The sequence below is a fragment of the Sciurus carolinensis genome, chromosome 15, assembly GCF_902686445.1.
Source record: "Sciurus carolinensis chromosome 15, mSciCar1.2, whole genome shotgun sequence".
Classification (NCBI taxonomy): domain Eukaryota; kingdom Metazoa; phylum Chordata; class Mammalia; order Rodentia; family Sciuridae; genus Sciurus; species Sciurus carolinensis.
In genome coordinates this window covers 38,763,552-38,907,730 of record NC_062227.1, presented here as the reverse complement: position 1 = coordinate 38,907,730, position 144,179 = coordinate 38,763,552, and positions in this window count along the sequence as shown.

Here is a 144,179-nt window from a genome sequence, read left to right as displayed (position 1 = left end):
ACTGTCTAGCAACTCCTCAAATATAAAGATTAGACATTGATCAACACAGAGACTTAATAATTTTTCAGTGCCAATGAGAATAGAATAGATGGCATGGTCAACATTTGTATTAAGGAAACTCTTATACCACATTCGTGACATGTCTTCTAAAAGTGAATATTTAAGACTTCTGCAAAAGTAAGATAATAGGTAGGAAAACCATGGTTACCATCTCCCAGCAAAACACCTGGTTTTGCAAAATCCCACCATTTTCTAGTTAAGTAACATAAGATATCAACATGATGATAGGGAAACAGGGAGGAGAAACAGAGAGGGGAAAAAACAACAAAACAAAACAAAAAACTGAAGATTCCTGTTAAAGGAAGCCCAAATCTAATAAGTCCTAGCCAGGGGTAATGAGAAGGATATGACTCAGAACCCTAAGGTCTCCAGTTTTGTAAACCAAGTGGTCAAGAGAAAGAAAGGTTAAATTATACTGTGAAAGTCAATTAATCCATCCAGAGTCATATACATTCACTGTTGCATGAATAAATACCCACTCTTACACCGGAGAGCACGCTGCATGCGCGCGCAGGCGCACACACACACACACACACACACACACACACACACACACAAACTTCTACAAGTTTATTCCCCACTAAAAAAGAAATATAATAAACTCTATTTCTCCTCTTTGGAAAATAAAAAGTATACTTATTCTTCCCAAGTGAAATGCCCAAGTACTCAACAGCAAAGTCTACTTGTTCACAAGTCCCACCGTGGAAGCAGAATTACCAAGTTATTATTAACCATTTATCTTAAATGTGACTTACTAAGATGAGACTTGTGAGATATTTATGGAATTCCTCCAAGTAAAACATAAGAAGACAAATGGATAAAATTACTCCCGAAGAAAGAGATGTGGGGGAAAAAATGTATCCTTATAACAAGATCCAGTGTAATGGAAACAATAAAGGTCAACTTTTTACTTTTTAAACTTAAGTTGCAATAGCTATAAAATTTAAAACCAATGAATAGAATCTAGGTGATGAGAACATGTGTTTTTGTATAGATTTCTTTCTTTAGTATCGATTTCTTTGCTATAGGTTAGAATTTTTTATAATGAAATGTTAGGAAATTTCATTAGGAATATCACAGATATTTGATATCTCTCCTAAGTAGTTGAACATAAAAAGAAGTTAGACACCAGGCATGGTAATGCACACCCATAATCTCAGGGACTCGGGAGGCTGAGGTAGGAGGATCACAAATTCATGGCCAGCCTCATCAATTTAGCAAAGTCCTCAGCAGTTTAGTTTGAGATCCTGTCTCTAAATAAGATAATAAAAACATCTGGGAATGTGTGTGACTCACTGGTAAGGTGATTCTGGGTTCAATCTCTAGTACTAAAAGAAAGCAGAGAAAAAAGAAATTAGAAAGATGTGAGAAAACTAAAGGTCATAAAATAATCAATTCAGAAGCCATAGTAGTAACTAACAGATGTTTCAGAAAGTCAAGAACAACCAGACTAGAGACAGAAATCAAATAAATATGTAAGACATATTCTCCCCCAAAGCCTTTACGTCAAAAGATACCATCAAGTACAACAAAAGGAGTAAATATGCACTTAATTACAACATCACTGAGTTTTAGAATTGGTGCAAAGTGATTATGTACATTGGAAAAAGAAGGTGAGAAAATGCAGACACAGAAAAAGACCAGAACATTACTCTTAACAGTGATGCTGAATTCCAGAAGACAAGAGAGAAATTTCCTTCTGTCTTTCAAGAAAAATTAGTTTTACCTTAGAATTCTGTTCACAGTCAAATGATCAATCATGCATGAAGACAGATTTCAGCTGCTTTCAAACATGTAGGATCCCAAAAACAAACAAACAAATAAAAGAACACCCCAAGAAACCCTTTAGAGAGTTACTTGAAAATGCAGATCTTTAGCTCTGGCAAATACATTAACTAAGGACAAGGTTCTAGGAAAAAAAAAAAAAAAAGGTTGAATATAGAAGAACATTAAATGGAATCGATCCCCTAGACACCTGCAGTTCAGAAGGGCCCCATAAGTCAATCTTTGGAAATTTTGAGAATATATGAAAACATGAGAGTGAACTAAGGTGAAAATAGTATTAGAAAATGTTTGGACTGGTGAAGTACAGAAATTTCAAGATCAATGTAACAATGTTGATGATTCTTTCTGCAGTGAACATGTGATATATAATTCAAAGAGTATAAATATCATTTATGTTAAAATTACTTATTTAGAAACTACAAATATAGAAACAAGAACAGGAATACAGTGAAAGGAAAAGGGGAAAAGTACAGATGCCTTCATTTTTCAAAGTGAGGGTAAAAAATATTTTTGACAAAACATTAAAATTAGAGTAACCAAGACAGTAAATAAAATATGATGGTATGACTATTCTGATAGGTTTGATGCATGACATGTAGGACAGTTCAACTGGAAGTCAGGAAAATAATATTTTAGTTAAGTGAGTTCTGATCTGAGGATTCTGTATTTGTGGATTCAATCAAATATATTCTAATCAAAATATTTTTAAAAGTTTTATAAAAAAGATTGATCATCTCTGGATTTTGGTATGGGCTAGAATTCTAGAACCAATCTTGCCCCTAAAGATGACTACATACTGTCCCATGTAACATTTGAGACATCTTTTTAAAAATAGCTTATTGGTGCATTATAATTATAAAGACATATTTTGAAGGCAGTATTTTTTGTTAATAGAAAATCCCAACTGAATTGGGTATCATATGTGATTGTTTTGTTGGATGGAAGGGTAAAGTGAAAATTAGTGTAAATTAGCTAAATCCTTAACTTTTAAAATAGAAATATATCATACGTAAAGTAAATAAATTAAAAATTGTGTGGAAACATGTTACTTGATATTGAGATAGCAGAAGTAAAAAAGTAAAAAGCTGCACATTCTGCCTCTGGAGATAACATTAGACATGTAGAATTCAGCTTGGTTCTGTTGGCTTAGCGTATGCCTCTGTTAGCTTAATAATACAGAAAACCATTAAGAGTTAAGCAATTAGGTCATATTTTACAGAATATATTAATTAAGCAAAAAACACAGTGATGAACAGGGAAGACTCTTGATAGTAAAATTGTGGGCAATTATAGATTGAAAATGAGGGTAGTTAGAACTAAGGATCCCAAAATTAGAAAAATGCTATTCCAGAATTTTCTAGCAGGGACAAGAAAACCACAGAGCATAGAATTAAAGCAACAAGGCAGATGCCAAATTCAAATCAGCATAGATTTTGGACCAAAAATAAAACTTTCCTTTAGAAATACCTGGCAACTTTTCTTTCTGTGCATAATGAGGATAATACATGGGTCCTTGTGTGTAATTATAATTAAATGAATTGTTCATCATTAGTATATACTTTTCATCATGTTTTGTGGATTCATTCAGCCTCCCTATAATCTTTCTCTCTACATAGTCTTGGATGGATATTCTCTTGGGCATTTTTCAAACAAATCCCTGACCTGAGGAAGTTGGCATCTTGTTGTGTAGGATGCATAAACCATGTACTAATTTAGAGATTGTCTGTATCAGAATTACATTTGAGCTATTCATAGAAGGAAGATGTTAGGAAAGTTCTTCTTGCTGACTTTATTAATATCTCAATGAAAAGAACATTATCAGTAGTTTGGAGTCTGCTATGTGCAATCCAAAACTTAGGAGTTCAGGAAAAATGTTGAAAAATTATTGGAGAATCTACCTAAGGTTTAGAAATAGTTGAATTAAGTTACAAAATACAAGCAGAGCCATATTCCAACCAACACAGATACTAAATTTCCAACTCTCTCTTGGGCATGCCTTCATTCCTGTCATTGATGTGGTGCACATAAAAACATCCCTTTCTGTAAAATCAGGTCAGGACTTACTGCTTGGAAGACCTTATGGGTTAGAGAGCACCAGAGAAAATGCCAATTGTAATGATGACTAAAACTAAGGAAAGTTTTTAGGAAAGACAAATAATATATATACTATCATTTATGTTTTCTTCTAATTCATAAATTGACTTATTACTGATAGGTTTCTAATATATAATTCATGTGATATGTCTAGATGTTCAGAATTTAAAAGTGACAGTATTAAGATCTTGTTCTACAAGAATCAAATCAATCTATTATGCCTGCAAAGTGGATGATAGACTATGCCATAAGATTATGGTATTTCTGCACAATATTACTGAAGAGCAAATAAGAAATTGTAAGAAGAGTCAGAAGAAGAAAAATATACCTCATGTATTTTTTAATTATTCAAGATAAATAAGTTCTACTATGTTAAAATACAGAGGAAGTCTTCTCTTAGCATATTTTGTCTAAAGACACATTTAGAAAATAGCTGCAATTTTACTTTCTTACTAAAAGAAAAGAAAATTATGTAAGTACTGAATCAGACAAGAAATTTGAAGGAAAGGGCAGCTGTACAATCACTTAGGAATAAGTATGACAATTCAGAAAAATAAAATTAAGCACAGACATTCTATATGACCTAGTGATCACACTCATAGGTATTTATCTAAGAGAAATGAAAACATTTTTCACACCAAGACTTGTGCAGCAATAGCTTTACTCATAATGGACAAAAATAGGAAACAATTCAACTTTCTTTCAGGGGATAAATGCATGTACTATGGTACATCCACACAATAGAATGTTAGCAACAAGAAGAAAAAGAACTATCAATTCACCCAATACACACATGAATGAATTTCAAAACCATTACACCAAGGGAAAGAATCTAGTTTCAAAACATTAAATAATACTTGATTACATTGATTCTGGAAAAGGAAAAAATATCAGAGAAGAGAACAAAAATCAATGATTACAAGGATGGAAAAGGGTTTCAATATGAAGGAACAAACAAGAAATTCTTTGGGATAATGGAAAGCATACTGTATTCTCTCAGTGTTAATGTTCCAAGAATGTATTCATATAAAAGAACTCATAGAAATGAATATTAAAAAGCAAATTTTACTGTGTTTAAATTTAAAAATAGCATACAATAGTATATTTTATCAAGGTGAAATAAAGAGGGGGATAGGACACAGTTTTCGTAGATACAAGGAAAGGAAGACCAAAATAGCAATACCAAGCAAAATTATGTTTGGAGAAATGTTCCACAGATGAAAATACAAATGATCCTACCTACAGATAAATATGAGGCTAAAACAGTACTGATATACATGTATACATGAAATATTCTGCTAATTTTATGTATTACTCCACTCGAAAAATCCGAAGAACCAACAGAGAGAATCAGAAGTAAACATTGCTCTCACAGTTTTGCACTCTAAGGGAGGTATTCAAAAAGTTGTTTTCTAAACTATCACTAAAGTTCTAAAAGCATGCAGTTACCCACACACAACAGAGAGGTACCCCTATGTAGCTGGAAGGATCATTAAGGATACCATACTTCAGAACTTAACGGCTAGCTATTCAGAAGGGAAGACAGTGTATGAATGACAGGTTGCTCTTTATAAACCTGTAGGAAAAGGCTAGGGAGGATGTAGGACAAATGGAAACCAAGATATTCAATAATACATGTGATAATTTAGAGAACAATTTATGTCCTTGGCACCTAGTAAAAGAATTCTCTTTAACAGTAGTGACTTTGTTTTTTGAAAACGATACCTCAGAATATTAAATGCACGAGCTTGGGGTTAGAGGGCCCCATTTTCCTAAGGAAAAGGGAAGAGAAATTTAATATTTCAAAAGGGAAAATACGAGATGAAGGTAGAAGATAGGAGTGTGATTAAACAGTTAGTAGGGAGATCGGCTTGCCAAGAGGGCATGATTGCTTGAATCTGTGTTCTGAAGGGAACTTTGAAAAAGAAAAAGTGTGTGTGTGTGTGTGTGTGTGTGTGTGTGTGTGTGTGTGTGTGTGTTAAAGGAGGTATCACATTTTGGGGAATATGTATCCACTAAATTCTAGAATATGTGGAAAACTAAAAGACACAAAAGAGCTATTCAGTACACCAGTTGGCACAAGCTTAAATCTGAGCTGGTCCATGAAGACTGGAGTACAGCTGATGTTTGAGTTACCTAAATATTTGAATGGTTTCCACTAAACTCTGAAAAAAAAAAAAAAACAATAAATAAATGACTGCTACAACAGTTCTGTAAATTACTTTCTGCAGCTGTCCTGATGGATTGCACCAGATGAAATATATAACCTCTATCTTTTGGAGCAATGTGAGTGTGGAGGAACTTTTCCAGGAAAAATTTCCCATGGAAAAGTCTCCTGCACTATTCAGAAATTCCTCTCTTTGGGGATATTTTTTATTTTCACCACCAAACTCCTCTAATTGCAGTCTGGGAGGTAAAAAGGATTTTGCAAGCTGACTTGCTCAGGGTATTAATCTATGTTTTGTCTTTGTACCCTGTTTGCCCTTTTTATATTATATTGCCCCACTAGACAATAAGAAGAAGCAAAATAATACAGCAGGCCTTTTATTACCAATTAAACTATGAGAAAATTGAGGGTCAAGTGTCAATGTGTTTAGGATCACATTACTTGTTATAAGCACAGGCACAAATTAAATTCAGAGTTTTTCCCTTTTCCTTATTTATTTTTTTCTCTGTTGTAGGTGTTTGTTTTGTTCTATTTACATCAGAATAACATTCAGTTATGGTCAAGCGTTTAGAAAACAAGTTTAAAGGAGAAATTCAACATTTTTGAAAGTCAAAAGAATAGGGAGAGGTATTAATAATAATTTCTGATGTGTGATTAGCAGTATGCCTTATTCAAATAGCTTGGATTGGAAATGAAAGAAACAGCACATGTAACATGTTAGGGGAAAAATAATTAATGAGATAATTATTACTTTAAAGTAAGGAAAAATACATGCTTGTATTTTACTTTAGCAAGCACATATGTATTTGTTTCTTCAATTTTAACAGTGGAGCGAGGAATCTGTTTTTGTATAGAAAGCTATTTAAATCAATATTGGAACAATTTTAAATTATTCTATGAATATTTCAAAGTTATTCATTTATCTTTTTTTCAAGAGAATTCCTTTCAGATTGTACCTGAATATATGCATTAAAATTTATAATTGTGTTATTACATGTGAAATGTCATTATTAAACTGTCGCAAAAGTCATATTTCAAATTGCTTTGTGCTACTCTATTGCCCCAGTTTTTCTTTGTTCTTTTTCTTGACTATTCTAGGAAAATATGAAGTATAACTTATTTGATTTAGGTTTGGAGACACTAATTTTTTTGTCTTCCTGGATGATAGTCTCTTAGATTTGTGCTTCTTTTGAGAACTCTCTGCCTCCCAGCTAGGTGGCTCTAAACCAGGGAGTCAAGTTCTTGCAGAGGCAATCATTGCAGAGATGTGGTACAGACTGATTTGTCAAGATTGACACTGATTTGTCATTTTTAAAAGAGAGAAAAGGAGAGAGAGAGAGAGAAAGATCTCAGTGGTGTGGGAATCTCTCATTGCAATACCTGGCTTCCTATTTGTTTCAGGCCAAAGCTGTGCTCCAGACATGAGTAAGCAGAAAAGAATCAAAGACACAGGAAAATACACACATTAGCTAGGGTTTGCAGGAAAAATGGGGAAGCAGAGAAAAATTGTACAATGTTAAAAACTCCCAAATTTGGGAGCATTTATTCTAAGTTTTTATTTATAAAATAGTATTATCACTTTAATTTACAGATCAACTTGAAGACTTTTTGCTACCTTTTCAATTTGAAATAATTTGAAACTTTAATAGAAGCTGAAATCTATTAAAGACATCTAATGTAACCTTCACGTAGCTTCCACTACATAGCTGGAGCACCAGTTATTACCATGAAGTCTTAGGGTGGTTTTCTAATTCTTTCATTCCTTTTAGATATATGAATTGGAAATTTCCCTAAGAGGGACCTGTCCCTTTTCTCTCTTAAGTGATCAGTTCTTTATTTGTATTATAATTGACGTAGGTATTTATTTTACTTTGTATATTTTCTTGAAAAAATATTAAGTACTTTGCTGGTTAAGTTACAAGAGACTTAGTCATTAGAAAAGCCTTTTGGACTTGACTGTGTCCCTTTCAACTTGCCCTAGATCTTTCAATTACATTCCCTGACTATCTTGGATATAAGGTCCCCTAGATAACTGTTGTGTTTTTCCTTCTCCAGTCCTGAAAATCATAAGTTCTCCAAGGGAGTTTAGTTCTTCCCATTAGAAAATGATTTTAGAAACCAAGATCTGGCCAATATTTCTGGGATGCAGCTTATACTTTCTCAATATACAGAACCAGAAAATATATCTGCACACTATCCCATGCACATGCACACTTACATTTATTTCTGTGTCTCTATGTATTATCTATCTATATGTATTTGCATTTTTAAAATGAGTTGAATCTCCAATGAATACCATGCGTTTCATTCTAATCTTCAAGATTTCTTTATCTGTACCTTCTTACCCTGATAATGAGAAACTTAGTTCTCAGTATCAACAATATACTTGTCTTCATAACAGATAAAGTAATGTCAGATTTGTTAAAATAATCTTACTAATTAGGGAGTACAATGTTTATGTGCTACAGTTCTTTTTGTTGTCATCTGTAAGGAAGCAGCCAAAATGCTATTCTCCAAAGTTGATTTTCACATATAAACCTAGTATCCTATGGCCTTATAGCCTATGACATTGCTTAACTCATTCATTCTTTGTTAGGCTTTTTTATACTTTGGTATTTTCCACACAGTCAATCATGTTGCATGCCGATAGAGATAGTTTTATTTATTTATTTAATTTATTTTTTACTTTCTGCTCTGTATGTGTTTATTTTTCCTTTTCTAAGTTCAGTAGTTAGCACTTCTAGTTAGAATGTTTAGGTAGAATGTTGAAGTGACTCATTATCACAGAATGTACTCAGGTAAAGCTTTACATAAAACAAAGCATACGGTACAGTAGAAGAAAGTACAGACAAGCACCAAGGGTTTGAGCGACATCAAGGAGCAGTTCCCCAGGGTCCTTTTAATTCACACAACATGCACTTTGTCTCCAGATTACACATCTAAAATTTGTGCAATGAATCCTGTACTCAGGAGAACTCATGGTGGAAGATCCCAGCAGGGTTTTTAATGGCCTACTGGTCATGTAACCAAGTCCTGCTGGCTAAAGGATTACACAAGTTAAAAGCCATGAACAAACACACTGGCACGGGTGTCTCCAGGGGCGTTTTGGACTTTAAACAGCACTTCATAGATCAGTAGGTAATTGGTTAGTGGGCCCATGAGCTTTATCTTACCTAAGAATCAAAGTCAGACACGCAGGCGTCCCCAGAGAACTGACTCAGTCCAGGAGTAAAAGTGATGCTTCCTCCCATCAGTATGTCTTACAGTGGACACTCAAAAATGTTGAATAGATGTTAAATTTTTCAACCATTTTCTACATCTCTCAGGATGGTCATTTATCTTCTTTTCTGAACTTTTCATATAAGTTATAGTAATTTACATTTTTAGAAGTTATTGATGCTGGAAATCAAATGCAGAACTTTGCTCATGCCAAATAAGGGATCCACCACTGATTATACTCCCAGTCCACATTTGTTGATTTTTGAACAATAAAACAGATTTGGATTCCTGGGATAAAGCCTACTTGTATGTGATGTATTGTCAGATATAATATATGAATGTTTCTTTGGTGATTTTATTATCTACATTCATGAGGGATATCAATCTGTACTTCCTTTTCATGTAACAAGTTCATCTAACTTTGGTATTGTGATAATTCCATCATGACTCAGTGATTTGAGAAGAAGGTTTTTCTACTAGAATTTCCCTTTTAAATGTACACTAAAATTCCCCAGAGAAACAATTTAGGAACTCCTTTTTGTTTTGTTTTGTTTTCGGAATTTGTTGTTACTGTGATTTCAACTTATTCAATAGATATAAAACCATTCAGATTATTTGTTTCTTGAGTTAGTTTTGGGTTTTATGTTTTGTTTTGCCTTTCAAAGATTTTGCCCTTCTCCTCTAAATATTGAATCTATGGGCATAGATTTGTTTGTAGTATACATTTATTATTTTTGTAGTGTCTGTATGGGCTTTAATGATACCTGTTGTTTTACTCATGTTATTGATAAATTATATATTCCCTCTTCTTTCTTAGTTTAGTGAGAGATTTATTAATTTCACTTATCAATTCAAAGAATCAGATTTTGGTTCTGTTCATAATCTATGCTGCTTTACTACTTTTTTTAAAAAAAATTACTCTTCTTTCTCCTTTTTTTCTTCTTTGGGTTTTTAAGTTTTAATTTAATTTATTTATTCATTCTGTTTTTTGTTCTTTTTTTCTATACTTTGCTAAAATAGAAACTTAGGTTACTAATTCTAGCCTTATTCTAATAAAACCATTAAAGGCTATTAATTTTACCATATGCCATTCATCATCTTCATCCCACTAGTTTAAGGTACTATTTAAAAAATATTTCAAACAATTAAGAATACATTTTAATTTCCTTTGAGAATATTTATTTTTCTCAACAGTTATTTATAAGTGAAATATTTAATTTCCAACTGAAGATTACATGCACATTTCTCTATTACTCATTTCTAGTTTAATGCCCTTATATTATATGAATATATTTGCATAATTTCTACATTTTAAATTTGTTAAATTTTGTTTTAAGATCTAGAATGTGTCTCCTTTGGTATATGTGTATTTGAAAAGTATGGCTCTTGCTGCATGGAGACTTTATTGTCAATTAGTTCAAAATGGTTGATAAAGTTTTTCAGGTCTCCTATGTCCTACTGCTTTTGTATCTCTGACAGAATCAATTACTAAGAGAGTAGTTTTTCCATCTCCAACAATAATTATGGATGTATCTCTTTCTTGTTTCTGTCTTATCAGTTTTTGCTTTATTTATTTTGAAGTTCTCTTGGTAAGTGCATGTACATTTATACTTGTTATAGCCTCTTAATTAACCTTTTCATCATTCAAATTTCCAGCTTAACCCTGTCATATTGTTCTGAAATCTAATTTATCTGATATTAATACAGCTCTTTTGAATAGTATATCTCTCTCTTTGAACTTTTTGAAACAAGTTTAGCAAGATATGACTGTCTTCCATATAATTCACTTATATAACATCTAGAGCCTAGTGGTTTCAGTATATCATGAAACTATGTGAATATTTAGAACACTCACTATAATCAATTTTATAATATTTTTGTTTTTCTTAAGAAAAAACCTATATAGATAAGCAATATCTCCCCATTCCTTTCCCCAGACCTCAACCCTAGGCAATTACTAATCTGTTTGATGGCTCTATGAACTTGCCAATTCTGAATATTTGAAATAAATAACATCATACATTATATGATCTTTGTGATTGGTTTCTTTAATTTAGTATAATATTTTCAAAGTTCATGTTATACTATGTATCAGTATTTTGTCTATCTTATTTTTGACTGAATAGAATTGCACTAGGTGGATAGATCCCATTTTATTTATTTATTTGAATAAGAATAGGACTATTTGCGATGTATCCATTTTCTGTCTACTATGAATAAAACTTTCATAAAAATTCATTCACATTTTCTTATATGGCTACATATTTTCATTTCTTACAGAAGGACCTTCATAAAGAGTTCCTGAAACCAGGCATGGTGGCACATGCCTGTAATCCCAGAGACTTGGCAGGCTGAGACAGAAGGATTGCAAGTTCAAAACCAGCCACAGCAACAGTGAGGCATTAAGCAACTCAGTGAGACCCTGTCTCTAAATAAAGTACAAAAAAGTACTGGGGATGTGACTCAGAGGTTGAGTGCCCCTGAGTTCAATCCCTGGTACACTCCCCACTCCCCAAAAAAAGACTCACTGAGTTATACACTAACATTATTTATAATATTGTGAGAAATTGCCAAACTGTTTTTCAAGACTTCTGTACCATTTTACAATCCCACAAACAGTGGATGGATTTCTGATTTGTTATATCCTCATCAACACTTGTTACTTACCTATTTTTTCTTATCTTGTTTTACCTGTCCTGGTGGGTGAAAGTGCTATTTCTTCTGTGTGTTTTACTTGTGTCTCCATAGGATTAGTAATGTTGGATATCTTTTTATAAGGTTATTGGCAATTTGTAAATATTGATCATTTGTCTAAATCTTCATTAGGAAAATGTCTATTGCAATCTTTTACTGTATTAAAACTTGTTCTTTTTTAGTATTTGAACTCTAAATATTCTTTATTGTTTGTTCTATTTAGTCATACATGACAATGAATGCATTTTGATTCATTGTACACAAATGGAGTACAACTTTTCATTTCTCTGGTTGTACACGATGTAGTCACACTATTTGTACAGGGTAATGATGTTTATCTCATTCAACCATCTTTCATTCCTCTAGCTCCCTCCCCTCCCCTCATTTCCCTCTACATAGTCCAATGTTCCTCCATTCTTCCCTTAACTCCCACTCCAATTATGTGTCAGGATCCACTTATCAGAAAAATAATTTGGTCTTTGTATTTTGGGATTGACTTTTTTAACTAAGCATGATATTCTCCAACTACATCCATTTACCTGCAATTATCATAATTTTATTCTTCTTTTTATATATATTCCACAGTTTCTTTATCTATTCATCTGTTGAAGAGCATCAAGTTTGGTTCCACAATCTAGCTATTGTGAACTGAGCTGCTATAAATATTGATGTGACTGTGTTACTGTAGTATGCTGAGTTTAAGGCCTTTGGGTATAAACCAAGGAGTGGGATAGCTAGGTCAAATGATGGGTCCATTCCAAGTTTTCTGAGGAATCTCCATACTGCTTTCCAGAGTGGGTGCACCAATTTGCAATCCCACCAGCAATGTATGAGTGTAATTTTTTTCCCCACATCCTTGCCAACACCTTTCGTTGCTTGTATTCGTGATAATAGGAATTCTAATCAGAGTGAGATGAAATCTTAGGGTGGTTTTGATTTGTATTTCTCTAATTACTAGAGATGTTGGCTACTTTTTCATGTATTTGTTGCTCACCTGTATATCTTCTTCTGTGAAGTGTCTGCTCAGTTCCTTAGCCAATTTATTGATTGGGTCATTTGTATTTTTGGTGTTTTTTGTGGACTCTAAATATTCTTGAAGTATTCCAGGCACAAGTCTCTCATCATATTTTCTGTATTGCAAATAGTCTCTCCATTCTTTGAGTTTTTTTTTTTTTTTTTTACTTTTATGGTTGTGTTTTATGCATCACAAAATTTTCATTTTGATGAAGTCCAATTCACTTGTATTTTTTTGGTTTTGTTATTTGTGCTTTTTGACATTTTACTCAATAAACTATTAACTAACCCAATATCATGAAAATCTCCTGTGTGTTTTTAGTTGTTATTTGTTGTTTTCTTGTTTTTAACTCTTGTATTTAGATCTATGGTCCATTTTAAGGCACTTTTTGGGTATGGCGTGAGGTAGGTATCCAATTTCATTCTTTAGCATATCTGGTTGAACTGACACCATTCATTGACACTATTTTTATATTGAACTGTCTTGAAATATGTATTGATATTCACACATATATGTTCCTTATATTAAAGTGAGTTTAATGATAGATTTGTATATTTTTCTAAGCAGTCTGAAATTTCTACATTTAAATTGGTACATTTAGTTGGTTCACATTAAATGTGATAGTTTGATATTGCAAAATCAAAATTTAACATTTTGTTAGCAGTTCTTTATTTCTTCTTTTATTACTCCTTACTATTCTTCCCTATTTTCTGTCTTTCCTTGGACCTATTAAGCATTTTTCCCTCTTACCTCCTCTATTCACTTCTCACATATCCTTTTTCAAATTTTATTGGTTGTCCTATGATTATAATACACATCTTTATTTACTATATCAATACTAGCTAATAAATGAGATACTTTATGCATTATATAAGAACTTTGAAAAATATATGCTTAATTCCTCTTTTTATCCCTTATACTAATATTGTCATAAAATATTATTTTTAATATGTAAAAAATGTAACATACTTTGTTATTATTTTTGTTTCATACACTCAGTTATCATTCAGAGAAATTAGAAATATGAAGACCAATGAAGTCTCTTTTTATTCTCATTTATTGTACTTTTCAGTGTATATCATTTCCTTGTGAATATTTAAATTCCAATACGGTGTAACATTCCTTTTGTGAAGAACTTTCTTTAAACATTTTGTAAAAGACATCTGCTGGTAGTGAGCTCCTCAAGTTTTTCTCTGCTAAGACTATTTCTACTTCACTTTTAAAGGAAATTTCACTGTTTGAAATTCTAGATTAACTTTTATAGTTATTATTATACAACACTACAATTTAAAGACATTTCTAAGTTTTCTATTGTAATTCTTATATTTATTTCTCTGTACGTTGTTTGGCTTTTTTTTTTTTTCTGGTTGTCCTCAAGATTCTCTCTGGTATTTTGCTTTTAGTTATTTCAGTTTAATATTTGTAGGTGTGATTTGTTTGATACTTGCTTTATTTGATGTTTTCTTGACTTCTTGCATGTACGGTTTGATAACTGTCATTTGATATAGAGAAATTTCGATGGGTGGGCCCAGTGGCACTTGCCTGTAATCTAAATTTCTTGGGAGCCTGAGGTAGGAGGATCAGAAGTTACAGACTAGCTCAGGCAACTTAATGACACCCTGTCTCAAAATAAAATGGGGATGTAGCTCACTAGTAGATAATGCTCCTGCATTCAATACACACTAGTGAAAAGATAGAAGAGAGAATAAGTAAGAGGAATATTTCTTCAAATATTTATTTTTTCCTCATTTCCCCCTTCCCCCTTCTCTCTCTCTTTCTTCTTAATAAACTGTCAGTTATGTGTATAAGAATTTTACTATCCTCTTTTACTTTTTACTTATTTATTTGTTTAGCTTTGTTCACTTTTATTATTCTTTGTGGCTTTTTAAAGTTAATATCTATTTCCAGTTTTCATTTTTGAATTCACTGGTTCTGTATTCAACTGTTGAATTTACTTATGAGCCTACTGAAGAAAGTTTTCATATTTTTATGGGTTTTTTAATTTGTATTTTAGTTTTTCTCATAGTTTCCTTGTCTATGCTGAATTTACCCAGCTATTATTCTGTGCTCTCATCCTTTTTTATCAGAGTACTTCACATATTAATCTTAGTTATCTTAAATGTCTTACTAAATACTTCCATCATCTATGTCATACCTGAGATCTGAGTCTAGTTTTGTTGGTTGCTTTATCTCTTAGCAGTGTTTTAGCACTTTATTTCCCTTAATTTTTATATGTCTAGCCATTTGGGGTTAAATGAAGGGCATCAAGGCAGAGGTAAATAGTTTTTGGTATTTTATTTGTTTTTGTTTTTAAAGGCTGCACATGTACATTTATTTGCATATTCTAGACCTTCAGTATGAGATTTTGAGCTATTGTAGATATGACAGCAATTTGAGGTTTGCTGTTTCTAAACTCAACCTCAGATTACTACTTTCTCAAATTACTTAAGTTCACCTTAGTTTTAAGGTGGGAGCAGATTTTCAAGAGAGTTCTTTTAACATTTGCTCCACCCTTAGCTTTCGGGAGTTTCTTTTCTACTATGGGATAGGGCTGCCCTGTCTTTATGCTCTGGAAACTCTTATGCAGTCTTCGCTGTTGCTGCTTTATGGTTGTCGGGTACAGGGGTAGAGTAGTGGAGACAGTTTCTGTTGTGTCTATTAAGACTATGAAGCCACCTGGTTGTCAGAAATCTTTTCAGTTCTGTTAATTATCCCCCAGCTCTGCTTCTGTTCTCATTACATATTTTCTCCCCACACAACACTCACTGAGTTATGTTCCTTTTTTTTTTTTTTTTTAATGTTACCTTCAACCAGCTACAATGGTTTTTCACAAATGCACTAAATGTAACAGTGTTTGATACCCTCTCTGTACCCTACATTAAACTATTTTACATGGGAAGAAAAAATGGGAAGGAGGTTTTGATGGAGTTTCATGCCCCTTCCATAGCTATAGCTTTGCCTCTTCCCAACGTCTGCTCAAAGGGGAAACTTTATCACTACTTTAGTCAATTGGGGTTCCTGAGGACAGAAAATGCAAAGGATACTAACTCTCTTTGTGGCATTCCAGGGCCCACATTCTTTCCCCCACCAACATTTGGCCTCCACCTATGTTAAATATTCTAGCTAACTTCTTGGTGGCGTCAAGCTGTATCTGCTTCAATTGTGGTATTTCATCTCTTCCTTTTGTCTCCTGTATTTTCTTAGATCTCAAGCTAGTTCACTGCACTGTGATCTTAGCTCTCTAATGGGGAAAAAAATCAACCATACACTTGCCTTTTGTCCAACTATTTTTTTATGTAAGTCATGCTATTTCTAGTTCTCTGTATCTCCAAAGAAAAACTAGAAGTGTACCTCAATCTTTGTTACATTTTTCAAGTTTGAACAATTTCCTAATGATTGGGAAATTCCAAATGACTTAATTAAATTAAGCAAAATCCAGTAATTTCTTCTTTTCCAGCTTTTCCTGTAAATCCCTTTCTTTCTCTCCCCAAAGTTGAAAGTACTTCTCTGTTTAGTTTTCACAGTCATCCTGGTATAATACTTTCATTCGTTGAATTCTCTTGAGCACTGGGCTCTAAAAGAATGGTGTAGAAATATTTAATTTAAAATCTTAAAAACTGTCTGTAGTGCTATTTAAAATGCAACATGCTTAGTTTTACCAACAGGAAATTTGTAGAATTTTGAATATCAAGGAAATCTGTATTTCTAATAAGCTTCTCTATTATGTGATACAGTGGTTCCTTGAGCATCCTCTAAGAAATTCTGTCATTAACCCATCTCAGTAGACCATTTACTTTTAATTTCTTCCATTAGCAGATTTCTTGGTCCAATATCTTTGTCATCAAAGTTTCTCCATCTTTAAAGGGTATTTTTTTCTACTCCAAACCATCTACTTAAAAGCAAAGGTAGGGCAGGCCCTAGAGCCCAACTAGTAGAGAGCCTGCCTCTCGTGCTGGAGGCCCGGGTTCGAGTCCCCAGCAGTGTGGGAATGTGGAAATAAAAGCAAAGGTGATGATCAAATATTTAATAAATGGTGAATCATCTATCCTAACCAATTAAAAGTGAGGCTGACCAGATATTATGGTGCACATGAGTAACCACAGAGACTCAGGAGGCTGGGGCAGGAGTATCACAAGTATGAAGTCATCCTCAGCCACTTAGCAAGGCCCTAAACAACTTATTGAAACCCTGACTCAAAACGAAAAATAAAAGAAAGGACTGGGGATGTGGCTCAGTGGTTAAGCATCCCTGGGTTTAATCCTCAGCAGTACCAATTAAAAAAAAAAAAAGGCTGCCCTGGTCAAAATATATGTTGGCGGTGAAGAATGGCATAGTCATGCCTGTGCCTAACATCTAACATCTGACTTTATGGAATCGACCTTTAATCATCCTGCTTCTGTAGTACAACTTCGTATATTTTTTAAAGCTTTATTTGGATATATCACATATCAAGCAATTTACCCATTTGAAGTATACCATTTTACAGAGTGTTTTGCTATCTTTTGTTTTACCAAATAATCAATGTTTTTAATCTTTACTAAAGTATAATTTCAATACTTTAAAATAGGGATTATCTTATGCTGCATTTGCAATCACAGAAGTAGTTTCCTCCACCTAATAGATACCCGGTAAACACAGCTTTATTAAGTCCTTGTCTAAATAATGTCTAAATAAATTATATTCCCAGTCTACTAGATTATAGTTATGTTCCAATAGCTGCAAAGTTCAGGAATCAGAATACATGGAAATAGAACAATAGCTTTTTTAAAAACTACCTTGATTGACACCTTTATTGATGTAATTCTATAAAGATTTGAATGAGTCTGGAAACAGGAATATTTCCACTCCAATAAAAAGCATACAATATGGAAAATAAAAACACGAAAATAAATGCAATGTACCTACATCTAGTACCTAATAAGCATATAAGTAAACTGCATTTCTCAACTGAGAATTCAACTGAGGAATATGTATGCTCCTCTATACAATGTTTAAAATATACAGACGGCTTTTAGACATTTTGATTTATCACAAAAATTCAAGGAATGTCAATATTATAACATAAACATTCTCAAAAATGCCATTTTGTTACAATGCTCACAAAACATTTAAAATTATATACTCCTCAATAAGCAGTACTGAGAATAAAGATGGTGTACTTTTCATTTTAACAAGTTATTTTCTTTTCTCAAACAATACTCTAGGTAATTTTAAGATTGCACAATTTGGTGTACATTATTTCTAAATTTAAAACATAGTCCTTAATCTCCACAACTGTGCTTACCGGTTCCTCTATTTCCACTGTCAAGTAGACTTTATTCCACTGGGATTGAAATCCTTTACTTGATCTGTGTTAAAGAACATTCATAAATCATCTAAAATCCAGCTGCCTGTATCTTCGCTCAGGCATGACAAAACTACTCCAGACATAGCTTATATTTTGGTCTCTACCAAGTTAAAAGGAAACAAGTGTAGCAAAAGCAAGTCAAAGACGTTTGTCTCCTGTGTCGCCAGGTCCACGGTCGTCTGGTGTTCCTTCTCTCAATATTTACTTCTCTCCATCGTTCAAGTCTTCAATTTTCTTCATCCTTTATCATATCGCCTTTGTAATACCTGGTAGGAATGGCACATGAGTTACTCAGGTTGTAGAGAAAATGAGTGTCAAATGGAGACCACTGTTTCCCTTTGGCTACACAGACATTACTGGATTCATACCTGGCCTGTACACCTTGAAGATGAATGAATGCTTTGATCCTTTCAGAGCCACGTACAGTAACAGCATAGGTATGTTCATCAGAGGAAAACTCGGGAGGATGAGCTTTGGAATTGTTGGGCTTTGGCTTTGGCTTACTGAAAACTGCTAAGGGATATGGAAAGAGCCCTGTGTCATTTTTTCATGGCCTTTTCAAGCTCTGAAGCATGTCATTTTGTAATTTAACAAATATTGTGTCAAGCACTGTGCTTTCATTAAGAATGCAGCAGTGATTATGATAGACAAGGTCTCTACTATCATTTGGTTTACAAGGATGTAAAGGAAATATATTTTATAACAGCAAATGATTATGCAAGATAATAAATGAATAGATCTCTTTGACTCAAGCATCATGAATCCTGGGAATGATAGAATATATATCTGGGAGCAGAATAAGGGAAATGATTTTGCTGGGTCTTATAAGTTAAGATTAGAAGTTTGGATTTTTATTATCCATGGTGGATGACAAGACTTTGAATGTTTTTAGTTAGCAAAACAGCACGATGTGCTTTACACTTAAAAATGTTCATCAGATTACTTTATGCAAAATATATTAGAGGCAGGAGAGTTGGAAACAGAAAATTGAATGGAAGATTATAACCAGTGAGAGATGATGGCATCCGCTAGAAAAATACAATAAAATAAAAGAGGAAATGGTGTTACACATATTCAAGGTCTGAAGTAAGATAGATCCGGTAGCTTTGGATTCCAACATATCTTGGCTTGAATCTTTCTCTAAAACCAGGTGTGGGACTTGGATCAACTTATTTAATTTTATAACCCTCCATTCAGGCAACTGCTTACTTCTGAGCAGCACAAACACATGGTCAATTGTAAGACCATGACAGATTATTTCTACTCCTGCATTTGTGGTTTTGTGATGTGATTTTTCAAGTTGTCCTGCTTGTTTATTTACCTTTTGGATCTGAGTTGACCATTTAACAATTATTTGGTCCTTAGAACATTATTAGTATTTTTATGCTTCTGAGACTTAAAAGTTATTTACAATGAAATATTCCAAAAGCATACTGAAATATTCCAAAAACTTTTGAAAACCTGCCACCGCCATCACAAGACAAAGCTGTGGTTGGCCTGCTGCTTGATGAGAGACATGTGACCTGGTTGCTTCTGTAATAACAGACTACTTCTAGAAGATCCCCAGCAGCAGAGCTTTGCAACTGACTGGCAGGTAAATATATTCACATGAATATGCTTAATTAAAGCCATCTTAAGTCAATTAGAAATGCTAACATACAGAGGCAAGAACTGAATAAATGGTTGTTTAAAGTCACTAAGTTAGGGTGGTTTGTTATAAAGGAATAGGCAACTGAGAGATAGAATCATTAAGAATTAGGTTAGGAGATTGTTCAACACTAATTAGAATTTGTGAATGGAAACATTGGAAGTGTAAAATTCTCCATGATGATTTAAAATATGTTAGAAGATGACAGTGAAAAATTATATTGATTGACAGTCAAGGGAAATAGCTCATCAGGATGGCAATACAGAGAGAGAACATTCCTTTTGAAGATCAGGAAGAAAGCTCTGTGTCATGCTAAGAATCTGGGAATATGTATTTTGGGGGACCTGCAGATTGATAAAGCTAGTATACACTCAGGTCAACTAAGGTTTCTAAAAACACAATTCCAATTTCTTCACACTTACGGAGTTTGAAATCTTACAGTACTGAGAAGTATAGAACACTGGAATGTCAACCTAAAAAACATAAAAAAAAATTGTATTCAATGTTACTGTTCAAATTTATATGAAAATATTTTAGATTTCAACTTTTTCTTCTCAAAGTTACATGACTCCTTTTTCCAACTGTGGAAGGAAAGATTGAGTTTTGGCATAAAATCATTTATGGATGCCTCCAGAGATCTACCTTTCATAAGTAAAACTCTGTTTCTAGAAAACAGAATCCAAATCCCCAAAGTATCTTTTGCATAAGAAATATTATATTAATTTTATATGCATGAAGAGATAATTCCTATATATTAGCATTATACACAAGAAACAGAAAGAACCTTGTCTTGGTTTTTCAATTCATATATTACCTATTGTTTTTGTTTGAGCACATCACCTACCTACTCTTCTTCTTTATTCCCATACCTATTTTATGAGAGTTCTGAGTTAGAGTCTCTAAAGTACTTTTATTTCAAATATTCTATGATTTATGACACAGGCTTTTATTTTCAATTTCATGTCATCCAATATATACTAACCATTTAATTTAACAATGCCACTCCTGCCACATGAGAATTTCTTGTTTGCTTATGTAATTATGTGCCCATAAGAAGATTAATTCATTAAGTCCACATCTCCTTTGTGGCTGTAAGGAGTGAATGGCCCACACATCAGTTTATCCCATCTATTCAATATAAGCTTCTGTCCAATCAATAGTATGTGGTCACCTGTCAGGAAAATGCAACCAAGACAGATCACCACAGATGCACCTTCAACCTTGATATTGATTTGCCATCTTCGATTTATAAAATATACCATGATTTCCAACTACTGTTATTCAGCTGTGTTTGATCACATCAGTATTTGAAGAGTTTCATTATTGATTTGTTTTAATGGCAATCTCACTAAGTACCCAATCTATTTTATGCTTTTAAAAAAAGCATATGAATAAATTTCTTGTATTTTTTTTAAATATTTTTATGATGGAACAAAAGACTATAAATATTTTTGAAATTTGATGCTCATGTTGCTTTGTAATATTGAAGAAGGTAAGAGTTAAATTACCCTGAGGGGAGAAGAATCATGGTATAATATCAAATAATTGAGGTGGGCTTATTATCACTAGAAGTGATAATAGATTAGCCATGCACAGAGGCAGAATAAAAGACCAACTGCTAGGTCTAAAAAGGAGGGTCCAAAAACACTAATAAAGATAAAAGTCACATTACAATTATAGTCCATATACTGGAATTCTCTTTATTAATGCAATCTTTTGTGTAAAGCATTTTTTCACAAAATAAAATCAAAATACATCTACCTAAACTATGAAATAATAAAGTATCATATGAAGTAATTTACTTCTATTCTTGTATATTGTTTTTAAATAAGAGTTCTTAGGTAACAAATCAGCCTTACTTTATGATTATCAAAATGTAACAAATTCTCAATTAATGGCAATGCGCAAGTATAGATTTCAGGAGTAGAACTTTGAACTGTCAAAATTGATCCTGTTACGAAGACAGAGCCCACCAAAGTTAATCAGAAGGGACAAAAAAGGACATTTCATACTGCTTAAGGGAATTCTACATCAACAAGAAATAACAATCATAAATATGTATGTCCCAAATAAGGGAGCATCTACATACACCCTACAAACCCTTCTCAACTTCAATAATCATATAGACTACAACACAATAATACTGGGAGACTTTGAGACACCTCTGTCACTACTGGATATATCTTCCAAACAAAAACTAAACAAAGGTACAATAGAACTAAATAATACAGTCAATAATTTAGACTTAACAGACATATACAGAATAGTTCATCCATCAATGACCAAATATGCTTTCTTCCCATCAGCACATGGATCCTTCTCTAAAATAGACCATATATTATTCCATAAAGCAACTCTTAGCAAATACAAAAAAAATAGAGAAAATTCCCTGCACCCTATCAGATCATAATGGAATGAAACTAGAAATCACCAGTAAAATAAAAAAATACAAGCTACACTAACAGAGATTAAATATCATGCTACTGAATGATGAATGGATAACAGAAGAAATCAGGGTCAAAATAAAAATAATACTTAGAGGTAATTCAGAATAGTGAAACAACATATCAAAATCTCTGGGACATCATAAGGGCCGTGCTAAGAGGAAAGTTCATTGCATTGACTTAATTCATTAAAAGAATAAAAAGTCAACAAACAAATGGCCTAACATTACATCTTAAAACCCTAGAAAAAGAAGAAAAAAATCAACACCAAAAACAGGAGAAAGGAAATAATTAAAATAAGAACCGAAATCAGTGAAATTGAAACAAAAGGAACAATTCAAAAAATTGACAAAACAAAAAGTCAGTTATTTGAAAAAATAAATAAAATTGATAAACTCCTAGCACACTAAAGAAGAGAAAAAGAGAGAAAACTCAAATTACTTAAATACATGATGAAAAATGAATATCATAACCAATAAAACTGAAATACAGAAGATAATTAGAAAGCATTTTGAAAATGTATGCTTCAATAAAATAGAAAAGGTTGAGGACATCAACAAATTTCTAGAGACATACCTTCTACACAAACTAAATCAGAAGGACATATATAATTTAAACCAATCAATTACAAGTAATGAAATAGAAGATGCCATTAAAAGCCATCCAAGAAAAGTCCAGGACGAGACAGATTTTCTACCAAGTTCTACAAGACCTTCTAAGAATAATTAGCACCAATACTTCTCAAAGTACTCCCTGAAATAGAAAAGGAGGGACCCCTTCCAAACTCATTCTATGAGACTAAAATCACCCTGATACCAAAACCAGAAAATGACACATCAAGGAAAGAAAACTTCAGACCAATATCCCCAATGAACATAGAAAAAAATCTCAATAAAATTCTTGCAAAAAGCATACAAAAACATATTTAAAAGATAGTGCACCACAAAAAAGTAGGGTTCATAGCAGGGATGCAAAGTTGATTCAACATACAGAAATCAATAAACAATTCATCACATCAACAGACTTAAAAACAAGAATCATATGATCATATCAATAAATGCAGAAAAATCATTTGACAAAATACAGCACCTCTTCATGTTCAAAACACTAGAAAAACTAGGGATACTAGGAAAATACCTCAACATCTTAAAAGGTATATATGGTAATCCCAAGGCCAGCATACTTCTAAATAGAGAAAAATTGAAAACATGCTTTCTGAAAACTGGGACAAGGATGCCCTCTTCCACTACTTCTATTCAACATCGTCCTTGAAACTCTAGCCAGAGCAAGTAGGCAGGAGAATGAAATTAAAGGGATACAAAGGGGAAAGGAAAAACTCATACTATCACTATTTGCTGATGACATGATTCTATATTTATAAGATCCAAAAAATTCCACCAGAAAATTTCTAGAATTAATGAATGAATTCAGCAAATTAACAGGTTATAAAATCAACACCCATAAATCAAACATGTTCCTATATATCAGTGATAAATCTACTGAAAGAGAAATTAGAAAATCTACACAATTTGCAGTAGCTGCAAAAAAAAAATGCTTGGGATTCAATTTAACAAACAAAGTAAAAGAATTCTACAATGAAAACTACAGAACACTAAAGAAAGAAATTGAAGAAACCTTAGAACATGGAAAGACTTCTCATGCTCCTGAATAGGCAGAATTAATATTGTCAAAATGGCCATGCTACCAAAAGTGTTACACAGGTTTAATGCAATTCCTATTAAAATTCCAATGATGCTCCTCATAGAAACAGAGAAAACAATCATGAAATTCATTTGGAAAAATAAGAGACCCAGAATAGCCAAAGCAATCCTTAGCAAGTAGAATGAAGCAGAAGGCATTCCAATACTAGACTAAACTATACTCCAAGCCATCATAACATAAATGGCATGGTATTGGCATAAAAAAATGTAGAACAATGGTACATAATAGAAGACATAGAGACAAACCTACATAAATACAATTATCTCATACTAGACAAAGGCACCAAACACATTCACTGGAGAAAAGATAGTCTATTCAACAAATGGTGATGGGAAAATTGGAAATCCACATGTAACAAAATGAAATTAAACCCCTATCTCTCACCATGCACAAAATTCAACTCAAAGTGAATCAAAGACTTAGGCACTAGAAGAAAAAGTAGGCCCAAATCTTGGCCACGTCAGTCTAGGATCTGACTTCCTTAACCAGACTCCTAAAATTTAGGAGGTAAAATCAAGAGATAATACATGAGGTGAATTCAAACTAAAAATCTTCTTCTCAGTAAAGGAAACAATCAATAACGTGAAGAGAGAGCCTACAGAATGCGAGAAAATCTTCACCACATGCACTTCAGAGCACTAATCTCCAGGATATATGAAGAACTCAAAAAACTTAACACCAAATAAACAAATAACCCAATCAATAAATGGGCGAAGGAACTGACTGTTCACAGAAGAAGAAATAAAATCTATCAACAAATATATGAAAAAAATGTTCAACATCTTTAGTAATTAGAGAAATGAAAATCCAAACTACTCTAAGATTTCTTCTCACCCCAGTAAGAATGGCAATTATGAAGAATACAAACAACAACAAATGTTCAAGAGAATGTGAGCAAAAAGGTAAACTCATACATTGCTGGAGGGAATGCACTATGGAGATTCCTCAGAAAACTTGGAATGAAACCACCATTTGATCAAGCTGTTCCATTGCTTGGTTTATACTCAACGGACTTAAAATCTGCATACTACAGTGATGCTGCCACATCAATGGTTATAGCTGCTCAACTCACACTAGCTAAACTATGGAATCAACCTAGGTGCCCTTTTTATCCATGAATGGATAAAAAAATATGTTATATATATATATACAATGGAATATTTCTCATTCTTAATAAAGAAAGAAATTATGGCATTTGACAATAAGTGAATGCTGCTGGAGAATATCATGCCAAGTGAAATTGGTCAATCCAGAAAATCAAAGGCTTAATGTACTCTCTGATATAGGGATGCTATTTCACAATAAGGGGGGCAAGCTAGGGAAGAATAAAGTTACTTTAGATTAGGTAGAGGGGAGTGAAGGAAGGGGAGGGGTATGGGGGTAAGAAGGGTAGTAGAATGAATCAGACATTATTACACTATGTACATGTACAACTATACCAATGGTGGGATTCTAACTCATGTAGAACCAGAAGAATGAGAAATTATATTCCATCTATATATAATGTATCAAAGTGCATTCTTATGTATAACTTATGTATAAAACTTATGTATAGAACAAGTTAAAAAAAAAATCCAGAGGCCAGAAATGGTGAGGTATGCCTGTAATTCCAGTTGCTCCAAAGGCTAAGGAAGTTACTAGAGTCTTCAGGCCTGTCTCAGCAATCTAGCTAGGCCCCAACTCGAAAATAAAATTTAAAACTGACTAGAGATTAAATCCATTGTAGAACAAACACCTACTATGTGTTCAATCCCCAGCACAAGGGAGACAAAAGCAAGAAACAAAACGCACGCACACGCGCGCTCACACAAACATGAACATAAAAGAAAAAACCAGAGTTAAAGTCTACAGAGCTAGTTGCTATAAAATATGTGTGGAGATGTCCTTCTTCCAGAAATAAGTCTATAGGTGAGGTGGCAATGCTCACTTTGGATTCTCCTGACGTTGCACCTGTAATTTCTATGTCTGGATCACACTCAGAATCTGACTCATACTCTGAGAGGTTGAACTGCAGAGGTAACTTACATTTTTTTTTTTTTTATTGTATACAAATGGGATACATGTTGTTTCTCTATTTGTACATAGAGTCAAGGCATACCATTTGTGTAATCATACGTTTACATAGGGCAATGATGTTTATTTTTTTTTCCTTCCCCCCCACCCCTCCAACCCCTCTTTTCCCTCTATAGTCCTTCTTTCCTTCATTCTTACCGCTCTCCTTATTCCTAACCCTAAACCTAACCTTAACCTAATGCTAACCCCTCCCACCCCCCATTATATGTCCTCATCCGCTTCTCAGCGAGATCATTCGTCCTTTAGTTTTTTGAGATTGGCTTATCTCACTTAGCATGATATTCTCCAATTTCATCCATTTGCCTACAAATGCCATAATTTTATCACTCTTCATTGTGGAGTAATATTCCATTGTATATATATGCCACAGTTTCTTTATCCATTCATCAACTGAAGGGCATCTAGGTTGGTTCCACAATCTGGCTATGGTGAATTGAGCAGCAATGAACATTGATGTGGGTGTATCTCTGTAGTATGCTGATTTTAAGTCCTTTGGGTATTGGCCAAGGAGTGGGATAGCTGGGTCAAATGGTGTTTCCATTCCAAGCTTTCTGAGGAATCTCCACACTGCTTTCCAGAGTGGCTGCACTAATTTGCAACCACACCAGCAATATATGAGTGTTCCTTTTTCACCACATCCTCGCCAACACCTATTGTTGTTTGTATTCTTGATAATCGCCATTCTAACTGGGGTGAGATGAAATCTTAGGGTAGTTTTGATTTGCATTTCCCTTATTACTAGGGATGTTGAACATTTTTTCATATATCTGGTGATTACTTGTACATCTTCTTCTGTGAAGTGTCTGTTCATTTCCTTAGCCCATTTGTTGATTGGATTATTTGTATTCTTTGTGTAGAGTTTTCTGAGTTCTTTATAGATTCTGGAAATTAGCGCTCTATCTGAGGTATGGTCGGCAAAGATATTCTCCCACTCTGTAGGCTCTCTCTTCATATTTCTGATAGTTTCCTTTGCTGAGAGAAAGCTTTCTGATTTGAATCTATCCCAGTTGTTGATTCTTGCTTTTATTTTTTGTGCTATGGGAGTCCTGTTAAGGAAGTCTGATCCTAAGCCAACAAGTTGAAGATTTGGACCTACTTTTTCTTCTATAAGATGCAGGGTCTCTGGTCTGATTCCGAGGTCCTTGATCCATTTTGAGTTGAGTTTTGTGTAGGGTGAGAGATAGGGGTTTAATTTCATTCTATTGCATATGGTTTTCCAGTTTTCCCAGCACCATTTGTTGAAGAGGCTATCTTTCTCCATTGCATATTTTTGGAACCTTTGTCTAGTATGAGAAACTTGTATTTATTCGGGTTTGTGTCCATGTCCTCTATTCTGTACCATTGTTCTACCTGTCTATTTTGGTACCAATACCATGCCGTTTTTGTTACTATTGCTTTGTAGTAGAGTTGAAGATCTGGTATTGCAATACCCCCTGCTTCGCTCTTGCTACTGAGGATTGCTTTAGCTATTCTAGGTTTTTTATTCTTCCAGATGAATTTCATAATTGCTTGCTCTATTTCTGCGAGGTACATCATTGGGATTTTAATTGGAATTGCATTGAATCTATATAGCACTTTAGGTAGTATAGCCATTTTGACGATATTAATTCTGCCTATCCAGGAACATGGGGGATCTTTCCATCTTCTAAGGTTTTCTTGAATTTCTTTCTTTAGTGTTCTGTAGTTCTCATTGTAGAGGTCTTTCACCTCTTTTGTGAGATTGATTCCCAAGTGTTTTATTTTTTTCGATGCTATTGTGAATGGGGTAGTTTTCCTAATTTCTCTTTCTGAAGATTCATCTCTTATGTATAAAAATGCATTGGATTTATGAGCATTGATCTTGTAACCTGCTACTTTACTAAATTCACTTATGAGTTCTAAAAGTTTTCTGGTGGAATTTCCAGGTTCCACTAAATATATAATCATGTCATCAGTGAACAGGGATAGTTTGAGTTCTTCTTTTCCTATTTGTATCCCTTTAATTTCTTTAGTTTGTCTGATTGCTCTGGCTAGAGTCTCAAGGATGATGTTGAATAGAAGTGGTGATAGAGGGCATCCCTGCCTTGTTCAGTTTTTAGGGGGAATGCTTTCAGTTTTCACCATTTAGAATGATATTAGCCATGGGCTTAGCGTAGATGGCCTTTATAATGTTAAGGAATGTTCCCACTACCCCAATTTTTTCTAGTGTTTTGAGCATGAAGGGATGCTGTATTTTATCGAATGCTTTTTCTGCATCTATTGAAATAATCATGTGATTCTTAACTTTAACTCTGTTGATATGGTGAATGACAATTATTGATTTCCGAATGTTGAACCAACCTTGCATCCTTGGGATAAAACCCACTTGATCGTGGTGAACTATCTTTTTAATATATATTTGTATGTGATTTGCTAAAATTTTGTTGAGAATTTTTGCGTTGATGTTGATTAAGGATATTGGTCTGAAATTTTCTTTCCTCGATGTGTCTCTGTCTGGTTTAGATATCAGGGTGATATTGGCTTCATAGAATGAGTTTGGGAGGGTTCCCTCCTCTTCTATTTCATGGAATAGTTTGAGGAGTATTGGAATGAGCTCTTCTTTAAAGGTTTTGTAGAACTCGGCTGAGAACCCATCTGGTCCTGGACTTTTCTTTGTTGGTAGGCTTTTGATGACTTCTTCTATTTCATTGCTTGAAATTGGTTTATTTAAGTTGTGTATGTCCTCCTCGTTCAGTTTAGGTAATTCATATGTCTCTAGAAATTTGTTGATGTCTTCGAGGTTTTCTGTTTTGTTGGAGTATAGATTTTCGAAATAGCTTCTAATTATGTTTTGTATTTCACTCGTGTCTGTTGTGATGTTTCCTTGTTCATTCCGAATTTTAGTAATTTGAGTTTTCTCCCTCTTTCTCTTTGTTAGTGTGGCTAAGGGTTTATCAATTTTATTTATTTTTTCAAAGAACCAACTATTTATTTTGTTAATTTTTCCGATTGTTTCTTTTGTTTCGATTTCGTTGATTTCGGCTCTGATTTTAACTATTTCCTGTCTTCTACTACTTTTGGTATTGGTCTGCTCTTCTTTTTCTAGCATTTTGAGCTGTAGTGTTAAGTTGTTTATTTGTTGATTTCTACTTCTTTTTTTGAATGTGCCCCATGAAATAAATCTTCCTCTAAGTACTGCTTTCATAGTGTCCCAGAGATTTTGATATGATGTGTCTTTGTTCTCGTTTACTTCTAAGAATTTTTTTATTTCCCTCCTGATGTCTTCTGTTATCCATTCATCATATAATAGTGTATTATTTAATCTCCAGGTATTGGAGAAGTTTCTGTTTTTTATTCTGTCATTTATTTCTAATTTCAATCCATTATGATCTGATAGAGTACAAGGTAGTATCTCTATCTTCTTGTATTTGCTAACAGTAGCTTTGTGGCATAAAATATGGTCTATTTTAGAGAAGGATCCGTGTGCTGCTGAGAAGAAAGTGTATTCATTCTTTGTTGGATGGTATATTCTATATATGTCTGTTAAGTCTAAATTGTTGATTGTTTTGTTGAGATTTATAGTTTCTTTATTCAATTTTTGTTTGGACGATCTATCCAGTAGTGAGAGAGGTGTGTTAAAATTGCCTAGTAGTATTGTGTTGTGGTCTATTTGATTTTTGGAATTAAGAAGGATTTGTTTGACGTACGTGGATGAGCCAATGTTCGGGGCATAGATATTTATGATTGTTATGTCTTGCTGATTTATGCTTCCCTTAAGCAGCATGTAATGTCCTTCTTTATCCCTTCTGACTAGTTTTGGTTTGAAGTCCACATTATCTGAGATGAGGATGGATACTCCAGCTTTTTTGCTGTGTCCGTGTGCATGGTATGTTTTTCCCCATCCTTTCACCTTTAGTCTATGGGTGTCTCTTTCTATGAGGTGAGTCTCTTGCAGGCAGCATATTGTTGGATTTTTCTTTTTAATCCAATCTGCCAGTCTGTGTCTTTTGATTGATGAATTCAGGCCATTAACATTCAGGGTTATTATTGTGATATGATTTGTATTCCCAGTCAATTGACTCATATTTGCTTTTGACATGATTTGGTTTCTCCTTTATTTGGCTATTCCTTTAGGCTAGCGCCTCCTGTTGCTGATTTGCATCGTTGTTTTTCATCTCTTCCTCATGGAATATTTTGCTGAGAATGTTCTGTAATGCTGGCTTTCTTTTTGTAAATTCCTTTAGCTTTTGTTTATCATGGAAGGATCTTATTTCATCGTCAAATTTGAAGGTAAGTTTTGCTGGGTATAAGATTCTTGGTTGGCATCCGTTTTCTTTCAGGGTTTGGTATATGTTGTTCCAGGCCCTTCTAGCTTTTAGGGTCTGGATTGAAAAATCTGCTGATATTCTTATTGGTTTCCCTCTGAATGTAATTTGATTCTTTTCTCTCGCGGCCTTTAAAATTCTGTCTTTATTTTGTATGTTAGGTATTTTCATAATAATGTGCCTTGGTGTGGGTCTGTTGTAATTTTGTATGTTTGGAGTTCTATAAGCCTCTTGTACTTGGTTTTCCATTTCTTTCTTCAGATTTGGGAAATTTTCTGATATTATTTCATTGAATAGATTGTTCATTCCTTTGGTTTGTTTCTCTAAGCCTTCCTCAATCCCAATAATTCTCAAATTTGGCCTTTTCATGATATACCATAATTCTTGTAGATTCTGTTCATGATTTCTTACCATCTTTTCTGTTTGGCCAACTTTGCTTTCAAGATTAAATAATTTGTCTTCAATGTCTGAGGTTCTGTCTTCCAGGTGTTCTATCCTATTGGTTATGCTTTCTATGGAGTTTTTAACTTGGTTTATTGTTTCCTTCATTTCAAGGATTTCAGTTTTTTTTTTTTTTTCAGTATCTCTAACTCTTTATTGAAATGATCTCTTGCTTCTCGTATTGGTCTTTTAACTGTTGATTGGTGCGATCATTTAATGCCTGCATTTGCTCTTTCATCTCTTCCTTCAATGCCTGCATTTGCTCTTTCATCTCCTCATTAGCTTCCCTGATCGTTTTAATTACGTACATTCTGAACTCCCTTTCTGACATTTCTTCTGCTGTGCTGTCATTGGGTTTTATTGATGTAGTATCTAGGTTTGTTTGGGACATTTTCTTCCCTTGTTTTCTCATATTGGTCAGCTGTCAGTGGGACCCTGAGATATTGCAGTTTTCCGCTATTGGCTTATAGTGTCCTGGTAGATTTCCAGTGTATCACCTCCCAGCCTTCAGTAGCCTGATGTCTTGGAGGAATCTGATAATGCAGTGCATCCGAAGAAAACTGCCCCTAGCCCCCTACTGGTTCCAAGGTTTGGAACTGGCTCTGTGCGGAAAGGCTCTCACTGTGGGCCTGCACCGTGCAGCTGGCCGTGTGGGAGGAGCCCACTGCCGGAATGTGGAAGACTACCTTGGGAAGACTCTAGCTGCCCTGCCTGGCTCCGATAAGCCACCTCTATTGGGCCTTCCACCCGGGCCGAGCTTTACCCAGTGGGCAGACTCACCTGTGGCTCTATTTCAGTCCGAGTCTCTCAATGCCTCCCCTTCTTAACTCTTGGGTTCTGGAACAACTGGGGGTGCAGTCACCCTGTAGGCCGCCATCTTGGATCGCCCCGTGAAGAGAGCCTGCGACCGGAGTGGGCAGAGCCGCCTGAAGAGGTCTCTGGCTGCCCTGCCCTGATCCCAGAGGCTGCTTGCAGATCGAAGCTCTCTGTTGGTTTGGGGGCTTTGGCTGGTTCTATGTAGAAAGACTCTCACAGGGCGGTCAGCTCCGAGAAGCTAGCCTTGAACGGCACCTCCCACCACAGGGGTCCAGGCTACTTGGGGAAGTCTTTGGCTGCCCTATTTGGTTCCTGAATCTGCTTGCGTGCCAGAGTACGCTGTACTGCGCTGGCTCCAGGACTTGGAGCTTGTTCTGGTCAGAAAGGCTCTCACTAGCGGGCCTGTCCGAGAACCTGGAGAAGCTGTCTGTGTGGGCGGGGCCCACCGCCGGAGTGCGCAGGACTGCCTGTGGAAGACTCTAGCTGCCCTGCCCGGCTCCGATAAGCCACCTCTATCTGGGCCTGCCACCCGGGCCGAGCTTTACCCAGTGGGCAGACTCACCCGTGGCTCTATTTCCAACTTACATGTTTTTGAGGAGTTCAGTAACCTGATGAGCCTTGGGAATGTCGTTGTGTGCAAATGGGGTTGAAATGGAACAAGGAAGACAGAAAAACAAAGAGAATTAAGATAATACAGGTACTTGACTTTGGGGAAATTAATTCAGTGGAGAATTTTTGTCTTGTCAAGTCCAAATTAAAGCAAAAACATAAAACAAAACATAAAAAATATAGGATTTTTAAAAATTAGTTAATAAAAATATAAAATTCTAAAAAGTCAAAGCAAAAGGGAAGTTTTATTGTTGTTGTTGTTGTTTTGTCAAATGCTTCTATTTGTACTGAAGTAAACATCCTATACTCACCATGCTTACTCAAACTGGTTTCTTGACACTTGGATGAAGAGTTTTCTCATTTAAATTCTGGACTCTTCCACTGTCTTAGCAGACATTTGATACTATTTGCAGTGATCAGAAAGGCGGGTTATGTGTTTGACTATGAAACATTGCATTAGACACTGTGTTGTTCCTACTTCCTTCTCCGAAATTCCCTGTCTTCTTCTATTATGCTCCAGATGCTCTCCAATTATATTTTCCATCTCATTTAGAAATTTGGAGGGTGTTTCCTACATTTTTTTACAGAACTATTAAAAAGTAATCAGCCTGAGAATATATGAGAAAAAGGAAGCTACAAAAAAAGACCTCACCCATAACCACTGCTCAGTTCCATTGACTTGTAAGTTATAACTTACATTTCCTGAGAGAATAGCCTAAATCTATCATGGCTTCCTTGTTTGTTTTCCAAATTTGTGTTTGAAAGGAAGCATTTCAGTTTGAAAATGGCCCAAGAAGCCCCCATCCTGATTCTGCAACATTGTCCATTGTTAAGGGAACTTTTACTACATGGTTTGCATTATGCTAAATGATAGGTAACTATTTATAGGCATGGCAACCCTAACTAGGAGGTACAATTGGAATAATTTGCCATGGATTTGTATTTAGAGTCTTAGTTTAAGACATGATTTGAAACTTCTCAATACTGTTGCCTGGGGCATGGGGGTAGTTTGCTCTGCTGTCACTCATTATGTCTACACATTTTCAAAGAAAGTGCTGTTAGTCTCACTATCAGCCATCTCAGGTTTGGAAGCTTTTAGAGGTTGAAGACATTAACTTAGCTCTCTCTTTCCATCACTTGCATGCGTAGTAGGCTATTCACGAATATTAGGTATTGCCATTAGATTTTTCTTCCCTATCATAATTCTAATTGCATCCAGCAGTGTTCAATTCAAATCAATTCAATTTAACAAACATATATTGACAACTTCTCATTTTGCTGGCATGAGACCAGGTATAACATGAGTTTTCTGCCCAAGGCAAATTCTAAAATATTTGCCCAAATTGAAAGTAAAACAGTAGCAGATGTCTTTGCTAGTGATCAGCAGGAACCAAACTGTAATTAGCACTAACAATGAGAGCAGCTCTGAGCCTCAAGAAACACTGCTCTCTCTGAGCTCAGTTTTCCAGTTCTGGAATTCTTTCACCTCACCACTTGTCCAGGCAAACATACTAAGTCAAAGCAATGACTAGAACTATAGCTTCAGGCCAGATACTGGGGAAAAGTCCTCATCACTCATGTGGACACCACTTATACAGTGACATCCACAGTGAGAGAATGCACTATTTTTACCAGGTTTTTCCATAAGCCATTTGTATATTCTTGGACAAGATTTACACATGCAAACAAGTATATTTTTAGTCACAAATAATGACTCTGCAAACTGGTCACTGATCATTCTGATGATGCTACCTTTTGAAGACTCTTCTGCAGTTACCTTCAGAAACAATTTATGAGCTACACAAAGTAAATTAAAGAGATACATCCTTTGTTATCAGATGTGTAAGAAAGAGTGTTTCTTTCCTTTACTATCACAGGTAATTTATTTTTCTTACTGAGTGTTCCATACTTGAAACTTGGAAATTATCCAACCATGTTCTCTGATAAAGAATATTTATTTGGCTATTAGAAAACAATAACAACAACAGAACAACTGTTCCCAAATGATGTAGATTTTTGACAGATGGGGTTTGAATGGAGTTTGTGCATGGACATCTATTTACCATTTGACCCTCGTAAATGTAGCTGGTGCCATTAAGAGAGACAGAAGTGCTCAGAATTTATTCAGACACTACACATCTGAGAAAACCAATGATAGAATTAAGAGGAAAAAGGTTAGAAAATGAAAATTTAATAGTTTAGCACACGTTAGGAAACAGAAAGCCATAAACTGATGATTCTGGGAATCAACATGATGAGATTTACTAAATCTGTGACTGAGACTGGACTAGGATTAGAAGGAGGAAATAAAAAAAAATTCTCAGAACTCAAGGAAAGATGAATCTGTGTGGCAGCAGATTAAGCATAGGTCAATATGAGGCCGGTCCGCACAAAATGTGAAAGTGGTCAGAAAGGTACAGATGAAAGTCAGGTCAAAGTGAGCCGAGCGCTCTTTGCAATGCAGACTAAGGAGTCATCCCAGAGTGGAAGTGAGGAATTTGTGAAGACACTCATTGATGACACCTGAGCAAATACTGGCCTCTCCCGTGTTTGTAGCCAGTGTGACCACACCACCATATTTACATCACTGTTTGAGGCGAATATTTTCTTTTTACACCCAGCACAGGATCTGTCATATCCAAACTGGATAACTATAATCTCCTCTCCCTTGGACTTCCTAGTGTGAGCAGATGCTGTGATATAGCAAATTGTTATTTGTTACAATCAGAAAAAATATATAGTTTATGGAACATACTTGGGTAATGGAAAATAAGTTCCAGGTCTTTTCTTGACCAAGTGAAGAGGTTTATGAGAGCTGAGGTGATCAGTAAGTCTAACAGGAGGAAATCGTTGGTAATTAAAACTTTTGATCTGAAGACCTGATAAATTCTTTTAATTATGCAAGGGATAAAATAAGCTTGACCTGTATGTAACTGATCATAAGGATGTTGAATCAAAGAAAGAATAAAAAAATCACATTCCTCAAAAGTTCATTGAGATTCTACAATCTGCATAGAGAAGAATCAAGAGGAATGAAATATTATTCCTCCCCTCAATATAATTCACTTTAATTAAGAAGAATATACATTTTTAAGTTCAAAGTAATACATAGCTTCAGTTAATACATAAGAAAAATTTCACCAAAATATATCCAAGGGGGGTAGAAGCCGTGGAATTAGACAACATTAGTTTTCACAAGAAAAGCCATTATGAAATAAGACAATAGTATCAAAATATCAGAATGCTATATGAGTCTATTTTTAAGAACTGTCTCTGAGGTATATTGCATATGCTTTTCTACAACATGGAATGGTGTGGTACTAGGTGTATTGTGAGGCTAAGATATTTGGAAGAGTCTTTAAAAAGTAAGTAGAAAATAACATAGAAAAATATATGGTTGATACATGGTTGAATAATTTAAGAAAGGTAATATGCATTATGCTTCTCTTTATTTTTAGTTATACATGACAGGAAAAATTATTTTGACAAAATTATTTAAGCATAGAATATACCTTATTCAAATTAGGACCCCATTCTTGTAGGTATACATGATGATGGGATTCACTTGGGTATTTTCATATATGTACATAGGAAAATTATGTTTAATTCATTTTACAGTCTTTTCTACTCCTATCTCTCCTCCCTTCCCTTCATTCCCTTTTATCTAATCTACTAACTTCTCTTCTTCCCCTCCCCTCCCACTTTACTATGGTTTAGCTTCCACATATCAGAGAGAACATTCAACCTTTGGTTTTGGGGGAATGGTTTATTTTGCTTAGAATGATAGTCTCCAGATCTATCCATTTACAAGCAAAAGTCATACTTCCTTATGGCTGAGTAATATTCCATTGTGTATATGTATAAAACAATTTCTTTATCCATTCATCTGTTGAAAGGCATCTAGGTTGGTTCCATACCCTATTTTTTGTGAATTGTGCTGTTATAAACATTCATGTAGCTGTGTCATTGAAGTAAGCTGATAAATTCTTTGGGTTTATGCCAAGCAATGGGAAAACTTGGTCAAACAGTGGTTCCATTCTTAGTTTTTTGAGGAATCTCTGTACTGCTTTCCAGAACAGTTGCACCAATTTGCAGTCCCACCAGTAATGTGCTAGTATACTCTTTTCCCCACATCCTCACCAACATTTATTTTCACTTGTATTCTTGAACAGTTGCCATTTTGACTGAAGTAAGATGAAATATCAGTGTAGTTTTAATTTGCATTTCTCTAGTTGCTGGAGATGTTGAACATTTTTTCATATATCTGTTGATCATTCATATATCTTATTCTGTGAAGTGCCTGTTTTGTTCCTTTGTCCACTCATTGATTGGGTTATTTGGGGTTTTTTGAGGCTAAGTTTCTTGAGTTCTATGTGTATTCTGGAAATTAATGCCCCATCTGAGGGGCAAGTTGCAAAGATTTTCTCTCACTCTATAAGCTCTCTCTTCATATTTGACTGTTTCTTTTGCTGTGAAGAAGCTTTTTAGCTTTATGCCATCCCATTTATTGATTTTTAATTTTATTTCTTGCACTTTAGGATCCCCCATTTAGGAAGTAATTTCCTGAGCCAATATGTTGAAGTGTTGGGTTTACGTTTTCTTCTACTATGTGCAAAGGTTCTGGTCTAATTCCTACATCATTGATCCACTTAGAGTTGATTTTTGTGCTGGGTGTTATTCCACTTTTTAAGGTCTACCTCAATTTTTTTCTTTAGTTTTACACACTTTTCATTGCAGAAATCCTTCAGTACTTCTGTTAGATTGATTCCTAAGCAATATATTTTTTTCGACGTTATTGTCAATGGGATGGTTTTCCTAATTTTTCTTTTCAGCTGATTCATCAGTAGTCTGGTCTGTTGGTGATTCTTTCCATTGAATTTTTAATTTGATTAATTAAATCATTGAGAGGATTTCTGATTAATTCTTCATAATATCTATCTCTTTATTGAAATGACCTTTCACTTCTTGTATTTTCTTTCTGATTTCACTCCTTACATCATCTTTTTCTTCACAGATCAGTTTATCCATGAAATTTTTAAATTTAATCTCTTACATTTTTGCTAGTGTGTTATCAATGGATCTGTTGTTGAGGTATTCTGTGTTGTTTGGGATGATTTGTTCCCTAGCTTTTTCATATTGTTGTTGTATCTACCCATTTATCTGAATGAATCTGAAGCTGCAGAGTGTCTACTTAATGAGCTTATACTGTCCCTTTAAGTTTCTAGTACCTCACAGATTTAGGGGGATCAATAATAGCAACAACACATGCAAATAATATATAGCAATAGACTAGTCCTTAGTCTATTATGACTTCTACAATGTTAATTGGCACAAAACACAGAAATTCCCATTTATAAAAACAGTAAATAATCATAAATTATGTCTGGCATAAAATCAAACAATAGATGTTATCTATGAATTCCACCATATTAATTGTGACTATGTCATTGATGGTGGGGGCTGGTTTTATACAGTGTTAAGAGGTGGTAAAGATGAAGTTGATTAAGAGAAAAGCAAAAGAGATAGAAGGATAGAAAAATGTTTGCAATTTTAAAGGGTGAATAGGGCAAAAACCATGGTGATGTAGAATGTGTAGTTTATGAAGAGGAAGGAGAAAAACAGAAATAAAATTTTAAAGGAACAGTTAAAGAAAACAGTAGAATTCAGCTATTAGCAAAAGAAAAGAAAGAGGGAAACAAGGAAAATAGAGCAGTGGAAAAGACAATATAAAACAAAATCAAAATGTACTAATCAAAACAAAACCTCTAACTCTCAAAAAACAGAGCAAGGAAAAGTAACTACCTATAACAACAATAACAAAAAAGCTAGAAATGAGAAGACAAACAAATATGTATATGTATAAATGTCCTTGGCTCAATCAGTACACATTCCAAAGAAAAATTAAAAAATAAAAAATCCTAGTGAAAATATAAGAAGTCTTTTCCATTACAGTGGGAAAAATAGTCAATAGGCAATGAGATCCTCTTCTGTGAAATGTCTACTCATTTCCTTAGCCCATTTATTGATTGGGTTGTTTGTATTCTTGGTGTAAAGTTTTTTGACTTCTTTATAGATTCTGAAGATTAGTGCTCTATCTGTGTGTGTGGCAAAGATTTTCTTCCACTCTGTAGGCTCTCTCTTCACATTGTTGATTGTTTCCTTTAGTGATAAAAAGCTTTTTTAGTTTGAAGAGGATCTACAAGCAATCAACAGGTATATGATAAAATGTTCAACATCTCTAGTAATAAGAGAAATGCAAATCAAAACTACCCTAAGATTTCATCTCACCCCAATTAGAATGTCTACTTTCAGGAATACAATAGGTGTTGGCGAGGATGTGGGGAAAAACAAATACCATACATTGTTGGCGGGGTTGCAAATTGGTGCAACCACTCTGGAAAGCAGTATGGAGATTCCTCAGAAAACTTGGAATGGACCCATCATTTGACCCAGCTATCCCACTTCTTAGCCTATACCCAAAGAACTTAAAATCAGCATACTATACTGATGCAGCCACATCAATGTTTATAGTTACTCAATTCACAATAGCTAGATTGTGGAACCAGCCTAGATGCTCTTCAATAGATGAATGGATAAAGAAACTGTGATATATATATATATATATATATACACAATGGAATATTATTCAGCCATAAAGAAGAATAAAATTATGACATTTGCTGGTAAATGGATGGAGTTGGAGAATATCATGCTAAGTGAAATAAGCCAATCCCCAAAAATCAAAGACCAAATTAGTGCTCTAATAAGTGGTTGATGATACATAACAGAAGTGGGAGGAAGTAAGGGAAGAATGAAAGAAGGATGTTGTGTAGATGTAAATGAGGGGTGGGGAGAGGGTGGGGAAAGGAAAGATAAGAGAATGAGGCAAACATCATTACTCTATGTACATGTATGAAGACGCAAATGGTATGACTCTACTTCGTGTATAACCAGAGAAATGATAATTATACTCCATTTGTGTATAATGAATAATAATTATGAAAGAAAATCAGAAAAAAATAGACAATGAGAATACATATTTGTTGTCCGTGCACAACTGATTTTCTTTTTGTATCTCCTTGAGGTATGAACTGAGCATGGGAATATGAGCCACAGGTTATTTAGTACTTCATTTTTATTGTGTTGACCACCATTTTGCTAGTCAGGGTTGAAGTATTTTCAACGTCCCTTCTTGGCAGAGTGGTTTGGAGTGGGACAGGAACAACTGTCACCTCCATTCTCAGGGTGTGTTTGCCCCTGGGTTCTGTGGGAGGAGTTCCCGAAGGGGGAGTTCCCTGGTGTGAGGTTTATGTTTAGTGAGGTCCCAGGTGCTTTACTGCATGGCAACTTGACTGGAGGTATTAAATTGATGCATCTCTAGAGTCCGGTAGAGATAGATCTCCACTGGGAGACTTATCCCTAGACTGTCCCCAGGGTTCCACTTGTGGAATGGGGAGCTTATCCTCTGCCATTCCTGCTGCTCTTGCATAATGCCCTTTCTGTCCTCCTGGGATCAGTTGTTGAGTGCCAAGTGGTAGGTTGGGTGCTAACTTGTTGGTCAGGGTGGCAAAGCAGTGGTCAGGTGGTGGGCCGGGGGTTGGGGAGGAATGCTGAATGCCAAGTGCTTTCACACACACTTGTTCAAATTCCTGATCCATGGTAGCTGGCCCTGTGAGTCCCTGCTAGTCCCTGGATTCAAAAGTTGATGGGAGCTGGGTTCTCTCCCTTCTCTCCAATGTATATTCCCCCAGGGAAAGTTTTCTCAGTGTCTGACTTTCCTCAGGTTTGCTAGACCCAGCTAAAACTTCACCAGGGTCAGTTAAGTTCAGAGGGACTCAACCAAGAACACCCAGACCTGAGATCCCAGTTCCCATTAATGCCGCTGAGTGGTAGTTCCAAGATGACTCCCTGGTTTGGTTCCCCACTCACGATCAGAAATGCAGGGCATCATTTGTACAATGAGTCAAACAACCTCTGAACTGACTAGGAGAGGTAGCCCCTCCAGTCTCAGGATTTTCCTTGCAAAGCCTGTTCATAGTTCAAAAACTTTTTCCATCCTTGTGTGCTAATTCCAATGTCCTACAAGCGGCTTATCTCTAATCTGTCCCTTTTCCTGGTTTAATGTATGCAAACTTTCTGATTTTTTAAGGTTCTCAGTCCAATATAGAATATTATCAAAATTCTTTTTTCACCCACGTCAGAGAGAAGCAGTATCCCCACTACTTGAGTCCTGGGTATCCGAGCAATGAGAAATGCTCCTTCACTCTAACCTGCCCATCTCCTCCTCTACTACCTTGAAAATTTAATGCATGTGCTATAACAAACTACAGTTCCCAAGGAATGATGAAGAAATACAATAGAGATGCATCTAAAAGACTTTTCAAACTTAAAACAGAAACTTTCTTCCCTGTTTCTATTTATAAACAATGAATCTTATTTGCACAGAGTACACATAGTATGCCACACTCAAGTAGCTTTTAGGAGGGGACAGTCTCCATGAGCCAACAGTGTGCCAGTGTCAAGTCTGCCACTTTCTAGCAGCTTGACCTGGGAACGTTTCAAAGTCTCTGGCCTTTGTTCTCTTCTATTTAAAGGTTAAAAGTAGCACCTACCTCAAGGTGGTCCTGAGAATGAAATGAGATAAAGGAAGGACTGCTGAGCTCAGTTCCTGTTACAGTGAACACTCGTTATTATATTAATAACACAAAGACACTTGCTGTTATGTTCATGATCAAGTACATAAAAGTCTTGCAGATGACTGGCACTCAAGAAAACTCTCTTTCATACATACAGAGCACAGTTAGAAAGTCTCTTGACAAGAGCCTGGAAAATGATTATAAAACGATTGCTCTTGACTTTAGTCTCTTGCCATCCATCTCACAAAAACTCCGTAGAATTCCTGGTCTCTCATGTTTGCATTTCCTCCTCTATTCTTAATATCCTCGAATGTACACTCTAGCTTTAAAGTTTCTTCACTGGGTCCCCTCCTCAACCACTCCAGCACTTTCTAGGCAATCAAATTCCTATCTTGAACTAGCTAGCCACTGCTTTCAGAAGGCTGAAGACAAAAGCAAAGAAAGATTGAACTATTTCAAATCCTCCTGATTTCAGGGTTCTGTGGCTGTTACTGCTCTTTCATCCAAGGAAAGCTATTTTGTGTTTGTAAGGCATAGAATCCTTATAGGAAAAATAATTATCACAGAGAAAATAAAGCTATCCAGAATATCTTTCAAATTCATAACAAATTCCAACATTCCTCTGCTTCTCTTCCTGGGAAAATAGTTGATTTCCTTAAAAACTGGTTTTCTGATTACAGACTAAAATTCCACATCTAAATATTGTCTATTTAAAACATAAAATTATTTTTTTTTCAAGTCATAAATTTTATTTGTATATATCTGGTTTTGTCTGATGATGACATGTGTAATCTTTTTGAGTCTTTGAGTATATGCAAAGCAGGGTAAAAATGAGTTCCACTGTACCCAAACTGGTACCATATATTTTGGGCAGTCTTTAATAAAGGAATGGCAAAACTGGCAAAATACAGGCCATTGAGAAAATTTTCTTCAAAATGCAAAACTTTTCCTTTTCAAAATCACAACATTTTTGTAGTGCTCTCATTTATGAAGCTCTACCTCGTGTTAAAATTGGTATGAACTTTTAATATGTTGTCATTACACTTTACAGCACACACAGTCCTGGGAGCTATCAGAACTTACATTAAGAAACAGAATCATCAGGAAAATTTCTGAATTCCTCTCCATTGTTTCATACCTTAAAATCAAGATACATTGCAATAGTGACGCTATCACAGAGAGATCCTCGCACAGAAGAGTATTTGACTTTGAATCACAACCAAATAAAGATAACTGAAAGAAGGGAGAAACCTAAGGAACCAAACTAAATTTCCTATTTTGTGGAGTAGGGCCCAAAGAGGCTGCTCAAGTCCCTGGATAACCAGTGGACTCAGAGCTGCAGTCTGACTCCCTTAGCATCCACCTTACCTTCTATATGCAGTCTTTTGTTGCATCCTTTGATTTATACCCTTTGTATTTAAATATTCTTCCAGTGGCTATGTCTGTCCAAATCCTAAAATGATATTTCAGATCATACAGTTCTCCATGCTTCAGGTTTCCATTCACATAGCTTTTTGAAAGCAACATATTTTTCTTATTCAGTATTCACTGTTGGTAGAACTCATAATAATTTCCACTAAAATGCAAACTCCATAATAACCAAAATATTTATTATAGAAAAGCCACTTTCTACTCCATTCCACTCTGATATTATATTCATACATTGAATTTCTTCTCCTGAGGCAAAAAGAGTTAACAATTCTGATAGGAAGAATGCAATTCAAAGACCATTTAAAGTGATTTAACTTTTTTTAATGTTCAGCTTAAATATGAAAGGAGGAAAACTCATTCCCCAAAACTAGCATTTTAATTAGGGCAGATTGAGAATTTTGTTCTAGCTATTAGGAGAGAAGTTCTTGTAAATTGGCAGTAATGTTTAAAAACTTCCTATTCACCAAATGAAAAATGTTACTGTATAATAGCCAAAAAAAAAAAAAAAAAAAAAAAAAAATGAACTCAAGTAACTAAATTCTTTCTATATCTATTTCCTTCCTTCTTTCTTTCTCTCTTTCTCCCCAATCTGACCCTTTTCCAGGGTTGCTCCATCAGCCATTGAAAGCTGATTGTGTACACAATGTGTGCGGGTAATGATGTTCTTTGGTTCTTCAGTGGAACAAAGTCCTGTGATTTTCAGCTGTATATGCTGTTCTCTGGCAGCTTGCCATCTGCAAAAAGTGACACTTGGTTCCCCTGGGCCCACTGAACAGCAACACTGCGAGATGACATTAGTAGCTGAAGAAAATGGACATGGGACGCACTAGCTATTTGACACAGATAAAATGGGAAAGTCAGTTTGCTTTCAAAATAGAGGGGGGAAAAATCAGGCATTGTTTTGCTTTCTGGAGTTTTTTCAGTGTCTTTTCTCAAAGAGACACTTAAAAATTCAAGAATAAAACTATTTATATTTTATTGAGTTGCTTAAAGGAAAAAACCGGATAGTTTACTAATGACGAGTAATCTAAATTAAACAGGTAGGTGAGGTATAATATCATATCAAGAACTATGGGCAAGTCTTTGTTTCATTTCTACTGTGAAAAGCACATGATATGCCCTTAAATTTGAGTAATATAATTGTGGACTTTATACATTTTTGATTTTTGTTAAACTTCCAAACACATGAAATATCATGAGCTATCTTTCCTTAATGATGAAAGTAGGATATGTAAATAATTCTTGTCAAATTTTCAAAACTAATTTTCTTGTATATGAAATATGTACTTAATCTTTACTTAAACCAAAGAACAAAATGATCCTATTGGAAGTTCTGCAAAATATTGCAATATGGACATTGCAAATGATATAAATATAATGTAAACATTACTAGATTTTGCCTAATTGATTTCATTAAAAGATGCTTTATTTCTGGGATTTCAGAAAGCCATTCTTACAAAGGATTTTTTTTATTGTTAAAATTAATCAAATCCTTAGGTCCTGTTTAATTAAATTAAATGTTCCCTGAAAAATTAGGTGGACATGGTATGACATATGAAATATCATTTGATACCATAAATAGAGTCTGGGCCTTACATCTGAGCTCCAGTTTTGAAATCATACTGTTTTATAATGCTTTAGTTTACAGGTCATTTAATAATACCTCATTCTTATTGCATAATTGTGATATCCTAAATGGTAAAAATTGATAAACTTAATTCTCTGTATAGTCCTAAGAAATTGTTATTGGTTATTATACTTAATTTACAGAGGAAAATAAGACAAAAAAGTATCAAAGAAATTGTTTAGTCAGCTTTTTTGTTGCTGTGACTAAAAGATCTGACCAGAACAATTTTAAAGGAGGGAAGGTTTATTTGAGGTCTCACAGTTTCAGAGGTCTTAGTCCATAGAAGGCCGCCTCCATTCCTCGGGGCTCGAGGTGAGGCAGAAGATCATGGCAGAAGAACATGGCAGAGAGAAGCAGCTCACATCATCAGGAAGCAGAGAGAGAAAGAGAGAGACAGAGAGAGAAAGAGAGAGAGTAAGACTCCCTTCAACAGATACAAATATATACCCAAAACCATGCCCCAATGCCCACTTCCTCCAGCCACACCCCACCACTTCAATTGCCATTCAGTAAATTCTATCAGGGTATTAAATCACTGATTGGGTCAAGACTCTTACAGTCCAATCATTTCTCCTCTGAACTTTCTTGCATTGCCTCACATGTGAGCTTCTGGGGGACACCTCACATCCAAACCATAACAGGAACTCTCCTAAATTACTTAAAAAACAGGCAGAGACAGGAATGCAAAGCAGGTACTCTGCCCTCCAAGTCTTAATTCTTTCCACTAGTTCTGTCTTCCTGCTTTGATCTATTCAGTGTGCATATAACATCATTCATTTTTTCCAGCTGTTGACACAGGAACAGAAATGAGAAAGTTTTTCCCAGGTACACTGTAATAACAGGTATACTATAATAAAGTATGTGGGAGAGAGCCTAGATACTCACACTTAACCTCTACACTGTGTGTTCCCCAGGCTTTCCTTTTCCAGGGACAATGAAGACAAAATAGAGATGAGTTATTCTTTAGGAAAATCAGGCTTGCAGTGACAGTCAAAAAGAATACGGATTCGAATTTACAGAGTATGCAAAATCAGCAGTGGTTTTCAGCGGAAGAAATGTGTTTCAGGGAGGAAGTTTTCAAAATTACTTGCCACAACCGCTAAATTGAGAAAGGAACATAAATAGAAAATAGCCAAAAGAATAACATGTTTGTTAAAATCAATAGGAATTCCTCATCAGTAAGATGCATAGGAATTATGTTGTTACCATAAAAGAAATGCTGATCATGTCCCTAGCAAAGACAACCACTAGGTTGACACATACTTGAGGTGTTACTACTTGTTCTCTAGCAAAGCTCTGTAATGTGACTTCTAAAAATTAATAGTACTTTTTAAAGAGAGTGTTGGTAAAGCAATCAACATCCTTGGATTTCCATTTTAGTTCTTCTTATGGTTTAGAAATGAGGTATCCCCCTTGTTAATGCAGGAATATTCTGAGGTAAAATGATTGAAATGTGAGAACTATAACCTAATCAGTCCATTCTAGATTGAATGGACTGGATGGTAACTGTAGGCAGGTGGGGCATGGCTGGAGGAAAGTGTTCAGTGGAGGTGTGACCTTAGAGAATTCATTTTCCCTGTGGTCCCTTCTGTTGCACCTCCTCTCTGCTTCCTGGTCACTATGAGGTAAGCAGCACTCCTCTACCACACTCTCCAGCCATGACGATTTGCCTCACCTTGGGCCCAGAGTAATCAACATGGCCAACCTCTGAAACCATGAGCCAAAATAAACTTTCCCTCTTCTAAGTTGCTCTTGCAGGGTATTTTGGTTATGGTGGGAAAAAATGATGATTAATGCAGTTCTGTTGCTAATTAATTTTGAAATCTTTATCAAATTCCTTTGGCTCTTTGAGTCTTTGTTTTCCTATTTATATATTTAGGAAGACTCAGTAGGTTGAATCTTAGACATTAAATTTGTTGTTATGTTTACTCTAGTAATATTGGAAATTGTTTTCACATGTGTTTTGTTCTGTTATATAATGCTTAAAGATTAAAACATAAATACAGATTGCCTTCAATTTTGTAAAGAATCAGAAACTAACTCATAAAGCTAGAAGGATCCTTAGATATTATGAAATAAATATACATGTAAGATTGCAAAGAATTCTATACCCCCAAATATAATCTCAAATCTTGGCCACTGGAAGAATTTCCCATATTTGAATCATTCATTTTGGAAAAGACTGAGTTTAGAATATAATCTCTTATATTGGTAGCAAAATAATCCCTAAGTGGAGCTAGAAAGCTAAAAATAGGACACTAGCGTAAGTTTTTCTAACAACCAATAATAGTCTAGGCAAGGGAAGGAGAGTATTGCAGAAGAAATGTGCAAAAATTGAAAGAGAAACAAGATGCACGTTTTACAAAAATCTGCCCAAGGATGGCTCTGAATATATTTCAAGTCTAGCACCAGTGGAAGTTGCTACGTATGAAGACAGTATCCACCATCTCCAGTAGCCTTGCCCAGTTCATCACCTATCTGGTCACTGGTTCTTTTCCCATCCTCTCAGCCCTTAACATTTTATGTTCAGGTTAAGATTATTTGAAGGGAAAGTGTTTAAGTGGGTTTAAGATCATGCTATGAACTCAAACTTTTTTTTTAATTTTATTTTTTTATTTTTTGTGGTGCTGGGGATTGAACCCAGGGCCTTGTGCTTACAAAGCAATCACTCTACCAATTGAGCTATATCCCCAGCCCTCAAATTTTGTTTCTTTTCTAAATTAATATGTGGAAGCCCTAATCCTCAAGGTGATGGTGAAACCTCTTTTCACAAAATCAGGTGAGTATTTTCTATTTTAATATGACAAGAATAATATACTCTTTTAAATAATTGGTGAAAGAATTGTAAAACAATTACTTTAGATTAATCTTGCTAAGAAATGGGCTTCTGTTTTTAAATATGAAGATATGATAACATGTCTATGTATATATTTTATGTAAAAATATAGATATGTATGTGTACATCTTCATTTATATCTAGTTAATATGAAAATTTTAGATACTCAATATCCAAGCAATGTTTCTTTTATCCAAGTATGTTCTGGATGGATATTACTCTCACAAATTTCCTACATTTTTAGAAGTTGCATTAAAATAAAAGCAAAGAATTCTCTCATTTTTCTAAAAAAAAAATTTTCTAAAAAGTTCTTATCTTCTTCATTTTTAATAATTATGAAATTGTTGGGAATTATAATATATGTATGTTTTATCCTTATGTGTTTGTTTAGGTATTTATGTATATGTATATAAAATGAATTAAATGTCAATCAAATTACTCTTCTTGCCTGCCTTTTAATACATTTGTGAGTCAAGAGGGAAATATCAACTGAAGTCGTAATTACTTTTCTCAAGTATGCAAATCACCAAGAAGTAGCATGCTCCACTATGACGATTCACACTTAAAATCTAATCATAATTTTCTACTCTAGAATGTACTTCAAAATTGTTTTCAGGTAAAGCTTTGAGCACGACTTCTAGTAGAAAAATATTTAAGAAGCTCAGGTTAACTTGAAATTCACTTTTACTCATATTAATCTTTCAGTTTCATCTTTAAAATCTTTGATAATGGTAAGTGCACAGCAAAAGGGGAACACTTCTTGTTCCAAATAACATAGCACAATTTATATCAAATGTTAGCACAATAATGAGTATATTCAGAAAATTCCTAGGTAAAAGGAATTCTAGTACTTTTTCCTTTCAGAGGTTTCCTCCATTTTCAAGCTTAATAGGAGTCATGTATCCTATTATAAAGATTATTTCTATACATGATCTGTATTATTTTCACATTTTACATGCAATCAGGTGAAAATATTACTATTATATAAAGTCTAATCAATGAAGTCCATCCTTCTCGATCTTTAAGTCAGTGATTCACAACCTTAACTGAATATGAAAGTCACATAGGGAATCTTCATAATCCCAAAGTTCAGGCCATATCCCATAACAATTCCATCAGAATCTCAGGGCAGGGTGAGGGGGCTAATTTCAAATCTTCCTTGGTGATTTCAAGTACACACAAAAAAAATTGAGAACCATTAGCTAATTTAACTCCACTTACTGCTTACTTCATATTCCCAACATTGCCTTAATTAGGCAATCACATCCAGGTTCCTGCTTTAAATAAAAGGAGAAAGAAACAAAGAAATATTCACAGGTAGTAGAGGCACTAGTGCTTGGAAAGGTACAATCTGCTCAAGTCAGCTATAGATTTGCAGTGACTAGGTTAGGCACTTAAACATTTAGGATTGTGGGTAAACTGAATGTTTTACCATTTTTGTATGGTACCATGATATACAATATAAATTTGTGTGTGTATATATATTCTAATATGAAGTCAAATACTTAATATGAATATTATATGTGCTAAATGTTAAGGCAACAGAATGTCTAAAAAACAACTTCTGAGTACTGCTGATAATCCCTATCAAGAATAACTTCTTAACCTAAAATTAATTTAGTGCCAAACAATTTTTTTTAAAAAAGGAGGAAAGTCTGTGGAGAGAGCACTAACAGAGACTAAAGGGAGAGAGGAACTTGCAATATGTATGGAAAAAAACAGATATAAAGCAAGATAAAAGCTTCCTTGGATATTTTGTCATCATATCTCTGTCCTGAGATCCTAATTACTGCTGAGTTGCTACTCACTTCCAGAAAGGAATCAAGAAAGTAGTAGTAAATATTTGTCAGAACTCTGAGTTGTTCAAAAAGCAAAACCCAGGAACTTTTGATTTGAACCTCATGGGTCCCTGGGAGGGCTACATGTAAGAAAAAGGACGTGATGGTATAGTGTACCTTTTATTATGTAAAGGTTGGAGCTCAGATGAAAACTTGGGATTTTCCCTATCTAGTTTAGATTCAAGCTTAAGTGGCTTTCCTCAGTTCTCCTTTCTCTGAGCCTCATCCTGGTTCATTTCTGGCTGTGATGGACAGTGACTTTCTCTCCCCAGTGAAAGATTTCCCACCAGACTGCAACGGTCCACACAGAAACAGGTTTATCAAAGGTCATGTGGGAGTGACCCATGAGACATTTATACAGACCTGCTCCATTTCTGCAGTTATTTTTCTGTCTAACAGCTTTCCCTAGCAGACGGGTGCACCTAAAATAGAATTCATACCCTGGACTATAATCAGATTCCTTTTTCCTTGGGAATAGAATAAGCTCAAACTTCCCCAGAGCTTTGAGTTCTACTAATAGTATCTGCCTCAACTGTAAGATAATTTACCTTCGTAGGAAGGTAATTTCCTTCAAAGGGAAGAAAGAGGAAAAATAACCCAGATTAATGAAGATACGCTTTTGTTTAATGCAAACAATAAAATTAGCAAACAGTCAAGAAAACATGTCCTCTTTTTCCCACATGAGCAATTCATTATGAAATCTTATTCTTTACCATAGATTATAGCTTCTCTTTCAACTCCACAAATATAAATTAAAAATTAAAATATTGCAAAATTTAAGTATGAATAATAATGTATTTTTTAAAAAGAACCCTGCCATTGAGGAGGAGTTCACAGTATAGTAATGCACAAATAATTGTACGTCTTGGTGATATATGAAATTGAAAACAGTGTAAAAGTAATAAAACTTTAAAAAGACAAGGACCATTAAATGAATTGTCTGTAAGGATCAATGGATTTAAACATCATGTCTTGGCTAATCTCCTGAGCTCTCAAAGGAATGCTGAAGATGTAGAATCTAGTAGACTCTATTTTTCACAAGCCCCAAACTTCTTATTAAAGATGAATACAGAAATATTTCTTCATAAAGGCTGATGCACTTTATAAATGTAAGATAATTTACTAGAGTGTGATTTTGGAAGCCTCAGTTCTTTCTGTAAGCACATCATTTATTAATTTCCCACCAAAATAAGGAAAATCTGTCTTCCTTATTGCAGGATAACACAAGGCCAAGTTTCTCTTCCTTCCTGACAAATTAATAGACATTTAGTCTGGAATGGGTCATTGAAAAAAGGGTACTTTCATTTCTGGACAATTTAGTAAGAGAAAAAAAATCACTCGCTTTTCAGTATTTTGTTTTTAACCACTCACTAGTAGCATTTGAAGCTTGATTAAATTTTGAACAAAGAGTTTTCTTTTAGGACCTGGATATAGAATTAAATTATTACCTACCAAAACTGCTTTACTATTTTGTTTTGGTTGCTAAAAGAAGAAGAATATTAAAACAAACAAAATGTCTAATTTATAGGAAACATTCTGGTTCTAACACTTAGTTCTTAAGTCTCTAGTTGTATGTTGACCTTGAATTAATTAATATTTTGTTAAGAACAAAGAGAAAGATTGAAGAGTAGTTAATATTGATGAAACAGATCCTCCTTCTAAAGTCAAAGTCATCCTAACCAAAGAAAAAGTGAGCCAGAAAGGAGTCAGGGTAACAACAGGTAACAGTCCTCATATTAACTTCCATGGTTCCAGGTAGAAAAGGATGACAAAGTATTGTATGAACTAAACAAAAAGTACATTAATTTCTGTTCTTACAACTTTATTCCCCTAGGTAATATATTTAGCCCAATATTAATTAGAAGATTTATATCACATGAATAGAAATGTAATGAGATAGGTAAGGCAATAGAAATGGACTAGAAGTAGCTGCCACATGAGCGAAGGGAGAGGATAGGCATAGAGGACTCTGAAAGATTTGGGGGAGTCTCTAATTCACTCCATTTCTTTTCACACTTGCCAGAAGATGGGGCAATATATTTTTTCTATAAGTCCTAAAATATATGTCTGATATCCAAGCTGGTTATGATTTCCAACCAAGAAGATGCTGATACTAACAGCTCGAGCTGGATAGCTCAAATGATGTAAGGGGTTTGACATTTGCAACACAAACATATTAAACAATGGGAAAGCATCCTAATATGAGTCAATAGAAGATAATTATTTACAATGATTTGAAATCCTGATTTCCTTTCATTCAAGACCAGAGGTATAACAAGGAGGAAAAGCACTTCCCTCTTTTCTGGAACTGGTCTCTGGGCATATGTAATTCTAAAGACCTGAATCAGTAATACTTGCTCTGTGAAGACATTTTTTTCAACAGTGACCAACTACTAGAGAAAGAGGCATGTTTGGTTCATTTTTATTTTTTTTTCTGAAAATGACACCATAGTCCTAGGAGATCTGATTTTGATATCATCCTTCACTTACCCAGCAACCTCAGTGAGCACCCACAGTGCTATTTCAGCTGAAAGCTCATGTCTTCCCATTCACTGTCTGACATGTCTGAACTCCTCCACAATCTCAGGTAACCAACAGCAAGACCTATCACCTAAGCAGTGAAACTGTGTGAATTCGCACAACCTTCACAGAGGCCCATTATTTGTGTGGTGACGGAGACTTCTGATTAAAGTTTCTGCAATGACATTTGAGATGACAGGAATGAAAATCCCCACGTCAGAGATTGTAGTTCTCGGGGTCTCCAGAGCAGCACTGTTGTCAGTTAAACTGAATAAGAGCAAAGATGTGCAGCTTGGATGGCCCACAAATCAATTTATTATCACAGGCCATGAAAATCGCTTGTGGTAAAATCAATACAGAATTTCAGTCTCCCTGATAAAGAATCAAAGAGAATTTTATTTACTCTTTTACTTTGCAAATGTTACCTTTAAGTTCAATGAGGAAAAGGTATATGCCAGACTTTTCCATAAAGTCATACTACAGAAAGGATGTCCAAATGATAGTTAAGAATTACTCTGGAATGTTTTCAGTGCCTAGGAGTACATTTCCATCAGATGAAATGTTGACAGAGAAATAAACATAAATTTTAATGATAAACCAATTCTGAGAGATTAATATCATTTGGTTCCAAAATGGAAAGAGTCAGAAAAGTAGCATTTACATATAAATGAAATTATTGTGCTATTATCTTGCACTCATATATTTCAAATATTTTGATCATTGAAAAATATATTTGATCATTAAGTCAAAGAAACATACCATGGGAAATACTGATTTCAGAGAGTAACATGTCGTTATAAGAATTTGTCTAAATAATAAGAGAAAACAATGAAAACAACTTAAAAAATCAACATTGTGAATAGACAGAGCCAGACATTGTTAAGGAATTTGTGCATGTACATATATTAATCTTTACCATAGCTAATGAGGTAAAACTTTCTTTATCCTCCTTTCACAAAAGAGGCAAGAGAAGTACACAGAGTAAGATAAACCGCACAAGGTTGCAAAACTAGCAAGCAGCTGGAAAAATAGGAACCCAGACAACCTACCGCCAGAGAATGTGCTCATGAGCACATTGGGATATTTAGGAAATTTGGAAAGAAGCCATTTTTCTTCCATACTTAGCCATAAGACTTTTGTCTGAGCTCAGAGATTTTTGCCTATAAAATGACCAGATTCCCTTCTAATGGCATCTGACATCACTTTCAAAAATGCTGCTTTAGCCATAATCATACTATATGTTAGCTTTGTGAACTCTTTGAAATTATTCAAATGATAATGAAATTAATAATCATGATCTCTAAAGTAAAACATTTGTAACTATGACAAACATTATCATCAACTTAGCTCATTTCAGAAGTATTTCAAATCCAAGCATTAGTATCTTGTATATTCTAAAATTAATCTCAGTTGAAATTGTCTAAAATAAATAAAGAAAATACTAATTTTTTAAACTACTTTGAGAATCACACACACACATACACACGCAAATAACGCACTATAAATCTAAATTCTAGGATCAATTTGGGAATGCTACACAAGTTCCATTGCTCAAATTAATCTAGTTTAAATTTGTTATTATGTTACCACCCCTTTCATTTAGAAGTTTATGATGTAATTGCACTTGTTTACTAAATTAAAAGCAGTTTTCACAGAGACAATGTTCAGAAACAGATGGACTCATACCATATAAAATGCTCTTCAAATTTATTCTTGCAATCTTTTCAGAATGAATGAAGAACCTAACATAAAATGTGTGCAGTTCTACATAGCAACAAATCAGCAAGCATTTGATGTAACATTAGCCAGTAGTTTGTGGTCAGATAATGTGCACGGAGCAAATCATCTTTGCCATTCTAACAAATGTATTAGGGTATTAGAATAGCAGTGCATCCGTTTCCTAACTGCTCATGTCCCTGTCATCAGAGGTCTAGCTTTTTGTTTAATGTGACTCCTCCAAGTTCCATAGAAATTCAGGCATTGAACATTTGTCTGTCCATTACAATAAACAAAAAATGTACTGTTTTAAATACAGCTTGCTAGCACCATATGGGGCTGAAAGAACACCACTAAGCTGCACTCAAATTTCCATGTCTTGTTTATTAGCACAAGGTTAGAGCTGAGTGGAATTTAAATTCTAAAGTCTAGTACATATTTACTCTGAACAAGTTTGAAGAATAGAAAGCATATACATTTGCTACTGTTTATATTCCCAATTATTTTAAGGCAGCTTTCAGCCACAGGTTTGTTTTGTTTTATTGTACTCTTTTAATGGAACTGGGCAATGTATATAGATACAATAAATTCAGTAGGTATGTTTTCTTCCAATATGAACATAACACAGTTCTAAAAAATATAAAGAAAAACATCTTTTAAATGGAAGACTCCTAGTCTGCTATTGAAAACCTGGATCAAATATATAAAAAGAAGAGAGAAAATATATTTAATGTTCTTTTGACAGAACATGTTTTTATATCTTAATATATATTGTAGAATAATTGAATAAAAGAGAACTGCTATCTCAAGCACTATTAACTGTACAAAGATGCATATCGATGTTTACTTGTTTTCTTTCTACCTAGAAACTCAGGTCAAGAACTCTTGACAGCTCATCTGCAGATACCCACTGTTTCGGCAGCATGATGAGAGTTTCTGTTATTTCATTTTAAATTTCTCCTGCAGTGACATGCCAGTACCAGATGGGCATCTTGTATGTAATATCTGCCTCCTTTACCTCTTTTATCTGGGGATGACTTTAATTCTCTTCTGGGAGAATTCATTTTAGTTTTTCCCAGTGGGAGGATTCACTTCCTTTGCCCATATTCAGAGATTATCCTTAAAATTAAACTTGGACCAATAAATATTAACACGGTTTTAACTTCTCCATTGCTATGATGGAAATAAAATTTATTGGCAGGATCTGGGCATAGGATCAGTACAAAGTTAGACAAAAGAACAAGTGAGATTACATGGCTTAAAGGATCCTTGAAAGTCTTTAGCTCATCAAATTCCAACTGCCAGAATCAGTCATTTTAGACAAATTTCCTAGAAAGGAATTAACTCTTGAAAGCTGTAGGTAATATATTCCTACCTATGCAAGAGCTAGCCATAAAAATTCACATGAATTTCTTTAAGCTATTGCATATATAGGATAAGGAATGTAACTGTGTGCACAAATTTGGATTGAAGCTTAAGTGCATTGGAAAGATAATTAGGTGCAACATCATATATGATACAACAACCTCTCCCCAAAAGAAAAATAATTAAAGCTATTATTCTTTCATTTATTCAACATGTCCCTTTGTTTCATATAACAGAGAGTAACTGCACATTTCTGAAGTTTGCTTGGCACAGAGGACACAGTGGTAAACATGAAGTTCATAGTTTAGCAAGGAAGACGAACAATAAATAGGATATTTCAATGATAAGTGGTAAGTTTTCAGATACATATGCACAAGTTATGAAAGTTCCATGCTAGAGGAACTTGCATAATGCTGAAGATTGGAATAAATAAGAGTGGTCTTAGAAAGGGAAGGAGAGAATGACCTATGAAGTATAAACAGCATTTTAAAGACCCAGAAGCAAGAAAGCTTGACATTTAAGAAACTAACGGTTAATCAGAGATGAACTACGGAGTGTGAAGGTGAAAAGAGAAAGCTGTTGGTAGAAAGAAGGTATGTCTTAGAAGGATATGGCGGAACTCATACAACAGTTTAAAGAGCTTTAGCTTTATCTGAGCAATAAAAGGAAGTTTGTTAAATTGTTCCAGTATACAGGTTTAAAATCTTAGTAACATGATCATCACATTTTTCAGATCTGGATATAGGCTTTAAGAATCTGGGATTAAGGTTGTCATGCTCAATTGGGTAAAGGTCTTTAAACTTTGGTCTGAGGATAGTAAAGAAACTTAAAGCTGAGATCCCATCCTTATATTAAGGTGGAGTAAGGAAATTTAAAACAAAAGCCTAAGTTTACATTAGACACAGGAACAGGAATAAAATTTTCTCATGAGCATGGATACTAAAATTCTAAAATGACTACTTGTTTTTTAAACAGATCCTGAACCAGTGAAAGCCCTGGACTATTCATGAGGAAAAAAAGAAGATGAAGAAGAAAAATTCCTCTGTAACTTAAAAAAAAAAAAAAAAAAAACTGACAACCAAATATTAGGTAAAAATCTAAAAAGTTGAAAGGACACATGAAAGTATTAAAATAAGTGAGAGGCAGCATGAATAATAACCTGTAGGTTTAGATCTCTAAGAGTTTCATTTAAGAACAATTCTAAAATGACAGCAAAATATGCTGAAGAGGTAAAAAATAATTAGAAACCCACAATAGTATTTTTTAGAATTAAATATGAATATTTTCTTTTTCATTTTCCCCTTTTTATTGGTGCATATTAATTATACGGACTAAAGAGTTTTATTGTGGTGTATTTGTACATGCTAATAACAAAATCTCCCCACCCCCATCACGCTTCCTCCCCTGAAGCCTCACCTATCCCCTTCTTCTTGCCTAATAATCTCCTTTGTACTTTCATGTTGTCTCTTTTTTTCTTTACTAGATTCCACATATGAGAGAAAACATGTGTACTTATTTTTCTGGGTCTGACTTATTTTCACTTAACATGATGATCTTCAATTCCATCTCCAATTCCATTCACATAACATGATTTTGTTCTTCCTTATGACTGAACAATTCTCTTCTGTGTATATATACCAAATTAACAAAGATATCTTTTGTGAAGGGATAAAAATGCAAGATTGCAAAAGAATTAAAGTGAACTTGTAAAAATGAAAACTATACCAGTGCAATTAAACATTTAAGGGGTGAAAGACAAACATGAGAAAGAGAATGCATCAGAGAAACAGATGAAAAATAAGATAGACTAGTTAAGTAATATCAATTAAAATTAGAAGTTACAACATGGATACAAATGTGATTCAAGGAGAAGAGAAATAAATATTAGGAAGAAATTTTATCTAATGAGAAAATTGCTGAGAATATTCTTAAAATGTTGAAAATCATAAATACTGGAGAACCATGAGTTCCAACAAGGCAAATAAATATACAGTTAGACTTAAACATATTATACTGAAATATGTAACTTGAAGAAATTCTAAAGAGTAATGTAATTAAAGCACAGATTATCTGCAAAGAAGTGATGAATGAATTTAGAGGGATATTTGCAAATAAGCAAATGAGGCCAATGTAATATCTTCAACATGTCTTAACTGCCAATATAAAATCCAACATCTTTCAAATTATCATAAAAATAGAGGGAGAACAAAAAGCCTACCTATTTACCACTCAAAAATTCAGTTATAAAACAACTGAATATAGATTTCTACAACAAGGAAAATAATGGATGGGTGGAATTCACAAATAACTGGGGGCATTACAAAGTACAACTAAAGTACCAGATGAGGATATCACAGAAGATGAATGAGGTAAAATAAGAGTTAAAGTGCTCTAAGATCCCTTTGCACTTCATAAGAAGGATAGAATATTGATAAATTTTAGATTTTATCAAATTATATAGGTTTGAAAATTATACTCACTATAAGATAGAAATAGACTGAATAACCTTCCAATTAGCAAAAAAGGAAAAAAGGAAATAAAAATTGATAGATTCAGTAAAAGAAAGGAAAGGATAAGAACCCACAAAGAAAGCTCATCACCAATAGAGCATAGAAAATAGCTTGATAGAATAAATTCCAAACACAAAAGTGATTATGAAAAAGTTAAGCAAATTAAATTTGCCAATTAAAATGGAGACGTTCTCAAATCGACCAGATTATAAATGTCATGTACAAACATAATGGCAGGAAAACTTTTAAAACAAAGGGATGGAAAAATATAATAGACATACACTAGTCTCCTCAAACAAAAACAAACAGGAGTTGTAAGAAAACAATGCAATACTTAATTAAAAGCAAATGAAAAAACAAAGAAAAACATATTTGAGGTAGCCAAAGAATTCAAGCACTAAGAAGAGAACAATTTCTAAAACCAGGAAAGCTGACCCATGTAGCCCACCAAAACAAATAGCAAAATAAAATAAAAATGACACAAAAATCAAAAGTGTGCATGATACCTTCAATTGTGAATATGTACCTTACAGAAATTACTACACAGGTGCACAACAAGACATGTACAAAGTTATTCATGGTAACAATATTTGCAGAAGACTGAAACAACTTAATTTCCCACAAATATAGAACTGGATAAATGATGTTATATTCGTTAAATGGAAACTAAATTTTTGATTAAAAGAATAAATAAATTAACAGACTGGATCTAAATGTCAATATGAGAAAATCTTAATAACAATGTTGAAGAAGTATGTTGACTATAATATCTTTACAACTGTGAAACATGTACTGTTTTTGTTCATTGATACCAGACATAGATGGGAAATGGGAATGGAAGAACATAAAACAGCTTCAGAATGGAGTTGTTTGGATAATGTAAATTATGTTGGGCAGAATTGGGAAACCACCAGATTCTTGGTGAAGCTGTTCATTAAATCTCAAATTTGGACAGAAAATAGCAAGGTGTCTTACAAGTCTCTATACACAGAAATTCTTACCTTATCAGGAGCTAAAGTGAAAACAAACAACACACATGCACCCCCCCACACACACACAAATAAAAACAAAACAAGCAAAAATCCTAAATTTCTTTAATCGTTACCTTTCCTGAACTAATCCCCAAACAACCAATGATGGTAACTCTAATAATCATCAATGAAATGCTTCAGGATTTACATTATTATACCATGTTTCTCAGGGTCTTGAACTGATCATCTATTTATTCTGTCTGTGACAATCCCACTTGCTTTAAAAGCACAATAACATTGAAGTTCTAGGAAACATGTTGATTGAAAATCTAATCTAAAATAGTTAACATAGAGCACATTTAAAGAACAGCGAATGAGTTTTCACTTAGTGTTTGGCTTCAGCATCCTGGAAGAACATGAGAAAAGAAGAAGGGAGAAATTTGGTCTGTAGTTATCAGGCAACCAGTTGCTCCAAAAGGTCTTAGCTCAGCACAGTCCACGATTTTAATCAACATTAAGAATCCCTTGAACAATGAGAAGAAAAGTAGCCTGACCTACTCTCAGAAGTATAAGACTATTTGCACTGCATCTTTAAACAAAACACAGGGGCTAATGATTTGACAGAATTAACAGGATACTTTCAAAGCTTTAGTGTTTGAAAATTTATCCCAATTACCAGCAAAAAAATTTTAGTGTGCTAATATAGTTAGTTCTGCCCACTTTTGCTATGCAAAAACTTCAACTGGGAAGGGTCTAAATTAGGCACATAAACAACTGAGGATTGCTTATTTATGTGTAGTTTGAGGGGGGGATGTTCACAATGAATAGTGTGTGAGTTTTCCCTCCTTGTGACCAGGATACCTGATTAGAACAACTTAGAGAAGAAAAAGTTTAATTTTAGCTCACAGTGTCAGAGTTCACAGTCCATGCTTTGCTGCCTCCCTTGCTCTGGACCTGAGTTGAGGCAGAACATCATGGAGGAAGTATGCAATAGAATAAAGTTTATGGCAGCTGGGAGAGGAGAAGAAGGAGGAAGGAGAAAATAAACCCTCCCAGGGCACATTCCCAGTGACCTACTTCCTCCAGCTAGGTCCTACCTCTCCAAACTCCATTCAGAAATCTCATAATCCAAACCATTGCCTGAAAGCACCACCTTGACCCTGTTGCATTGGGGACTGTACTATCAACCCATGAACTTTTGGGGACTATTCCAGATCTAAATCATAATAGATGGATCTTCCTGCCCATTCTAACTGTGAACATTTAGTTGATTATTTTTTTTTCAGTCTAAAATGTCTTTGAGCCAACTGAAAGTCTTTCAAAATTCAGCAGGACATGAAAGAAAAACATCTTCATCTGACACCTGGAGATGAAGAGCTGGGGGTGAGGACAGGGGCAGCACTGCCAAGATTCTGCTGGAACAGACATTTGATTATGAAGACATTTGAATGAAGTAACACAATCTGCTAAAAAATCAAAGAGAATGTAATCCAAATTGATATTATAGAAGTGTATTGGACTGGAGTGGAGCTCAGAGGTGATGCACTTGCCTAGCATGTGTGAGTCCCTCGGTTCCTTCTGCAGGACCTCAACAATGAAACCAAAACAAGCCTTCTTTACACATCTATATTATGTCAATGCCCTTTATCAACTTACCACCATATTGTTGTATTGAATATTATCATTTTGTTCTACTTGATGTTGAGTCCCATGAAGAATGAAATTCACTTTGTTTATTTTTCTGTCCCTTGGCATTCAATATTTGTGCAAATAGAGAGGAAAGAAATAGAGCAACTAATGAAAGAGATGAAGTGGAAAACAAAGTTTTGGGTTAAACGAAGATACTCGATTCAATGTTAGGCATGTTGACTGGAAGGAACTGAGAGGGCCACATAAACAAGATGTCCAGTAGGGAAGTAGCAATGCATTTTGGAGTTTACAAGAGAACTGCCTCTATCTACAAAACTGAGCAGTACAAATCAGAGGTGGGACTGAAAATATGACAATAAATGTTCATCTAGAAAAACTATGGCATGGGAATTGAAAAACCTAAGAATATCAGCATCTAGTAGATATTTACAGGAAGAGAAAAATGAAAGAGGTGGTAGCAAACACTATCACTGTTTTTTGGGAGCACAAGAGAGAAAGGACACTATGCAGATTGTGATCTTAAAAAGTATATTTAAGTTGTGGGTCTTAAGGCAAGAAAATATTGATGGTGGTGGTAATGGTAGATCAATTGAAAGTATTAATCTAGAAGGGTGGCATTAGCATGCCTTAACAAAGAGCAGAAGAATAGGGGGGGCACAGGGGATGAATGAATGCCAGGTATTACAGGGCATGAGGTAATAGGAAGGGAAAGGGGAAGCATTCGCTAGAACCACAATAATCCAGGCAGATCTGAAGTTCAATCTAGATGATGGTTTTATATACATTTTTAAAGTTTTGTAATATGAAAATGTCATTTTAGCATAGTGGAAGCATTTTGGCTTCATTCTGAAGGGCAAAGAAAATGTGCATGATAAATAACACTCAAGTAAAATGGATTAATGAACAAAAAGTAGTTCAGGCAAATGTTCTCAAAATGGGTTTATTTCAAATTATTGGTAGTACCATAATTTTGTTTATACTTACTATACAAAACATAGATTATTTATATATGGATTTGTTGGTAAAACATGGATATATTTAACTCTTACTATTGTTATGCAAAGTTTTCATATAAAATTAAAATGACAAATATATAAAGGAGAATAATTCTTTTCAAAGGGTATCCTTGTATTCATAAAAAAAAGTTAAAAAGTGTTTAAACTTTACCTTGTTCAAAGACTTAATTTCAATAACTATGGTTATCAGAGATAAAGAAAACTATCTTAGACTGTTCAGGCTGCCATTGTCTTAGTTTGGGTAATTTATAAAACACAGAAGTCTCTTTCTCGAAGCCCTGGAGGCTGGGTGGTCCAGGATCAATGAGTATGCAATTTTCCTGTCAGGTCTGGCCTGCTTCCAGACTGATAGATGACACCTTTTCACCACCACCTCACATATTGGAAGGGAATAGCCAGCATTCTGGAGCTTCAGAATGTTCTGCCCTCATGACCTAATCACCTCCAAAGGCTCTATCTTCTCATACTACATTTCAAAGTAGGGATTTGGGGATTCTATATCATTGAGTACACAGTATCAACTTTCACTGATTCTTAATTCACCACTCCCATGTCTTCTCTTTCCCTACATATGCATTTCTCCTAAATATCACTTTAAAAATCATTTTTGTACTGCATAAAAGTTTTAAAGAATAATTGTTGTCTTTTTCCATTTTACTGCTAGTCATTAAGGGATGATATGTTCCCCTAATCAACAAAATAGCATGAAGGATATTCTGTTGTGCTTATTGCAATAGGCCTGGGCTGGCTACTCACATTGCTCATCCTTTCTCTGAACCTCTCCCTTCATCTTATGATTCCCACACAGCACAACTGCTTGCCATCCCAGGTATCCTCTCTCATTGGCAAAGTATTGGTGACCACTTCTTACATTTCTGCCACCCAGTTGGGTCTCTGACCACAAATCTCTCATTCTGCTAACTTTGATCCCTTGCAGTCTTCACCATACCAGAGCCTGTGCTCCTGTCCTTCTGCAATGCTTTGTTCATGCCGACACTTACTCCTTTCCTATTTTTGTTTAGCAACCGTTATGTTTACATGACAGCCTCTCATTATCTTTTTTTTGTAATTTATTTTTATTTTAAAAAAATGGAATACATCTTGTTTCTCTATTTGTACATGAAGTAGAGGCATACCATTTGTGTAATCATACATTTACATAGGGTAATAGTTTTGATTCATTCTGTTATTTTTTTCCTTCCCCCCCTCCCACCCCTCTTTTCCCTCTATACTGTCCCTCCTTCCTCCATTCTTGCCTCCTCTCACCACCCCCCCATTATGTGTCATCATCCGCTTATCAGGCGATCATTCATCCTTTGGTTCTTTTGAGATTGGCTTATCTCACTTACTAAAAATTTTGAACATTTTTTCATATGTTTGTTGATTGCTTGTAGATCTTCTTCTGTGAAGTGTCTGTTCATTTTCTTAGCCCGTTTGTCGATTAGGTTATTTGTATTCTTGGTGTTGAGCTTTTTGAGTTCTTTATAGATTCTGGAAATTAGTGCTCTATCTGAAGTATGATTGGCAAAGATTTTCTCCCACTCTGTAGGCTCTTTCTTCGCATTGCTGATAGTTTCCTTTGCTGAGAGAAAGCTTTTTAGTTTGAATCTATCCCAGTTATTGATTCTTGCTTTTATTTCTTGTGCTATGGGAGTCCTGTTGAGGAACTCTGGTCCTAAGCCGACATGTTGAAGATCTGGACCTACTTTTTTTTCTATAATCTGCAGGATCTCTGGTCTGATTCCGAGGTCCTTAATCCATTTTGAGTTTAGTTTTGTGCATGGTGAGAGATATGGGTTTAGTTTCATTCTGTTGCATATGGTTTTCCAATTTTCCCAGCACCATTTGTTGAAGAGGTTATCTTTTCTCCATTGCATATTTTTGGCACCTTTGTCTAGTATGAGAAAATTGTATTTATTTGGGTTTGTGTCCATGTTCTCTATTCTGTACCATTGATATACCTGTCTATTTTGGTATAATACCATTTTGAGATCTTTCCCTTCTTCCATTTTCTCTTCCATTTGTTGTGTTTCCCTTAGGAAACAAGGAAGAAAGTGAGAAAGGAAGAGTAGAAGGATAGAGGGAAGGAAAAAAGGAAGGAAGGGAAAAAGGGAGGGAGGGAGGGAGGAAAGACCAAAACCCACAGCCATACAATATGTAATGTCTTATACCATAGCTGTGTGTAAACCATGTCTCAGTTGTCCTATTGGATTAAAAGCTAGAATACAAAGGTAATTTCTATTACATCTCCATTCCCCAAGAGGACTCAACACTGATTTCTCACAGTAAATTCTTCTAGTAGCTTTTTATTGCTTTTCTAAACATGAGAAAATTGACAAATAAAGTTTTATTGTAGGTTTTCTTCATTACCCATTTATTTTATTTTGTTCATAAAATGATTTATTTATTTATTAAGTATGCATTGAGCAGTTACTCTTTGCCAGTAATGTTTCGCACTGGAAATATAAAGCTAAAACAGGTAACGTGAAGAAGTCAAAATACAAGTGTTATAGAGTTTTAGGGTCAAAATGGGAGGGATATGTGGGTATATAAACCAGACTAAGAATTTAGGTGACTCTCCAAATCAAACTACTTCAAAAGCATAGAAGATGCTCAGAAGTAATTAAAGAGATTCATATTATTGCACAGTTGAAATTGTACTACTTGTTCCTTTACCGCATCTCTAATAATTGTATAATTCATTAATTTCAATTCAAACAATAATCTTAACTTTACATTTCTAATCCCTGAGGAATTTCACTTTTTATTCTTTAGCAGGAAGACTTCTGCTACACATACACACAAAAGCTATAGTCCAGCTTTGATTAACGTTTGCAAATTTTCAAAAGACATTTTTATTTTTCACAGTGGTTATTTCTAAATTTAAAAAGAATGCTAAGAGTACTTGAATTATGTATTCTATTGCAACTATTCACACTATGGCAACTAAAAATTGAAATAGAAAATACAAAATTAATGTACATTAATTTCTGCCAAATTTTCTTGACAAAAATATATGAAGTTTATAGTTTATTCCAAAGACAGTTTTTGACAGAGTCTCAAAAACATTGATGATGATTAAAAAAAAAAAAACTCTACTGGTATGGTATATTAGAGAAGAGTTAATCTATGAATACTTCTCTTATATTCCTACATTTCATAATTATTCTATTGTTAAATACTAAGACTTTATATATGTAAAGTCTCAGGTTTTGACAAGACACAGGTCATGTATCATTATCCTCAGTACTGGTGAGAAAACAGGCTGACAAAAGTTCATTGAATTCTGAAAATTCACAAAGTTAATAAATCATACAACTGATACAGAAACTGTTTTTAATTGTATATAAAATTAATTTAGAAGATCCTTGCAACTCTGCTAAAAGACTTAGTTTGAAAACCTTTCCAAAATCTTATACTGTTAATGAAGAAAGATAGAAAAACTTCTTCTACACAAATAAGGAAATGTTCATTTTTTCATTGTCTGTTAAGCACAAGCCTCTTCTAGCTGAGTTGCTTTCTTGCCACCTGTTTATTCTGAAGAATTCTAGGTATAATACAATAATGTTCGGGTTGCAAAAAAGAGTAGAAAAATTTAAAAAAAAACAACAACCAAAAGCAAAACAAAACAAATAAAAAACACCCCCAAGTGTTCATGAGAATAATGTTGATGACTTCAAGTATCTTGTAGAAGTCAAAATAGAGAATTTAGGGAAAAATTGTAGTAAATTTTAATCTTAATATACTTAGAATTTTAGTCAACTTTCTATTGCTCTGAAAAGACACATAAGAAAAACAACTTATAGGAGGAAAGATGAATTTTGACTCACAGTTTCAGAGGTTTACATGAATGGTCACTTGGTTTCTTTGTTTCTGGGATTGTGGTGGTGTCCAACATCATGGTGGAAAGTGGTTGTGATAGAAAAATATCTCCTGGTGACCAGGAGGCAGCAAGAAGAGAAAGAGAGTGAGTATCAAGATAGGCATACCCCCATGACCTAGTTCTTCCAAGATTTCCCACCACCTCCCAACAGCTCCATCAATTGGGAGCAAATCTCCAATTCATGAGCTTTAGTTGACAGTTTTTTGTCACTATGATCAAAAGACCTGACAAGAGCAACTTAGACAAGGAAAAGTTTATTTCAGGTCATGTTTTCAGAGGTTCAGTCCCTAGTTTTCCAATTACATAGTCCTGGACCCAAGGTGAGGTGGAACATCATGGCAGAAGGGTATGGCAAAGGGAAAGTAGGTCAAGACATAAGCAGAGCAAATTTTGCTCAACAGGGACAAGAAGTAAATCCCAAAGACATTCCCCTAGTGACCTACTTCTTGCAATAACACCATACCTGTTTATAGTTATTATTCAGCTTATCAACATTAGTAGATTAATCCACAGATTAGGTCACACAACTCATAATCTAATCATTTCACCTCCATACATTCTTGCACTGTCTTCCATATGAGCTTTTGAAGAATGCTGGGGGACGTGAATGAATTATGGGTTTGTTTGAGCCATCTCAAGGCAGTGGGGTGGCTTTTCTGAGAACTCTCAGTGAAATCCCACCAATTTGAGACTACTCAGATTATGCTGAATCCCTGTCCATTGACTCTGACAGCCCTAGGTTCAAATACAGTAGCCCGGAAGTTGAAGAGTTGGGCATAAAATGCTGAGACCCAACCAAGTTGTCTTTGCCATCTTCTTCCTGTTTTCCTCAGGAATTCCTTCACTCTGAATCCCATTGGTGTTCCTACCAATTTACATAAAGTACTACAGGCTCCATTTTGTCCTTAGATCCAGTCTCAATCAGAGCTGAATCGTTCCACCATGCCCCCACTTTTCACTCATGTCCAAGTCTTGTCTTTATTTCTTAAATTTCTCATACTTCTAATATTTCTAATCTGACTCAATGCCCTAGTTCAGGGAAACTGAATAAACATCACAAGAGTCATGATGGGGGACACCCTATATCCACACTATTGCAGGAGGACATTTAAAACCTAAACCATAATAGTATGCATGGTGGCTATAGGGTTGTAAGAAAATGATAGGAGTGGGGCTAATAAATTTTTCTTCTGAAATAAACTGTTCTTGGTCAATAGAATACATTTACAAATGGTTTGGAATGTGGCTTACTGAGATTATATATGAAGTAGGCAGAGGCATAGATGGAATAGCTAACTTATTATTTGTTAGGCATAAGTACTAATCCTGGAATCCCTTTTCAGGCTCTAAAATCTAACCATTATTTTATTCTTATAATATATATCTGCTGAACTTGACTCAATAAAATAAGTTCAAGCTGTCAGAGACACAAATGTATATTAAAAAATGAACTCACAATTAAATGAGAATTATTTTATATGAAATAAAGTATAGGTAAATGTGAGTCCAAACAATCATAAGATGAGAGTCATACAAGTACACATGACTGATACAATCCAATTTTCCTTAATTTTATTGGAAGGACAGTGTTGGGTTAGAGTGAAGTCTTCTAGTTCTCAGATTATGCTAGCTCTAGCCTTTGGAGGCAGATATGGAGTGGTAAAACAGGCAAAAAGCAAAGGGTAGAATTTAAAAGTGTATAAGCTACTCAATAAGGATGAATGGATGAATTTGAGAGGACTCTAAGGACTATATTGAAAATACATGTTGGAGCCACATTTGAAGGTAGTTAAGGACCACATTAAAGCATTTAGCCTTGATATAGTAAGTAGGGTTATTTGAGGAAAAATAAAGCATGATGAGAGTTATGCATCAAGAAGAATGGTCTGCAAGCAGAAATAGAATTTGGGTTGAAACAGAAGGAGTGCAGAAAGTGGGACAAACACCTCGCAGTACCTCACTACAAAATTTAAGGTGAGAAGTAATAGATCAGAGCTTTACTTCTAGACTCTATTCTGAATTTCCTTCTGCTTAATCACTAAGCCTCATTACATCTCTTCCTATTTATTCCTTTTCTTAAAAGAGATACATAATATCTCTCCCTTTAACATAGATACTCTCATTCTTGCGTGTGTACCAGGATCTGAAGATCCTTTGAAAAAGGCATATTCATGATGTCACCATCAGAAATTCATTGGATTCTATCAAAATAGCATCTCGGTTTGTTAGGGATATTTTCTTCCCCTGTTTTTTTTTTCATATTGTTTCTGTATATTTCCCTCCAGTAGTAAATATCCGTGGTATTGCAGCTTCCCCTCTGTAGGCTTATTATGACCCTGCAAGTTTCCAATACCTTTCATTTGAGGGGAAGATCAATATGAGCAGCACCCAATACAAACAATATGTAGGACTACAACAGACAGATGTAAAGACGTTAACAGTATTGAAATAAACAGATAGGATGAATTTGATTGATCTACAGTATAGCCAATAGGCTTGCAATGAGCTCTACAACTTCTAGAGATGGATGAAGAGGATGGGGAGGGGTGTAGGATGTAACTGTTAATGGGATAAGAAGTGAGTAAATAGAGGTACCTGATCAAGGGAGGAATGAGAGTGAAATCAAAAGAAGTTGGTCTTTGGCATGAGAAAAGGGAGAAAGACACTCCAAGGGAATAGGTAAATAAAAGGAAAATAGAGTGAGAAAAAAAAAGAAGAAATAAAAATTTAAAAAATCCATGGTTCACAATCATCCACCACTCAAACCTCCCAGTCCTCAGTATCTCCATGCAAGTGTAGTACCTCTCAAAGGGCCTCCAATCCCCTGTAGGTGTCTCAGAAAGGGAGCAGCCCCTCCCAAAGATGGTGGCCTCGCCCTCAGGGATAATTCAAAATGTCTGCACCAGCCTCCAAAGAAGTTAGGGAGTCACAGTGCAGGTGCAGAGTCCTCCCAGGGTGCGGTGGGTGCTGAGGTCCAGAGGCAGCAGGGTGCAGCTCACATCATTCTAAATGAAGAAAAACTGAAAGCATTCCCTCTAAAAACTGGAGCAAGACAGGGATGTCCTCCTTCACCACTTCTATTCAACATCATCTTGAAACACTAGCCAGAGCAATCAGACAGTCCAAAGAAATTAAAGGGATACAAATAGGAAAGAAAGGACTCAAGCTGTCACTATTTGCTGATGTCATGATTCTATATTTAGAGGAGACAAAACACTCCACTAGAAAACTTCTAGAAGTAATAAATGAATTCAGCAAAGTAGCAGGATATAAAATCAATACACATAAATTTAATGCCTTTCTATTCATAAGTGATGAATCCTCTGAAGAAGAAATTAGGAAAACCACTCCATTCACAATAGCCTCAAAAAAAAAATACTTGGGAATCAATCTAACAAAGGAGGTGAAAGATCTCTACAATGAAAACTATAGAACACTAAAGAAAGAAATTAAAGAGAACCTTAGAAATAGAAAGATCTCCCATGTTCTTGGATAGGCAGAATTAATATTGTCAAAATGGCCATACTACCAAAGGTGCTATACAGATTCAATGCAATTCAAATTAAATGCCAATGACATTCCTTATAGAAATAGAGAAAGCAATCATGAACTTCATCTGGACGAATAAGAGACCTCGAATAGACAAAACAATCCTGAGCAGAAAGAGTGAAGCAGGAGGTATCACAATACCAGAACTTAAAGCATACTGCAGAGCAATAGTAACAAAAATGTCATGGTATTTGCACAAAAATAGACAGGCAGACCAATGGTGCAGAATAGAAGACACAGAGATAAATCTACAAAAATAGTTACCTCATACTAGACAAATGAGCCAAAAACATACAATGGAGAAAAGATAGCCTGTTCAACAAATGGTGCCAGAAAAACTAGAAATCCATATGCAATAAAATGAAATTAAAACTCTATCTCTTGCCCTCTACAAAACTCAACTCAAAATGGATAAAGGACTTAGGAATTATTCCAGAGACACTGCACCAAATAGAAGACAAAGTAGGCCCGAATCTTCATCACATTGGTTTAGGACCAGACTTCCTTAACAAGACTCCCAAAGCACAAAAAATCAAAGCAGAATCAATAAAAGGGATGGATTCAAGCTAAAAAGATTTTTCTCAGCAAAGGATGCAATCAATGTGAAAAGAGAGCCTACAGAGTGAGAGAAAATCTTTTCCACATGCACCTCAGATAGAGCACTAATCTCCAAAATTTATAAAGAACTTACAAACTTTACACCACAAATACAAAGAACCCAATCAATAAATGGGTCAATGAACTGGACAAACACTTTACAGAAGATGACATATAGGCAATTAATAAATATATGAAAAAGTGTTCAACATCTCTAGTAATTAGAGAAATGCAAATTAAAACAACTCTTAAGATTTCATCTTACTCCAATTAGAATGGCGATTATCAAGAACACAAACAATAATAGATGTTGGCATGGATGTGGGGAAAAAGGCACACTTTTACATTGTTGGTGGAGTTGCAAATTGGTGTAGTCACTCTGGAAAGCAGTGTGGACATTCCTTAGAAAACTTGTAATGAACCCACCTTTGGGCCCACCAGTTATCCCACTCCTCAGTTTACACCCAAAGGCCTTAAAATTAGCATACAACAGTAACACAGCCACATCAATGTTTATAGCAGTTCAATTCACAATAGCTGGATTGTGGAACCAAACTAGATGCCGTTCACCAGATGAATGGATAAAAGAAACTGTGATATATATACACATTGGAATATTATTCAGTCATAAAGAAGAAAAATATTATGACATTTGCAAATAAATGGATGGAATCGGAGAGTATCATGCTAAGTGAAATAAGCCAATCCCCCCCAAAAAAGGCTGAATGTTTTCCCTGATAAGTGGATGATGATATATGATGGGGATGAGGGTATGGGGGTGAAAGAAGAATGGAGGAACTTTAGATTACATAGAGGGAAATGAAAGGGAGGAGAGGGCAGGGGTATGAAAAATGGTGGAATGAGACAGACATCATTACCCTATGTACATATATGATTACACAAATGGCATGAATCTACATCATGCCCAACCATAGAAATGAAAAGATGTACCTCATTTGTGTACAATGAATCAAAATGCAGTATATAAAAATAAATAAATAATAATAATAATAAAAAGAAAAGAAATTCATATAGAAGGAGTTCTAGGACAGGATTCATGGAGGTGTCAATAATTCCCCAACCAATATGTTATAGCTGACCCATGAAATCATAATCTGAGAAAAACGATTTAAGGGTTTTAAAACAAATTTCCTCAACTGCATTTTCTCTGTAAGGTATCATTCAAAAATAACTAATCGCAAATATTTTCTGGTTGAAATTTTGATCTATTCTATTTATGACAGCTTTCTATTTTGGTCAACTGAGATGTCTCAGGATTTGTATCTGAGATAATAAAATTATAAAGAAAATGTTTTATTTTGACTCATACTCTTGGAATTTCCAATCCATGATCAGTTAGCCTCATAGTTTGGGGCCTATGGCAAGACAGCAGATCATGGCAGAAGCACTTAGCAGAACAAAACTCTTCACTGCATGACTAGGAAGTAAAAGAGAGGCAGAAAGAGAAAGGAACTGTAGCTCCTTATTCACTTCAAGGGCACTTCCCTAAAGACTTAGAGACCTCTTATTAGACCCTGTGTCTTAAAGTATCTACCACCTCTCAATGGTGCAGTCCTAGAGATCAAACCTTTACCAAATAAACCTTTAGGGAATACTTAATGTTCAAACTATGGAAGTATTTAAAAGTACTGATTGTAATATGAATGAATTATTAAGCCAACCATCCCATGTAATAAATAAGAAAATATTCATAAATTGAAAAGATTTAGTACTACAAGTAACTCATTGTCCTTAAAGTAGAATTTGCTAGTTCTGTATGGAGATCTAGATTTTTATGTCATTTTCCCCCCTCTTTTCATCATTCTTCTCAGGAACACAAAATTATAAAGGTTTGATGTGAGACTTAGAAATAGATGGTGTTTACTTGGCAATGAACCCACTGAATGCTTTCTGTATTAAGTTTAACACAATGCTAACAAGAAATGTCACTCCTTACACCATTGAATCTTGGCTTCCCACACTTAATCACAAAACACACATGTGATGAATATTCTCAGTGTTCAGGACAGAACTCTTTGGCTTCTGGGTACTTTGCTTCCTTCAGCCCACATCTTCAACTTGTTTTGGAGGAATGTCTTTGGATGCTCACAGTCGCCTTGCCCACAAACAAGAAGAAACACAGGTGCCAGGGAATTTACATCTTTCCAGATAGTTCTTAGCCAATGACTGACTTACATGAAATTATGAAAGCCCATATTCCTCACTAAACTTGGAACAAATTTTGGTGCTGTCCTGTACTCCAGGACTTCACTGTGGGATCAGACTAGGACTAAGACAATACCTGTAACCTCATCTTACTTGACTTCCTCCCATTTCATGTGCAGTTTTCTCCATTATATGTTTCTTCTGAAATCACATCCTTAATGAATGGAAAGTAGCAATTCCTTATCTGAGGTGATGAGTCCAAACAACACAACCTAAGGCACAACATTAATCATACTTTCAATAAATGTTCTATTTGGGAGAAAAATGAAGAATAAGAAGGCAAGTATATCAACATTTTGGTGTTTGACTATGAACAAGTAAGTCTTAGTTAGAGAGGTTCCCTGACTCTACATCAGTGGGTAAGGATTTATTAATGAAGTTTAAAAAAGGAAATCTTGTTATTCCACCCACCTATATCTAGATTGCTTTCACCAGACACAAAATCCTACCATTATTTACTCATCCTAAAGATGGATTTGATGGAAACACAACATGTTGCCATTAAACATGAAAATACCTTGATTTTTTTTTTTTGTCAGTGTCATCTTCTAACTATCTTGAAAGAGTCACATCTGAGAATAGGCACACATTTGGAAAGGGAGGTGACCAGGAAAGTCTGGTAATGCTGAAATTTTGTCTGAAAATTTTCTTTTTTCAACATTGATCAAACTCAGTGGCTTCAGATATGTCATTTCAAAACTTAGGAGAAGATCTGGTGGATCTAAATCATAAAGAAACCATTCGAATCTAGTGATCACTATATACTTAAGTCAAGTCCTATCCATGGTATAAATGCATTTCTTAGGCAAATTGATCAAACAGTTATAAATTTTATAAATATATATGATCAATACAAGTCTTTTAAAAAGTAAGCAACTTTTCATTATGTACTTAATTTTCATTCAAGTCTTCTCCCAACTACAATCACTCCCCTGGCTCTTCCCAAGGATCTTATTTGAGCTAAGCTTGGAATTGATTCCTTTCCTTATAAAATGCCTCCTAAGTATTCTTAGATCTATTGCCTACCAATGTTTTTCTATTTACATTACCATTTCTTTCTAGTTCCTATGCCTTTCTTGGATGTTGACCTTCTGGAATTTTATTGTCATCCTGTGATTGACTTGACTGCTAATGCCTACTTGGAGTTACTTGTCACCATGACCCAAATGTATATCCAAATAAAGACTCCCATGCAATCTACCCTCTAGTATGGGTTTAGAGTTCTATTCTCACTATCTCTGTACCTGATAATCCTGGCTCCATTCTCCAGAACTGTAATCTTCAATCAGATATGCCTCTGTTGCTTTTAACTCAAGACCAGTGTTTCCTGAAGTGAGATGTAAGTTGAAGGTAACTGTAGTTATTATGTGCAAAGAAAAAAAAAATGTTGAGTAAAGGATCTCAATATAAAATACATTTGAGAAATCTAAGTTTAAACTATTTGCAGGCCAGATCTTCTAGTCTCCACATCCCAGATATGTATGAACCACCAAAGTAAACATAAGCAAGGATCACACTGGAACATGCCACCCACAAAAGGGGTTTAAACATGAAAACAGAAACCAGAAATATTTAAACATGGAATTCACATTCTTGCTACACATTTCTCAAACTTAATACACTGCATTAAATTTTCACTATAATTTTCTGAATTATATAAGCTTTACAAAGTGGCTTTCACATTCACAAATAAAAGTCTCCTTTCTTGGAAATAGAAAAATTGAACTGTCTTACTGGAATTGTGGATTTTTTCTTTTTCTCTTTGTAATTTCAACAGTCTTTTTGTGCTTAAAACTCTATTATTAGACTCATAAACATTTAGGATTCTCATTTTCTCTTGATAAATTAGCTGTCCCTTTATGAAGTGACTCTATTTATCCAGATAATACACTTAGAAATCTACTTTGACACAAATGTAGTAATCCAGATTTATTTTATAAATATCTATGCATATATTTTTCCATCCTTTCATTTTAATCTATATTTTCACTTATTTTAAGGGGTTTCTTTTAAACAGAATATGGTTCAGCCTGTCAATTTTATCTAATCTGAAAATCTCAACTTTTAATTCTGTATATACATCACTGAAGTTTAATATTTTGTCTGGTATGATTAATGTTACATCTATCATTTGCTATTTGAATGCTATTTATCTTATTCATTCTTTGTTCCCTTTTCCTTTCTTTTTTCTCTGTGTCTGATTTGGGCCTTTATACAATAACATCATTTTATCTTCAATGTTGACTTTTTAATAACCACTTTTAATTGTGTTATTTTAGTTATTCTATAGTTTGTGATATGTATCTTCAAATTATCACATTGTATTATCAAATGATATACAAGTTCACATGTCTTTTAATGACCCACAGTGTAGTTCCTCTACACTGACGAATTTGAGGCTGCTCCTGTCATACATTTTAATTCTGCATATTACACTGCTAATATTTTTGGTTATACACAGTTTATAATTATAAAATTTATAAAATTTTAAGAAAATGTCCTTTTCATTTAATCATGAACTTATTGTTTCCAGTGTGAATTCTTCTATTTTTTTATTGCCATAATGAAATAGCCAAGTTTGAATACTTACAAATAAAAGATATTTAGCTCACAGTTCTGGAGGTTGAAGGTTCAAGATGGGGTGGACCCAACCCCATTGGTTCAGGTTCTGATTAGGGCTGAATGGACTATGATCTCATTGGAAGACTTGAGGAGCAAGAGCTTACACAGCAAAACAGGAAACCAGAAAGAAGGGAGGGGCATTCTTACATTCTCCCACTAGGTTCCATACCTTAAGAGTCCCACCGTCTCTCAACACTGCTATGGTGGGGAACAAGTTCCAATATATCCTCTGGGGCACAAACCACATCTACATCATAGCACAGTGCTCCTATATAGTTTTCTTGGGGTTATGTTTCTTCTGTTTGAAGAATAAACTTTCACATTCTTTGCAAAACTAGTCAGCTCTCATTGAACATGTTCAGGCTTTCATTTCACAAATACTATAGCATCTTCATTTTCAAATAAGATTTTTATAAGATATCAGAAATCTGATCCAATCCTCTTCTAAATTTTTTCTAATAATGAAACTTTCCTCTAGCTACTTTTAAGATTTTTTTTCCTCATCATTGATTTTAAGTAATGTGAAGACATATTCATCATAGTTTCTTTTTATGGGACTTATCATGCTTTCAGTTCTGTAGTATGTACTTTTAACCAAATTTTAAAATTTGTCAACTGCTACCAATTAAAATATTTTTTAAAATCTCACATTCATTAACTTTTTAAGTACTTTTCTGAACTTCCTCACTCTTCCCCAGACTTCAAATTCACATGTTAGGTCAATAAATCTGTTCCACCACTCTATTGCTATATTTTCAAGTACACTGATCTTTGCTGCTGCAACATCAGTCATTAATAAGATTCAACATATTTTTCATCTCAAACATTGCAGTTTTCATTTCTAACAGCTGTATTTAGGACATTTTGATATTTTTCATGGAACTACTTAACATATTCAAAACTTTGCTAGCCTCTTAAACGTACAAAATATAGTCAATAATTATTTTAAAAATTTTAGTTATTGATTTAGTCATTCATATTAATTCTATATCAGTCTATTGTTAAAATTTTCCCCTGACTACAGATAACATTTTCTCACTTCTGAGCATGTCTGAAATTTTTTAATTGAATGAGGCAGTGTGATTTTACTTTGCTGAATGTGGAATTTTTTTTCTCTCATACACCCACATCCACACACCACACTTTATTTTGGAGAACAGTTTGACTGTCTCTAGCTTTGTTTCTATTCTGTATTATTTGGAAATAAAGCAACATGTGGTGTAAGGTGGTTGACATTAGTGAGACAAAGCCCTTGTCAGAACTCTATCCAGATTCCCATGAACTCTCAAATGTGTGGGATTTGGTTAGTGAGAATACACAAAATTCATGATCCTGTCTGGGTTATGGTGATTATTACCCATGATACTTTTGGATGGTTCTTTCCATAGCCTGAGGTAGTTTCAATAGGTTCAAATGCTGATCAGTACCCTTCTGAACACTCTAAGGCACCCTTATCCATTCAAGGAGTATTCTGGTTAGAAAACTATCCTCTCTGGTACTTTTCCCTGTGAACTCCAGATGCTTTGTCCCTGCCAGACTCACAGCTCTATCTCTTCAACTCAGGGAGACCACAGACGGAACCCAGCTGACATTTTCCATCATGCGCTGCAGTCTTGAACTTACTTCAGTCAAGAAACCTAGAGGAACTGTGCTGTTAACTTCCTTTATTTCCTGTTTCTTAGGGATTACTATCCTTCCGTATTTGATAACCAATAGCTTCAGAATCATTGTCTCCTACATTTTATGTTTTTTTTTTAATTGTTTCAGGCAAATTTGTCTTTATTACTTCACCTTAGTTAAAAGTCTCTTGATCTAAACATTTTAATACTCTATATAACATGCCACATTTAACAACCCACGGAATAAGGCAGTAGCTTCTAAAAATACCATTTTAATGTCCATTCTTATAGAAGCATTGGAGTTCAGAAAGCAAAACACTATTTATGAGTTCATTAATTATCATGAGTGTTTATGATGCTCTATTTGCATGTTTATGAAGCTTATTAATGAATTTACTTAATAAATACCTAGGAGTAGCACAAATTATATTAAATATTAATGAATAAGACCCATAATTTAGTATTGCTACTAAATATATTCTTTATTTGTGACATGAAAAAATATAGAAAATAATTGATACTGACATCTAAAAAGTTTAATTTTAGTTTAATGGTTTTTAAATGATTTGAACTCAAATTTCAGGTGTTTGGAATTGTACTAGAATCAAGAGAATGTTTAGAAAGATAATAGGCAAACATGAAATTCTTTTATTATCAAATAGCATTCTCAGCAGAATATTTGAGAAATTTTATAATAATGTGAAAAATGTTATAATTTATAGAGAAGAAACATCTAATTTGGTGAATTTCCTGGAAAAATTATGTTTTGCTATTATTAATAACAATTACATGTTATATAATTCAGTTATTTTGCATATCCTTGGATATCCTCATTTATCTAAATTATTAATATTCTGTTTCAGGAGAGATAATTATGTCAAATTCAATTCAGGAAGATTATACATTTACAACTTGACTTCATTATTTTCTACCAGTTCATTAAGTTAACAAAAATTACAGAAATTATGAAATTATGAGATATTATCTTTTAAAATTATCCTTTTTTCTAATATTTTTTATTTATCTTTCAGTTTTAGCATTCCATTTCAGTTACATATCTGAAAAATGAGACTTAAAGAATTTTTAAAAATCTTCCTCAAGTTCACATACCTAGTAATTATTGGAAGAGTTGTGTCTCTTTAAGATATATAACATATGTTTTATATGTATATGTATATATATTTCACATATATACTATATATGTATCTTTATCAGAATAAAGATTTTATAAGAACTCAATTTATATTCTGCACTCTTCATGTATTTAACTGTAGGTTTAAAATATTCATGTCTTATACTATTGTAAAATATATAAAAATAAATTTAAAACAAATATGCTAAATGTAGAAAATTTAAATTTCCAATATGACCATCTTCTTCATATTTGATTTTCTTTTGAATAGTCCATGAAGTTCTTGGTCCCCATATTTTTTGATCACTGTTCAGGACAATAAGAAGTCAGTGTTTGTTCAATATGCCCCTTATAAGGGTTGTGCAGTTGCATACATTATCTCATATCAAAGCACATAAGAAATATGTGAACTACATCTTATAATAATAGAACAGAAAAAGGACATAAGTTAAAAATTGAAACCTATGTAAGGTATGGACTTTAGTTTATAACAAGGTATCAAGGTTGACTAGTTAATTGTGACAAATGGCCATACTAGGGAACACGTTAACAAAGGAGCTTATTGGAGTCAGTTACATGGGAAACTCTACTATCTGCACACTTTTCTGTACATGCAAATATTGTAAAGAAGACAAAGTTTATTAAACCAGACCAATGAGTAACTACTGCATAGTTCCTTTAATTGACAAATGTCAAATGATATCCTAAAGGAATGAGTGAATAGAAAATGAAAAAGAGTATTCATTTTTAAATTCCTGAAGGAAAAGGATGAAGAAGAGAACTTTGTCAAGAATGCAAATGGAAAAGCACACAATATAAAAATAAAAATGATAAAGAAGTTTTACATAAACCATAAAGAAAAAGGTTAAATATACGAATTATTGAGAATCCTAATGAAGTGCACAAAAGAAAGAGGCCAGAAAAAGTGATAGATTTTCAGGAAAATGTTTTCACATTTAAAAATGGATCTTGACAGCATCTTTCAAACACATAGCTTCATTAAGTGAAAGTTATACACAGAAGGTACTCCACATTTATAAATATCAAGTAATAATTTTAGATTATGTAGTGACATAAAATCTTACAAATTCCAAGCAGAAAATAAACATTTAAACTTATAAAATAAAATAAAATTGAAAAGAACTGAAATGAAATAATGCTTCTTGTCTGCAACGCCAAATATTTTGAAACCCCATAATCATTATAGTCATTTGAGGTGTCCTTCTTCTGTGAAGTCAGTGAAAATATTGACCAATACATCCCCGTGCAAAAGAATGAAGAATTCTTCATAACAAAATGGGAAAGCTCAACATGATGGAAGACATCAAGAGCTGCTTAGGATCAGTTTAATGTGAACATTTTTATAGATTTGACAAGAATCACAGAGTCTTCCACGGGTGAAGCTGTAAAAACATAGAATTTCACACATATGGGTAGAGAATAGAGGTACATTTTTCATCTTTCCCTGACAGTGCCCATATTTAAGAGGGAGTGCTCCTAAGAGGGAAGCTTTTTGTTCCAACATTATGTCTCTTCCAAAAGTTAAAGAATCCACAGAAAATATAATTCTTAACACATGAGAGAAATTCTAAATACTTTGACTTGTATTTAAGACTGAAGGTATTGGTTAGGAATAATAATAATGAATAAGAGACAACTCTGACAGTGCTAATATGTATAGGTTTTTCCATTTACAAAGGGTAAGGAGAAAAAAAACAATAAATACAAAAACATTGATCATATAAAAATGTCATGCAAAATGGGAATCAGGCAAATCATATTCTGTAAGAATTGTAATTGCAAGAAATACAGGAATTTTTTTTTTACTTTTGAGAAAATTAGAAAGCACATTGCATTGGTAAATCTGGAGTTGGCAATTGTCAAATGGAAAAATAGCAAACTAAGTTAGTTGTTGGAAATACAAATCATGATTCCTAGGGATGTTTTCTCCCCCAAAATAGTGAAAAATGTATTGAATAAGTCATAAAGGCAAATCAAAATCAATGAACTCAATGAAAGAGAATTCCAGGAAATACTCCATACTCCAAAAATTAAAAATAAAAAATATGGAAGATAGGAAAATAAAAAAAAAGAAGAAGGATTAATTTGGAAATCTTATCTATAGGAATCCATATGAAGAAATTTTATCACTTGTGATCTATTTCCTTTGCAAACTTTGTTGCGTATATATGAATATATATGTATATATATATATATAAATATTTTAATTTATAAGAATACTTACTTTTTAACATAAAAATTTTTAAGTGCCTGGCAAGTAAGTCATAGTCTTGTAACATGTCTAAATTGTAAGAGTGATAAAAATTGTCATAAAATCACCCAGACTAAAAAAATTAGGTTACCTATAAAGAGAAAATACTTGTAGACTATCTACAAAATTAAATCTTAAAAAAAATTGGGACAATTTCAAGCCTATATTAATGCAGAAAGTGTGCCATTCACATTCGCTTCATGAAAAATAAATTATGTATCAGAAAATAATCATATCTGCATTTCCCTGATTAATATTAATGTATTTATAATCCATTTCGGACCTTCCCTTCTATGCAGGGCATATAGAAAACTCTTGGCATATTATGATTAGATTTTTATCACTTTTATATGTAGATTCATGAAAGTTTTCACATATTCTGAAAATGCTTTGCAGTTTTTCTTGTATATTTTGATTGATAGAAATTCCTTTCAAAGAAAGATGCATTTAGCAATTCCTTTTTTATGATTTTTGTTTATTTTTTCAGTAAAGAAGTCCATTCCTTTTTTGAGGTTGTGAAACTATTCTCTATCGTCTTCTTAAAATTATAGGTTTTCCTTTCATATTTAGATTTTCAATCTATGCAAAATTAATTTTTATTTATAATATATATAGAAGAAATTTAACACTCACTTTAAAAATTGGGTAATCACTAACTCCAAGACAACATATTTAAAAATCTCTCTTCCTCATTGACCCTCTTTTATGAAAGTGTATGAAGAGTGGGTTCCTTATGTATTTGAGTGTGTCTTTGATGTCTCTGGTCTGCTACATTTTTCTGTGTATCTTTGACCAATTGTGTCTCTCCTGATAACTACAGCTTTATTATAAATCTTGATACCCAGTATTGAAACTCCTCCCAGTGCATTCTTATATAAAATTACCGTAGATACTGTTAGTTCTTTTCACTTCCCTCTAAACTTTAGGTTAAAATAATTAAGTACATATGTATGCCTACACACAAACTTATGTACTATTGAACTCTGATTAGAATTACACTGAAACTATTGATCATTTTTGAAAGAATTTATATGTTTTGATTATTTATTGTTTCAAGTATAAACCCATAGATCTTTCATTTATTTAACTTTCTAAATCTTTTTAGGGAGATTAAAAAAATTTTTTAAATAAATTTTTGTATAGCTTTTGTATTGTAAATTTTCTAGAGAACTTGTAATTTTGTTGTCATTCAAAATGGAGTTTAATTTTTTTTAATTCCACGTATACTTGTATCTAATGGTTTTGATGTTTAACTTTTAAGCCCATATCCAAAGTCTGACTGAGTTCTGTTATTAATTCAAATAATTTATTTATGTATTCTATCAATGTATCTTATTCCTAATGATCATGATCTATACACAATAACTGAATTTTTGTTGTTGATTCTTTTGTTTCCATGTGCATATGATTTACTTCTTTGCCTTTGCACTGAGTATCCAAAATTGAACAGTTATGGCAACAGTCACATATTTCTAGTTCTTAACATCGAAGAGAATACTGTCAACCTTTCACTATGAAATATTGTTTATTATAGTTTTCTGTAGATAGACTTTATCAGATTTATGTATAAAATAATAAAACATTTCTTCAAAGAAACATGGAAGCCAAAAAATAAAAATGACCAATGATTCATGAATAATTGTTTTTGCCAGCAGAGAAATGATAAAAACTATAGAGTTGCTATAGTTACTACTTTAAATAATAGATTGTTGAAAATTGTTCTCTCATTAATTAGTTTTCTGGAATGGTGTGGACATATCTCTAGAGATTGTAACTCTGTGTATAGGTTACAGTGACTCGAACAGGTTTTCCAAAAATGACTTATCAAAGCCTCACAGAGATTTGTTTATGTTAAAGTCAGATCATTTAACCTCCAGAATATCAGGTCCTCATCCCTAGATAAGCAGGTCTTACCATTTGAATAAACGTTGGCAGTGATCAGGGAAAATATCACGTCAACTCTGATATACTCCTTTGGAAACTACCATTCCATATATTGACTAATTAAAAATACTTAGAAAATCACTTTTTGTTTTGTGTATAAGGTTTTGGGTGAAGTCCAGAATCTAAGAATTAAATTTAAAAAATGCTTAAGTAACTTACAAACAAAACTTCTTGTCTCCAAGAAGAATAACAAGTATATGCAATCGCTACAGGAAACACATTATTGAAAGTCAGAAATTACATTTGCTTAATTAAAATAAATCAGGGTATGCTACTACAAATTGTTTAAGTGATGACTGTGTCAAATATATCTTTAAAAATACATAAGATATTATGATCATATTAAGATCATTTTTGAATTCTTCTAACAGGAAATGATCAAACATCATTTTCTAAAAACAACTCATGAATTCAACTACAGCATGATTAAGTAACCAAGCTTCTAAGGTGATACTACTTCCCTTTACCCACCACAGAGTTTTAAGTTAATTCACTGAGTAGATAGTATGTGAAATTCAGCTGTAATAGAAGAAATTATAAGTAGGATACTACAAATTGTAGTCAAGCAGATATGCTTCATCTCAAAACAATCTTGAAACTGCAAACAGGTTGATTTTCTTTTTAAATTTAAGTTTGAATGAGTCTTTGGGAATCTGAAATGAATTTTTCCCAAATGAACCATTGCAACTTGTTTCTGCAAATTAGCTCACAATTTACAATTTAAACTCTAGTATATGTGAAACACTGTGTAATTCCAATAAGAAAAAATAAAATAATTATCCAGTCACCAAATTATTTACCTGAGAGGCAAACTAATGTAAGATTGATAGGGGTCTAATTTTGCTGGTGACTAAAACTTTAAGGCCACAGAGTTTTACTGAGGTACATGCCTTGAACATTACAATTATTAATAATCAAGCAGGTCAGCTCAGCAATGAGGAACTATGCACCACGTAAAAACAGGCCATCCTCAATTGTTGAGGCAGTACAGCAAGTGGCCTGTCAGTTATGTTCCTCCAGATTGGCAGCAAAACAGAATTTCTGTGGTAGCAACTGACTTGGAATGGGAAGAAAGAGGGAAATCCCAGCATGCCTCTGACTAGGTAGGCTGCTCTATGACTTATAGTTAAAGTTCTGTAAAGAAGGAACACACAGAAATGGGAGGGCTCTCCAGGACCCAGAATCAGAGCCTAAGTGAGCATGAGTAAAAAGGGAAGCAGAGAGAGAAGAGCCAGGTGTAAAGAAGGGAAGCCATATTCTGCAACTCTGAGCTGCCATGCCACATGCTAAGGGCTAAACTATTGCTGATGTGACCAAGGAAGAAGTCACCTCCTCTCACTGGTTAGACTCCACTCATACACTGAAACACATAGAGGCAATGTGGTATGCAGACATAGAAAAACAAGAAAGGAAAACAAAACAAAACTAAACTAAACAAAAAAAAAAAGGATGTTTCAAGGTCCAGAGTTGATATTTAAAAGCTATGTGATATTGGACATTTTTTTTCTTAGTCTCTACTGCTTCAGTCTCTACCCCTTCTGTGTATCTTGCCAAGTTATAAGATTCAAATGAGTTAAGGGAAATAAAAACACTTAATATTAATTGTAAATCACTGTAAAAATGTAAGACTATACACTGGACAAAGTTCATGTTTCTGATGATACCATTTGATATATATTTTTTAAGTCAATTTCCTTATACACCAATAATGCAAGTCAATTTATTAAAACAATAATTATTTTCATAGACATTTTAGGCATACCTATCTTATAAGCAGGAGTTATGACTGCAATTCTATAAAAGAATGATACTTATAAGTTTAAAAATGTACACTTTTTAACCTGAAGTATGGCTCATTGAACCTTGATTGTTTAAGTACTAATTCTTAGTCATAAATTTTAGGGTTTTTTCCCATTTCTCCAATAGGTGTGCTCTAGTCAACACCCTACATGAGGCCAGTTGGAACTCAAGATTCTGAACTATTCTTAGCTACAAAAAGGAACAACCATAATACATGTGTCCCTTGTTTAGATGGCTTGGTTTCCTTTACTGTCCATAAGTTGCCCAGGAAGAGCTTCTTTATCAATACCGGGCACCATGTCCTCGGAGCCTGGTTGTTTGCTCCCCAATCTGGGGGAGCTTGCCTCTTCCAATCTGTTCCAAATGCATTATTGATTACCCACATCCAACATAGCACCCAGTATCAAGCACTCCATAAATGCCTAGTGCTTGCTGTACTTCTTCCATACCCTCGAATGAGGACTAAAACCTAGCCTGTTTGCCAGAGATTCTTTTGGAAGAAAAAGGTTTTATCCTGAAACCTAAGTTTTAGACTTATTTTCCTTCTACAAATTTTTTGGAACTTTCTGTCTTGAAGGACCTAACTGATATAACAACCTAGATTCTGATGCCAAGTACAATCACTATTTTTTCATCTCAGACAGACATAACTAATGTCTCCTTCTATATTGATCAAACTTCACAAAAATTAGACTGTCTTGTGTCCATTTGTTCCAAGTTCCACTGTCAGCATCTTTTTCAATTCCTTCAAACTCTTTTCACATATAATGTCAATCCTTCCAATCCATCATCACAGTATTTTCAAACAAATCATTATACTTTTACAATGTTATTATATATGATCCCTAAATCCATCTAATGTAAAAGAGATGTATGTATATATATATATATATATATATATATATATGTATGTATACATGAACATGTGAATGTACACATTCATACACATAAATATGTATATAAACATATGCATAACTATTGCACATAGATGCATATACTTTATATTTCCATATGTGTGTGTATATATATGTTCTATTATTACAAACTTAGAACTCAAGAGATATAATATTATGTATTGTAATTACCATCTAATAGAAGCCCAAACTTTAAAAATAAATATTTTAAAAATCTGCTGACCCTTAGAAGAGTTGTTCTTGGAAAAAGACCAAGTTTAAGCCCACACTAGTCTTGGCAATGATGAATGCTATCTGCTTGTCAGTTTTGCAAAAACTAGAATTGATTGAACCTGCCCTTGCAAGGAAATAATAATGATAGAGTATTTCCACAAAGGGCAGATGTACGTAAAATTGCTAGTTCAAAATTAGTAAAATTCAGTTCTTTGTTTTTATAGTCAATAGACACAAAAATGTGGGAATATCAGTTTTTCCTCTGAAAGTGCTTTGATAGCAAAAGTTAACTGTTTTGCTATATATCTGATAAATGTAATGTCATCAGAATAAAAGCCTTCTGAATATTTCACATAGATTTAGCCATCTGTTACATAGAACACTATGATCTCTATTGGTCTATCAATTTAGTGTGCATGGTTTTAAAAATAAATAATTGTCATATATTTAAGCAATAATTCAGCAACAAAAATAAGCAGAGAAAAAGTGTTGGAGGACACTAAATTGACTGTGTCTCAACCAGGCAATGGTAATGATTTATTGCAGGGCTCTGTCAATCTGGAGACCTCTAAAGATGGAGTCAAAACTCATCTGTCTTTCTGGCGCAAGAAATGTGAAGCTGCTGAGAACAAGGCACTGAAGAGGGGCAGAGCCTGTGGCGAACTTGGACATCGCACACCTCAACAAAAAGATATTCATTCTTTTGATTATTTATTTGTACATTGATATGCAAAAACATGAACACAGAGACAAATACCAGTTGTTCTAACCAAATAAAATACATCTGTGCACCTGATGTAATAGATTTGTAATAAAATTAAGCAGAAAAAGAAAGTATAAAAACACAACAGAGTATAAGCATAGATCTTTTCTCAACTTGATATTTTAAAAAGGTAGATGGAGCAGTAAGATCTATCATATTGTTACATAAAATTAATGATGAAAAATACTGTTATATTTCCCAAGTAAGAAAAAGTCAAAGAAAGTATGAAAAAAAAACCAATACCAAAAAATGTTCAGAAGGGTCATTTTGTGATTTGATCCAGAAGTGGATATAAGTTTGAAAATTTACTTTATAGAAACTGAACACATATTCTCATTAGAAATTATTTGTAAAACTATTAAAAGAACATCATGAAATTATTACAAAGTTGATGTCATTTCTTGAGGAGTTACTATAAGAATAATGGCATGTGAAACTAATAGGAATTTGTATGTATATGTGCACAAATGCACATATTCTATAATTCTAAGAGGTATATTTAAAAGGCAGAAAATAACTATTACTTATTTCCCTCCAATAAGAAGGTAAGCAATTTTCTAGCTTATAGAATTAAATAGAAAATAACACATTTGAAAGGTTGTACTGTGCTATGGCACTTTAATTCTTTGAAATGTTGTGTCTTGAAAACTATAAGAGCTACTTTTTCTGAGTAACTCACCAGCCAAATCATTTCTGTAAGGTTCAACAAACTGAACACTTGGCAATATTATCCTATTTCACAGATGAAGAAAGTACTCTTGAAAAAATAAGAAGCAGTCCCAAGTTCAAATAGTAAGGAAAATGACTTGGATTTAAAATGTGATTTTCTCGATGCATACACTTTATCTATTCTGACTATTTTCTAATTTTTTGTTTGGTGTTCATTATAGTAACTGTTATTTATGATGCATTTTTCTTTTTTATCAGAGGTTGAATGAAATTAGTAATCATTAACTCAAACAAGAGGAATGTTCTGGGGTTCTTATATGTGTTATGTTCAAGGTCTTATTAATCAGACTTGATTTTACTCAATATCTTGTCATACTTAATAATTATTTGAGCTTTACAGAGTCCACATATTTCTGAAATAGTTACATGGAAATAATTAACTCGGAAAACTTGAAACCATTGCTTAATGGAAGGATATGCAGTGACTGTTGAGAAATGGAAAGATCACTTTCTCCAGTGATAGCTATGTCCAACTCCATAAAAACAAAATTCATCATCTCATTTGTGTGAAGGCAAAACACAAATCTTCAGAGAAATTTATTTGTGCTAATTGTATAGTCATATTAATTATATATTCAGTTCAGAATATTATCTCTCTGTTTTTATCTTTAGAATTCATATTCTGGGACACGATTTTTTTTTCTGTCTCTCTGAACCAAATCACTAGTCTGTTTCTTTTAGTAATATGATTGCTGATTTCAGGTAGCTAAATGAAAAAAAAAAAAGAACCATTCATCATCACTGCTAAATTATAACTCAAGAGTTTGGAGAAACATTTTACTGTTTGTTTGATATCTTCACCAAACTGTGCCTTCTTGGGCACATGTGATCTTCTACCACAAATTTCTTGTAAAAGACTGATAAAGGGGGGAATACATATATTTAGGTTAACAGAATTTTAAAGTTTAAAAAGTCTTTAGGAGTGCATGAATTTCAAATATATGATACTTAACTACAAGAGAATGATATTGCAAATGAAGATACCGTATTTCATTAGTAAGGAATAAACACTGAGTTGTACTTACTTTTCTTTCTGGTTTTTTTTCCTTGTATTCATTTAACTGAGAGATGAGTAAACAGCATTTCCAACCCTAAAGAAATAAATGACCTGATTTAGCAGATCACCAGCAATTGTTGTATTATGATCAGTATTGTCTGTTTCTGCTAATCAGGGTTTTAAAATTGTTTCAAATACTTGTCTTCCAAGACTTTCTGAGTGAAGAAATTTAAATAAGTGTGTGTGTGTGTGTGTGTGTGTGTGTGCACATGTGTGTGTGTGTGTGTCTTCCAAAGCCTCTTGATGATTTTTTTCTGGAGATTAACTTCAAGCTTAATCTCCAAAGTACAAAAGCATATATAAACACTTTCTATTTTCCACAGGTAATTGCCACACATTTTAGAATGAATATTTTCTAAAATAATCATAAACTGATCAAATTACTTCTTTCTTAGGTTAATACAGTTTAAATAGAAAAGAAGAAAGGAGTAAATAAGCTCAATTCTTACATTAAAAACCATCTTACAGTGCCCACTCAAGTGCAGAATTTCCTAATTAGACAAGGAGCTCCAAGCTTAGAGTACTCCTCTAGGAAAAGAAGCCAGATGGACAGCAGATACTTTTCTCCTTTTCTTTATGTTTGATACTTCCATAATCTCAAACTGGAAAGCAAGATGAAATTTGAAGTTTGAATCTGATATGTTCGTTAATAATGTACAATTGATTTCATGTAAAACTTACTTCTACTTGCCTTCACAATTAGTAAACATCTCCATAGAGCAACTTACAGACAAAATGTTATCAATTGGTATATGTTATGTGTTTACATATTCAATATTTTCTAAACAAATTATTCTGATCTATTAGTGTTTATATTTTTAATTATATTGTAGTTTCTATTACACTATATATATATTTTTTCTTTTTTTAATTGTAAACAAATGGGATATATTTTGATTCTCTGTACATGGAGTAAAGGCATATCATTAGTGTAATCATAATTTTACACAGGGCAATGTTGTTTGATTCATTCTGCTATTTTTTTCCCTTCCCCCCCACCCCACCCACCCCTCTTTTCCCTCTATACAGTCCTTCCTTCCTCCATTCTTGCCCCCCTCCCTAACCCTAACCCTAAACCTAAACCAAACCCTAACGCAAACTCCTCCCACCCCCCATTATATGTCATCATCCGCTTATCAGTGAGATCATTCTTCCTTTGGTTTTTTGAGACTGGCTTATCTCACTTAGCATGATATTCTCCAATTTCATCCATTTGCCTGCAAATGCCATAATTTTATCATTGTTTATGGCTGAGTAATATTCCATTGTATATATGCCATATATATGCCATATATATGCCACAGTTTCTTTATCCATTCATCAATCGAAGGACTTCTAGTTTGGTTCCACAATCTGGCTATGGTGAATTGAGCAGCTATGAACATTGATATGGCTGTATCTCTGTAGTATGCTGATTTTAAGTCTCTTGGGTATAGGCCAAGGAGTGGGATAGCTGGGTCAAGTGATGGTTCCATTCCAAGTTTCTGAGGAATCTCCATACTGCTTTCCAGAGTGGTTGCACTAATTTGCAACCCCACCAGCAATGTATGAGTGTACCTTTTTCCCCACATCCTCGCCAACACCTATTGTTGCTTGTGTTCTTGATAATCGCCATTCTAATTGGGGTGAGATGGAATCTTAGTGTAGTTTTGATTTGCATTTCTCTTATTACTAGAGATGTTGAACATTTTTTTCATATATCTGTTGATTGCTTGTACATCTTCTGTGAAGTGTCTGTTCATTTCCTTAGCCCATTTGTTGACTGGATTATTTGTATTCTTGGGGTAGAGTTTTTTGTGTTCTTTATATATTCTGGAAATTAGTACTCTATCTGTAGTATGAGTAGCAAAGATTTTCTCCCACTCTGTAGGCTCTCTCTTCACATTCTGATAGTTTCCTTTGCTGAGAGAAAGCTTTTTAGTTTGAATCTATCCCAGTTATTGATTCATGCTTTTATTTCTTGTGCTATGGGAGTCCTGTTGAGGAAGTCTGATCCTAAGCCAACAAGTTGAAGATTTGGACCTACTTTTTCTTCTATAAGATGAAGGGTCTCTGGTCTGATTCCGAGGTCCTTGATCCATTCTGAATTGAGTTTTGTGCAGGGTGAGAGATAGGGGTTTAATTTCATTCTGTTACATATGGTTTTCCAGTTTTCCCAGCACCATTTGTTGAAGAGGCTATCTTTTCTCCATTGCATGTTTTTGGCCCCTTTGTCTAGTATGAGAAAATTGTATTTATTTGGGTTTATGTCCATGTCTTCTTCCCCCTAAAAACTGCAACAAGGCAGAGATGCCCTCTTTCACCACTTCTATTCAACATTGTCCTTGAAACTCTAGCCAGAGCAATTAGACAAACCTAAGAAATTAAAGGGATACGAATAGGAAAAGAAGAACTCAAACTATCCCTGTTCACTGATGACATGATTATATATTTAGAGGAACCCGGAATTTCCACCAGAAAACTTTTAGAACTCATAAGTGAATTCAGTAAAGTAGCAGGTTACAAGATCAATGCTCATAAATCCAATGCATTTTTATACATAAGTGATGAATCTTCAGAAAGAGAAGTTAGGAAAACTACCCCATTCACAATAACCTCAAAAAATATAAAATACTTGGGAATCAATCTCACAAAAGAGGTTAAAGACCTCTACAATGAGAACTACAGAACACTAAAGGAAGAAATTAAAGAAAACCTTAGAAGATGGAAAGATCTCCCATGTTCTTGGATAGGCAGAATTAATATTGTCAAAATGGTCACACTATCAAAAGTGCTATACAGATTCAATGCAATTCCAATTAAAATCCCAATGATGTTCCATACAAAAATAGAGCAAACAATTATGAAATTCATCTGGAAGAATAAGAAACCCAGAATAACTAAAGCAATCCTCAGCAGAAAGAGCAAAGCAGGGAGTATAGCAATACCAGGTCTTCAACTCTACTACAAAGCAATAGTAACAAAAATGGCATGGTATTGGTACCAAAATAGACAGGTAGATCAATGGTATTACACTATATTTTTAATATTAAATATTTCATCTTATTCACTGAGAGATAATTATCCTACTATATTTCAATCTAAATTTGAGGATATTTTTTCTTAATATTGTTATGTGTCATTTAGTGACAGGGATACTTTCTGAGAAATGCACCTTACGTAATATTGTCATTCTGTGAACATCACAGAATATAACCTTCTGTGTACCTAGACTCTATGGTACAAACTATTGCTCCTAGGCCATAAATCTATGTAGCATGTTCCTATAATGAATAATGTAGACAGTTGTAACATACTGGTAAATATTTGTATATCTGAACATATCTAACTGTAGAAATGGTACACTCAAAATATATGGTGATGAGAATTTTATAGCTCCATTATAATTGTAGGGATCCACCCTCATACATGCAGTCCATTGTTGACTGAAACAGCATTATGCATGACATAACTATGTGGCTCATGACTATATGCCACATGGGTAATAATTAATCTTTATTTATCTAAAAATGTTAAAAAATGGGGGCTCAGAAAGAGTGCATGTTTAATGTGCTGAAGGCCCTGGGTTTAATACCCAGTATTAAAAACTGAATTAATAAATTTTAAAAAATGCAAAAACCTAATAACCTTATATCAACACATAAATAAAACTGGATTAAGCCTTCCTAAAGTATCAATTAAGTTTTCAGGTTAAGGAAATACACTCTTAAAAGATAAGAAAGTAGTTTGGCAAAGTGTCACACACTTATCATCCCAGCTACTTGGGAGACTGAGAAAGAAGAATCACAAATTTGAGACCAGCCTGGACAACTCAGTGAGACCCTGTCTCGAAAGAAAGTTAAAAAATTGCTGAGAGGACAGCTCAGTCACAGAGTGCTTGCCTAGTATGTATTAGGCCCTGGGTTAAATCCCTAACACAGACAAAATGTTAATTGCTGGATATTCAATAAATATCCATGTGTGTATTATTAAGTATCCATGTGTGCAATATGGAGATGCTATTTTCATTATAAAATATTGACATAGGCCATTTGGAGAAAAGAAAGTCTAATTTATCATTTATTTATCAATGATAAAGTCAGAGTAGCATTTCAGACAGTTCAGAAATGGTTTTTCATTTCAATGGTAAGACCAGCAAATGAAATTCTTGATTATGTTTTCTTGCTTTCAGGCAGTATGTTCTGTATTTATCATTTGATGCATAGAAATGTAACTGCACAACAGCATCTAGTCACCAATCATTTTTGTGACCTCTATTGAGGAAATACATTTTAATATGAAGGAAGGTAAGGAATCATGGTCAATATTTCATGTGCTGTATGATTCAGCAAATCTTATGAAGATGTGGCATGAATAAAAACGTAATTGAAGAAGTAGTGAATAAAACAGCAAAAGGAAGAGAAAAAGGATTGAAAAAATAAATTGGAAAAGATTTGGATTGAAAGAAAGCAAAGTCAAAGTTGAAGTTGAGTAGGAACAGAATTCATTTAGCCCAGAGAAAAGGTCCTTAATAATTTATAGAAATTCATTTCTTTATCATAGATTAATTTGAATGCTGTCAGCAATTTATTAAGATATATATGCACATTATATACACAAGCATATGTCAGATATACATGTACACCCATACATTCACAATTTTCAAATATATTGAGCTTCTATTATGATCAAGAAATTGTCCTAAGCAAAGGGAATATATTATATGAAAACAACTGAAAATAAATGAACAATAAGAACTTAAACATGTAAGAGAAAAATGGGTGATAACTTTTCCAAGGATATCCATTTGACCTACACAAAAGTATTAAAGCAATGTGTAGATTTAGAAATGATTTAGGTATCTAACTTTACTTTATTGTTTAATTCCTACTGCCTTTTCAGTTAAAGGTATAAGAACCATAATAAAAGCTTCATATTAATAACTCATTTGTACTGGAATTCTACAGACAATTATGGTCCCTCACCTACTGTTCTCTAAAGGACATTGTTCTTTCATATGGTAAACAAAGCATTGCTTCTTCATTGCTATATCTCAAAAGGAAAAGAAACTGGTCTTTCTAAGGTCACGGTTTAATAATAGTCAAAGAGAAAAATATTAGCTAAAGGAATTTCTGCTCTTTGTAAAAAATTTTCAACTTTACAAAGTTTCTTTCTGAAAAAAAAAAAATAACCTTTTAACTACCAACTAAATCTGGAACACCTTTTTAGAAAGTCTAAGAATTTCCAGTTGCTGTAAATTTAGAAGTTTTAGAAAAGTCTTTATAGGCCTTCTTTACAACAGACAAACCTAACTCTGTTTTGCTATTAAAAAATATTGCTTGACAACTTTTAAACTTAATGTTCATCAAGGAAAGAGAAAAAAATCATTTGAGTTATATCCATATATTTATTATGAACTTGAATATGATATTGTTTATAAAACTTTATGCTGAGAATTAACACAGATTATCAGGATGTAGCTAGCTCATATAAATAAATGGTGATATGTGCATATTTCTAAAATATGTTTTAACTTACATGCTTGTGTCTTATGCGACCAATCATATGCAGATAATGCTTTTCTAGAGAGAAATTTGTAACTCAGAGATAAAGTCAGTAGTGTTCTGTTAAATGATTAATAACTGGCTATTAGGCCTGGAGTGCTAATTTCTAAAGTTTGCTTTATAATGTAGACTTAATACTCCCTCCATGACTAATTTCAAATTATGGATTGACATCACTACACATGCAGGAGGGAAGAAACACACATGCTATTCTTCAGGTCAGGAAGAGCTGGCTTCAGTGTACCACTGGATTATTTGATCAAATATAAGTTTCTGCCAGTTGTTCAATAATATTATAGCTATTACTAAATAAGAAATAATGCTATGAATTAAACTAAGAAAAAATTTTATCTTTTATTTTTAATGTTGCATTTATTAGAAAGCCTCCTTTAATAATTAACCTCTGACCCAGAGGATTTCCCTATCTTCTGTTAAACTTCAGAGAAAGAGATGCAAAGAGAAAGAGAAGAGAAAGTTCTAGATGGTTGTGCCATCACAGTTTATAAATACCAGAAATAAGTTGTGTTCTGCTATAATTTCAAGTGTTCCCCAAAGACCCATGTGTTAAAGGCTTGATCCCCAGCATGGTGCAACTTGCAATTGGAGAAAACTTTTAGAGAGGGGCCTAGGGGGAGATTTTAGATCACTGAGGACATCTCCTGCAGTGGGATTGGGGGTCCTTATCTCTTCCTCTTCCACTCTCTACTTCTTCACCATGAGATCAACATGAGTTCCAAATGCTCTATGCACATAATAAGCTGCCTTAACAAAGACTCAAAGCCATGGAGTCAATGATCCTGGACTGAAACTTCTCAAAATATGAACTAAAATAAACCTTTTCTCTTTGTAAGTTGATTATCTCAGATGTTTGCTATAGTAATGAAAAACTAATTAACATAGGGTTCAGACAAATCCTGGGGGCTTACAGTGAACCTGCCTTGTGTAAAATTTGGTTTTGTGATGTTATAGTTTATATTTTACAGGGAGGCCTTAATAGAATAGCACTACATAGACTGGGTGTTGGAGGTTTACCATAGGAGGGGGCAAATGCCACACCAAAATTTTGGAGTTGTTGAAATCTGAAAACATGGCTTTGGAGTCAATAAGATATGAGGCATTAAATACAATAATATTGATAACTAAAACTGAGAGGACACTTAATATGTACTCTCTGCAAAGCTCTAAACTTCCTTTACACTAAAAGATACTTGAAGAGATTCTTGATATATGGCTTAGCATGCAAAATGCTTAACAGTCATCACTTCTGCATTTGTAATAAGAAAAGCGCTGAGCAAACTAAAAGTTGACCAGTCTTCATAGATCCATATGAGAATTAAGGCTGAGGGGTACATCCAGTGTCCCAACAATCAGAAAAAATACAGGCAAATACAAATAAACACCCATATTGTTCCAAGAAGTAAAAATCTTGGAATACGTGTCGGGGTAGGCAGATTAAACTCTAATAGATGAATTGCTGAAGTCTCAATTTGGACAAGTGTGAGAATTGAAAATACCAGCAGGACCCAGAATAAAGGGAGCAGCTATACTTTTGTGACTTTTACTTCCAGGAGTCTCACCAGGAAGTAATCAGAAGAAAAGTAGGAGAGAGAAAGAAGATAAAGAAAGAGATAGTAAGAAAAGCAAGAAAATGAACATATAAAAATAATCTGCTTCTGTTTCTAGAAACAATTCCAAAATTTTGAATCAAAAACATGGAAGGTGACTGCAGCTTTAGTGAAATGAGAGAACCTTATTTTAAGGTGACAGCCTTCAATAAACCAACATTCATTCATTCAGCTAAATTATGTAACTATCAATATAATTTGACTTTTATTCAGCACCCTGTCTATATGTTCAAAGGAATTGTTAATAAGGAGGAAAATCTAGGACTCATTTATTCCCTTTATTCTTACTGTAAGCAAAAGTTAGAGTATGTGGTTCAGATGCAAGACAAAAAGTGATGTATAGGCAAATAACAGTATTTTTGTCTTAGTTTTAGCTTTAACTTTTAAGAGAAATTAGAGTTTGAGGGAATGAAACAACAAAGGAAAAACAGAAGCACCAAACCTGACTTCATAAAAATCAAAGAACTTTGGAAAGCAATTTAATTTGAAGAAAATTTAGAATCTTGATCAAAGTCATTGCTTACTGCTCTGCACTGATACCATTGTCAGTGAGTCTAGGTTAACCATCAGCCACATTAGAATACACTGTCTTCAGGGAAATTGTGAGACCTATCCTGTTATTCCCCAAAACAATTTCAATCCCCGGACTTCAAAATTATGATGATGAATATATGAAAACAAAACACAGCACACTGATGGAAGAGCTCAAGATTTGCTGTCAGCTTCAAACCAATGAGCAGAGACAAACTACAGTGCCCCCAAGGAACTGCTATAATAGAAAACGAAGAAGAAAGCAGTTTCCAAAAGCAGCCTTCCTAGAAAAGAAAAAAAGTTGTTTTATGTTTATCTCTTTTGCACTATTAATTGTTTGATTTTTTAAACACAGAAAAAATGTTCCTTTCGCCACCCCCGCCCCCACTTTTCAACAGTTCTCTCTCTTCAAAATGTTATATGTCCCCAGGGAAACAAATGCACAAATAAACGAATGCTTGGTACATGTTGCAACATTGTGCCCCTTGTTAATTAGACAGAATATTTAACAACAAAATATAGAGATTTAAACCTAAGCTTCATTAGTGTTTGGATATGCAACTACTTCCAAGTATATCATAAAATTAATTACTTCAAGTTAGCAGATGGAACAGGTTATAGTAATAATTTAAATTAAAGACAAAAGTGTAAAGGCTAAGGAAAGAAGAGAGAAGGACTGTGTGTTAAGTAGCAGATATTATAAAATAAAGCACTTTAGATTCTTGAAATCAGGTTAAATACACATAATTTATGGTTCAAATAGACTTTTCCAAGCACAGTTTTTAAAAAACCTTATTTATGAAAATGATTAAGCACTTATTTAAGTAAATGTGCTTTTTTGGAAGTTTATATTAAACAGACAAGTAGCCAAGATATGCACCTACCTCATTAAAAAATATGGTGCCAGTGCCAGCTGGAGGCATTGCATAGTGTGTGGAAAGAGTATCCATCATTGGCACATGTAAATGGGGAAAGAACACATTCACTGAGCTGGATGGGATCTCCATAGTCCATATATTTCTACTGTCCCTCATCATAACCAATTTTCATTCTTATCATCTTACCATGCTAAAAAGTACATGTTAAACTTTTAAAATCTGTGATGCACAAAAGAAAAGAAAAACTTGCTGCCTCTCCTTGTGGAGAGTGGTGACAGAGAATGGGAGAGCAGTGACTGAGATTGGGGGTCTCTGATGACCTCATGGCTGTAGTGCACCTGCTGCCTGGGAATGTTTTTATGCAAGGGCACAGGATGCCTAGCTGCTATGGTAACAACCCTCTCGAGGAGGCTTTGTGTAAGAGTTTTATCAGCTCAACCTTGATCTCAGGCACAGAGCTCCCATGGATAGAGGAATTCTCATGCTAGACAACCACAATGTTTCATTAGCTCTGCTACTCCTGAGCCTGCCTGCTTGACAGAACGTGAAACAATAGACCTCCTTGTGAGCAGCCCAAAGCTCCTAACATTGTACATTGCAACTGTGGAAAAGCTGCATAGATGTTTCTAGTTCTCTAACTTTCCTGAGTACAAAGAATAATGCTTACATAGTCTTTAACCTGATAGTGAGACATATATAAATAAAGATTGTTGGTGTAGCTCTTCACATCCGCCTCTCCATCAGAGACAAGTGCTCCACCTGACCCCAGCTGTTTATCTTCATAACCTGTCTGCATGAGTCTTTCTTTTCTAATCCCCCATCGACCCTCCCTGGTACCACGAGTTTAGCTATGTAGGATGCAAGATCTTCTGATCCTATGTCATGGTTTTTAACAATCTAATGTCAGGGAAATTCTTTAAAATTTTTAAATTCAGTGTTTTGTTTGTTTGTTTGTTTTGTTTTGTTTTGTTTTTCAGTATGCAATTCACCTTAATTTTAGAGAAATGTTTAAAACTTTCATAATGGGCCTAAGAATAGTTGTGGCACCTTTGGAAGGAACTGAATGATTTAAAATGTCAAATTTTGATCACAGATGTATAGCTAGGTCAATTATAGATAGATAAAAAACAGACAAAGGCTGAGTCTCTGACTCTAAGTCTTCCAATAAAGACTTTCAAGTCTTTAAAGTCTTCATTGACTTGGAAAAAAAAGTGTGCCTTATTTCTTGGGAAATTAGGGCCAAAATGTTTCTCCAGGGAAAGAAAAAAAAATAATTGAAGGAAGGATTCATCTTTAGGAAACAGATGGATGAGGAACTGCTATAGCAGGGGTAATATTTGAATGCTGAACAATAGTAGTTCAGCAGCTAGTGATGAGAATAGATGTCTTTCCATTTGAACGTGTGCTGGCTACACACACCACTGATTATACCATTTGACATCCAGACTGGATTATTGGTTCTTGGATAATCCATTTTGACATTTGGATGAGAACAGACACCAGGCCAGCAAACATCAAAGGATAGTGGGACTGATGGGCACTGGTTGATGTCATGAAATCACTATATGAGAGTCTTTCATGAAACCAGGTGTCTGTTCCATACTGAGCTACGTCACTAGCCCCCAGCTCCACTGTTTTTCACGACAGGTCCCCCTAGGTTGCTGCAGGTCTTGCTAAGTTGTTACTAAGTTTGGCCTTAAACCTGTGATTCTCCTACCTTAGCCTCCTGAGTTGTGAGCCACTGTACCTGGCCAGTGTCAGATCATTAGGATGAGAAACAATGGGGCTTCTTCCAGGAATCTGAAATTTTACTATACATTCTGGATAATTTTGAATTTGCAAAAGTTGAACAGTGCATGATACGTATGAATCAGCTTAATGAATGAATTCAGGAACAAGGTTTCCAGGAAAGTTGTCTCTGTAAAGAAGGAAGTCCAATTGGTGTTATAAGTGGAACTGACATAACCATAAGAAAATCAAAATTGTCAGTGAACATTAAGTTTGAAACTTTGCCTTAAAATGATTAGAATGAAAGTATATACTGCTCCTTGAGTTTTTTGAAGATATCAGATACCTCTACAAACTCTCTTATCAGTATGATAATTTCAAAATTTCTAGGAAGAAACTTTAAGCCAATTAAGATGTGACTTCTTAGTCAATTTATAAGAATATATATGACCAGTGCATATAATTTAAGTTTATTTATTCCCATTTTGATCATCTGTAAAACTGAAAAAAAATATATATATACATATATATAGCACCATTTATTAATTGTACAGCTAACTTTTTCCATCACCTCTGGTTGACATTTTCTAGTTTCCAGAGACATATTCCCTGTTATACTGTTGGATAATTCATACTAGATAAAAAGAAGATTCCTAAAAGTTCTATTCCCTTGTTCTGATTTCAGAAATGCCAAATAACACCATAGTTGCAGTTTCAACTTTTCCAACTCTGTAACAGTGAGAAGGTCTGGTAGCGAAGGAGATGTTTACAGTTGTGAAAGCAAGTACCCTCCAATGTAAAACTACTAATTAGTATTGTTTTATATATGAGTCTACTGTAATATAAGTTGGTATTAACTTGGTTACATTAATCAACCTTCAATAACTGGTCAGGAGTCATATTTCCAAACCTCTCTCTAGAATATGAAGTTCATTTGCTGACCCAGAAAACATAATTCTAGGGATGATTTGAACTGATCACTTAGAACCCTTGGATGGCATCACTAACTCTTCAGTTCCTAAATGCATTATCTTTTCTATTGTTCAAGAAATTGGTAAAGGCTTTATTGGTAAGTTTTGAGTGGTAGAAGATCCAGATCAATAACTTGAAAATAGTCACATGAGTCTCAGGATTAACCACTACAGAGGATCTTCTCAAGAGGATAAACCGACTCTCTTACTTTTACATTAGCAGCATATTGTTTGTTTTCCATCCTTTTAAAAGATATTCCAATCTTAATTTTGTAAAGTTATTGCAATATATATGGGGTTTTGAGAGATGCAGGCCTCAACTTATTTTAATATCCTCATTTTTATCTAGCAATCTTAAACAATTTGAAGGATGTATATGTATTTCATCTGTCTAGCATAGAGTACTGTTCTTGCTCCACCATAATGTACTTTAATATTTAGAATACAACAGCTACTTTTTATTTACTCATTCAATGATTTTCTCCCCAGCGAACATTAATTCATCTGGTAAACGTATCTAAACATTTTGGTGCGATATCCCCTCTGTTAACATACACAAAATGAATAATACTGAACTTTTCAAAATTAGCACCAGCACAAGATGGTGCTGAAAATGAAAAAGGTAACTCCTGCCCCTCCCAAAGTCAAAACCAAAGCAAAATCTTTGAAGACCAAGAAGGCAACAGTGCTGAAAGGCATCTACAGTGCTTGGGATGGGGGCTGTATCACACAGGTGTCCACATATCCACATATCACCCACTTTCTAGTGGTCTAAGACATTGTGGCTCCAGAGGCAACCCAAATATCCTTGGAGGAGTACCCTTAGGAGAAACACACTTGACCACCATACCATCATCAGGTTTTCCCTGACCACTGGCCCTGCCATGAGGAACATAGAAAACAGTGGCACACTGGTGTTCATTGTGAAGACTGGAAAGGGCCAGATCAAATTGATATGGTCAAGGTCAATCCTTGATCAGGACTGATGGAGAGAAGAAGGCATATATTCAACTGCCTCCTGATTATGATGCTTTGGATGTTACCAAGAAAATCAAGATCATACAAACTGGTCTAGCTAGTCAATTCTTAATATACAATTTTTTTCACCAAATAAAGAAAAAGAATAAATTTATAGTGACTCAATTCACAATAACAAAACTATGGCACCAAACTAGATGCCCTTCAACAGATGAATGGGTAAAGAAACTATGGTATATAAATATAGACACATATACAATGGAATATTACTTAGCTTTAAAGAAGAATGAAATAATTATGGCACTTGCAGGTAAGTGGATGGAGTTGGAGAATATCATGCTAAGAAAAATAAACCAATCCCAAAAAACCAAAGGTCAAATGTTTTCTCTGATATGCAGATGCTGATCCTTAATGGAGGGGGGCTAGGGAAGAATGGAGGACCTTTGGATTGGGCAGAGGTGAGTGAAGGGAAGGGAAAGGGTAGAGAGGTAGGAAGGATAGTAGAGTGAAACAGACATTATTACCTCATATACATATATGACTACATGACAGATGTGATCCTATAATATGTGTAATCAGAAAAATGAGAAATTACACTCCATTTATGTATGATTCATCAAAATGTATAAATGCATTCTACTGTCATATACAACTAAATAGAACAAATAAAATAAATTAACTTTAAAAAGTTTAAAAATGTAAAGCCTAAATATATTAATTTGTTCACCCAAAAGCATTTCTTGAGTACTTAACAGATTTCAGGCTGTGTTTGGGTCTTAGAGATGTTCTATGTGTTAGGTTCACATATTTAGGTATTTCTACACTTACTTTTGTTTCCTGAATAAATGGTAGACTAATTCTCTCTAGAAAATCAGGTAATTTGGTCTCTTGCATGTGTCTGCTCTCTTGCATTTTATATTACTGTATAGAGTCTATACGATATTTATATAGTACTTACACAGAGTGTGCTTTTGGAGTACAGTCATTTCAATATTTTACCAGTGATAACCACTAATGTATGGCTTCTTATTAGAAAAATTGATGCACCTGGAGTTGAAAACATTGCTCTGAATATCTGGAAAGAAGAGATACAGGTCTTAAATGGTGCCTTAAAGAAATTTAAGATTTAAAGACAATAGAAGAATTTGAGCCTGGATCGAAGACTAAGAAGGATGGTAAAATCGGGTGAGGAGGAATAGCAGGAGAGCATGGTGGCATGGAGGCAAAGAGAAGGGTTGTTTTAACACTTTTTTGAGATAGGTAGAATATCTACAAAGTAAAGAACCAGAAGGGGTTCTGTTTTAGTCAGTTCTTTTTTTCTTTTCTTTTCTTTTTTTTTTTTTTTTTGCCACTGTGAAGAAAGGACCTGATCAGAGCAACAGTAGAGGAGATAAGGTTTATTAGAGGTTCAGGGTTTCAGAGGTCTCAATACCTAGACAGCAGACTCCATTCCTAGGGGCTTGAGGTGAGGCAGGACATCATGGCAGAAGAGCATGGCAGAGGGAACCAGCTCCCATGATGATCAGAAAGAAGAGAGAAAGAGAGTCCACTCTCCAGATACAAAATATATACCCCATAACCACGCCCCCAATAAACCACTTCCTCAGCCACTCCCCACCTACCTCCCATTACCATTCAGTTAATCTCCTCACGGATTAATTTCCTGATTAGATTAAGGGTATAGCCCAATCATTTCTTCTCCAAAACTTCTTGCATTGTCTGACACATGAGCTTTGGGGGCATATCCCATCTAAATCATAACAGGCTCATTATATTTCCTGACATAGAGATTATTGGTGGCCTTGGTAAGAAGTATCTGGTGGTGCAGTGGAGGTGCTAGTGAAGTCACATTGAAATGGATTGAAGAGAGTGATGGATGATGAAGCAGACGTAGTGGATACAGAAAACTCAGGTAAGGGCGGGAGAAGTGCAATGACCACGTGGGAACAGGTTAATAAACGAGTTCTGCTATGGTGTTTGATATGGAAAGATTCACACACATTTAAAAATAAATATTATAATGTTCTTGTTGGGCTTTGTATAGGATAGATGTTCTTACCAGTAGATATTTTTTTATTGTGAGTCTCTTATTTATTCTGTCAAATGCTTCCAACAAAATTCTTTTGATTCATTGATGCTTTTGGAGATTAAAGGCAGAGGAGTACCATTCAAATAAGACACATTTCATACTCTCAAAAGGGTTACTGACAAATCCTTAAGTCCAAATAATTTTAAATCCTGAGACTGAGAAATTCATATCATACTAAGAGAGGAGAGAGAAGGAAGCACCAATTCAAATTGCATCATCGAAATCTTCTCAGAGATGTTTCCATTTCAAGAACAAGTGACTTAAATTGCATGAAAAGGGCAATTTTAGGTAAATGAAGCACACCCTGAATAAAGGCACTGAGACTTCTGAAAATATTAAGTATTTTAATATTAACTGAATGCCAGAATCCTCACTAATTTCACCCACAAAAGTGAAATTAGTTTATATTCCCACAAGCTGGAAGTAGGTGAATGTAATTCAGGTATGTATCTTTCTCCAGTGTGGAAAAAGAAAGGGTTTGTCAAGATAAGAGGACTTTGTCAAGATAAGACGCAGGCCACTGTGGCATGAGTTATGGAGTTTGACCTCCATCATGAAATGTCTGGGGACCTGTAAAGCATTTTAGAGAGAGAAGAGCATCATCATCTTTATCTCCTCTTCACCTGTTCCTCCCTCTTCTTCTTGTCCTCCTCCTCCTCCTCTCTCTTTCTCCTTCTCCTTCTTCTTCTGTCTCATAAATTTTAACTGGTATTGAGAAAATCTTCTGGGCTATGAACACTTAAGTATGATAAAAAATATCTCATTTAATCTCTTAGTCACCCAAACAGATTAGTGTGAATTTTATCCCCACATTAGCAAGTTAGAGATAAGTCTACTGCTTATACAATTAGTGCTTAGAACTGAATGCTAGAATGCTCACTAATTTCACCCACAAAAGTCAGTCACCTTCACACCATGCTGTCTCAAAGACAGTTCCCATGCTTACATCCTTACATTGCTCCCTTCTTAATAAACTCTCACAGCTGAGTTCTGGTGCTTGGCATGTACTCTTGTGTCTGAGTTTTCAGGTAGACTAACAAGTCAAGTCTCCTTCCTGCCTTAAGAAGCCAGGATTAATAATGAGGAATAGTCTCCAAACAGACCAGAGTATTCTGAACATGCTGACAGACCACACAATGTGGCAAATGGTCTCTAAAGTCCTGAAAAAGAAATACTATATTTTGTTCATAAAACTGGAATAGTATGAAAGATCATATATTTGGAGTATAATAATTCAGAATGCAATCTTTGATTTGCCATATAGTAACTATGTGATAGAAGAAAATTACATAAACATTCTAAAGCTCAAAAATAATTTACAGTAGTAAGTGCAAGGACTGATATATAGTTGAGGTGGAAAAAAATGGTGCTGAATTAAAACAAAAAATAAAGAAAAGAAGCAATACTGTCTGTATTCTAGGATCTAACTACTATCTTCACTAGATAACATTTTTGTGTGATTACTTAGTTGTATATATGTCAAACATATACCTATCTGAGGATCTATTCAGACAATGTGAAGACAAGGATCAACTGCATGTACATAAATCAGATTGGAGACTGTAAGAATTATTTTTATATGTAAGACACTATGATGGTCTTTTCTTTCTTAGGAGAAGAGAATTATAATAACCATTTAAAAATATCCTTATAGTCCCTTAAATAGGGTTTGTTAAATGTGCCAGGTAGGAGAAGTGTTCTTATCTATTTGCACCAGGGAGAAGGTTAGATCTCACAAATGTAGAGACAGAACAGGGAAATAGCTAAAGTGGTTTCACGCTAAGGAATAGCAGAATCAAGAGCACTTAGGAGCTGTTTCAGTTTTCCTTTTCTGCCTTCTAAGTCAGTTGTGTTATCTTAAGATTGAATTAGGTTCCCTCAATGCACAACCTTGCCTTCAATGTTAATTGTGGTTAAAGAGAAAAAAAAAAAGCCTGGGCCCAGTCTTAGGGTTAAAGCTGACCTCTCTGAGTAGCAGTCACTAGATGATCCAAGGATCCAGGGACTGACAATCTCCCAGAAGTCACTGGGAAGGGACAGGTAACAAGCTAGTGCTGGGAGAAGATAGACCCTTACTGGGATTTCACAGAAATAACAGGGAGTCTTGGACCCTTTGTGCTCCTGCAAAATGGGGCTGTAGCAGACATCAGTAGTGCCCTCAGACCCCTGGGATAACCTCAGCGCAGTGACCTCCGTTCTTCAGAGTACTTTCTAGCAAACTGCTTGTTCCTGCTGCTCTTGGAGGACTGGCACTCGGTCCTGAGGGAGAGGCACAAGAATAGGAAAATTGACCATGGCTGCCCAGCCATGAGCCCAGCAGTGACTGAGGAGTGAAGATGCAGTCTAGACAAAGGCAGCTCCTGAGGAGTTCCCCCAAGGGCTCCAACTGAGTGGGAATACAAGGAAAATCAATTGTTTTCTTCTTGTGCATCTTGTTTCTCCTGGGGATCTTCCTTAACAAATCACTTGTACCTAAATCCTTGCCTCAGGGCCTGCTGCTGAGAAAGCTAATCCAAGATGGTGAGCAGAGGCTCAGTGTGACTGGGAGAATAAAGGAAAGTTGCAGCTTTTACTTAGAAAATTCAAGGATCTGGGTCATAATTATGTAAAGGTGCTTAACATATAGTGGACATTGAGAAATGGTTTTCATGTCATGACCCTCAACCCACCTCCTAAGTTCCTGTGTGGAATATTAAATTAATTAACCATTTCGTGCTCTCTCTCAATAAAATAGTGAAAGGTTTTGGATTGTTTGCTACACCTGCAAAAGCTTTTTTTTAAAGTGTTTTATAACATAAGGAATTTCACAAATGCAAATAACTACTCAATGAATGATCAAGTAGAGTGCTCACATGACTCTAGAAATAGGAATTGGGATGAAAAATATGTTGTGCTCCATTTGTATATGGTGTGTCAGGGTACATTCTGCTGTTGTGTATAACTGATTAGAACAAATTTAAAAATCGTAAATAAAATAAAATGGTATCATATTTTCATATAAACTAGGCATACTGTCCTATATACTTTAACTTATCTGTATACAACTTACAATATATAATATAATGTAAACACTATGTAAATAGTTGCTACACTATATTGTTTAGGGAATGGTGACAAGGGAAAAAAACTCTACATATTCAATAAAGATATAATTATTTTTCCTAATATTTTTCAGTTGTAATAGGTTGAATTCATATTCGGGGTATCTGTAGATACAAAAGGTTAAGTCAAATTTTAAAAAAATATATATTGTTTTATCTCTTATAATAAAATAGGAATTTGGAAAATGATTTTCAAAATTTGAAAAGGATTAATAATCCAAATATTCCTCCTACTTTTGTGGTATTTACTATGCATTAGTTGTGTTTTTAATTATAATAGCCCTCCTTTGCATGGTGGTTATATGAACATCTAGACATGAAGTTCTTGTTATTTCAAAGGAAGGAAATGCAGAAGTTTACAAAATAAAGACACACAACAGTTCATATATCATTTTGTACTAAGTACAGATATTTTCTTTTCTTCTTCCTGCCCCCAAATTGACTAGTTCGTGTGTTAATCATGTTTAATATCTACAGATACTAATTATACATGTGTAAAACCTACTTTTGTAAATAAATGAGTAAAATTAAGTATTTTACAAAGCTGTAAATTGTTTTGCAAAGCTGAACTTTAAAAGTACTATTCTTGATATATTGCCTCCCTGCTTCCCTCCTCTTCTTTATCTCTTCATATACATGCTACAAATCTTTTAAATATAGATTATTGAGTGATCTAATGTTCTTCTTTTTCAATATATTGGTTTGCTCCAACCTATTATTAATTCAATTATTGAAAAATCATATAACTTTCCTTTCAACCTGATTCTCATCCACTATTGTGTGGGAGCTGGACTATACCACAAATATTTTTAATATTATCAAAATATGACCAAATACAGTATTATGTTTTCATCATACAAAGGAAAAAATAAACATTGCCAAACACTTTCGAATAAAAAAAATGATATTTATTGTATGTGTAAATGATTTAATAACACTCAACCGCCTCAAAAGTTGTTCTTAGAGTTCAAAAGTAGTTATAAAATTACTCAATGATTATCTCGGTATCTTACTTCCTTAGGATAGAGTAAAAAAGAAAGGCAACTATATCATTAGAGATGGCGTTAAAAACACAATACTATTACACCTGCGATGTTAAATAATTAACACCAGTATCTGTACTGTTAGCTACTGGTTTATCTGTCAATGGTATTTAGTGTTACTGGCCAATGGTTCTACCATACAAACATACTTGCTGGCTTTCACAGCCACTCCTGCTGTTCCTGGAAAGAACATTTCCTGGACTGCCAAAATAGCACAAGGCCCGGTGACGGACAAAGTGGACTCTACAATTAAGCCATCTGTTTGCTGGCTTCTCTGATTTCTCTGCTTCTCTCTCTGCATTGATGCACAGTTCAAGCACGGCTTCCATTCAGAAGGGAGACCAGACAAGGAAATAAATCCCTACTGTATCTCCTGGATAATTTTAACTCACCACTTCCCAGGTTAAAGGAAGAGATTTACACATGGTATCCTTTGCTAGGACTGCCTAAATATATTTAAACAGTCTGATACACTTAGAAAAAAAAATGAACTGGGAAATCAAAGAATGATTCTTCTTGGAGGACAAAAATCACGGAGTCACTTGAATCTGATTCTACAATTAGAAATATCATTTGTCTCAAGGGCCAATTTCAAATCATTCTATGACTAGAGGAAGCAAAAATAACTCCTTTTATATTCTGCTCCAATTTATTTTCAGGACTGAAATATACACACAAAAATTAGAAAATGTTTACTTTGTTATATTGACTTTCTGAGCATTGGCAATATGATGCCTGAAGATTGAATTTAATATATCTCATCATTTTCTCTCATGCAGTGGAATTACTTAGCTGATTGATTACTTTTTTTTCCCCCTCTCTTTTTAAAACATTTTTCTAGCCCACTGGCCTATTCCCTCGTTGTTTCCACAGGAAAGCTTGGCAGTCATTGATGCACTATGGAGTAGTAGCTATCAATCCATTGGAATTCAGTAATTTCACGCTATGATTATGTATTGATTTAGAGATTAAAGTAGAATTACCTCTTTCTGTTAGACTTTTTTTCTTTCCCTATTGGCAAACAAAAAGTTCATGGGCTTTGGAAAAACACTGTAGTTTTAGTGATTGTTTGAAATATTTCTAAAATATTTACTCAAAAGGGAACAACATGGGTTCTTATATTACATAGAACAAAAAGTATTTCTGTATTTCAGAAAACTGTAGATTTTAATGTCATCAAGTAAAAAATCCAAGTTAGAGATTTTTAGTAATAGATCAAATGAAAAAAATGAAAATTCTAATTATTGTCTGATTTGGAAAAACAGAAATATTGATATTTAGTTCATTTAGGCCACAAACACTTAATGAGCACTTACTTTGGTTTAAAAAATTACTGTAAGGTTGAGATTCAGAAGAATAAATTGGGTACAAATTTCTCCCTGCCCAGAGAACATGCAGGTAGTAACACAATGGAAAGGAAAATGTTATATAGTCGAAATGCAAGGTAGGGAAAGAGGATGGTATACCTCACATGTTTTTTTATCAGGAAAGAATAAAACCTAGTTGGCAGATGCCCCCGTTCGAACACAAATCTTTGTTAAAAAAAGATTCAGAACAGATTCCAGAGTTTGGGGGAAGGAAAATTGGATTTTGCAATTGTGCTTTATTAAATACCATGGTGATATCTGAAGTAGATACACTTAGCAATACATTCCAAATATTCAACTCAAGCAGAAAATGTGAAAAGTTAGAGAATAAAAGAGGACATTGCTCCAAATGTGTATTGTGTAGCACTATTATGATATAATTAATCAGCAATAATGAAACCCAGTAAATAGTGTGCTACAGTCTAACAACTTCAAAAGGAAGCATTATGTAAGTATGTACATTACCAAGCCAAATTTTAGACTCTTACAGATTCAAGCTTCTTAAGTGCTTCTTCATTTTGCTGTATTTTTTTTTTACTCCAGGTGTATATTACTTGGTTCAGTATGCCACCTGATTCCTGTTGTTAACAGCCTATTTTTAAATATAGATTTGTCATAAAAATCAATTCACCATTAGTAGTTTGCACTGTACCTTTAATTAAATATATACAACCTATTTTTAATTTTCAAACTAAATAAGAACTTAAAGTTTTGATTAAGTCATAAATTATACCAAAAAATTCCATCTAAAAAGCTAAACACATTTCACAATGCCTCAAACACTGTGAATACTGATTTTCAAAATATTAGCTAAGTCTCTTCAAGGCCGAGCAAGTTCTAAAAAACTTCAAAACCACATTTTGAAGTAATTTTCATGGACCCAAAAGGCATGAAGATATATTAAAATTCCACATTAAAATACCATTATTTTCTCCTGGTGAACTTCTGTGACTCACCTGATTCAAATATAAATAAGGGCAATAGACGTGAAGCTTTCCATTATTGCAGAATATGCTAAGTTATTGTCTGGTGCACAAATTCTAAGACTTTGCACCTTTCTCTGTATTTTTATTCTAATTAGGTTTTAGGGGATTGTTTATTGTATCTATTTAGAGGAATGTGTTCCATGCTGTGTCCTTCATTAAAAAGATTAAGTACTTGATCAATCCTTAACCTCTTAGTGTGTCTCATTAGTTTGGTAATTTATTCATCAAAAATACACTCTGAGATACGTTGGGATTGAAGAGCTGGTGTTGATCCAAGAAAGCATGCTGTGCAGTGCCATGAACCCCATCACTTAGAGTAATGTGCCCACAAGGAGGAGGAGAGGATTCCTCAGAATAGGAGACAGCAATGTTTGCACCTTTTTGCTTCCAATCCACATAAAATGTTTTGAGATTTGCCCACCTGTAAATATTTTAGAGGTTAAAAATACTATAGAGCTCTGGCATACAGAGAGCTATGTTTACAGAAGCCAAGAATTCCAGGAAGTGTTTGAAATCAACATTTATTTTTAATGGGTCACTGCTACAAATTAAGGGAATATAAAAGAGAATAATCCTCCAGCTGGAGAAGCTGCTTTAATAACTGAAACCATCTTAGATATTTTAATATGTTGAATTTTCGGAATGAGAAAGCAGCTATATATTAAGGAATTACATATTTTAAATATGATCTTTTGTGTTGTGTGTGTGAGAGAAAGAGAGAGAGTAAGGCAGGGGAGAGTGACAGCCGGGGAGAGTGAGAATTAGAGAAAGAAAGAAACCATGTATTTCACATACAATGGAAATAAGTTAAAGTTCAAACACAATGCACACTATACATTCATATGTATACTTTTATTTAAGTTGACTCTGACTAGTTTGGACCTCAATTATTCTGAGGGAGCTTATTATCAGAAATTTGAAATTCAAGCCTTAATAATGATGAGTCCCAAGTCAAATTAATAATAATAACTGTGTGCTGTGTGGCCCTTAAAATGCTATTCAGCTGAGAAGCATTATAATATTATTTTTTTTTTTTTTTTTTTTTTTTTTTTTTTAGTATGCAATTGATCTTCTCCTTTCTCATTTTGGTAGACATGTGCCCATCTGCTCCTCATCATTCTTACTGGTGTAAGGAGGCAAGGTAACTGTCTGATCTGATTCAGGTCTCACCTTGGATTAAGCCAAGAAGGGTGAAAAAGAAATAAATGGAGAAAAGGAAAAAGAACGGAAGGCAGTATGAAAGACAAAACTCAAAAAAATTTGGAGACTAATTTTATTTGGATTATTGAGATGGAGAAATACAAAAATCATTGTCTCAGCAAGAAGATGTTGACAAGTAAAGTGGGCAGGTGACAAATAGAATTTTTTTTTAATGAGGAAAGACAAGTAAAATGGAAATATTTATCCTTATATCTATTTGGTTTCCCAGGGAACAGTTTTAAACTTAGCTAGGTGTTCATGAGACAATGAATTGGGATGTGGATGGTCAGTCTAGATTTGTTGGCAGATTCAGACAAAAGAAGTAAGTTTCCATGTTGGTTTTGTCACAGGTAAACAAGGGAGCCACCTGCAAATCTTAACAGAAATCATGAGACAGGGTGGACATTGAGTCACCTACAAAAGGTTGTTCTTTGAGGTATGCTATTTCCCATAAACACCCAAGAGGGTATTTAGGATAACAAAAAGCTGGGGTCATTTTCTAATCACGGTTGTTTTCCAGAGCATGGATCTGAGATGAAATTTAACATTATCAGCACAAAGGCCAAAGATGAGAAAGAAAAATAAAATCATAAAATCATACTTAAATTTAGGAACATTATATTCTTTATGTTCAATTTGCTCGAAAGAAAATTTATTTTATGAGCTAAAACTTTTTCAAGTTTTCTTAAGCATCCCAAATCTCTATCATTTTTAAAACTTTATTTACAAATTTTAACTTCATTTTCACCTTTGTTTTTCCTTTTGTATTTTATATATAAGACCAGTATATGTCCTATAACCAACAGGACATGAAGAGCATCATCTTTCAGTGTTTATTTTTTTAACATTGCCCTCAACATGCAATAAAACTTACTTTAAATATTGTATGATTGAAGATAAATTCTACTTCTATAGAAAAATTACATCCACTAAATAAACTAACACTTTCATTTTATTCAAATAAAACTTTATGCCAAGGACTTTCCTGAATTTATACAAATAGTTGTTTCCCGGTCCAAGACTACAATTTATATTTCTGGACTCCTGATGTAAATTTATTGTATTGCAATATGCTTGAGTCACATTTTGGAGATGAATGGTGGTATTCTCTTAATACGACCATTAGCAGAAACTGAATTTAGAATAGGAAGATCGTAAAATTTCAAAAAGCTATTTGTAGAAAAAAAGACTTAGAGGAAAACCTAAAAATTAGCAACATGGTTGAAAATATGCAACAAAGGAAAAGAAAGAAAAAGAATGTTGCAACCAATAAGAAATAGTGACAAAACAAGATCAAGCCAAAGGTGGTAGCACTCTTAACAGATTAATAACAGCTTCACTTTCCTAAATGCTTGTTCTTGATGTTCTGACAATTCAGGCTGGTATTGACAATTGCTCAACTAGGCTAATACAAAAGTGTAAATCTGAAGTCGGGTTGCAAAAGTTGGAAGGCAGATAAAGTTGATCCAGGTCTCTTAATGGCTTTGCATACCTAATACTGATTTGCTTTAGTCAATGAAAGAAAGGGCAAGGGTGTTCTTGGCATATCAATTTCAGCTCAAGGATAGCCTGTGGTAATTTTCTAAAACTGAGACTATGAGGAAAACAAACTTCTTTTTTCCATTAACACAGGAAGGTATTCCTATGGTAAGATCATACCAAGTCAAAAGCAGAAACCAAAAATCAATCACAAATTTCAGAGTTCTCTAGATTATGCTCTTTATCATTGATTTTGTTATTTTTATTTACTCATTGGTTTTCTAGGAATCAAAATGTTAAAGAAAAAGTGAGAAATATTGCTAAAAATCCAATATATAAGAACATGAAATATCAGCAGGATAAGTGGAAATGAAAAGTTAATTAGATTATTTGATTATATCAGCATCATATTTTCATATAAATGATAAGAGGATTATGCCACAGTTTAAACTTAATAACTTACAACTTCTCTACAGCAGCAACTCATTAGAAAGAAAAAATGGGGTTCAGTTAAGAAATGCATCCACCCTTCTTTCCTCTTTCCATGCTAATCCATTCTGGGACAAAGTATACACTCATATTTCTATGATAAATAATCTAAGCAATTCAGCAATATTTAAAGATAAATAGCCTAAGCAAAAAATAATCCAAACAGTGTTATAGTTTGACTTTGGAGTGTCCCCAGAGGCTCTGGAGGTATGGTGCCCAGTGCAGGAATGTGCACAGGTGGAGCTCTTGGGAAGGGTTGGATCCCAAGGGTTCAGACAGCATCTTCAAATGGATTCATCCATTGATGGGTTTGGAGCTGATGGCATTATTGGAGGTGGTAGAAACTGTAGGGTGTGGGGCCTAGTTGGAGGAAGTAGGCCACTAAGGGGTGCGCTTGAGGGGTATTGCTTGTCCCAGGTCCTTTCCTTTCTTGCTCTCGATCTGCTTCCGGCCAAGATGTGAGCACTCTGCTCCAATACACCCTCCTGCCATGGTGGTTCTGCTTCACCACAGGCTTGGAATCAATGTGACCAATTGACCATGGTCAAAAACCTCTGAAACTATGAACTAAAGTAAATCCTTCCTCCTGTAATTTGATTTCCTCAGGTATTTTTTCATAGTGATGAAAAGCTAACACAGGGGCCAGGTAAAAATAGCCTGGCTATTTTCTCCAGGATTTACTTGTTCCTGAAAGACATTCCAGTAAGCAACTAATGCAACTTGATTATGAATATGTGCTTGAAAATAATTTTCTTAACATAGATCCCTTTCTTCCTTGGATTGTGTCCACCAATCAAAAACTTCTGGGTCACAAACTCTGCCAATCCCAATCAGTAGCCTATCGTCTAAGACCAACCCTAACATCATCCAGTACAGATTCTAGGACCCTTGAAACTATATACCCAAAGCTCTAAACACTATAAATGTCCTCCACAGAGTTCTCTCCTCTGAGAGACAATTAAGATGCTGTCAAAAGAGCAGCATCTTACTGTTTCAAGGTTAATTATCTGAGTTTTATTGAACCAACAGTTTTCTTGGCAATGTTTTTGGGAAGTTGCCAACTATCCTAGCAGTACTATTTATGATATTTGAAAATATTTAAGCCTTAATTTTATCATAAATATGGGTATTATGATTATTTGCATTGATTATTCTTGGTGTTGTACATTTTAAACAGCAAGTAAGTAGTTTCAATTCAAAATTTGCAAGACTTCCCCAACTTTCAAATTTTTAAACTTTAAAAGACTTATTTATAAATGCATCTAAATTTCTAGTCTGTCCTTTTAAAAAACAGTTCATAATATCAAATAATCAGGATTTCAACATCATAGTCAAAGAATAATTCATAATATGCTGATAACTTTTATTGTTTTAATTTTTTTCCTGGCTTAAAAATATTCTACCTGAAAATTTTTTTTCTTCCGTGTACAATAAGATACTTGCAAAAATTTTTAATAGCTGGAATTTTCACTATCTTGCAAAGGTACCCATATATTCAATTTTAAAAAATGAAACATAGCCAACAATGAGAAAAACCAAATTGCCAATCAATGGTGATGTTCAAAAGGAATGCAGATGGTAAGTATTAAGTATGATATATAAGGGATTCAAGAATCCATTAAAATATAAACTTAACTAAAGCAAGGGCATAGTCTGTTTTTTTCAGTAATGTGTTCGAATGTCTAGAGTTATACCTGCCATAGAGTTCCATAAATACTTGACCAATGTATTAGTAATTCAGTCAAAATTTAGATTATATTTTTTTTACATATTAATAATGACTACACATAATTTAACCCCATGAGCCCTTGCCTTCGATTCTGTGCTTTATTAAGTTCTAGTCTGGTGTCCTTCCAGTCTTATCATGGCATGAGAGTTCCTCAGGCAAAAGGGAAAGGGATTTGCTAACAAGAACCTATGACACTTCCTAGAGAGCACACCCATGAATTCCATGCCCAAACAGTCTCTGAATTTTAGGGGTGTGAGGGCTTTTCCCAAGGGACAAATGTGAGGTCAATGAGCAGTAACTGGGGAACAAATGGTACCTGTACTTGCAGGGTATGGAATCTTCTCCCACATGAGTGAGTGTCCCCATAGTTCAGGCCTGGGTACACCGTGATCAGAAGCGGTGTGCTATGTTCTGGAGAATGAAGGTCTGCCGGTGACTTCACTGTGCCACCAAGTACCAACACAAAACTCCAAGGAATTTGAACATGTTAAATTAGACTTAGCTTCCCAGGACATTATAAAGAGAGGTTTATCAAAAGAAGAGGAAGAAATATTTTATGTAAGTATTTGTAAGCTTTTAAGTATTTAGACATAGGGCTTATGCACCTCCCGAATATCAAGGGTAGACCCATCAACACCCAATCTCTTCCATTCACCCTTAGGCAAAGATAGCACAGAAATTTCAGGCAGATGAGTTCAAGATTTATTAAGATGAGTTTAACTGCTGATGAGTTTGGACAAAAACTCTTGTTTATATAGCTAAACTATGGAACCAACCTAGATGTCCTTCAACAGATGAATGGATAAAATGGATAAAGAAAATGTGGTATATGTACACAATGGAATATTATTCAACTTTAAAGAAGAATGAAATTCTTCTGGTAACTGGATAGAGTTAGAGAATATCATGTAAGTGAAATAAGCCAAACCCAAAAAACCAAAGGCCGAATGTTTTCTCTGATATGTGGATGCTAATTCACAATAAGTCATGGGGGGTAGTGAAGGGAAGGGAAAGGGTATGGATGAAGAAATGATAGTAGAGTGAAACACACATTAGGTATGACTGCCTGATCAATGTGATCCTGCAGTATGTATAATTAGAAAAATGAGAGATTACACTCCATTTATGTATGATCTATCAGAATGTATAAATACATTCTACTGTCATGTACAACTAATTACAACAAATAAAATTTTTAAAATACCCTTGTTACCTTTAATGAGTCATATTATGTCTCTTAGTGCATGAGAGTTAATATCTTTAGCATCACTTATCAGGGCTTTTCAGGAAACTCACAACAGTGTGCTGAGTTACCTGGATTGAGCAAAGAACCAAGATTCCCAGACAGTACTTATAGAAATTCTGGATCATTATAGGCACGTGGAGTGGGAGCAAAGGGGATGGAGTGTATGTATTTTAACATACATCCTCTGATTCTGATACCTAGAACCTCCAGATCACATTTTAAGGAACACCATTCTAGAGGAAGTCATACATGGTAATGCTTCATTTGCTTTCGTTTTGTATCTTAGGCAAGAGGATAGATCATATATATCCTTGAGACTTACATGCATGGGTCAATTCATTTCATCAGAACAAGACACCACATCAGAATTGGAAGCCAAACCCTAATTTAAATAAGGTGTGTACTTGTCTGGAAGATGGTCCTCAGTGTGGACAACTAACAGGAGTCTCCCATCCCCCCTTTACTTACTAACTGTAGAGAACAAAGAACTAGAAGGTCAGAATCAGTGCATAGATTTGGGAAAGGAGGAGAGAGGCACTAATCTCAGTGTGCAGGGAGAGATGACAAATCCTTAAGTAATAGAGTAGCTGATTCTTACCTGGTTTGTGCTCTAGGTATAGCTTCTTTTATACTTTATTTATAGTAGCAACAATGAGCATTATCTACAAAACTATAAGGTTTACATCCTCTTAATGTTGACAATACTTACTCTTCAACTTTTTCCCCCAAGTTGAATCATTCAAATCAGAGGTATAAGTAGGTTGAAACCTAAGGATGAAAGAGATGGGGAAAGATCCAAGTCTTTAATTCAGTTGGTGAGGGAACAATATGTAAGGAAGACTCCATCTATGACCGTATCCTTTCCTGTTTGGCTTATATTGTTTTTTCCACTTTTATGGTACCATGTAAACTCTTACTAAAGTAGACTACTTAAATGTAAGATCAAAGCAATCAACCTATGGTTAGCATTCCTTTTGATCATTCTTCTGATTTCATTCCTTTATGCTTTTGCTCTTATCTAAAAGTTAGTAAAGACTTCAATGTGGTTCATTTAGGGTTTCTGGAACTTTTCAATTTTTTTTATCTACTCTTTCAGGAACAATGAGATTACAAAACCTCAGATTATTAGGCACATGATTCATCATCCTCCAGAATAATTTGTCCTATTTTCTGCATAACTGAGTAATATTTGACTCTCAATTCTCAATTTAAATGTTAAACTAAACATTCCTGAGGTCCTGCTCCCATTATAAATTGGGGAATTTTATAAAATGTCTTTGCTTGAGTGAACTTGAATATTCTCCCCCACACCATAAAAAAAGATCTGACACTGTGCTGGGTACTTAGACATTCAAATAATGAATAAATTTAGATAAAAGCTGTATAATTCAGTTGAGTCTAAAGATATATGTCCTTCATTCCTTATAAAATCTACCCAAAAATCTCTAAAAGGTTCATGTTTTAAAGGAAGACACAACTTTTTTTTAACAATTTGGAAGAAAAATAGCCTAAACAATATTCTTAAGTTGCTTTCATATCACATTATATTTTTTGACCAGCTTTCATGAATCTTAGTACACAAATGCTAAATTCGCATGATCACAACCACACAGACATCATGGATTTAATTCATGTTATATAAACAATGTCCTAATATAAGAAATGTGAATGTACGAAGGAAAATAGAAAATGCATATCTAGAATTATCAAACGATGAATCAATTGCCATTATTTTCAAGAATACTTTTAGGTTAGTGTTTTAACTGCTTATATGTAGTGTCAAACAATTGATAATAGAATTTTCAAATACTTTCAGTTTTTTCACAGACTCATGTTTCTAGTAAGCAGAATAGAATCTTTGCTGATCCCTCATTTAGAGGTCTTTATTTGAAGATGCATATATTTCACCTAAAGATGTGGATATGAAATGGAATTTCTTAACAACATCTTAATGGTATTTATCCCAATAATTTAAAATAATTGTTTTTCTATGACATTCCAAATTAATATTGAATAAGGAAATATCTTTTCTGGAATCATTGTTTAGAATATTTTTGGGTAAGTGAGTTTTTCTCAAGACTGGAGGAATATTTCAGATTCTAAAAATAAGTTATGTAGCAGTATCTCACTTTAACCTACTTTAACATAGATATGATTGAAACAAAACCTGAAGAGAGGTACGCACACCATCAGCAGCTCACACAATCTGGGATCTTCCAAAAATAAATTTCATCAGATACAATTTTTGGTTCATAAATCAAAATTTAAGGAGTGTTTTTAAATCGGTAAAGCCATGTATTGTCAGCGATAAAGAGCTAAGAAGATTCTTCTTGCCTCAATTCTCTGATTAAACCATCTGCTCATAACACTCTAAGTAATTGACTCGCAAAGATGATATTATCAGAAATTAAATATTTCTATTTATTCCCAAGGACAATTATTTCACTCAGAAATCTGACAATAAGAATAAAAAAAGTCTCAAAATCTGACAAAGGAAATTATAGTAGGAACTTGACTTGAGTTTCCATTAATGATTTAGACGATTTAAATATTGTTTCTTAAATGAAAGCTTTTTATGTGCTTTGGTAAACAGCCAATGTTTCCAACAACCTTTTAAAATTGCTATATGCAATTTATTACATTGCATATGCAGCATTTTATAAGTTGACTGTAGTAGGTGTAATACGATTAAGGAAACAAAAAATCCCTCTTATTTTTACATCAAACTCCAGTGTTATTTAAGAAATAACTGAGTTTTTTTTAAAGCTGCTTCAAGAAATTGAAAGATATGAATCGAAGATGTACAGATAAAAGGTTTCTACATCTTTTTCCATCAGGATGTTCTAAAAACTCTGTCATTAATGTAATGAATGTAAAAGTGCCACAAGTTTTTAAAATTTTAGTTCTCACATAGTTAACACATTAGTGATATTCTGTTCCCTGATTAGAATTCAGTCTAAAACTGGTACTTTATTCATATTATGGGATACCGTGGAGAGTTTCACTTACCGCCATTCTTCATCCCTTTGATAGTCACATAATGTAAAGTTGTTTTCTATTTTCTAAGGTGAAAGTAGTTATGTCTATTTCAGTGCAGCTTGTTAGAATCAGTAACCCTTTCATGTTCCTCTGTTTTAGAAAGAAAAAATTAGATGTTATAAGCACTATTTTATGATAAAATTACACCTAAATTGTATAGAGAAAGCATTGGGAATTTATTTTATTAATCATGCATCAGAGTTTAAACAAGTTAATTCCTTAGTACATACTGTAGGCAATCTCTTTTATTTTTCAAATCAGACTCCAGAGCATGTGTCCTTAAATCAGATGCCAGGTCTGTGTTGATGCCTTGTTCCTTGAGTATAGCTCAGAGAACACTTGTCACTATGCTGGACCATGATGGGCAACCACTGGTGCCCATCATTTTAATTCTTAAGAGTTGTCTGTGCCTTCATGAAGTTTCATTAAAGCATTTTGTGTTATGTGCTTTCAACAAACACTTTTTATTTAGGAAATGTATCTGTAATGCTTGCTCTTCACATTATCAGTTCTCTACATAGCAGTCGCCCTATCAGAAAGGCAAATGGATGTAATTGGAGAATATCATGCTAAGTGAGATAAGCCAATCTCAAAAAACCAAAGGAAGAATGATCTTGCTGATAAGTGAATGATGACACATAATGGGGGTGGGAGGGGTTAGTTTTAGGGTTAGAGTTAGGGTTAGGGAACGGGGCAAGAATGGGGGAAGGAAGGACTGTATAGAGGGAAAAGAGGGATGGGAGGGGTGGGGGGAAGGGAAAAAATAACAGAATGAATCAACCAACATTACCCTATGTAAATTTATGATTACACAAATGGTATGCCTTTACTCTATGTACAAACAGAGAAACAACATGCCCATTTGTTTACAATAAAAAATAAAAAAATTAAAAAAAATTAAAAAAAAGAAAGGCCTTCTTAAGCCCTCTGACATGAAGTAGCACCTACCTCCTCCCACGTCCACCTGCACCCATCCCCTTACCGTTCTTTATTTTTCCTATAGCACTTATTCCCTCCTAAACTAGTATTCTTCAATTTTTCACCCTTCTCAACGGTGAGAACTGCCTCTAGAAATTATGTGCTTTTTGCACTTTGTACACAAAATTACATAATATTGTTAAATATGTAGACAGTATTAAATAAACATTTGCTGGATAAATGAATGCATGAGCTCTATGAAATATTTGTTCATTTGGGAGACTTCTGTTTCTCAGTTTAAAAAGGCTTAGCCACATAAAAGTTCACATTTTATTTAGGAAGCAGGTGAGTATCTTAGTGAGCAGTATACCATCAGCATTGATTCATTATGTCTCAAATGTCTACGTGAAAATAACATGGAAGATTTGATTGCAGATGACTTAAATGTACAAAAATGTAGGAATCTGAAAGTTATATGCTCAGTTCAAGTTCCTAGATCTAATATTTAAAGTGCTGCATCTGAAAATATCAAATGAAATGATGTGAGTATGTTATGTGCTCCAGTGAATATCGGTGGTGACTGACCCATGTCCTCCTTACCAATGGGCATAGTCTTATAGCTGCTGTTGCACATTGGCTAATATTCAACCAGATACCACCAGAAGGAGCAAATGGAACTAAAGAATTGTACTCAACCAAACATAATCTTAGAGATGTTTCCCTCCTCTCCAAATAAGCTAATGACATGGAGTCCACAAATGTTGCCCACCTTGCCTCAAGGAGGGGTTGGTTAACTTTGCCCTGTAGTTTGGGCTGTAGAGTGTTCCTTACAGGATAAGACTGAAGCTAGTTTCCTGAGGAATCACATTCTTTTTTTTTTTTTTTTTTAATCTTTCTGCAATATCCTGCTTTTTATTCCCTTTCTCCTTAGACTGGACCCTAGCAAAAAAAATAGCTGAAGTGAATTTGTGTAACTCTGACCCAGTATACCCAGTCTCAAAATTTTTGACTGATATTAAGGACTTCTACATATTGGTCTATTTATTACATATTCACTTCATTATTTTAAATTCTCTTATGGGAAGAATTACTTCCAAACACATAGTAAGTTAGATCTACAAGTCAAAAGCAGATTGAGAATGAACCAGGTTTGCTTTTATATTCAGGACCATTTTTGTAGCACAAATGTTCAAGTCTTCCCTGAATAATTCCAAAAATACAATACCTAGTTTTCTAGTTAACTTGTACAATGTCAGAATCCATATACAGCTATATCCAATATTGATAAATAGAACTACATTGATATTTTAATTACCAGTTCATTAGAGAGTACCTTAGTCTGTAAATGTTCTTTCCTAAGTTTATTTTAATGATCGACCAGTTGTGCAATGAAGCCCTGATGCTGTAACTGGACCACTGGAGCACTTTGTCCCTGGGCCTTCCAGATATGAGGCAATTCTTGTGACTTCATGAATACTCAAGTAGGAATTTAGTTGTGATAAATTTTATATACTCTTGCATATATTCCTGGACTTGATTTTGGTTAATTTTCAATTTTCAAGGACAGTTACTTTATATTAGTGTATATCAAGTTGTATCAAGTTGCTATATATGTTAGGATCCTTTAATGAACATCAAAAAAAAGAAGAAATCTGTATCTATCATTGTGTTAGTCAACTTTCTGTCACTGTGATAAAACTCCTGAAATGAACTTAAAAGGAGAAAAGGTTTATTTTGACTCAGGGTTTCAGAGGTTTCAGTACATGGTCACTGGCCCTGTTGCTTTAGGCTCATAGGGGCCCAGTATGTCATGGAAGGGCCCATGGCCTGTTCACCTCATTCCAGTCAGGAAGCAAAAAGAGAAGAGAGGAAGGGGCTTTGGTTCCAATTGCTCCTTCAAGTGCATGCCACCCACCCCGACCTAAATTTTCCCAACTAGATCCCACCTCAAAATGACTCTACCACTTCCCTGTAATCCCATGACCTGGAGACCAAGACTTTAGCACATGGACCTTTGGGGGACATTTCAGTTTCAAGATAGAGCAACCACCAGAATTTTTAATATACTTCATCAAGAATGTGGCCTGAGAATCAGTATTATTTTAAAAGTCTAATGGTTTAATTTCATTGTGCCTCCACAGTTAAGAACCACTAGCATGGCTTTATAAGTAAAGCATACTCATGTCAATTTCCTAAAGAACACTGATACTGAACTTTCTTAGACTGGAAGAACTTCATTCTCTTAACCTTATCAAGCACTGTGAATTGAATGTGTTCTGCTAATTCCATTATCAAGAAGTCCCTCTTTAATCTACGATGGTGTATCTATTCAGTACTGTTAACCAGAGTCCTGTGTCACTTAATGGTGAGTGGGACACAGCCTGAGGAATATTGTTGGACTGTTTTGTTATTGTCCAAATATCATGGAGTGTTCTTACACAAATGTACATGATGTGGCCTGTTATATAATCCAGCTATCTGATATCAATTATTGCTCCTAGTCCATAAGTCTGTGGAGCATGTCACTGCACTGAATCCTGCAGGCAACTGTCACACAGTGCTAAATATTTGTATCCAAACATGTGTAAATATAGAAAAGTTACAGTGAATTTGATAGCTGATAGAAACTTTTTGGCTCCATTATGAGTTTTTGAGACCACCACCATATACATAGTCTATCATTGACTGGAGAACATCATCATGCACATATGAATAGCAGATCTCTAGAACTTATTCATCTTGTATAAGTGAGAACTGGCAACAATACCCCTCTTGGGAATCATTCAACAATGACTGGAGATACCACATCTCCAGTTGTGGCCACATCTGTAAGGATGCTACTGATATCTCTCAAGCAGAGGCCAGAGATTTAGGTAAATATTCTACAATATTTACATAGGACAGTCTCCACACATCAAGCAAAGACTTATCTGTCCCCAAATTCAATAGTGCCAAGATTGAGAAATTCTATTCTCACAAAACATTTAAGAGGTTTATCTTTAAATTTCTCTAACATCTATAACAATATGTCTAGTCAAGTTGCTATGTTAAATAGCAACGTGATCAAAATTAAAAGCATCTTAACACTAATAAAATAGATGACAACAAAGTAGCAGCAATTTAATTATGGATTCTATTCTGTTCATAAAATTTACATTTCTGTGCAGTGACTGATAGTACCATAAAAGCACTACTTCAAAAAGTCACCAGTTTGACCAAGCAAAAACAATATTTGGATCCCTCAAACTTTCTAGAGTACACTTCTGTTCAGGGTCTTCTCTTTGATTTCATTCAAGATAGAAAGAGTAAAAGCCACTTAGAATGAGTCCGAGATAGAATGTTACCAACATAAGACTCTTCAATGAACCCTTGAACAATCTTGAAAGCAGAGACTTTGTTCAGTTTCTAGCAGTAAAATCAATCCTTTCATTACCATGGTTGTACATTTACACTGCCACCTAGCTCTTCTCTTCTCCTCTGGAGAGTCCAGGTCTTAAATGTGCACAAAACTTATGTCTCTTTAAATATTAATTCTGCTTTCCCAGTCCACGTATTTGTAGTGAGCCTTCTAATCAATGACCTTCTACTGCTTTCTCATACTAATGACAAACACAGGAGTAGACCCTTGTCCCAAACTGGACCAAGATACCTTATCTTGCAGACTTTGAAGGTAAAGACCCATGAGGGAAAACCTGGAATAATCTGAAGTCTTCTCTAGTGAGCCTGATTTCACATTTCCTAATTATTCCTATCACTTGTATCTCTTCTTGATTTCTACATCTTATGTTGCAATCAAGCCAAATTCCATGCTCATATAAATCAAATCCTAGATTTAAACATTGTTTTTGTGAGAATAGGAATATTCATATACTGTTTATGTGCTACTTACCAGTATTAAGATCTTGGACTGATTTCATGATTTCTCTCTGCCTCAATTTTCTTAACTATAAGTGAAAATAATAAAATCATAAATATCTTATAATATTGCTATAACATAACCCATATAAAATACTTTATAAGGTACAAAGTAAGCACATAATACTAGCTAAATAAATTTTATCATCCTTTGATGAATGATATTAAATCTTTAAAGTACTTTGATAGTAGAAATTTAAAGGAATTATCTTATTAATTCAAATATTCTTGGCACTCCTAAGTAGAAAAGTCATATTGTATATAATTAATAGTAACTTAATTCTACTTTTAAATTTCATTCCTTACATTTTCTTGTCTGTGTGTTTTTGAGAATTTTGAAAGTTGGAACATTTACTGATGTATTTTAAAATAGTTTTCCTGAGTTCTTTGTTAATTTTTTTCTAAAATTCCCAGATTTCTTTAAATTCTTCAAACCTTTAATTGAGATAATTGTTACTTGTTGATTACTACATTTTCCTCATATATTCTAACCTGTCATCCTACATTGGGTAATAATATTAAATGCACAGGTGTCTCTTCATCAGTGTCTCAGTTCTGATTTTCACATTAATATGATTTAGTTTTATTTTTATTTAAGAACACTTAGCATGAGATCTACCTTCTTAACAAACTTTCAAGAGTACCATACAGAATTTTTTACTTTAGGCATAATCCAATACAGTTTTATTAAGTACAGGCAGGTGTCACATAATGATAAAAATGTGTTTTTAGGTGATTTTTGTTGTTGTGCAGATATCATAGATTGTACTTACATAAACCTATATGGCAAAGCATACTACACACCTATGTCATATGATATAGTTTATCACTCTTAGGCTATAAACTAGTAGGCATATTACTGTACTAAATATTGTCAGCAGTTGTAACACAGTTGCATTAACATTTTTTATGTTTCTAAACATGCCTAAATACAGAAAAATTATGGTAAAAAATGTAAAAATACTAGGTAATAGGAAATTTTCAACTCCATTAGAATATTATGAGAACTTCATTGAATATATGGTTCGTCATTGATCAAAAGGACATCATGCAGTACATGACTATATTCAGTAATTGTCTAACTTATTCACTTTGCATAACTAAGACTTGATACCCTTCAACTATCAATTCCTCATTTTCTCCTTGAACCAACTCCCTGGTAACCATTGTTGTTATACTCTCTACTTTTATAACTTAACTATTTTAGAAACCCACTCAGAAGAATCATGTAGTGTTCGTCTTTCTTTGGATTATTTTGCTTAGCATAATATCCCCAAGGCTTATCCATCTTATCAGATATTATAGAATTTCTTTCTCTTCAAAGCTGAAAAAATTCCATGTGTGTACATATCATATGTTATTTATACATTGTTGGGTATTGGATAGTAGAATGATTTCCACATCTTGACCATTGTAAACAGTGCTGCAAAGAATATAGGAGTGCTAATATTTAAGATCATGATTTAAATTGTATATTTTATATAACCTAGGCCTGGCATTGCTAGTTGATATGGTATGCTATTTTTTTGAGTAAACCACATACTGTTTTCATAGTATACACAGCATTTTACATTCACATTTCAAAAGTTTACATGGTTTACATGTCCTCCACATCCTCATCAACATTTTGCTGTCTTCTTTTATCCATATGATAGCTAACCTAACAAATGACAAGTGATATCTTATTGTAGGTTTGACTTAGAATTTCATAATAATTGGTTAAAAGGACATTTTTCAATATACTACTTGCAATTATGTTTTTCTTCAGAGAAATACCTATTCAGGCTCTCAGAGCATTTTTTTTATTATTTTGTTTTAAATTTTATTTTTACAGACTGCATTTTGATTCATTGTACTTTTTGTTTCTATGGTTGTACACCATGTAGATTCACACTATTCATGTAATCATACATGAACATAGGGTAATGATGTCTGTCTCGTTCCACTATCTGCCTTTTTCCCATCCCTCCCCACCTCATTTCCCTCTCCACAATCCAAAGTTCCTCAATTCTTCTCCTATACCCCTAGTCCCTTTATGCATCATCATCCACTTATCAGAGAAAACATTGGGCCTTTGGTTTTTTTGGGATTGGCTTATTTCACTTAGCATGATATTCTCCAACTCTATCCATTTACCCGTAAATGCCATAATTTTATTCTTCTTTATGACTGAATAATAAAGAGCATTTTTAATTGGATTACTATTATTATTTTGCTATTGAGTTGTCAGATTTTCTCATAGATTTCGGATATTAACACACTATCAGAGGGTTTGCATATATTTTCTCACATTCCATAGCTTGTCTTTTTTACTATATTGATCATTTCTTTTCCATTGTAGAACATATTTAGTTTGATGTAGTCCCACTGGCCTACAGATAGAATAAATACAGACAGAATTATTCTAAAATGTTTACAGATAAGTCAAAGAACTAAGATAGACAAAACAATTTTGAAAAGAATAAAACAAGAAATCTAATCACTTCCAAGATGCATTACATTGCTACAACATTCAAGACTGTTTTATTGTTTGCAGATACACACAGAGATCAACAGAACAGAAAAGAGAACATGGAACTAATACTAATTGCAATATACTCCATTTTTTACAAACTAAAAAATCAAAGCAATACAAGAAATTTAAATTTTGCAATAAATGGTGTTGGGATATTTGGACTTTCTTAAACAAAAGTAAACAAAAATAAGGCCTTAATATAAACTTCAAATCTCATATAAAATTACCTCAAAGTACATCAGAGACTTAAATGTAACAGATATAATAATATAGCATTTAGAGAGAACTGGAGGAAATTTGTCAAAACTATGTTTAGGCAGAGTTCTTAGATTTAACACCAAAAACATGTTTCAGAAAGGGAAATATAATACTAAGTTGGACTTTGTTGAAATTAAACATTTTACTTAGTAAAATATTCTTTAAACAAAATGAAAGGACAGGCTACTGACTGGGAGAAAATGTTTAGCAATCACAAATCCAGCATAGCACTACATAAATATTAAAAAAAATGCTTAAAACTACATGTACAACCAGAGAAATGATAGTTGTACACCATTTGTGTATAATGAATCAAAATTTTTAAGAAACTATAGTAACAACAACACCAAAACAAACACAAAGATATAAAGAGAGAATTTATAGAAAAAGCTAGACAGGCTACAAACAAGCATATGAAAAGGTGTTTAAACATCTTTAGTTAATAGAAAATGCAAATTAATACCACAAATCAAATATGGCTATACACAAATCAGAATCACTAAAATAGCCATTAGTGACCATGCGAAATGCTATTTCGAGGATAGGCAAACCATATCACTTACGCATTTCTAGTAGAGATATAAAGTGGCCCAATTACTTTGAAAAAGAGTTTAGCAGTTGCTTAAAAATTAATCATTCAACTACCATATGACTCAGCAATTGCATCCTGGGCATTTATCCCAGAAACCAAAAACTTATGTTCATTCAAGAGTCTGAATAAATGTCCAGAGATTTATGCTGAGGGAAAAAAAAGAAAACATCTGAAAGTAATCCTACACTGTAGGGTGCCGTTTTTATAATGTTTCTGAAATGACAAACTTAGAGAGATGGACAACAAATTAGTGTTTGTCAATGGATAAGGAGAGGGAATGTTTGGACCTATTTAAGAGCCACAGGAGACATCACTGTGATTTTAGAAATATTTTAAATCTTAACTATATCAATGTTGTTGTCGTTTAGATATTAGCTGGTTCCCAAACAATCATGTGAGATAATGCAAAAACATTTAAGGGTGAAATGATTAGGTTATGAGAACCTTAACTTAATCACTGCATTAATCTACTTGAAGGCATTAATTGGGTAAACTGGACAGGTAGGGTATGACTGGAGCAGGTGAGTCATTAGAAGCAGGCATTTGGGGTATATATTTTATCCCTGGAAAATGGAGTTGTCTCTCTGCTTCCTGGTGGTTAGATCCTGAGCTACTTTCCTCCACATACTCTTCTGCAATGATGCTCTGCCTCACCTTGGACCCAGAGCAATACAATTGTTTCTCCATAGATAAAGACCTCTAAAGGTCTAAATGTGAAGGTATATTTGGGGCTCTAAACTATGAGCTCTAAATACACTTTTCCTTCTCTAAAATTGTTCTTGTTGGGTTTTTTGGTGACAGCAGTGGAAAAATTGATTAAAACAAATGTCAATATTCTGATTGTAATATTGTACCACAGTTTGGCAAGATGTTATTATTGGTTTTAAGTGGGTAGAGGATAGATTTATCTATTTGTATTGATTATCATAATTGAATATTGTTATAGTTTAGATGTGAAGTGTCTCCAAACGCTCATGTTCAAGAGAATGCAAGAAGGTTTAGAGGTAAAATATTTGGGTTACAAGAGCCTTAACCCAATAAGCTAATAAATCTTCGAATACAGAATAATTGTGTGGTAACTAAACCCAGTAGGGTGTGACTGAAGGAGGTAGGTCATTGAGGCATGCCGTTGGAATGCATATTTTGTCTCTGATGAGTGCACTCTTTCTCTCTGCTTCTCTGTTTCCCTGAATTGCTTTCCTCTGCCATGACCTTCCACCATGATGCTCTTCCTGATGTCTGACCCAAAACAATGAAGTTGGCCATTTGAGATCTTTGAAACCAGGAGTGCCAAATAAACTTTTCCTCCTCTAAAATTGTTCTTGGCAGATCTTTTGGCCACAGCAGAAAAAAGCTGACTAAAATATGTATACTACTATTATCTCAAATTAAGAAGTTTAATGAAAAGGCATGACCTTTAAGGAATATGAATTATAAATGGAAATGTTGGGCTAGGGATGTGACTCGGTGGTACAGCACTTGCCTAGAATATGCGAGGCCTTGCACTGTATGCATAGCACTGCCAAAATAAAGCAAAATTAAATTAAATGGAAATGTCTTGATTTCCCTCAAATACAAACTCAGTGTTAGGTCAAAGGTATTTTTCATGGAACTTGGGATTAGTGAAAATATAGTTTTATGAATTTTCTAAATTCACAATCTAATGAGTATTATTAGAAGTAGTTTATTTTGAAATAAGCTACAGGTATATCATAGACCATAGGAATAGTTTTCTAATTTGGTTACAAGAAGAAATTCCTTACAACACATTATATTAATGATCACTATTCATGTAAATGTTTTACCAATGATGTGCTACTTATACTTAAATGAGGAGGTAATCATAGCCTTGTATCTGAAATTTCAGTAGTCATCAAAATAGTGTTGACAAAATTCAAAGCTAAAGCTTGATATTTGATAGAAGAAGGTAGAATTAGAAAGGTGAAGGTATATTTTACTTCCCTTTCTTCTATAGGGTTCAAAATACATTTGTTTTTCATTTGCTAGTTTATTTTAGTAAGGTTAGCTATTGTTTCATCTACTTATATATAGAGACAGAAAATATGATTTTGCCTGAATATTGCTATATGAAATAGGATGTTCCAATTTTATAGGGCTTTTTATAAATATGCTATTGTTAGTTTTTAGTGACAGCTACTATTTATTTGTAACTAATAAAACCTATAGCATCCTTACAGTTTGCAACACAACATTACCAACATCTTATTGACTAAAAATGACTGGTCAGTGCTCCATGATTATATGAAACTGAAACAAATAGTAAACCAATAATGGAGACATGAAAGACAGCTAGATTTATAAGGACTTACTTTCAATGTGCAATAACATAGTTAAAACATCATGAAGGACTGGTGGGGAATACCAAGTGATAGATAATGCAGACATTTTTCTCACATGTTCCAAAAAACCCCAAAATCTAATTCATTTTTATTTCAAAGCAATTTTCAGAAAGGAAAAGCAAAATTGCCACTTTGACAGAAAGCATTTATCCAAAAGAATATTATGGACGTCTGCACAAGGCAAAACAAAAATGGTTTGGCTGCAACCAGAATTTATTTTGTCATCACTGGAAAGTTTATCTTTGGCAAAATAATCAGTTCAGCAGTATTGAATCAAGTGTCTTCTAAAAGATGACTAATTTATATGAGAAAGGACTATAGTCATTTTCTGGCTAAGCATGCTGAAGAGAGAACATTTAGTATAAGGAACATTAAAAACTGAGAATAGGGGCAGAGTGCTTGCTTGGTTTTGCTTGTGCGTACACACACACACACACACACACACACACACACCACAGAGAATAGAGAACAACAGGTGTTTACCGACTTATGATGGGGTTACATCCTGATAAACCCATTGTAAAATGAAAATATCTGTAAGTCAAAAACACATTTAATATGCTCAGGCTAACAACACAGTGAACTGCAGGACATCCACAGTTCACCCTTGTGATTATGTGGTTAATTGGGAGATGCAACTTACTATTGCTACCTAGTGTCACAAGAGAGTACTGTATTGCATATTTTTAACTTTGAAAAGATATGAGTTTAGAATTCAAAGTACAGTTTATTCTCAAGATATTGCATATTCCATTTATACCAAAAAAAGTAAACTGGAAAAATTATAGGTAGAAACATCCTAAGTCAGGTGCTATCTGTATTTGAAATTTTCTCCATTTTCAAATAACAAACCTTTCGTATTTTTGATACTTCTGGTTTTTAAATGTCAATGATTGACCTTCAGTACTCAAATTAGCATAATTTAAAAAAATTCTATTATATTTTGTTAACCAATCTCTGAATACATGTACAAAATCTAATTTTCATGTTCTATGAAATTATTTCCAAAATAGGTATAAATTAAAAACAGCTTAATAGAGAAGAATAATCTTTTTCAAGTTATGAATTCACATATTCTAGAATACACTTATTTTTATAGCAGTTATGATAACAAAAAGTTATTTTTTCTCTTTGCTTTTGACCCTTCATTCCCCCAATAATATTTTGTATTGCCTTGTGTTTGCAAAAACCCCCGTCTCCAAAATCACCTTCATCACCTTTAAACCTATTCCCAAAGAAGACCAAGTGTCGTTTTTCTCTCATGTTACAGGAAAAGTGAAGACAATTAGAATAGGCTCTCAGCAGGTAAGCACATCATTTTTCAACTGGATCTTACCAACCTCTAACCAAAGATTTCACCCAGCTATAATATATACACAGAATATGGCTTGGTGGAAGAAATGATACAATGAAGTGAAATGCCATTTATGAAATACAACCTTCTATTTACTGTCCAAAATACAAAAGTCCAGTTGGAAGTTTAAAAATGCCAAACAATAACTAAGTTTTCATACTGAAGGACAAGTCCAGAACACTGAAAATTCCTCTTTCTATGGAAACTGTTCAAAGAACAAAGTTTGCACATACAGAAAGAAATCAAGACTGATTCTACCTTCTACAAAGGAAGGGTGGGGGTTTGGGTAGAATTTCCAAATCCTACACAAAGGAAGTATGTGTTCAGATAAGTATAACTGCTGGCAGGACCAATTTAATCAACCATTCTTCCTAAGATGTTTATGTGACTTCTGAGAAAGAGGGTACTTTCCTAACAAAGACTAAATTGCTTCCACTGTGAGTAGCACCAGTTAGTCATATCCTGATGTGCCATGGAGGACAGGCAGGGACGAAGACCAGCACAAAGGGAAGGAGAAGAAAAAGAGTAATGTTGATGATCAAGTAGTTAGTTGTTCACAGCAGTGATTTAAAAAAATCCCGTTCTACATCTAAGCAATAGGATGACTCCTAAGGATGCACAAAAAAAACTGCAGAAAATCATTTACCTTGAAACAAACAAACAAAAAAAGGATCATTCATTTCAAAGCAAAACTGCAGTGCACAGCATTCTACTGCAAAACTCAAATAACCATGTAAGCATTAAAGAAGAATTTCTTTGCACAATAGCAAGAAAAAATATTAGCTAGAGAGTTCTACTTCTGGCCTACAAAGTATAAACATGTATTAAAGGCAAAAGAACTCTGAGGGCAAGAAAAATTAAAAAGCAGAGACCAGCAATATTTGACAAGAGCAAAATTCCTTAATCCAGTTCCTGTAAGATTCCATTTAGATTTCCACATGAGCCATCAACAGCCTTGGAAATGATTTTCAAAAATCATTAGGTCCACAAAATTTATGTGCAGCTCACGAAATTTGCATTGACCAAGTCCTCTTATAACAATTCTCATTAACTTCTTTAATTTTGCCTAACCGATTTTAACATCTATAGTTTGCAAAAATTGTGAAAGAGCATTCACATATGGTTTACATGCCTATGCACAATAAATTCAGTGTTTTACTAGTTCTGTTTACACACAGTATTAATAAAACTATGACACGTTTAAGCACATGAATGTATACGCAGATGCATTCCTGAACATGTATATGATAATTATCAGTATTTGTATGTAAATGCAGTGTAAAATATTACATAAGCTTACAAAATATTCATTGTTACATCTATTTATGATTATGTATAGAAACACATATGAAACTTTTATGCATGTATACACTATGTGAATACATGTGTATATATATATTATAAATGTGTATATATGTATATGCGTATATATATATATGAACATGTGTATACATACACACACACACATAGGGAGAGTTTGTGCCCATTGAATAAGATAGATATGTTTATTTCTTTGAGATGCCCATCATGATTCTAAATAGGCACTAAGGCTGCCATCATGGCAACATAAATATTTAAATTGCCATGTGGTGACTTAGGGCTATAGATATTTATTCTTCTGCCTCCCTATTGGTTATATATTATAAGTAAAGTTTTGTTTTACTTAGAGATGAACTCTTTCAATGTTAGGTAGTGAAAATATTAAAACAAATTTAAAATAAACAGTCTTTTGAAATAGGTTTATTTACTTTTTCTAGATCAATTTTCCCTCTTTCTTCCATTGTGAATAGATAGGGTTTGTCACCAGAAAAATAAATTTTAGCCAGATGGATGGCTATCAGCTACCATGAGAGGTTCTAAGGTCAATTTCATTTATGTCAAAATATGTTTATAATTTAAACTTACAAAAGTGGAAAGTCAATAGAGTAGAGAGACAAATCTCAAAAGAATTGGATAGTTATACAAAGGAACTTACCACTGAAGGAAAATGTAAAATATATATTCCTCAGGTTATTTAGGTACATTAAGAATATCAAAATAATAATCCTGAGAGGCAGATTTTGAGACTAAAATTTACCAAATTTACATTACTGGCAAGAGTGGAAGATTAAAATTTCTTTAGACTATAAAATATTTGATAATATTTTAAAAATCATATGATTACATAAAGTTACCTATTATGTCCAGTGGGAATAAATACTTACTTAGGACTGGCTAATATTCTAAATACTTTAATTGCCTTAACTCATTTATTTTTCAAAACAACTTCATGAAATAGGTATCATGTTTTAACCCACTTCAAAAAAATAATAAAATTGTCATATAAATATGCATGTTTATGTACCAACACGTATTGAAAATTATAAAATCATATCAAACGAACATGTGTGTTTGTGTGTATTTGCTACCTTTACCAGGCAAGCTATTTTAATGTTCAGTTTTGAACCTAATTCATATATATGCACCTATATAAAATACATATAATATACATGAACATATACAAAAACATACATAAAATGTGTGAAGTAGAACCCTCCAGCTAATATTTTTTCTTCCTGTTGATGTCTCAACATCCTTTGTAACTTGGGACACACAAATTAAAACCACAAAAATACCACTACATACCTAATAGAATTCCAAACATTAAAAAGACTGATGAAATGTTACAGAAAAAAATCATTAATTGACCATGCATAAGTAGAAGAAGGAAAATCCATATATATGATCCATATATATATAAATAGATTGTACAAGTTGATAAATTTTGACATATGTACATACCCATGAAGCAGCTTCCAAACAGAGAGAGAGAGAGAGAAAGATGATTCTGTACAACCAATAATTATACTCAAACATATATGCAAAAATAAATGTGTCATATATATGTGTATATATACATATATATATATATATATATATATAAAGTTCATATATGATTTTCCTGCTTTACAAATTTATCATTCTTCTTGAGGTAATAAGATATGTTCTTGGTCTCTCACTGTAAGTCTTAATAAAATACTAAATCAGGGTTATCTGGAAAACATCTATGAATCCACTCTGGATACGTTCAGTACTCAATTTAAGTTTTAAAATATGGATACAGCCATAAAACCATAAGTACAGTCAAGATAAAAATTAAATCCATCACCCTAAAAGCTTCCTAATGCACCTTAAATTTGCTTCCTTTCCTTTCTCTTTGCTGTCTCATGAACAATTAATGATTGTGTTTTGTCATATTTTGTTATTTTTTTAAATTTCTAATGGGAATATATTTAATCTTGTGCTTTTAATATTCAAATTTCCCAAAGGACAAAAGATATTGAGCATTCCTTAACACTTTTAGGTGAAATTTATAAAATTTAAGTTAAACTTTTTGTTTTTAATTGTTTCATTGTTGACTTTTTGTATATTTGTAACCATAACATTTACATTCTGGATGAAAGTCCCTTATCAGCTACATTATTTGCTATTATGTATGCTATTTTGTTTTATTTCAACATCTAACTGTTTGTGCCTAACTTAAATGCAATTTTATTGTATATTTATCTTGTATCCTACAATTATAGTAAACTAACTTTCTCACTTTTGAAGTATATTTGTGGACTCCATATGAGTTTTCTCCATAAATGACAATTTTCTAGGCAAATAAAAGTAATTTGAGTTCTTACTTTCTAATGTAAATACTGCTCATTTCTCACTCTCTCTCTCTGCTTTATTTTCTCAAAATAAAGCTTCAGTAAAACTTCAGTTGATCCAGTTGAAAACATGTAAAAAAGTGAACATACCTTATTGCTAATTTCAGAAGGAAAGCAGTCATTGTGTGGTTGCATGAAGGTGTTTTTATCATTTTTTTGTCAGTTGGTGGTGTGCGTTTTTAGCATTTGTTTGTTTTTTGTGTATGTTTTTATTCTTGCTTGTTTGGAGACAACCTTTATCAAATTGAAAAACTTTTACTCTCAATTTGTTAATTTTCTTATTATGGAAGGATTTCCTTTATTTTAATTGAACGCTATTTTTGTTTCTGTAAAAGGATTTTGCTGCTTTGTTGAAATTACCATGTGTTTATTTAATCTTTTTAAATTTAATCTGTAAACATAGTAAATCACATTGATTTATTTGCAAATGATAAACCAAAACTGCATTATTCATATAAACTCCATTTGTTTCTAATATATTTTATATACTGTTCAATATATATTAGCTAACATTTTATTAAAACTTTTGATACATGAAGAATATTGATCTATATATTCCCTTTCTTGAAATGTCTCCATATGATTTTATTACCAGCAAAATATATTCCTCAAACAATGAATATTATTGAATTTTTTCATCCTCAATATTTTTCAGAAAATGTCTTCAGACCTGGCATTGTTTTAGTAAAATTCACCTTAAGAATTATCTGAACCAAGACTTACGTTTTCGGTTTTTTTAAAAAGTCTTTAACTGTAAATAAAATGTCCAAAAAGTTACTAATTTGTCTTGATCCTCTCAAAGAACCAGGTTTTAATTTTCCATATCTCTATGTATGTGGGTATGTGTATGTGAGTCTGTGAATGAAGCACACGCGAGTGTGTGTGTGTGCGTGCTGGTGTTTTAAATTTAATTAGGTTTTATCCTAGTTTTACTAATTTTTTCAAATGGATACTTACCTTTAGTTTAATCTACTTTTTCTAGTCTATAAGGTAGATGATGAGATCATTGATTTTAGACTTTCTTTTTTGCAAGTAGGTGTTTAGTGCTATACATTTTCCTTTTAGAGCTGCTTTAACTGAATAACACAAATTCTGATGTGCTGTATTTTTAATTTAACTGTTTTTAGCATCTCTTTTAGTTCTTCTGTAACTCATAGATTTAAAAAAAAATGTTATTGAATTTCCAAGTATTTGGCAATTTCCCAGAGATCTTTTTCTGTTGGTTTCTAATTTAATTCTAGTGTGACCAGGGAAATTTATTTAGGATGGCTAGAATTTTTGAAAATCTATTGAGACTAATTTTATGGTCCTAAACTTGGTCTACTTTAGTAGATGTAGAAATTTTAGAGTGATTTTAATTGATGTATGTTTTCTTCTTGGATAGAATGTTCTATAATATTCAACGGACAAGTTGGTTTATAGTGTTTTACTGTCTTCTTACTTAGTACCTTTTATTGTTCTTATCAATTACTCCAGAAAGGCTATTAAAATCTTTAAGAGCATTTGAAAATTTGACTTTTTTTCCTACCATTATATCAGTTTTCATTTTATACTTTGAAGTTCTGATACTTGAGGCATAAACAAAGGATTCTTATGTCTACTTATCAAACAATTTTCTTGTAGTTCTGGAATATTCTTATTCACTTTATCCTGTTTTATTCACATACAGGCACCAATAATCTTTTCATTAGGTTTAGCATGACACATATTTTTTGTTCCTTTCAATTTTCACCTATTTGTGTTTTCATATTCTAACAGTTCTTTGTAATTTGCATATAGACATGGGTCTTGCATTTCTATCTATTAAAACAATCTCAAAATTTTAAGCGGATGTTCAGAACAATATAATTTATTAATATTTTACATAATTGGATTAAAATCTACCATTTTTCATTGTTTTAATTTAAAATAAATTTTATTATTTTCTAATATTAACTTTTTAAATAAATTTTTACTTCACAATTGATTGCAAGTACATTGTAGAAATATCACAAAATAGAAGCCAGTGCTTTTTTTTAACTAAATTTGTCTTTATCTTAGAAAAATCACATTCTCTATGAATAATCTTTTGTCACAGAGCTGTAAGAGACAAAAGAGACATCATTGACAAGCATCCTTGCTTCACATTCTGATAATTCTGTGATACCTAATGGAAGATCCATATTATTCTCTCTGGGTAGACTTCTTCCTGAGTATTAGGAAAAACAAATTTTTTCCCCATAGTAATTGGATTTTCAGTTTAATTAAATCCAGTTCAGTAAGATTGTCATATCAGCTGTCATAAGACTTTACTGAAAAATTTGGAGACCCAGAGCAAATAAAAATATATTCCTTTTTGAAGAAATGTCCTTCATGAACTCTCACAGTAATACTACTTCAGGAGCATTCCTTAAGTAACATTATACTAAGTATTTCACCTGTATTTTATTTACTCTCTCAGTTATGTCATGGATTATCAGCTGCTCTTTCTTTAAAAAAAGGGAACTTTAGATACATAAAGACAAGTATTTTCAAGATCACAAATGTTGTCCTCTTAATCACGAGGCTTAATTTCCACTCTTCTGTTTCCTTTCTGTTCTCCTCTCCAGCATGAACATTGTCACCTCACATCTAAATAAAACCAACTATTCTTCAAATTTCAGTGACAAACAGCAAAGAGGAAACAGGAAATGTTTATTTACTGAACACCTAAACTTCACCCCTGAAAGATCTCATAGATGGGGAGCTCATAGTGGTGGAAGAGATGAGGTACCTCACCTCTATTCTACGTAGGACTTTGCCAAATGACTGGCCTGCTTCTGGAGATCATTCCTTCCTCTTTCTGACCAGATAGTGTGGTGTGCTGATATGACAAACCTCCTCTGTTTCCCTTCTCCACTTTTTCCCCATTGCAATTCTACCTCAAGCTCAAGTTTTACTGAGGCATAAATGATATACAAAAGCTTTACATCTTCAATGTATTCAGTTTAATGAGTCTGAATACAGGTCTACACCCATGAAACCACCACCATCATCAAGGTAATAAATGCATTCTTCACCTTCTAAAGCTCCGTCGTGCCCCTCTCCCTGCTGTTCCAGAAGCAAGGACAAGTTACATGAAATCTAATCTCTTAAAAAATTTTAAGTACAGAATAGAGCATCATTAATTATAGGTGTTATGTTGTGTAGTAGATCTCTAGAACTTACTCATCTGGCATAACTGAAGCATTTCTGTTTGCTTTTTTGAAATTTGATCCATCTATTGTTTCCCTTTTTCCTTCTTTCCACTGGAGTCTATAATTTTGAGAGTACAATTTTATCACCGTTGTGGGCTCATGAACTATAGAAGTGTAGTTGATATTATGGGATTTAAGGTGCTCATCTCTAATTTATATGAATGTGACCTAAATTGGTGTTAGGTCATATGGATAAAGTAACTTCATAGCAGCATACTTCCATTTTTCTCCTTCCAGGTTTGTGTCATTGTTGTTATCATTTTACTCCCATGTATGTTATAATCTCAACACTACTTTGCAATTATTATCGCTTAAAACATTCAGTGATGTTTTCAAGAAACTTAAATAAGAAAAATAATCTCTGTAATTACCAATAAGTTACTATGTCTACTGCTCTCCTTTCATTGTGTAGTTCTTGGTTTCATTCACTACCATTTTTCTTATGTTTAAAAGACTTACTTTAATATTTTTGCAAATCTGGGATGAATTCATTTAATTTTTTTTTTTTATTTCTGAAAACATCTTTATTTCACTTTCAGATTTTAAAGATATTTTTGATGGATGAAGTATTCTAAGTTGATTTTGTTTTGTATTTCAGAAAATATTGTTCTCCACATCTTCCTTGAATTGTTCTAAACGACAATCTGCTCACATTATCTCTGTTCCTATTTATGTAATATTTATTTTATTTTTCCACCTGTTTTAAAGATTTCTTCATCACTAGTCTGAAAGTCATTTGATTATGATATGACTTCTATGCTGTTCTTCATGTTTCCTGTATTTAGGGTTCATTGAACTACTTCGATATAAAAATTTATAGTTTTCATTAATGTTGGAAAATTGTGAACAATTATAGCTTCAAATATTTTTTCTACTTATCATTGTTTACTCCAGAACTCAATTACACACATATTTGTCACAGTTCACTGATTCTTTTTGTTTTTGTTGTTTAATTAATTGTATTTTCATTGTTGATTGTTTCTGTCCCTGTCTTTACATTGCCAATTTTTGTTCTGCAATTTATATTCTGCCATTAATCTCACCCAGAGAATTTCATCACCTCATGTATTGGAGTTTTCATCTCTAAAAAATTGATTTGGGACACTTCTCTTTTCATGTCTCCATTTAACCTGTATAATATATCCTCTAGATTTTTTAACATAGTATACACATGTACTAGTCTTCAAATGCCATTTTTGTGCATGTCTGATAATTTTAAATGACTATGAATCACTTTAAATTTTACCCTGAAGGGTGTTGGTTATTTTTTATTTCTCAAAATATTTTTGAGCATTGTCCTAGTATGAAGTTAATTTGAAAATAGTTTGATCATTTTGATTCTTACCAGACCCTAATAACGTCTTAGAAGACAAAACACTTCTTAATGTCCTAACCAATGCTTCATGGATTACACAGGTCTCACTCTGGTTGTTCAAAGTAGGTGCCCTTCTCAGCTTTTAGTGAGCCCTGTCCGCATTCCTGCAGTCCTTCCATGTGGCTCTTTTCTATTTCAGGTGTTTCCTGACATGCAGACGCTAATCAGTGCTCAACTAAATACTTGAGAAAATCCTCTGCAATTCTCTAGATTTCTCCTTTTCATCAGCTTTCTCTCTTCCATACTCCATCCTTTGAAGTCTAATGTCCTTGGCGTCCCTGAGCTCCTGGTTTATTCTTTTCACTTCTGAGAGACACTGTCCACTTGCGCCCCTCCCCCCCCCCCCCCCCCCCCCCCCCGCCACCCCTCACCCCACCTACGCATCATGCTGGGGAAATCATAGTGATCTCATTGTGTCTTGCTTGTAAGACATCACCATCCTTCATTACCTGATGTCCCATGGCAAAGGAACTGTTGTTTCATTTATTTTTTTCCAGTTGTTCAGCTGTTGTAAGAAAGAGCATGAAATCTAGTAACCATAATTCCATTTCAACTGAGGGTAGAAGTAAAGTGCATTTATTTTTTTCAGTAATGGAACTATGTTGAATATGCCATTTCATATCCTTCTTTTTATCTTTATAAAATTTCTTTAAAGCTAAATCATATTTTTTTAACTTTTCTGAGATTCTTAAACTCTTTCTAGTACTTTAGAAAATAGCATAAATTTGCACAAAGTTAAGTCTTCTGGTATGTGTATACCTGGGAATAAACAAATACAAATATCAAAAATATAAACCTATAAAAAGTCAGTGGATGAACTTTTTGCTTTAGTTGACTGAGACACTTTTGAGAGTCACTATGATCAATAAGTCAGTGCCTTGGTAGTTTTCATATTCCCTCTATGATCAGAAATTTGGCATTAAAAACCTAATATTCCTTTAATGCTAGGACAGAAGCAGTTTAGCACACCCATGATTAGGATGTAATTATTTGGAATTGCATAGACTAGAGATAGAAGAAACATCATATTCTACTAATACACACTTTGAGTTCATGTCAATGAACAAAATGTCTTAAATTCATTAACAATTCTTTCTGTGCATTCATAATTATACAGCATGTCAGAGCAGTAAAGATTGTCAATCATTAAGCCTCCACTCCAAATGTGAATCTTATAAGAATAGCTCCATTACAGAGGAGCTCCCTCCACAGTTGTGTTCAAAAACACATTCTAGGGAGCGGCCAGTGGGGCTCATTGTAGATTCTGCCTAGCAAATTAAGACCCTGGGCTTGAGCCCCACTACAAATAAATAAAAATGAATAAATACAAAAATGTGCATCACATATCTATAGCACATATTAATAATATTTTGAGGCCAGAATAACTCAGTCGTTTTATTTGGTAAAATAGTTACTAATTATCTATTGATCCATCTATCCTCTAACTATTTTCTGTGTTTTGTGTCACTTTCTGACTTTGTAGTGCATTCATATTATTTATTATTTTTATTTTGTACCTCGAAGGCAGTGACTTAACTTCTTTGTACTTCCATTTCCTCATTTTAGAATGAGAAAAATTATCATCCTTTCCATAAAGTATAGGAAAAAAAAAATGACCTTTTTTCCCCTGTTTTTCAGTAAATGTGAGCTACCAATTTCTGTTTCTGCTGAAATCTTCATCTTAATCATTTTTATTTATCTGTTTTTTTTTTCTCGATGTACTGTCAATCCAAAGCTGAATCAAAGGTGTTTTGTTTAAGTTTCATTTACCCCACTTAACATGAAATTTAAAGTGAGCATATTTTTACAGAACTTGAGGAAAGAGAAAAGCATCATATTACAGTAATTTCCAGTAAACATTTTTAAAAATTGAAATATGACTGATCGTAAAAGTCCATAATTCATTCTATCTTCTGAGAATTTTTCCAAGGTAGATATTTCAGAGCAATTGCTCAGATCCTCCTTCCTACCTCCAGGCTAACTATGCCTATGTACAAATTCTGCTAATTTCTCACATAGAACATTCTAGCCCCACCCCTACTCTCTCCTCAGCCTCATTCTTCACTAAACATCTTTCGTAGGTCTGTTGTTAGACAATTCCTGAGATGCATTCTGTAATTATTTTCAACTGGTTTATATCTTCTAACAGGAAGGAGGGAAGGTTGAAAGGAGGGAGAGAAGAAAACAAAGTTTTAAGTCAGTCCACATAAATGTCAATAAGGACATTTTAAAGAAATGTGTTCATTTAATAAAACATAAATATTATTTCATCTTGCAAAAGGCACCCTAGCTCAAAATGAATTTTTTTTTACTGATTAAATAATTTTACCAGAAAATTGCTACATGGATTGTCATCAAGGTGCCCAGATTCCCACCTTCCACCCAAAGTACCAATTTGTATGTGAGTTTGCAATGGACTAAAATATTATAAAGATAATGGTGTTTTTCCCAAATAGCTCATTAGGAAGTAGCTGGATTATCTGACCCCTAATGTTCTTTCCAATCCTGAGATTTTAAAAGACTGTGATTTCCTTATGTATATACAAACCTTGCAAAAAAGTGTAAGGATTTTATTAGACCCTATTCAAATTCATGGCAATGGTTAAATGCTGAGGTCTGAACATTTCCCTCCAATGGATTTATATGCAAATGTTAGTAGAGATGTAGCCAGTCTGTATTTATTGGCTTGATGACTATTATCTACGTAGACTTCTCTAAAATATTCATTACCATATTATCTAAACAGCTCAAAGTGTGAAGGCCATTTAGGTACAGAATTATATCTGTGGATGTGTTTGTCCCCTGAGTTTAGAAAATGATCATTTGAAGGTTTAATATCCTTCTTGGAACACAATGCCTCTCCTTGAATTCACCTCTGTAACATTCAAATAAAGATATAGTCACCTGGTTGATCTTGCCCTGGTTAGGATCCACCAGCGCTGCAGTATTTGGGTCTACTACATTTATTTATGTCTTTTCCTGGGGCTTCTTTCACTAACTGTTCATATTTTTCTTCCTTTGTTATTTTGGACCCTGTGGCATAGCTCAATCAATTATTGCAGTCAGGGCTGATTCTGCAGGACTCAAACAAAAGCCCAGTAGCAACAAAGAAAAACAATGGCAAGAGCAAGCTGTAGTCCCTGTCACTGGATCAGCTGATCAATCCAGGATAGAATTGTTTTTAAATGTATGTCAATTGAAGAACAGAGCTCAGAGATATATATTTGAGACAGGACAGAAGGGGGGAGGTGTGATTTCAAAACAGTTTCCTTCATAACAGTGCAGAGCTGACCTTGCATTTAAAGATAGAGGATGGGGGTAAAGCTATATGAAAGTGTGAGCAGTGTGAATAAGTACTGTTTATAGGAAGCTGTTTTAATACCCTTGCTAAAGCTGAACAATAGAAACAGACAAAGCACTGAAAAATGCATGTCTTTGCCTGTGATTGATCCTTTTATCTCTCCATTCCTGCCAGATGATAAAAAGCATTTACAGGGCAAACAAGCATCTTGCCTTTATTTTCCCCTAATATGAGAAATCTTCCTTTTTTTAGAATTTTGCTATTAAAGCATTCACCACAGTATGGTTGTTTTCTTCTTCCTCTGGTTTAAAAATGAAAAAAAGGATTTAGGCTAGTGAAGCGAAAAGCTGGAACTCTTTATAGAAATCTTTTGTTTTGTTTTTGCAATTAATGAACTCATTCTTGGCACAAAGGTAACTGGAGCAGCCCTAAAAATAAAATGGACTTTGAAGTGAGGCAGGCTTCTTTCAAATTTCGATGACACTAGATGACAATACTCAGGACCACATCCAAGTGAAAGTAAGAGTTCAGCCTATGAAGAGTCCCCTCACCCACTTTTTCACTCAGCTGTGTCTTGGTTTCTCCATGAAACCATAATTCTATAAAAGCAACAACACATTGTATATTAGGTAGAAATTTAGCATTTGTTTAATAGTGACATTGATTCAGGCAGTGAACTAAATGCTTTTACCTATTGTAACACTTAGTTCTCATACTAATTCCTCCCAGTCATCCCTTTCCCTTGCCCTAGGAAACCATTCTGGAACGGTTAATTACATACTGACTGCCTTTGGCTTATACTTGACAGAAGCAAAATGAAAAAGAGATGTGGCTAAATTCAAGGGTCTTCTTATTTCTTTATATCAGTGGTTCTCAAATATTAGGATAAATCAGAATTCCTTCTAGAACTTGTAAATACACAGGCTGCTGGGCCCCAGCCCCACAGTTGTCCTTCAGTGGGTCTGGTGAGGCCAGAGAATTTACATCTCAGCAATGTACCCCAGGTGGTGGATGCTGCTGGTTTGGGGACCACACTGAGGAGTTCTGCTCTGTACTCTGTACTGTGCTGCCTCTCAACAGAGAGACATTTCGGGGAGATTTTACATTTTACTGCTGACAAGATTCAATGTTCAGGACAAAATGTTTGAGAATCATTTGAAAGATGAAATACTACATACTGAGGAATAAAATTTTATTAAAGTGCATTACTTATGCATCTAGAAATGACATGCAATGGAAATAAAATAATGAATAAAATGTAATCCCTGTCTTCCAGTAGCTCATCATTTCGTTGAGGTTACAGTCACAGCTAAGTACTTGTATTTACCATTAATATAGAAAAAGCAGTAAATGCCTCAGCAGAAGACTTTTTAAAAATGTAGTCTGGGAACATGAGGCAGAAAATTCTGTCTTAAAAAAGAACAATGACAAGAATCCTTGCATTCAACTTCTTTTGTGTTCAATATCATTTTCCTCTGTCTCTTACTTTCAGATTAAAGTCTGTTTACTGTGGCCACTATTCAAATCCTAATGATACCCTAATCACAAAATAAGACCTCTACATCAAATACCCTAATGACAGTCTAGTGGGAAAGTTTACCATAACCTCCCATTGCCATAACCTCCCATTGCCTTTTGGTCTGTTCTGAGACAAAGGGTGCTACTGGGTACCCTCTCCCTTTTCTCACTAGCCTTGACTCCATGGACCCCTCTTTGTCCTGTTCTACCCCCTTGACCTATGCAACTTCCTCCCCTTTATTGTCAAAAACCACTTTGTCTATTTAGTCTTTACATTTTCTGTTTCTTTGACAATCATCTAATTCCTTACCAAGGCCTTTTCTACCCCATGGAGTCATTTTTATTAATATGAAAAGCTGTTCATCTTACTCCCCAGCAAAAAGCACCCACTAAATTCCAGGCAAAGAAGGCTTCTCATCACATGCTCTGACAAATTTTCTCTCTGATCTTTTTCTGTTCTCCGTACTTACTCTTTGAAAAGCTGCACCTGAGCTCAAATCACTCTTGCTGAGAGAAAATACCCACAGATTTCTGCTAGGACACACCTATGCCATGTTCTATGCCTTTTATCATGCTTGTCCTCCCTGAGAGTCTCATCAAAGAACTGCTCAGCTCCAATATCTCCTTTCCTAGAAAGTTTTTCCTAAGAAATTGCCATTTACGAGCTGAATGATCTTGAAGAATTAATTAACCTTTCTATTTTCCATGAACGGAATGAGGATAATTGTACTTCCTTTAAGAAGTTCCTGTGCCCTTGTCCTAACAATGCCTACCAGTGCTTGTGACCCACAGGTGGTAGCTAGTCTAATGGAACTCCAGTTCACTAGCCTCCTCATCTATAGAGAAGGGATCTCCAAAATCCCATCTCTCCCCACAAAATTTCGAAGGACTTCCCTCCTCCTCCACCTCACATGGATTTGGGAGGACATTATGGACCAGCCTAGTTACATACCTTGTAAGACTCAATTCAAAAACGAAAATTCAAGAACCCAAGACAGGCAGAGAAATCCATCTCTCTTTCCACTGGTGACCCCCAGGAGATTGCAACCTGTGCTCTGGGGATATTCAGAACCCTGAATATCCAGGGATATTCAGCTCCCTGGAAGGGAGCTGACTAAAATGCCCACCTGCTGTGAGGCTGCCAGACTGGGTTGGTCTGTCTCCAGGGGGCCAAAAGCAGAGCTCCATTCCCTTTACTCTCCACACACCTGTGCCGGGGGTTCCTCCAGGAGTTGAAGGCTTTGATGGCAGATCAGTGTACCCCTACTTCTTGTGTCTGGGAAATAGAGGAGCAGGGAAGGGTAGATTAGACCATGTGGACACAAGGGCAAGTGAGTGCATCACAGAAAATACGCTCTCAGGGAGGTAGCAGGAGGTGAGAAATCAGGGGAGATGAGTCTCCAAGGTCCCTGCTCAGGCTTCCTTGTCTTACTGAACCTTACTTTCAAAGCACAAATTCAAAGATAGCATCATGAAGAATATGGTAACAGCACTGCTAGCACGGGGCCCTTCTGAGTGCAGGCTTATGGAAGATGCACTGTTTCTATGCTGCCAAGAAACCCTGAAAAGTTGCCTCCTGGTTTGATGGGTGGCTGTCCTCAAAGAGCACACTGGACTGAACCATGGGGAACAGATGACTGCTACTTCTATTCGATGACGAACATTCAACATGTAGGAATCTGTGCATTCTAAACTCCACCCTCCCTGCAAAACCCTGATGACTTATAACCTGACTGCAGAGAGGAATACCACAGGGGATAACAGTCCACATGGTCAAAACAGTTTCTCCAACAAGCAAGATGTGGATTTCACTTGAATGAGGTCTTTACTCTTTTCTTATGTGTGTCTCTTGTCTGGGGAATAAAGATGACCACTAATCTAGAGCCTGAGAGCCTCTGGATGATTATGTAGTATCTTTACAGAGCTACACATTATTTAAAGTATTTTTAAAGTATAATTCGCAAATGACAACTGTATATATTTACAGTGTACATTGTAATGTCTTGATAAACATGTATGTTGTGAAATGATTGCCACAACCAAGCCAATTAACATATCTACATTACATATTTATCTTTTTTGTGGCTTGAACACACAATCTGTTCTCCTAGCAAATCTCAAGTACACAATACATTATTAACTATCATAACCATGTTATACATTAGGCCTTCAGAATTATTCATCTCTCAGCTCCAAATTTTTACCCTTTGACCAACATTTCTTTATCTCCCCCTAACACACACACACACACACACCCTGGTAACCATTCTTCTATTCTTTGTGTCTGTCTGGCATTTTTAGATACCACAAATAAATGAAATTATGCAGTATTTTTCTTCTTGTGTCTGGTTTATTTAACTTACCATAATATCGTACAGTTTTATTACTTTGTGGCAAAAAGCAGGATTTCCTTCTTTTAAAGGTTGAATAATATTTCATATATATATATATATATATATTACCTAAACATTTGTATTTATACAAAAACATACTCATATATATATATATATATGTGTGTGTATATATACACATTTACTGTATCCATCGTCTGTCAGCAGACACTGTATCCTGGCTATTGTGAATAATGCTGAATGAATATGGGAGTGCAAATATCTTTTCAATATAGTGATTTTATTTTTTTGAATATCTATCCAGGTATAGAATTCATTGATAATGTAATAATTTTTTTTCTAATTTTTTGAGGAACCTCCATACTGTTCCCCATAATGGTGGTACCAATGCACTGCATTCCCACCATGTTTGTCCTTCCTGTGTGTCCTTGACAATACCCATTGTCTTTTGACATTTTATTAGTAGTCATCCTAACAGGTGTTACATGATGTAATTCTGTTGATTTGCATTTTCTTGATCATTAGTGATGCTGAGCACCCTTGCATATACCTATTGACCATTTCTAGGTCCTCTTTGGAAAAATGCCTCTTCAGATCCTTCACTTAGTTTTTAAGTGTTTTGCTAATTTTTTCTTATTGAGTTGCATGCGTTCCTTATATACATTGCTATTATCTCTCAACCTATATGTAACATTTAATTAACAAGATGCTATAGCAGGCAAAGAGATGATAGTTATACAAAGATTGGTTCCCAACTTAAATAGTAAACAACTTTAAAGTTTCAGAATTGATGTGATTCTTGCTATAGTTTTATTTTTTCATAACTGTTATTGATTTGTTTAAAATTATTTTCTTCAAAACTTATTTTAGTTTGTGATTTTACTATGGATATTATCATATTGTCTTAAATTTGGGAAGGGGCAGCTATTTTCTTTTA